Here is a 144179-nt window from a genome sequence, read left to right as displayed (position 1 = left end):
GCAAACAGGCCCTTCAGCCCAACTCATCCATGCTGACTATGCTGTCTATCCAATCCGGTCTTACTTGCCTGCACTTGATCCATATCCCTCTAAACTTTTTTTATACATTGTAACTGTACCTGCCTCTACAGATTTTCCTCTGTGCGAAAAAATTGTCTTGCAGCAGATCTCCTTTTAAATCTTTCCCCTCCCACCTTAAATCTGTGTCCCTGAGCAAGAAACTGTGACTATCCACCTTATCTGTGCCCCTTGTGGTTTAATACACTTCTGTAAACTCAGGCTGCTATTGCATAGAAAATGTCCCAGATATACCAGTCTCTCCTTATACATAAATAATAAATAAAGGCATCCATTAGTCTTGTGAGACCATGGATCTGCACCTGGAAAGTCTTCATTCTCCTGGGCAAGGCTGTATGGAAGACAGGCAGTTGCCCACGCTGCAAGTCTCCCCTCTCCACGACACCGATGTTGTCCAAGGGAAGGGCATTAGGACCCATACAGCTTGGCGCTGGTGTCGTCGCAGAGCACTGTGTGATTAAGTGCCTTGCTCAAGGACACAACACGCTGCCTCGGCTGGGGCTCGAACTCACGACCTTCAGGTCGCTAGTCGAATGCCTTAACCACTTGGCCATGTGCCCTTATGTTTAAACCCTCCAGTAACATCCTGGTGATTCATTTCTGCCCACATTCCTGCTTAATAACAACCTTTCTATAGTTAGACAACCAGAATTGTGCAGAGGTGGTGAACCTATGACGTGTGTGCCGAAGATAGCATACAGTACACAAAAACACTGTGGACGTGTGACATGCAGAGCCACCCCTCGATTCCTTAATCCCGTACATAGTGATTATCTTTACTGCCAAATGAAGCATTGAATGATTTCTTACAACCCGAGAGTGTGAGATCTTTGAACAGGGAACGTCTCACACTGGCTTGGTGCCATCCGGACTGCTACAAGAAAACGTGATGTTGAACGATATGTTTTGAAATCCTCGCAGTTCTGGCGTACACAATAGTAACGGGATAGTAAACAGTTACAACAACAATACTGTTTTAAAAAGATACACACATCAAAGTTGCTGGTGAACGCAGCAGGCCAGGCAGCATCTCTAGGAAGAGGTACAGTCGACGTTTCGGGCCGAGACCCTTCGTCAGGACTAACTGAAAGAAGAGCTAGTAAGAGATTTGAAAAAAAGATGCTATTTTTAAAAAAAATTAGAAGATTAATTAATTTTAACAGGTTTTCTAAAATGCTTCATTTATTTCAATCTATCTTTGTTATACTTCTATTAATCGTAAATTTTTGATGAGCTAAATTTATCTTTAGCAGTAATATGTAATGCAGAGCAAAGAATTTCATTGCACCCTGATCTTTCTCTATATACAATAAACTAGTCTAAATCTGAATCTAATGAAATCCCAATTTGGGAAGCTATTCAACAACCTCAAAACCTGTCCATTACACTACAGCCCATTCAGGATGTTTGGTGTAAAATTCCAGTTTAGGAAATTATTGCTTACTTTTAGCAGCACCACTTCTCTCTTATCTTCCCTGTATCCAGAGTTGACTTGGCAGAGTCGACAAGTACCCAGGACATCTTTAGGGAGCGGTGTCTCAGAAAGGCAGTGTCCATTATTAAGGACCTCCAGCACCCAGGGCATGTCCTTTTCTCACTGTTACTATTGGGTAGGAAGTACAGAAGCCTGAAGGCACACACTCAGCGATTCAGGAACAGCTTCTTCCCATCTGTGAACCGATTCCTAAATGGTCATTGAAGTCTTTGGACATTTCCTCACTTTTTTTTAATATACAGTGTTTCTATTTTTGCATGTTTTTTAAAAAATCAATTCAATATACATAATTGATTTACTTGTTTATTTATTATTATTATTTTTTTTATTCTATTTATTATCATTTTTTTCTCTGCTAGATTGCATTGAACTGCTGCTGCTGCTAAGTTAACATATTCCACGACACATGCCAGTGATAATAAACCTGATTCTGATTGTGTATCCTTCTCCAGTCCAGCAATCCCGGGAGATCTCTGCTCTGTTCCAATTCAGCCTTTGTGCAGCTCTGTTTTACCTGCTCTGCCATGTTTTTAGCTGCCACGATTCTTAATTCTGGAGATTTCCCACCACCCATCTCCACCCGCCTAACCCTACTCTTCATTTAGAATATTGAACTGCGACCCACAATATTGTGCCAACCCTTTAGCTTATTCCAAGATCACATCCTTCAGTCCTACACAGCCCATAGCCCTCCATTGTTCCTTCATCCATGTGCCTATCTAAGAGTCTCTTGGATGTCCCACCACCAACTCTGGCAGTGCATTCCAGGTGCCTATCAGAGACAGAAGAAAAAAACTAGTTCTGACATTTGCCTAAATATTCCTCCAATCACCTTAAATGGACGTCCTCTGGTATTAGCCATTGGCACCCTGGCTGTGCAGTCTGTCTATGCCTCTTACCATCTTATGCATGTCTATCAAGTCAATTCTTATCCTCTTTCACGCCAAAGACAAAAGGGCTACCTCGCTCAACCTCGCCTCATAAGCTACGTTCTCTAATCCAAACAGCATCCCGGTAAATCTTCTCTGCACCCTCTCAAAAGTTTCCACATACCTTCCTATAATGAGGCAACCAGAGTGGAATACAATACTTCAAGTGTGGCCTAACTAAAGTCTTTAAAAGGTTCTTTAAGGAAAAAACAACCTTGTTTTGCAATCTTTTGCTCACTGGTTCTTAGATATCATTCTCAAATTTTTGATGTTAATGTTGACTGATGTATTAATGTATTATATAATGCAACCTATTTTGTTGCTGCTGTTACATTTTTATTTGCAAATGAATTTTCAGATTTAACTGGAATCGTTGAGCGACAAGTTTTCAGCAATCGTTATATTACCTTCAAAATGCAGAACCACTTGCTTTTATGATTCTTTCTGGGAAATCCATGCGAAATTCATTCAATTTGTCCTGACTGGACTGGATCATGCATGATACAAAATAAATATAGAAGCCAGCAGGCCATTGACCTTCCTGTATTTCGGAGGCTGGCAGTGAAAGGCTCAGAATGAATAATTAATTAACACCAGCAGTCCGTCTTGTTGTCGGACGAAGTTAAACATGGCACCTATTTCCACCACATCAGTGTTTATTTTACATCATCGTTTTGCATCGACCTTTGGTGGTTTCTGTATCCCATTTTATCGGGAGATCCATCTGTTCCAATGAGTTACTCAGAGGTATGCATCTCATGAGCTGGTGGATTGGGGGGGTGGGTGGGAGGAAGACCAATAAAAGCACCGCAGATGATGGAAATCTGAAATTAAAGCAGAAAATGCTGGTAACTCTCAGCAGGTCAGGCAGCACCTGAAGAAAGAGAAAGCAGTCAGCACTTCAGGTTGGGATCCTTGAGCCTTCAGTAGTGGGTAGGTTATTGGAAGGTATTCTAAGGGACTGGATACATGAGTATTTGGATAAACGGGGGACGATTAGAGATAATTAACATGACTTTGTGTGTGGTAGGTCAGATCTAACAAATCTTATGTCATCTTTTGAGGAAGTTACCAGGAAAGCTGATGAAGAAAAGTCAGTGGGTGTTGTCTACATGGACTTCAGCAAGGTCACGCATGGGAGGTTGATCCAGAAGGTTCAGTCGCTTGGCGTTCAAGATGAGATAGTAAACTGGATTAGACTTTGGCGTTGTGGGAGAAGCCACAGAGTGGTAGTAGATGGTTGCCCTTCTGACTGGACGCCTGTGACTAGTGGAGTGCCACAGGGATCGATGCATGGTCCGTCATTATTTGCCATCTATATCAACAACCTGGACTGTTCGAATAGATCAGCAAATCTGCAGATGGCACCAAAGATTGGGGGTGAAGATGACAGCAAGATTAGGAGTGTAGTGGGCAGCAAGGAAGACTATCAAATCTTGCAATGGGATCTAGACCAGCTGGAAATATGGGCTGAAAAATGGCAGATTTGGAATTTAATGCAGGTAAGTTTGAGGTGTTGCACTTTAGGAGGACAAACCAGAGTAGGTCTTACACAGTAAGTGGTAGGGCCATTGAGGAATGTGGTGAAACAGGGAGATTTGGGACACAGATCCATAATTCCTTTGAAAGTAGGGTTTTAAGGAAAGCTTATGGCACATTGATCTTCATAAATCAAAGTATTGAATGCAGGAGCTGGGACGTTACATTGAAGTTATATAAAAAGTTGGTGAGGCCAAAATTGGAGTATTGTGTGCAGTCTTAATCACCTGTCTACAGGTAACATGTCAATAAGATTGAAAGAGTGCAGAGAAAATATACAAATATGTTGCCAGGACTTGAGGACCTGAGATAGACAATAGACAATAGGTGCAGGAGTAGGCCATTCAGCCCTTTGAGCCAGCACCACCATTCACTGTGATCATGGCTGATCATCCACAATCAGTACCCTGTTCCTGCCTTCTCCCCATATCCCTTGACTCCACTATCTTTAAGAGCTGTATCTAACTCTTTCTTGAAAGCATCCAGAGACTTGGCCTCCACTGCCTTCTGAGGCAGAGGATTCCACAGATCCACAACCCTCTGTGTGAAAAAATTTTTCCTCAACTCCGTTCTAAATTGTCTACCCCTTATTCTTAAACTGTGGCCTCTGGTTCTGGACTCCCCCAACATTGGGAACATGTTTCCTGCCTCTAGCGTGTCCAGTCCCTTAATAATCTTATATGTTTCAATCAGATCCCCTCTCATCCTTCTAAATTCCAGTGTTTACAAGCCCATTCACCCCAATCTTTCAACATATGACATTTCTGCCATTAACCCAGTGAACCTATGCTGCACTCCCTCCATAGCAAGAATTCCTCAAATTTGGAGACCAAATTCCTCAAATTTGGAGACCAAAACTGCACACAATACTCCAGGTGGGGTCTCACCAGGGCCTTGTACAACTGCAGAAGGACCTCTTTGCTCCCATACTCAACTCCCCTTGTTATGAAGGCCAACATACCATTAGCTTTCTCCACTGCCTGCTGTACCTGTATGCATACTTTCAGTGACTGATGAACAAGGACACCCAGATCTTGTTGTACTTCCCCTTTCCCTAACTTGACACCATTCAGATAGTAATCTGCCTTCCTGTTCTTGCCACCAAAGTGGATAACCTCACATTTATCCACATTAAACTGCATCTGCCATGCATCTGCCCACTCACCCAACCTGTCCAAGTCACCCTGCATTCTCATAACATCCTCCTCACATTTCACACTGCCACCCAGCTTTGTGTCATCTGCAAATTTGCTAATGTTACTTTTAATCCCTTCATCTAAATCATTAATGTATATTGTAAATAGCTGCGGTCCCAGCACCGAGCCTTGCAGTACCCCACTAGTCACTGCCCGCCATTCTGAAAAGGACCCATTAATCCTTACTCTTTGATTCCTGTCTGCCAACCAATTTTCTATCCATGTCAGTACCCTACCCCCAATACTATGTGCTCTAATTTTGCCCATTAACCTCCTATGTGGGACCTTATCAAAGGCTTTCTGAAAGTCCAGGTACACAACATCCACTGGCTTTCCCATGTCCATTTTCATAGTTACATCCTCAAAAATTTCCAGAAGATTAGTCAAGCGTGAATTCCCCTTCGTAAATCCATGCTGACTCAGACCTATCCTGTTACTGCTATCCAAATATGCCGCTATTTCATCTTTTACAATTGTCTCCAGCATCTTCCCCACCACTGATGTCAGACTAACTGGTCTATAATTGCCTGTTTTCTCTCTCCCTCCTTTCTTAAAAAGTGGGATAACATTAGCTACCCTCCAATCCGCAGGAACTGATCCTGAATCTATAGAACATTGGAAAATGATTACCAATGCGTCCACGATTTCTAGAGCCACCTCTTGGGATGCAGACCATCAGGCCCTGATATATAGAGAGATATAGGGGGAGGTTTGGACTTCATTCCCTGGAACAGAGAAGAATGAGGGGAGATTTGATAGAGGTATACAAAATTATACAGGCTATAGATAGGGTAAAAGCAAGCAGGCTTTTTCACTGAGGTTAGGTGAGACTAGAACCAGGGGTTATAGGTTAAGGGTGAAACATTTAAGGGGAACCTCTTCACTCAGAGGGTGGTGAGAGTGTGGCACGAGCTGCCGGCAGAAGTGATGGATGCTGATTTGATTTCTACATTTAAGAGAAATTTGGATAGGGACATGGATGGGAGGGGTATGGAGGACTATGGTCTGGGTGCATATCAACAGGACTAGGCAGATAAATAGTTCAGTCTAGATGGGCCGAAGGGCCTGTTTCAATCAGCACTGTTTCTTTTGCTGCACATGGGGTCTGAGCTGTTCAGGAAAGAGAGGGTAGGAGTGAGAAACGGAGGAACCAGAAGGGAGGAAGGGACAGATGGAGGAAGGAAGGAAGGAAGACAGAGGGATAGACTCTAGCCTCATTTGTATCTCTGACACCAGCAACAGCTTTCAGAGTTTTCATTTTTTTTTCTTCATCCTGGAGCTAGGTTCCAGTCCATTGCTTATTTTCAATGGCAGTAAAATAATCTTCTAAATATTTTACAACCAACTGTGGAGGATACATCACAAATATCATCCATACTTCTTGCCAAAGTCAAGTTAATGGAACGTTGAGAGCAGCCTGATTAACCTGATAACTAAAATATCTTGTCAGAAGCAGACCAGCCAGTTATGCTCATTATTTGTTATTACAGCATATTAGCAGAATGGTACACTGTAATTAAAGATTCATCATCATCATTATGTGCTGTGTTGTATAACATGGGCGAACACAGTCTCCATGATCATGATTGCTCTTGGCAAGCTTTTCTACAGAAGTGGTTTGCCAGTGCCTTCTTTTGGACAGTGTATTAACACGATGGGTGATCCCAGCCATTATCAATACTCTTCAGAGGTTGTCTGCCTGGCCTGGTGTCAGCGGTCGCATAACTAGGACTTGCAAAATGCACCAGCTGCTCATACGACCATCCACCGCCTGCTCCCATGGCTTCATGTGACCCTGATTGGGTGGGGGGTGGGGGGCTAAGCAGGTGCTACACCTTGCCCAAGGGTGACCTGCAGGCTAGCGGAGGGAAGGAGCGCCTTACACCTCCTTTGGTAGAGACGTATCTCCACTCCACCATCCTAATTAAAGACTAGCAATTTGAATTCTCCCGCCTCAGAGAAACCAGTGAGGTCCAGTAATGAGACCCAAACCAGGTGACCAGTCTCAATCCTGTAATCTTTCCCTTTGATCCTGAATAGAGGTTGGAGAGAAATGGTTTCCAGACTGGGAAACAAACTGGCTGTGTTTCTTTTCCTTACTGGGCAGGAGGTACAGGAGTAATTGTGCAAGCATATCACCCTGAAACCTTAACTCTTTTGAGGCACAAGTGACTGTAGATGCTGGAAAGTGGGGCTACAATTAACCTGCTGGAGGAACTCAGCAGGCTGAGCACATCTGCAGGTAAGAAGAGGGGAAATATCAACGCTTTGGGTCAAAACTTTGCATCAGCACTGAAAGTGGAGTGAGGAGATAGCCAGTATAAAGAGGAGAGGGGCAGGGTTGACACCCAGGCCGGAAGGCAATTGGTGGATTAAAAAGGGGTGGAGCTTGGGACAGAGGCCAGTGGGCAATTGGACTGAGGAGAGGTGAAGGATGATAGACGGGTGGAACCAGCTGAGGGGGGAAGATGGTGGAGGTGCGGGACAGAGGCTCCCTCTTTCTATCATTCCCCTTCAGCCCTAGCGAGACTATCTTTTCACAGTGAAATCCAATCATTTATCATTTGATCTTTACCAAATTAGATCTTTGCCACACTGTGTCTGCAGGAATGATAGATTCACTAAATGTCCAGAAAATCTAAAGTTAGTGGCATTTTTGATTAAATCTGTTGTAACATTATTGATGGAAGTCATCTGAAAATTCTCTGGAAAAATTCCTATAATTTTTAGATTTATCCAGGAATCAATTCAAAGTAAAATTATATTTGTTAAGGGTGCTGATAGATCATGGACCAAGAGCTGGTCAATGGGATTAGTAGGTACTTGGTGGCCGGAATGGATATAATGGGCCGAGCGGCCTGTATCACCCTAATAGCAGTTTTGAAGAAGATGAGTAACCACTAGCATGATGGCCAACACACAAATTGTTGGAGGAGTTCAGCAGGTCAGGGAGTACCTGTAGAGGGAAATAGTTGGTGTTTCCGGCCAAGACTCAAAATGTCTAGTCTAGCCTAGCCTAATCTAGTTTAGTTCAGTCCAGTCCAGGCCAGTCCAATTGTTTTGTTGTGATTGGAAGCCTGTGACTGGTGGTTACCACAGCATTCAGTAGTAGCACCCGTACTGTTTATCATATACATTAATGATTTGGACAGGAATATAATAAGTATGCAGATGAGATGGAAATTGATAGTGGTGTTGTTCGTGAGGGGAGTATCTGGAGGTGACAGGATGGTATTGATCATTTAGTACAATGGGTACAGTGATTGCAGATGGAATTTAATTTTGAGAGGTGCAACTTGATGAACATCAGGAGGACTAATAAAGGATAGACATAAACAAAGAATGGCAGAACCTTAGGAAGTATCGAGGAACAAAGGGATTGTGATTGAGAATCCCCAAAGGTGAAATGGTAAATTGGTATGTTATTGTCAGATGTACCAAGGTGTAATGAAAAACTTTGTTTCGCCTGCCATACAGATCATTTTATCACATCAGCACATCAAGGTAGTACAAACATAGAACATAGAACATAGAATAGTACAGCACATTATAGGCTCTTCGGCCCACAATGTTGTGCCGACCCTCAAACTCTGCCTCCCATATAACCCCCTACCTTAAATTCCTCCATATACCTGTCTAGTAGTCTCTTAAACTTCACGAGTGTATCTGCCTCCACCACTGACTCAGGCAGTGCATTCCATGCACCAACCACTCTCTGAGTAAAAAACCTTCCTCTAATATCCCCCTTGAACTTCCCACCCCTTACCTTAAAGCCATGTTCTCTTGTATTGAGCAGTGGTGCCCTGGGGAAGAGGCACTGGCTATCCACTCTATCTATTCCTCTTATTATCTTGTACACCTCTATCATGTTTCAGGAAGCAGAATAGAGTGTCACAGTTACAGAGAAAGTGCAGCACAGGCTGACAACAAGGTGTACAGCAATGACAAGGTAAGTTATGAGGTCAGGAGTCTGTCTTATCGTGCAAGAGGTCCACTCAATAGTCTTATAACAGTGGGATAGAAGCTGTCCTTCAGCCTGGTGGTACATGTTTTCAGGCTTTTGTATCTTCTATCCAATAGAAGGGGTGAGAAGAGAGAACACCTAGGGTGGGCAGGCCCTTTGATTAAGGCAACAGAGGCTGATGGAGAGCTGGAGAAGGCATATGGGATGGCTGCCTTCAGTGGCTGGTGTATAGTATATAACAGCAAGGAGGTGTGGTGTAATTTAATGAAACAGTGCTTAACCCACAGTTTGGTGTGCTTTCCTGGTCATTGTATATCTGAAAGACATTATTGCACCAGAGAAGGTGCAAGAGGTTAAGTGTTGGACACACTGGAAAGGCTGGGTTGAGCAGTTCTCAGTGGAGCCCTCTCACTCATGAAAAATGACCACAGAACCCACGGTGACATTGATGCCCTGCAGACCAAGAGAGGGATTATTGGAAATAAATGACTCTCAGTGGCATGCTAGGACTGGAGAAGATGAGGCTTTTCTTAAAACAGAAATTAAAGGGAAGATTCATTGCCGGGACCCAAGCTTATTCAGGGGTTTGATTCAATAAGTAAGGAGAAATTGTTTTGGTTGGAGAGAGAGCCAGTATTGAAAGGAAATGGATGTAGGATCATTGCAATGGAAGATGAGGAATGATGAGATCGTGAAAACAGAGGAAGTTTTGATGATCTGGAATGTACTGCCTGGAAACAGATTCAATAACAGGTTGCAGAAACCAGCAGGAAATATATATGAACTGCCAGGATATCCCCTAATTTAAAGCTTCTGGCCAAAAAGCATACTTTCTTCTTGTTAGTGCTGATGATCAAACAATGATGGAATGATCCTGGAAAAAATGACAGGGTGCCGGTTACCTGTCTGAGTGAACTGTAAGCCGACATCCCAAAGCCTAACAATGCATCAGTCAGCCAATTCTGCACTACTATCAATTTAAACTCCAGTGATAGGGCATCTGAAGTTCTAAACCAACAAACCTATGCACTATAACGATCCTCCACAGCCTATATGGACTTCACATAGCTTACAGATGTTAGCAACACTGATCATAAGAGTGAAGGCCACAGATTTTAGCTTACATTCGTAATTCCAAATGCTACTTGATGCTTCAACTAAACTGGGTTGGCTTTGCCTGTGGCTTTATACAGACTTTAGCTCTCATTTTGCAATGTTTTTTGCAAAATATTGCAGTCTACAATCCTTTCAATCAAGAGCCACGAGGTAATGTTGCAGCTCTACAAAACTCAGGTTAGACCACACTTGGAGTACCGTGCTCAGTTCTGGTCCCCTCATTATAGGATGGATGTGGAAGCTTCAGAGAGCATGCAGATGAGATTTACCAGGATGTTACATAAGAACATAAGAAATAGCAGCAGGAGTAGGCCATCCGGCCCATCGAGCCTGCCCGCCATTCAGTAAGATCATGGCTGATCTGTCTGTAAACTCAGCTCCAACTACCTGCCTTTTCCCCATAACCCTTAATTCCCCTACAATGTAAAAATCTGTCTAACTCTATCTTAAATATATTTAGTGAAGAAGCCTCAACTGCTTCCCTGGGCAGAGAATTCCGCAGATTCACCACTCTCTGGGAAAAACAGTTTCTCCTTATCTCCGTCCTAAATCTTCTCCCCTGAATCTTGAGGCAATGTCCCCTAGTTCTAGTCTCACCTACCAATGGAAACAACTTTCCTACTTCTATCTTATCTATCCCTTTCTAATCTAGATGTGGTCCAGATTAGAGAGCATGTGTAATGAGGATAGGTTGAGCAAGCTAGGCCCTTTCAGGAGGCTGAGAGGTGACTTGATAAGAGGTGCATGAGATGATAAGATGCACAGAAAGAATTCTGTGAATTCTGCACCCAAAGAAGCTGCAGAAGATTGTGAACACGGCACAGCACATCACACAAACCAATCTTCAGGTCTGTGGACTCACTTTACACCACACGCTATTGGAGCAGTGCTGCCAGGATAATCAAGGACATGACCCACCCAGCCAACACACTTTTCATCCCTCTTCCCTCCGGGAGAAGGTTCAGGAGCTTGAAGACTCATACGGCCAGATTTGGGAACAGCTTCTTTCCAACTGTGATAGACCGCTGAACGGATCCTGACCCAGATCTGGGCCGTACCCTCCAAATATCTGGACCTGCCTCTCGATCTTTTTTTGCACTACCTTGCTTCCCATTTTTCTATTTTCTATTTATGATTTATAATTTAAATTTTTAATATTTACTGATTTTAACTATTTTTAATATTTAATATGTGTAATCCAGGGAGTGTGAAGCACAGAATCAAATATCGCTGTGATGATTGTACGTTCTAGTACCAATTGTTTGGCAACAATGAAGTATAAAGTATAAAGATAGAGTGTACAGTCAGAGAATTTTCTTTCCCCCAGAGCAGAAATGGGCAATATGAGGGGGCATAACTTAAGGCAATTGGAGGACAGTATCGGGGGTGTGGATGTTTTTTATACAGTGAATGAAATGTGTGTGGAATGCTCTGCCAGGGTGGTGGTAAAGGCAGATACATCAGGGACATTTAAGTGACTCTTAGATAGGAACCTGGATGAAAGACTCATGGGGGGGCGGTTATGTAGGAGGAAAGGGTTGGATTGATCTTAGAGTAAGTTAACATTGTAGGCTGAAGATCCTGAACTGTGCTATACTGTTCTATGTATTGTGGGTCTGATTTTAATTGTGAGTGGGTCATTAATTGAGCCAGGTTGTAACAAAGTATCCACCAAGAACTGCTTGACTGACTTTTCCTAATCTGATGCCAAACGTTGAAAGCAATAACTATTTCTATGCTTGGCCTAGTGACAAGTTTCTCTGAGCTCTGAATTTTTAAGGGCTGAAAGAAAGCCAGAAGAAGACAATAATTGTGTGAAGACTGGCATTAATCAGACAAAGCCACAGTGGGAAATCTTTGAATATGTTGTATTATTAAGTTGTTATTCTGTTTGCAGTTGGACTAGTGGTGATAATTTAACATTGAAAGCATATTGCTTCTGTTTTGAAATAGTTGAATGTCTTATTTTGCTGGCGTTGGTCACTGTTCCTGCTAATATTTCAAGTGTTTTCCCAATATTAATATAAAATATGCCAAAATGAAACTGTTATTAAATGGAGCCCTGCACTGTTTGACAATGATACATCCCAATGCTCTCGCTCATCTTCCACCCTTTCACAATCTTGATTTCAATGTAAGCTCAGCTGCCCATATACTAATTCATTTTCCCAATGGCCTGGTGCAGCATTGGATCCCAGTCCTGACTTCTTTGAGCTTTGTTTCAAGCGGTCCTTCCTCGTCCTTCTCTCTGTAACCTTCTCCAACCCTCCCAGCTTCTTGTATTCTGCAGTTCGGCCCCCTTGGAAATCTGCTACCCTAATTACTTTGTCAACAATCTGATGTACTTCTACCTCACTGTACTTCTGCACATGACCTAAACTTGACTTGACTTGGCTCTGGGTGATTACAGAGCACTAGAAGAACTCAATGGGTTAGGGAGACATTTATGAAGATAAAATATCAAAATCAGCATGTTAGCTTTGATCTGAAAAATCAGTTTTTGCCCACGCAGAGACTGCTTGGCTCACTGAGTTCTTCAAGCATTTTGCTTTTGTTCCAGATTCCAGCATCTGCAGTCTCATGGAGCTTCCTGGTGGCTCTGTATTCGTTTTGGGGAAACAGATGACGTTGACAGGAAAGCTAATAGTTTTTATGTGAAATTTATTCTTTCTCCAACCAGTAGTTATTGGACAATAGTGTCAGCCTGGTGGAATCATACAGCTTCATGTAGCAAGACTAAAGTGAAGGGACACTGTGGAAAGAATGTGCAAGTTCCATGCAAAATTCCATTGACTGGAATTTTAAGGAGGAAATTAACCAAGTGGGCCATTAGCTCTGCAAAATTTTCCAGAAACACATACAAATGTGCTTTTAGCAGGCCAGGCAGCATCCATGGAGGAAAATAAACCGTCAACGCTTCAGGCCGAGACCCTGCATCAGACCTGTTCTTCCAGCAACACAGAAGATTCTGCAGATGCTGGAAATCCAGAGCAACACACACACACACACACCAGTGCTAGAGGAACACAGCAGGTCCCCCAGTTTGAGCTTCCTCTATGTTGGTAAGATCCGATGTAAGTTGGGGGACTGCCTTGTCAAGCACCCCTGGTCCACCTGCCAAAAGTGGAATTTCCCTGTGGCCAACCACTTTAATTCCTATCCCCATTCCTGTTCCCGTTCCGACATGTCAGACCGTAGCCTTCTCTTCCGCCACAATGAGGCTAATCTCGGGGTGGAGGAGTAACATCTTGCATACCACCTAGGGGTAGCCTCCAACCTAATGGCATGAACATTGATTTCACATTCTGGTAATTTTTTTTCTCCTTTTCCCTTCCCCCTTCCCTCTTCCATTCTCCAGACTGGTCCCTTTCCTTTTCTCTTCACCTGCCTATCACCTCCCCCTGGCTCTCCTCCTACTTCCCTTTCTCCCATGGTTACTCTCCTCTGTATCAGGTTCCTTTCTCACTCACCTGGCTTCACCTCCTCCCCCCCCACCCCCACCCCCACCCTCACTGTCTTTTTATTCTGGCGTCTTCCCTCTTCTTTTCTGGTCATGATCTCAGCCAGAAACGTTGACTGTCTATTCATTTCCACAGATGTTGCCTGACCTGCTGAGTTCCTCTTGCATTTTGTGTGTGTTGTTCTGTTCTTCCGGTGTTCTGTTTTCGCTCAGAACCAAGTCTGGTCAAGTCTATTTAGATTATGAGAACACTCAGTCCTCTTTTATTGTCACTTAGAAATGCATACATGCATTAAGAAATGATACAATGTTTCTCTGGAGTGGTATCACAGAAAACAGGACAAACCAAAGTCTAACACTGACAGACCCACATAATTATAACATACAGTTACAGTAGTGCAAAGCAATTCCATAACTTGATGAAGAACAAACCATGGGCATGGTAAAAAAAAGTCTCAAAGTCCCCGAGTTGATCGACTCCCGAGTCCCCGATAGTAGGCGGCAAAAGGGAGAAACTCCCTGCCATAAGCCTCCAGGCACCGTCAACTTGCCGATGCCTTGGAAGCAGCCGACCACAACCGACACCGAGTCCGTCTGTCCGAAAACTTCAAGCCTCCGACTAGCCCCTCCGATACAGCCTCCCGAGCGCCATTCTCTGCCGAGCGCCTTCGACCTCGCCCCGGCCGCTGAAACAAGGAAAGCCGAGGATTCGGGGCCTTCAGCTCCGGAGATTCCGGTTACCACACAGTAGCAGCGGCAGCAAAGCGGGCATTTCAGAAATTTTCCAGATGTTCCTCCGTACTCTCACGTCCATCTCCATCAAATCAGAATTGTGCACGTCCCCTACTTGACAGATTACAGATATTGTTATGCACAGTGAGGTACAGATACAACAAAATACTTGCTTGCACAGCCTTGCAGATTTAGAAACACATAGAACATTAATTTATGTGTTATTAATGTACAATTTTACAAGACAGCGAAGAAAGAGACTGCAAAACAGACATTAAAGCAAAAGAACTAGAAGGACAAGTCCATGCCCGTGCAGGAGGTGGTCTGCAATGTTCCATTGATCAGGTAGATTTAGCACTGAGGAAAGGTCTCGGCTCAAAATATCGATGTTCCCCTCTGTCGATGCCGCCTGACTTGAGTTCCTCTAGCATATTGTATGTGTTACTCAAGATTTCCAACAGCTGCAGAATCTCTTCACAAATGTATTTTGGACCGCAGTATCACAAGGTAAAACCTGAGAGGTTCCCAGGGCACCCGGCTGGAGTAAAGGTGTTGTAAAGTACCTCCAATCTAATTCCCACAGGGTGAGCGTGGATGTCCAGGAATTGGAGGAAACGAGAGTGAAGGCAGCACCAATGGTGGAAGAATAGTAACCCCATTCTTTGAAGGAGGACGACATCATTGATGTCCTGGGGAGGAAAACCTCAACTAGGGAACAGACACAAAATGCTGGAGGAACTCGGCAGGCCAGGCAGCATTTATGGAAAAAAGTACAGTCGACCTTTTGGGCTGAGACCCTTCAGAAGGTACAGAGGCCCAGGTTCTGGAGCTTTTTGATGAGACCTGTAGGAACACTTGTGTTAAATGCTGAGCTGTAGTCAGTGAACTGCAGTCTGACAGAAGTATTAGTATTGTTCAGGTGATCTTAGGCTGTGTGAAGGGCCAATGAGATCGCATTTGCTGTCGACCTTTTGTAGTGATAGGCAAATTGCTGTGGGTCCAGGTCCAGGCCTTCAAAAGTAAAATTTTGAGAGTAGAGAGTTTGTATTTTCCTGTCAGAATAAAAGGCAGGGTTAACAGGTTTCGGGAACCTTGGTTTTTGAGAAATATTGAGGCTCTGGTTAAGAAAGAGAAGAATGTACATAGCAGATATAGGCAGGTAGGAACAAATGAGGTACTTGAAGAATGTAAGAAATGCAAAATAATACTTAAAGAGAACACTTATCAAGGAAATCAGGAGGGCTAAACGAAGGCATGAGGTTGATCTTGCAGACAAGGTGAAGGAGAATCCCAAGGGCTTCTAAGAGCAAAAGGATAGCAAGGGGAAAATGGTCTTCTGGAGTGGTAATCTATACATGGAGCCAAAAGAGATGAGAGTACTTAAATGGACTTTTTGTATCTGTATTTACCCTGGAGCAAGGCACGGAGTCTATCAGGACTCTTGGCCCAGATGAAGGATCTCAGCCTGAAATGCTGACTCTTAATTCTTTTCCACAGATATTGCTTAACATGCTGAGCTCCTCCACCACTTTGTGTGCGTTACTCTGGGTAATTCACAAAGTTAGTAACTTTCTCTCTCTAAGGATATATTATTTTGACAAATGAATTGAAAAGTTGTCTCCAATACTGTACCACTGTTTATATTTGAACAATTCTCTTTTAGAGTCATTGGGATGTAGAACACACAAATAGGCCACGTAGACCTGTACCTGAATTTTTTTGCCTGTCTGCACTAATCCAATTAAGCTACATTATATACTTTATTTAATTAAGTTCATAAGATTGTGCAACATAATTGTAACCATTAAGGACCAGCTTCTGTGAAAACCCTAATGAAGTACCTTGATCATGGAACAGAACTAGAGGCCATGGTTAAGGGCGAAACATGAAATGTTTAAGAGGAACATGAGAAGGAACTTCTTCACTCAGAAGGTGGTGACCGTGTGGAACAAACTACCAGAGGAAGTGGTAGATGTGGGCTTGATTTCAAAATTTAAGAGAAATTTGGATAAGTACATGGTCCAGGTGTAGATTGATGGGACTAGGAGAATACTGGTTGGGAATGGACTAGATGGGCTGAAGAAACCGTTGTCTGTACTGTAACATTCTATGACTCTATAACTGTTATTGTGCAAGAGGTTATTCAGCTCATTAACTCTGTGTCATTTCCCTTCTTTCCCCACGCACTGCAATTATTTTACTGTCCCGTCCCTTCTTGAAAGTCCCAATTAATAACTCCCAACACCAGCAGCAGGTTCTGGCTCAAATCTGCTTAATACATAATAAAAAAAAAACTACTGCTCACATTCTACATGTATTGATTTCTGAAGACATTAAATGTGTACCCTTTGCTCAGTGAATTACTTTGCTTCAGAAACAGCTTCCTCGATTTACTCTATATAATTAAGTCACTGTCTGGTACAGCTCGATCAATCCTTTTTCCTTTAAGAAGAACAACCCTAGCTTCTCCAGTAAGGTAGCTCTTTATTTATGAAACTCTCATTTCCAGATGGATCAGAGATGCTATTCTGTTTGCAACATTAATAAAATAGCATTCTTCTCATTAAAATGATTTTTATGTGACAGATTGCCACTGCAAATAGACTTGCCTCTGCATATTTAATAGCACAATACATGATTAATGAGTTGTATAAAACAGATGTTTTAAAAACAATGTTTTGTTGCATGCTTGTTGATAAAGTTAAGAGTGCCTTGTTGTTTGTTACCATGGTGATAATTAATCTTAGGCATATAATATTGTACAATTTAAACTCCTGCAAATTGGGAAAACATATTGCTAACCAATTCAAGTACATAGTTTTGTAACAGCACACAAAATTTTATACAATTTGAAACAAACCCCTTGTTTCAATCTGGCCATTATACACACGGGATGAAGCAAAATAGATGTTAACATTTGAATAAATATTCTCCTTCAGTACCTCATATTGATTCCTATACCTAAGCTAATTTACATCAATCTAAGTTTCATAATATGCTGGGTGAGAATTGATGAGAATAGATTTTGGAATTTCTCCTTGGCTGCTTTCATTTGAAAAGTCTCTGCAGGTTAGAGTCATTCATTGAGCTGACTCTGGCCTGTAAATTTGATGATGACACATTGGTTTCTCAGAAGCTTAATTAATGGGTTTTTACATTTTCAGTGTGATGGTCAGGAAGTGTATGCTTATGGTCATATCGGAGCAGTCAAAAAATACCTTGAGCCACTTCCCAAAGGAAGTGTTGGATCGTTTGCATTTTGACTGCAGCACTGGATGCAGACAGCTCCAACACATCCCAATGACCAACTGTAGACCTCCAACATAATCTAAAATTAACGCTAATGCACAGGAACGCACGAGGCTACAGTGATTCAGTCAATTCTATCAGAGGTACATCTCCAGCCAACATTGAGGACATCTACAAGAGGCGATGTCTCAGGAAAGCCCTCTCCTCAATGCTGACAGCAGGCAGGAGGTACAGCAGCCCGAAAACCAATAGCTCAAGGCCTGGTAACAGCTTCTTCCCCATTGCCCTCAAATTCCTGCATGGCCTGAAAAACCTTATAGTGCAAATTAGTTTTATTTCTTTGTTCTCTCTCAATTTGCATTAGTGCCATTGTGTTCATTTTCTCATTTAAGTTAAAAGACCATAAGACATAGACTCAATGGGCTAAATAGCCAAACTTTGCTCTCATCTGCCATTCCATCATGGCTGATCTATTATCCCTCTCAACCCCATTTTCCTGCATTCTCCCTGTAACCTTTGATGTCCTGACTAATCAAGAACATATGCTTTAAATATACTCAATGATTTGCCCTCCACAGCCATCTGTGGCGATTAATTCCACAGATTCACTACCCTCTGGCTAAAGAAATTCCTCTTCATCTGTTTTAAATGGACATCCCCCTGTTCTGAAGCTGTGCTTTCTGGTCTTAGACTTACCCGCTATAGGAAACATCCTCCGCACATCCATTCCATCCAGGCTTTTCAATATTTAATAGGTTTCAATAAGATCCTCCCTCTTGCTTCTAAATTCCAGTGAGTCCAGGCCCAGAGCCATCAAATGCTCCTGGTACATTAACCCTTTCATTTCCAGAATCATTCTCCTGAACCATCTCTGGACTCTCTCCAATGCCAACACATCCTTTCTTAGATAAAGGGCCCAAAACTGTTCACAATACTCTAAGTGGGGTCTGATCAATGTGTTATAAAGTTTCAACATTACATCCTTGCTCTTACGTTCTGGTCTTCTTGAAATGAATGCTAACATAGCATTTGCCTTCCTTAATAACGACTCAGCCTGCAAGTTAACCTTCAGGGGTTCCTACACAAGGACCAAGTCCCTTTGCAACTCTGATTTTTGAATTTTCTCCCTGCTTAGTAAACAGCTTACACCTTTATTCCTTCTACCAAAGTGCATGATCATACACTCCTCTGCCCTATATGCCATCTGCCATTTCTTTGCCCATTCTCCCAATCTAAGCCCTTCTGCAGACTCCCAACTTGCCCCTTCACCTGTCTTCATAATCAATTCCGTAATCAATTCTGTCATCCAAATCAGTGGAAAAAAAACATTCCCAGCACAAACCCCTGCAGAACACCACGAGTCACCGGCAGCCAATCAGAAAAGGCTCCTTTCATTCCCACACTTTGCCTCTTGCCAGTCTGCCAACCTTCTATTCATGCTAGCATCTTTCCTGTAATACTCTAGGCTCTTATATTGTTCAGCAGTATCATGTGTGGCACCTTCCAAGAATTCATATAAACATCATCCAAGGACTTTCCTTTGTCTATCCTGCCTGTTATTTCCTCAATGAATTCCAACAGATTTGTCAGGCAAAATGGTTTCTACTTAAGAAAACTATGATGATTTTGACCTATTTTATCATAGAACATAGGACAGCACAGTACAGGCCCTTCAGCCCACAATGTTGTGCTGACCCTTAAACCCTACCTCCCATATAACCCCCCCACCTTAAATTCCTCCATATACCTGTCTAGTAGTCTCTTAAACTTCACTAGTGTATCTGCCTCCACCACTGACTCAGACAGTGCATTCCACGCACCAACCACTCTCTGAGTAAAAAACCTTCCTCTAATATCCCCCTTGAACTTCCCACCCCTTACCTTAAAGCCATGTCCTCTTGTATTGAGCAGTGGTGCCCTGGGGAAGAGGCACTGGCTATCCACTCTATCTATTCCTCTTACTATCTTGTACACCTCTATCATGTCTCCTGTCTACCACCTCCTCTCCAAAGAGTAAAGCCCTAGCTCCCTTAATCTCTGATCATAATGCATACTTTTTAAACCAGGCAGCATCCTGGTAAATCCCCTCTGTACCCTTTCCAATGCTTCCACATCCTTCCTATAGTGAGGCAACCAGAACTGGACACAGTACTCCAAGTGTGGCCTAACCAGAGTTTTATAGAGCTGCATCATTACCCAGTGACTCTTAAACTCTATCGCTCAACTTATGAAAGCTAACACCCCATAAGCTTTCTTAACTACCCTATCTACATGTGAGGCAACTTTCAGGGATCTGTGGACATGTACCCCAAGATCCCTCTGCTCCTTCACACTGCCAAGTATCCTGCCATTTACTTTGTACTCTGCCTTGGAGTTTGTCCTTCCAAAGTGTACCACCTCAAACTTCTCCGGATTGAACTCCACCTGCCACTTCTCAGCCCACTTCTGCATCCTATCAATGTCTCTCTGCAATCTTCGACAATCCTCTACACTATCCAAAACACCACCAACCTTTGTGTCATCTGCAAACTTGCCAACCCACTCTTCTACCCCTACATCCAGGTCGTTAATAAAAATCACAAAAAGCAGGGGTCCCAGAACTGATCCTTGCGGGACACCACTAGTCACAATCCTCCAATCCGAATGTAATCCCTCCACCATAACCCTCTGCTTTCTGCAGGCGAGCCAATTCCAAATCCACCTGGCCAAACTTCCCTGGATCCTATGCCTTCTGACTTTCTGAATAAGCCTACTGTGTGGAATGTTGTCAAATGCCTTACTAAAATCCATGTGATCACATCCACTACACTACCGTCATCTATATGCCTGGTCACCTCCTCAAAGAACTCTATCAGGCTTGTTAGACACGATCTGCCCTTAACAAAGCCATGCTGACTGTCCCTGATCAGAACATGATTCTCTAAATGCCCATAGATTCTATCTCTAAGAATCTTTTCCAACAGCTTTCCCACCACAGACGTAAGGCTCACTGGTCTATAATTACCTGGACTATCCCTACTACCTTTTTGAACAAGCGGACAACATTTGCCTTCCTCCAGTCCTCCGGTACCATTCCTGTGGACAACGAGGACACGAAGATCCTAGCCAGAGTGTGCCTCCAAAACCCAGTTCTTGATAATGGAAGCCAACACCTTCTGCCTCCCTCCTTTCTTAAAGAGTGGAGTGACATTTGCAATTTTCCAGTCCTCCGGAACCATTCCAGAATCTAGTGATTCTTGAAAGATCATTACTAATGCCTCAACAATCTCTTTGGCTACCTCTTTCAGAAACCTGGGGTGCAGTCCATCTGGCCCTTGCCTTCAGATTATTCGGCTTCCCAAGCACTTTCTCCTCAGTACTAACAACAACACTCACTTCTGCCCCTGATATTCTCAAATTTTTGGCATACTGCCAGTGTCTTCCAGTGAGGACTGATTCCAATACTTATTAAGCTCATCTGCCATTACTACCTCTTCAACATCGTTTTCTAGTGACCTGGTATCCACACTTCATTTTCCATATTTGTAAGAGCTTTTGATATCCTTTTCTATTATTAGCCAGCTTGCCTTTACATTTCATCTCTTCCATCTTTATGACTCTTCTGTTGTAAAAAAGTTGCTTTGTTGGTTTTTAAAAGCTTACCAGTCCTCTAACTTCACTAATTTTTACCATATTATTTGTTATAAGCCAGGTATAATTTGTTAATTTTAATTTATGCTAACTTCTATAGTCATATACTGCTGTTGCAAAAACCTAATTATCATGACACTTATACTGTGTATGCATGTCTTTGACAATAAACTTGAACTTTAACACTTCCCAGCTTTTTACCATGATACATTTTGAAATCCCCTTAAATGATTTATTTCCTAGGCAACAGGGACTTTATAAACACTTGTACTGGAAAATTCCTAGTTTAGTCATGTTTCAGATCAGAGAAATTACCTTGCATTAGAAACAGGAAGTTGTTTATTTCTGTGGAAGTTGTTCCGCATAATAAAAAGGGCAAATTTTCCCTTTGCATTAAGATCTTCCATTATAGGTAATAACTTCATTAACAATTTAAATGGCTAAAGTACTGCTAGGTGGCAAGGTGGAGATACATCTCTACCAAAGGAGGTGTAATGTGCTCCTTCCCTCCGCTAGCCTGCAGGTCACCCTTGGGCAAGGTGTAGCACCTGCTTAGCCCTCCCCATCAGGGTGGGTGACGTGAAGCCATGGGAGCAGGTGGTGGATGGTTGCGTTGGCAGATGGCGCACATCACAAGTCCTGGTTATGCGACCAATTGTTGAAGCATATTGATAATGGCTGGGGTTATGTCTTGTAAAGACACTGCTCAGAAGGTGACAATGGCAACCTACTTCTATAGAAGAATTTGCCAAGAATAATCACGATCATGGAAAGACCATGATTGCCCACGTCATATGACACGGCCCATAACGCACGAATGAACTACTAGAAAGAGACCTTTGTAAATGAAAGAATTAGAAGAACAGTACGAAACAGTATAAAGATAAAACAAAGCATTATAAGTGATACAAACAGGAGACTTGGGAGCAATGCTCTTTGTTTAGAATAGTTGTACTGTTTCAGACTTAACATTTAAAGATATAACAAAGGAATTAATCATGAGTGTCACTCATGGTGACCTGATATTGTAATGGCAGGTGGAGGTTATTATGCACATTTCTGCTCAAAATATTTGCCATGTTTTGGCCTTTTAAGTACTGAGAGAGTAGCTACCGTTTGGGAATAGAGGCCATGAAAGATGCTAGTTGTGTCTTAGTGAATTCAAGGATTTTTATATGTTTTAGAAATGAATTGCTTCTCTGCATCGGCTTGTTTAATTATTAACACTTAATAAACTGTTTTACAGATTGACGCAATTGAGGTGCTGTTATGTGAAGGATGTAACACAAGTCTTTACACTTCTCTAATTCTCCAAAAGACTTTCAATTGTACTTTCTAACTTCACCCTGCAAATGTATGCAACCGTAGTTAAATCTTATTTTTGCAAGATAAATGGCTTAATAACATTCTAAAGTATCTTAAAAATATACAACTGAGCTTGTTGAACAACTGCAATAAATTGAGTAAATAAACACACTTTCAATGACGATCGGCCACTGTGAGAAAGGGAGAGCTGACATCCACTTCAGGAGGGACAATAGTTACATTGAGCCAGCCTAGCCCTACACAACGCTCACAAAACCACAGAAGCTGTGGGAAAATGTAGAAGGGCAACGGTATAGTACTGTTCTGAATGAAACAAAAACCTGTTCTCGGAATACATTGTAACCATGACCACACTTTGAAGAGGGAAGGATCATCTACACGGCACTTCTCTGAGTCTTGGGGTATTTAAAAGGATTTTTTTTAAAAACAGCCAGGGATGTTTGTATGAGGTTTAGTCTCTGCTCCAGTTTAAAAGGCACAGCAGACAACGTGTGCATAGCAAAACCCCCTGAGAAAGCATGTGATCACAGGAAATTAATCCTGACCAAGTAATGATGGTTGAAGGTCAGACAGTGGACGATCTATTCTGAATGAACGCACTCAATGTTTTAGGAACAGCTTCTTCCCCTCTGCCTTCAGTTTTCTGAACGGACAATGAACTTGGGCACACTACTTCACTTTCTTTATGGCTGTCTTTTTGCACCGCTCATTTCATTTAATATATACACATTTTATTGGAATTTCGTTGCTGCACAACATATTTCACAGCATATGCCAGTGATGTTAAACCTGGTTCTGATCTTTGAAATGGTGCCGTAGAATCTGTTATGTTCAGTTTAAAGCCTCAACTAAAAATCAAAGACTGAATGGAAGGTCATTGAAAAGTTCAAATCCTCGGAAAGCATTTACAATAAATGTATCACTTTGTGGAATGGAGACAGTGGATAAAGTGGGCGCACAGCTTCCTCACAGCAAGCTCCCCTCTCCAGCAATGGAATAATGACTGTACAATCTTGTTTCTGATGTTGAGTAATACATATTTCACATCAGTATGAACTCCTACGCTACATGTATGAGATGGCAGACAAGATCTCCAAAAAAATAGGCAACACACTCAATATAATTCCAGATGTTTCTGTTCAACTGCAGAATAGGACACAAATCCCTGACGTGGGTAAGAAGCCTAACCCAGTAATCAGTGGCTGACAAACTAATTTTGACCAAGTTATGAATATATTTGGCATTTTTATGCAAACATCGACATTAGTATACTTAATTGACCACTGCTATTCTGTGATTAGGAATGCCTGGACCACATTTTGGGAAATCTGAGCACTTGGCTGTCTCCCTCCTACCTGTATACAGGCAGAGCCTAAAGAGTAAGGCTCCAGAGACAAGGGCAGCAAAGACGTTGTTGTGGGCCCCAGAGGAGCAACTATGGGATTGCTTCAAGTCAGTGGATGAGACTGCATTCAAGGACTCAGAATATCTGAATAAATATACCATGATTGTTATGGACTTTATATAAAAAAAAGTTATTGATGAGTATGTCCCACAAGATCAGTCTTCCCCAACCAAAAGACCTGGAAGATCCCCCTATTCTTCCACACAGCTAAGAATCCTGCCATTAACTCTGTCATCTGACTTCAACTTTGACCTTCCAAAGAGCATCACTCCACACTTTCCATATTAAACTCTACCTACTACTTCTCAGCCCAGCTCTGCATCCTATCAGTGTCCCATTGCAACCGACAACAATCTTCCACACTATTCACAAAACCACCTTAGTGTTAACTGCAAACTTACGAACCTGCCTTTCTACTTCCTCATCCAAGTCATAAAGAGCAGGGGTTCCAGAACAGATGCTGCAGGATGGCACCGATAGGCGATCTCCAGACAGAATAGGATCTATCTACGACCACCCTCTGCCATTTCTGAATCCACACATCCAAGTGTCCCTGGATCTCTCGCCTTTCGACTTTCTGAACGAGCCTACCATGGGGCATCTTGTCAATTAACTTACTAGAATCCACATACTCTACCTTCATTAACTTATTTTGTCACTTGCTCATATAATTCAATCAGGTTCATGAGTCACGACCTACCCCTCAAAGCCAGACTGACAATTACTGATTAGCCTATGCTTCCCCAAATGCTGCCTCCAAGAATAATCTCCAATGATTTGCCCACCACGGATGTAAAACTTGTTGGTCTAATTCCTAGGGTTATTTCCTTAACTTTTCTTGAAGAAATAAAATTTGCCACCCTCCAATCTGCTGGTACTACTACTGTGGCTAGTTGGCGGGGCATAAAGGTCATTTCCGGATTCAAGGTTAGTATTCTCTTTCCTTGCTACCTCTGAGCAATGGAAGATCCTGGAGTAGAGTTTGTTGATGGTACATCAGTGGTGTAGGGGTGAACACAAGTCCCTTTGCTTTGTATGGAGTCAGGCTTCACTATTGGAGCTACACCAAGTAAATGGAGAATACAGTATCACTTTCTTGACTTGAGCCACACAGATGGTGGAAAGATTTTGGGAAGGTCAAGCACAGTAGTAATTTTGGTTTTTTCCAGATAAAAATCATCTTCAGAGGCTAGTAAATGGAGGGAATGTGGTAGTACTAACTGCTGACATGCAACACATAAATTGCCACACAGACAATTATCCTACTTACGCTGTTCAACTAAGGAATGTTGCAAGTGTTTGGTGGACAAACCGTCCAAGACTAGGATTGGAAGAAGAATGAAAAACTAAGTATAGTGACTGATTCTGTAAGCTGTTTGAATCGGCTGCAGTGATGTCTGGTCTTGTGACCTTCAGATCTGAATGCTGTTTGCTTGCACAGTTTGTTTTCTCTCTGTACATTGGGTGTTTGACAGCCTTCTTTTGTTTTTAATGAGTTCTATTGGCATCTTTGCTTAGTGGCTGCCCGTAAGGAGATGAACCTCAAGGTTGTATTAAGTATACATACTTTCAATATGAATGTTCATTGATGAAGTGGCTGATGTTAGGACAGAACCAGGACAAAAAAGTTCAATCCATGATGCAATTCTGCAAGATTTTCTACAAGTTCAGCAGATTCATTTGCTAGCCAACTGAAAGCATTTTAGAAGTTGCTCTCATTATGTTTAAAAAGAACATGCATGAATAACAAGACCGCCACCAAGTGGCCAAAGGCTGCATAACATGAGCAACTGTCTATCCATTGAACACACATCAAAGTTGCTGGTGAACGCAGCAGGCCAGGCAGCATCTCTAGGAAGAGGTACAGTCGACGTTTCGGGCCGAGACCCTTCTTCGCCCGAAACATTGACTGTACCTTTTCCTAGAGATGCTGCCTGGCCTGTTGCGTTCACCAGCAACTTTGATGTGTGTTGCTTGAATTTCCAGCATCTGCAGAATTCCTTGTGCTTATGCCTATCCATTGAAACATTTCAAAGCAAGCAGACAGATGTGTGTTTGTCTTTAAAAGGAGCATCTTGCTGGCAGATTTGAGTACATTTACAAGTCAACCACATTGTTGTGAACCTGGAGTTACACATAGGTCAGACTAGGCAAGGGTAGCAATTTTCTTCCCCTGCAGGGTAGTAGTGACAATCCAGAGTTCTTTTTGTATCGGATTATTTACCTAGGTAGAGTTTGTTAGCTGTTAATAAATTTACATTTTAAATTATTTTCATGTGCAAATCTAGTTCTCTAGAAATAGAAATGGTCTTCCCATATTTATATTAAATATAAAGAGGTAAATTACCATAAGATAAGAGCAGAATTGGGACATTTGGCCCATCAAGTCGCTGCTGTCATTCAATTATGGCTGATTTATTACCCCTCAATTCCATTATCCTGCCTTCACTAACATTTAATGCCTTTGCTAATCAACTACCTATCAACCTCTTTAAAAATATCTAATGACTTGGACTCTACATCTGTCTGTGGAAATGAATTCCTTATTCACCACCTTCTGGCTAAAGAACATCCTCATCTCTGCTCTAAAGTGACGTCCTTCTATCAGGAAGCTGTGTCTTCAGGTCCTGGACTCCCCATTATAGGAAACATCCTCTCCATGTTCGCTCCATCCACAGGCCTTTCAATATACAATAAGTTTCAATGAGATCCTCCTTCATTCTTTTAAACTCCAGCAAATACAGGTCCAGAGACGTCAAATCCCTCTCACATTAACCCTTCCCTTTCCAGAATAATTCTTGTGAACTACCTCTGGATCCTCTCCAATGCCAACATAAGCTTAAATAGGGGGCCCAAGAGTGCTGACAATACTCCAAGTATGGCTGACCAATGCCCTGAAAAGACTGAAGAGAAAGATGAAAGGAGGAAAGAAATTAAAATCCAAAGCCACAGTAGGAAAAACAAAACATTTCATAAACACAAGAGATTCTGCAGATGCTGGAAATCTAGAGTAACACAAAATGCTGGAGGAACGCAGCAGGTCAGGCAACATTTATGGCAAGGAATATTCAGTTGACATTTCCGTCAGAGATCCCTCATCAGGGTCTCGGCCAGTAACATTGACTGAATATTTCTTTCCATAGATGGTGAGTTCCTCCAGCATTGCGTGCATGAAATAAGGCTTGTTAACAACAATGTCCAGTTAAAGTGGAATACCTGTAATTTGAGAAAAATTCATATCAAACTGAGATCTGCCCATTTCTCTCTCTACCCTTATTATGAACGGTCCTGGATTTAAAACATTTATTGTTCAACTTCCACAGATACTGCTTGATTGGATAAGTTCCATTTGCTCTCAACATGGTCATTAAATAATGCAATATAGATGAAGTTACCTAATTTCAGCCTTCAGTAACTAGTCTAGAATTCCGAACATGATAAAATTTGTCACAGGAGTAGCAAACTATTAGTAACCTCCAGTGCCAAAGCATACACTTTCCATTTGTCATGATTCAAGGTACCAGCAATATTTTCTTAAATACATTTCAGATGAAGTAGCAGTGAATGAATCAATATTAACTGTGCTGTAAATATTGGCAACGACTGTGGACCCACATTAGCTTGGAATAGAAGCGATCAGGTTACAAATTCTAAAACATCTAATGTTTGTAATCTGAAGTGGGAAGGACAGAGACATATAGACCATGAGTGGAAACTAAGAGCAAAGGCAGTGCTGATTTGAGTCCTGCACAAATGTGGGAAGCAACTTCGATGCACTCATTGGAAGAAAGAATTGATGGGGAGAAACTTCAGTAAAACTGAAATATCTCCTTTTTACCCCCAGACTACAGCCTGGTCTACTTAGTGTTTCTGACATTTCTGTTTATATAATGCTACTAGCTTTAGTGCTTTCTCTCTCTTGTGCATTGTGAATTTAAAATATGTATTGCATGGTGCCCTCATGACCTTACCACCTCCTGTTAACTTTCTTCTATTATTCTCAATCTCACCTTCACCCTCAACTAAGCAACATCTTGAAGTCAAAACCTCCACCAATGTCACTTCCCTACCCTCATCTCTTACAACAGCGGAGGCCAAGTCTTTGGGCATATTTAAAGCAGAGGATAAAAGGTTCTTGATTAGTAAGGCGTTGAAGATTATGGGGTGAAGACAGGAGACTGGGGCTGAGAGGGCATAATAAATCAACCATGATGGAATGGCGGAGCAGACTTGATTAGCCAAATAGCCTATTTATGTTCCTTATCTTATGGCGTTGAGCCTATTGACCCACTTTAAAAAGTTCCTCTACATTTCAAGTCCTCTATTTTCCACAGCACATCATTAATGCTCACATTCATAGCAAAAAAGTGGCATTCTCCCTGTGCTACATCTCTACTTCACTGATACCAACAATGGTGCACCTCAAGGATGTGTTCCTTGCCTGCTGCTCTACTCTCTCTACACCCATGTCTGTATGGCTAGGCACTGCTCAAATGCCATCTATAAACTTGACAGTTGGCAGAATTTCAGATGGTGACAAGGCAGCATACAGGGGATAGATCAGCTGGTTGAGTGGTGTAGCAGCAACAATCTTTCATTCGTCAGTAAACTTAGTCAGCACCATCATGGGCACTAATCTCCTCAGCATCCAGGACATCAAGGAACAATGCCTCAAAAGGGCAGCATCAATCATTGAGGACCCCATCACCCAGGACATGGGCTCTTCTCCTTGCTACCATCAGGGAGGAGGTACAGAAGCCTGAAGGCACACACAATAATTCAGGAATAGCTTCTTCCCTTCTCCCATTAGTTTTCTGACTAGACATTAAACCCACGAATACTAACCTCACTTTTCTCCTCTTCTTGCACTACTTAATTAACTTTAAATATATCCTACTTACTGTAATTTAGTTTTTATTATGCATTGCAATCTACTGCTGCTGCACAACAAATTTCATGACGTATAGCTAACTCTGAATCCGCTGTAGTCTCTCCTTAGAGCACTAAAACACAAACAGGTTCTCCAGCCCTTCTAGTCTTATTTTCATAACTAGAAACAGTTCAATTCCATAACCATATATAATGCAACAAGTTGCTTCACACTTCTAACCTCCCCCTAACACACAGCCTACGCTAGCATCATTCGCTCAGGCCAGAGCAGCATAGTTTACATTATTACAGCTCAGGGTGTTGGAGCTCAATTCTGGTGCCACTTGTAAACAATTTCTGTAACATCCTCTCCATGGAATGTGTCTTCTCTCTGGTTTCCTCCCACAGTCCAAAGATGTACTGGGTAGTGTGACGAGAATACACATAAAATTAAGATGTTTGCTGGCCTGGGTTAGCATCAGTGACATCAGCAAGTGGTCTGCCACCTGCCCTCAGGGGAAGGAGAGATAAGGAACAATGGAGCAGCGTCTGGAGATGTGTAATGAAGGGACGGGGGAGAGAGAGCTGTCTGGAGTGGCTCCCCCGTTTGAACCCTGAACTGTTTGAAGTGATGGACAGGCGATACCCCAGCAGGGGGATAAAAAGGGACCGGTTTGCTAAGGCGACACACACGCCACCCGAGGTAACGAGACCCTGGAAGCGGTGCGCTTCTCACGAGTCGGTGAGAAGTATCAGACAACGGCCAGGGTGGAAAGGTACGATCAGCGGGAACCTGGTGTGTGTCCGCCCTTGCCTGGGTGCCGGGTTCACTGCAGAGGATCGACCGCATCTGGAGGAGGGGTCACAGTCGGTGACCTCAGGTGACATCACCAAGGACCCGCCCAAAAGTTGCTTGTGAGCCATATCGCCGGTCTGTGAGTGAAACCGTGTATGAATAGTTGTTCCTGTTCTCTCTCTCCCCGCACGTTGTCCATCGCCATGGCAACGATTACTGTGAACTGAACTACTAAACTGGACTGAACTTTGAGTCACTTTGAAATCTGGTCATTTACCCCTAGACAACGATAGAGCTTGATTGATGCTGTTATCTTAATTCTGTGCACATGTGTGGTTATCATTGTTGAACTGTTGCATTTATTATCCTTTCGATTACTGTGTTGCTTGTTTCTTTAATAAAACTTTCTTAGTTCTAGTACTCCAGACTCCAACTGAGTGATCCATTTCTGCTGGTTTGGCAACCCAGTTACGGGGTACGTAACAGTAGGTTAATTGGTTATTTTGTTATCCCATAGTTAGGTTAGGGTAAATTGGAGTTGTTTGGTCTGCGTGGCTCAAAGGGCCAACTCTGTACTGTATGCCTCAGTCTATATATCATATGCCAAGACCAACTTCCCTCCACTGATATCCAAATCTGCAACATGCCTGGAATCTACAGTCACATCTCATTTTCATTGCACAGGGAATTTGGTTTATTTCTGGTCTAGCCTTGTAGGTGGTGCCCTGCATCCTTGAAGCTTTCCTAGTAACTTATACTCAGCCCCCAGGACCATCATATTTATTTAAAATATGGTGGCTGAACCGGATGCAAAACTTCAGTTATGTACTAAATATTGTCAAAATAAGCTTTGAGTGCAGCCCCTTATTAAAGATGCCACATCATATGCTTTACCAACTGCTCTCTACTCATCCTGATCTTTATACTTTGTCGCCCAACAATTGGTATTTGAACGTACAATCATCACAGCGATATTTGATTCTGCGCTTCACACTCCCTGGATTACAAATATTAAACATAGTTAAAATGAGTAAATATTAAAAATTTAAATTATAAATCATAAATAGAAAATAGAAAAATGGGAAGTAAGGTAGTGCAAAAAAAAAACCAAGAGGCAGGTCCGGATATTTGGAGGGTACGGCCCAGATCCGTTCAGCAGTCTTATCACAGTTGGAAAGAAGCTGTTCCCAAATCTGGCAGTACAAGTCTTCAAGCTCCTGAACCTTCTCCCGGAGGGAAGAGGGACGAAAAGTGTGTTGGCTGGGTGGGTCGTGTCCTTGATTATCCTGGCAGCACTGCTCCGACAGCGTGAGGTGTAAAGTGAGTCCACAGACGGAAGATTGACTTATGTGATGTGCTGCGCTGTGTTGACAATCTTCTGCAGCTTCTTTCGGTCTTGGACAGGACAACTTCCATACCAGGTTGTGATGCACCCGAGAAGAATGCTTTCTATGGTGTATCTATAAAAATTAGTGAGGGTTTTAGGGGATAGGCCAAATTTCTTTAGTTTTCTCAGGAAGGTGCTGATGGGCCTTCTTGGCAGTGAACTCTGCTTGGTTGGACAAGTCAGGTCATTTGTGATACTGACCCCGAGGAACTTAAAGCTTTTGACCTGTTCCACTTGCGCACCACCGATGTAAATTGGGCCGTGCGGTCCGCTACTCCTTCTGAAGTCAACAACCAAATCCTTTGTCTTGCTGACGTTGAGGGATAGGTTATTGTCTTCGCACCATGCCATCAGGTTCTTCAAGATTCACATACATATCCTGCTAATTCTTTGGCTTAAAGAAGAAATATGAACTCTATATTACCTGACTTCTATATGAATTTCATCCAGCACTTGTGCCAAATGACCAATTTTAAGATTGCAGAACTCTACAAGACAAAGGGCCCCAAATCACAATTGTGTATGTTAGACAAAATGTTCAAATACCTCTACTGTTCACTTCATTTGAAACTTTTGTTAAGACTGCAGTCAATAGGTTCAGGACATGCCTCGATCATTCAATGACACATTAATTCTTCATCCTTGTACAGTACAATAAAAAGCAGAAAATCTACTATTAAAAACAATCATAACACATTCATCTTCATCCTGGGGAGCAAGTCAACATATGCAAATATGCCTTTTGCAGCTTATTATCCCTTTGTCAAATATGCTCTCACTTGGCATCATTGGGAAGTGTAAAACTATACACCTAAATTTAAGTCTTTAAACAGTTACAATTACACCATTAATCCCCTAAATCTCATCAGCTTGTTAATAGAAACATAGAAAGCCTACAGCACAATACAGGCCCTTTGGCCCACAAAGCTGTACCAAACGTGTCCTTACCTAAGAAATTACCAAGGGTTACCCATAGCCCTCTATTTTGCTGAGCTCCATATACCTGTCCAGTAGTCCCTTAAAAGACCCTATTGTATCCGCCTCCACCATCGCTGGCAGCCCATTCCACACACTCACTGTGTAAAAAAACTTACCTGATCTCTCCTCTGTACCTACTCCCAATCTCCTGCCTTCTCCCCGTATCCCTTCATGCCCTAACCAATCAAGATCAACCTCTGCCCGAAACACACATGGACTTGGCCTCAACAGCCATCTGAAGCAATGAACTCCACAGATTCAACACCCTCCCACCTAAGAAATACCTCATCTCCGTTCCAAAAGGACATCACTCTCCTCTGTGGCTGTGTCCTCTGCCCATGGACTCTCCCACCACAGGAAACATCTTCTCCACATCCACTCTGTCAAGGCCTTTCAACATTTGATAGGTTTCAAATTTATATTCTCACTCCTTAGACCCACTTTCATGGAAATTACAACTCATGTTCTCAGTATTATTTTTTAACTGTTGTACAATTGTTCTCAATTTTTTAAAAAATTCTAAAATCTAAGCTCGTTCCTTGTCAAATGGCTCTAATTTTGTGCAGCACTTAGTTGGATCTCTCAAAATTCCAAACGGATGTCATTAGCTTTATCAACTTCCTGCCATCTCTAAGCATTTATTACTGGTTGACATAATTTGCCCTTAACAGATGGCTTTCTTCATCAACTCAAAATTGTCCATATGTCTATTAATTTTTCCCATAAACTTACCAAACCTCTATAACCTTCTACACATCGATAATTAAACTGCTTTTTAGTTACCTGGTATTTTTCATATCATTTTGTCTACCTTTGTTGATTGACACTGTGCCAGCTACAAACAACAAAATGATCAACTTCTCAAAAGCAGAAAGATGCTGTCACTGGAGAGTGGGCACATATCTACTGCATATGAAAACTAGAATTATCCATTTATCTTCACTTCTGTTGGAAGTTTGGAAAGGGTGAAAACTGGGAACCAGAGTGATAGGGCTGAGGTTAAGGCAGTTGGTCTACAGAGAGGTAGTGCGCAGTGAAACTGCCAGGACAGGCTGATGATAGGGCAAAATTGTGGTCGGTAGTTTGAGTTGCAATGTTCAAATGGGCCCAAAATTGAAAAGGGTGAACACAGGACTATGGTGTTATATCTGAATCCACACAGTAGATGGAATAAGGTAATAAAACTTGTAGCACAATTAGAAATTGGCAGGCATCACTGAATCATAGTTGAAAGATTAAAGCTGGGAGCTTAACATCCAAGTATACACCTTGCATCAAAAGGACAGGCTGGTAGGGCAAGGGAGTGGTGTGGCTCTGTTGGGGGGAAAAAAAATCAAATCCTTAGAAAGGATAATAAGATTGTAAGGTGTAGAATCCTTGTAGTTAGAGCCAAGAGACTGCAAAGGTCTCATGGGAGGTATAATCAGGCCTCTGAACAGTAACCACGATGTGGGCCACAAATTAAAATAGGAGATAGAAGAGGCCTGTCAACAGGGCAATGTCATGGGGGATTTCAATATGCAGGATGCAGGTAGATTGGGAACATCAGGTTGGTGCGAAACCTATAAAATGGCTTTTTAAGAGTAGCTCATGGTTGGGCTCACTGGGGATCAGCTATTCTGGATTAGGTGCTGTGCGATCAGGTGAAATTGATTCCATCATAATGTGACGGAATTTACCCTGCAATTTGAGAGAGAAGCTGGCCAAAGTTGATTTGAAGGGGATGTCAGGTAGGATGACGACAGAGCTATAATGGCTGGCATTTCTGGGAGCAATTTGGAAGGCACAGGATACATTCAAAAAGGCAGGATGATGCAAATGCGGCTGACAAGGGAAGTCAAAGCCAAAATAAATGCCAAAGACAGGGCATATAATAGAGCAAAAAGTAGTGGGAATTACAGGATTGGGAAGCTTTTAGAAAACAGAAGGCAACTAAAAATATTATAAGGAGATAAAAGATGGAATACGAAGGCAAGCTAACCAATAATATGGAAGTGGATACAATTATTTTCCCCCCAGACATACAGTGTAAAAGAGAGGTGAGAGTAGCTATTGAACTGCTGGAAAATGATGCTGGAGAGGTAGTAATGAGGGACAAGGAAATGGCAGATGAACTTAATAAGTACTCTGCACTGTGGAAGACACGGGCAGTATGCCGGAATTTTGATAGTGTCGGGGGCAGAAATAGTCATTACTAGGAAGGAGGTTTTTGAAGGCATTAGTAATGATCTTTCCAAAAAAAATCCAATAGAAGTTGGCATGGTTCCAGAGGGCCAGAAAGTTGCAAATGTCGCTCTACTCTTCAAGAAAGGAGAGGAGCAGAAGGAAGGAAAATATAGGCCAGTTAGTCTGATCTCAGTGGTTAGGAAGATGTTGGGAGTCAATCGTGAAGGATGTGATTTCAGGGTACTTGAAGGCACATGATTAAAATAAGCCATAGTCAGCACTGTGTCCTTGAAGGAAAACCTTGTCTAATAAATCTATTGGAATTCTTTGAAGAAATAACAAGCAGGATAGACAAACAATTGGCAGATATTGTATACTTGGATTTTCAGGCATTTTGACATGAAGCTGCTGAATAAGATAAATCAGAATCAGGTTTAATATCACCAGCATACGTTGTAAAATTTGTTAACTTCATGGCAGCAGTACAATGAAATACATGATAAATATAGAAAAAACCTGAACAACAGTATTTGTCTATTAAATAGTTAAGTTACAATAAGTAGAGATAATGTTCATTGGGGGGAGGGATGGGGAAGAGAATCTCATTTAAACCTATTGAATGGTGAAAGGCCTCGATAGGGAAGATGTTTCCTATGGTGGGGGAGACTATAACCAGAGGGCACAGCCTCAGAATAGATGGATGTCCATTTAGAACTGAAATGAGGAATTTCATTAGCAAGAGTGGTGAATCTGTGGAATTCATTGCCACTGGCAGTGTGGAGGCCAAGTCTTTATGTATATTTAAGGCAGAGGTTGATAGATACTTGATCAGTCAGGCTATAAAAGATTACAGGAAGAAAGCAGGAGACTGGGGCTGAGAGGGAAATGGATCAGGCTTGATGATCAAGTGGAGCAGACTCAATGGGTAAATTACCCAATTCTGCTCCCATCTCTACGGTCTAAATTGAGTCACTTTATGCCTGACCCATCAGAAGATTCAGATCCTCAGACGTGGATCTCAAAGATAAATACTGCACTTTTTTTTAAAACAGCAAAACTACTGAATTTACACATTTAGGAAGCATTGTGGGAAACAGAAGCTTCTGCTGTTCATTTCAGTCTTTCTGGAAATGAACTTGAGAAATAAAATGGAAGCTTTACCTTGATAGGAAACTTGATGGTAAGAATGGAATTAACAGTTGGGAAGGAATAACTTTGCAATACAAACTTCAAAGCCTTAGTGAGACAGATGATGGATACAGTCAAGCAATAATCTGTATCCAATGATTATAGCCAAATTTCCTATTGTCCTTGTGGGCAGGAAAAACTGCAGAAAACCTGATGATCAAAAAAAGCAAAGGCAAGAATCTAAAACAGTTCACAGCATTTATATCAAAACATGCAAACAAAAGCAAAAGGGAAATACACACTAGTGGATACAATACCATAGCAGTCATTGGACACCCAAAATCATGACTTCTTATTACCTTTACAAGATAACATTTTCCCTCACCTGAACATGTACAATGGGGTAAAAGTCTGCCTCCTCTTCTAGGTCAGCCTCAAGTCAAGCTCATCATCCTCGAATATAGCCCAGTTAGGATTTTGGGGAAAAAATATTTTCAGGATGGCAGAAAGCACCTTGAGTTTATCACTACACAAACAGATTTACATCTAACTTCAGAAGTCTTTCTCTTCAAATATTGTCGATCTCATCAACAATTTTTAAAGTTTTAGTCCACTTCATTCTTGGTTGTGGCTTTTTTCACAATTATGACATTTGGTCACAGCACTATGAAAGAAGAAATTTTACCGTAGAATCAGTGGAGCCAATAGGAACTTTTGTGTGTGGTGTCATTTCATCGTAAAAAGATGGAACAAATTTTACTGATGTAACAAAATTTTAGAAATGAACTGATAAAAGCAGAACCAAACCCAGCAGTTAAGAGTCAGAAATCATTGCATTTGGGCAGGTAATCACAGAACACTTAAAATGGAAATACAGTTCAAGTACATAACTATTTAATACTCACATAACTTTATTACTCTAAGAAATAAAATGCTGCTCATCCGCATTTTGGTCTAAATCTATTTTATAATATTCAGCAATATTAAAAAATCTTAAAACCTATCAAAAGACACTCTTGCAGATTAAATACTTAACCATAAAAACAAAAATCTTAGTTGATGGACAAAGCAAATACAACACAATTTTTATAGAAAATTTTATTCAACATACAACATTTTCCAGCAAAAAGGCAATATACAGGAAAAGATTTCATACACTGCTACGTGAATTAAAAAGATAGAAGGAAGAGAAATTGTGAATTGCAGATTTCTATTTTACTGCACTCAACTAGACACGCTGCTGCAATTAGCTTAAAAAAAACCCAGTCTGAAATAAAACTACACGCAATGAATATCAACATCAGTGACTTTACCTGCAGACTCCTCCATGGGAATTTTATCCTTAGAGTGTTAAATTGTACATGTTCATCATTAAATATACATTTTTTTTGTATTTTTTTTTAAATTTTTACAAAGTCAACAGCTTACTACTTACGTTATTGAGCATGCCCTCTGTGCTAAAGGCTGTTTTTGTCATGTTATAATTTTTCACATCTCACCATGACAAAATAGAACATTCAGATTTTTCAACTTTGCCTTTCCAGCCACCACTGTTTTAAAACCAACTCCCCACAGGCAGCACAGTAAACCCCACCTACTCCAGTCAGTTACCATTCGGAAGCACCAATGGCCATAGCATCAAAGTAAAACAAGCATAGCCAGATCTACAAACTCGCACCAGGCAGGATACAATGAGTACTGATTTATTATTATTGCCAAGGTGTTCTACAAAGAGTATGGTATGGGAACAGAAACCAGGTCATGTTTAAAAACAAAATCAAAGACCACATTCAGCTGGGAGAAAAAAAAAATCTCCTTAATATTAAGTGCCAACAACGTGCAAGATGTAGTACAGACACCATTTATTAATGCTGTGAAAGTAGGTGGTGTACAAATTCACAAAAATTCTGAATTCATCCAAACTACCTAAATAAAGAAAAACTATCCAAATGACTGTAAACATGAACATGCTGACTGCTTCTTCAAGCATTTGTGAAGTTTCACAACACTTGTAATTAACAGCCAGTCAAAGATGTGAATCCTATGCCATCTGCTGTGGGTTATTCTAAAAGGCATGAAACCATTTAGCAAATGACTAGCTGTTTTCTTACTACTCAGCTCCTTCACTATGCTGCCACATTTTTTCACCTTTATAAGAAGAACTCACACCTGACTGCATTGCTCTTTGTAAAGGGTAAATCCATTTCTTTGCTCCATCTGGAAAATAGGCAGTCAATTGGTACAGGGAAGCCAAACCGAACAGCCTCAACAAAATAAAATTAGCATCAGCAGCAAATCCTGTCGCTGAAGACTTTTGACAAGGTGCACTTGTACCAAAGTTTTTTGTTACTGTTGTTGGATAGGTGCACAGTGTCTTTTTGATTCTTTAAATTTGTTTTTTCAGACACACAATTTTGACCAAGTCATTTATTGGTGTCAGTTGTGAATCTTGATCGCTTTTTCCAGATATGCATAGCGACTTCTCTTTGGAGCTTTATTGAAGTGATCAAGTCCCAACCATGGCCTTGGCTGGGACATATTACCTGGAACAAGAAAAATACATCAGATACTTGATTAATTTTGATTATATGTAACTCAGTTGTTTATCATGAATAAACTGAAGCTTTCATATTGATTATCATCACTTAATACAATTAGGACCACAAAAACTAAAACACAATCATCAAGGGTGTTAAAGCTCATGCATATAAATAAGAAGAAACATGTTCTCAGAGCTTCCCACACTTCTTAAAACACAATGATGCCACAGCCATTTCTCCACCTGCAGCAGACTTCTCACTGTAAGCAAACATGCTTAAAATTTCTGCGATGAAAGCTCCATTATGGACAAAAACGGAATTGCTCAGTTTCATTTTACTCATTCATAAAATAAAACTCATTTGTATCTAATGAAGGGCCTCAAAGACTCAAAAGGATGAACTCTGAAGTGTCCCCTTCCCCAAACACACACGTTGCTGCCCGACTTGGAACTTTTCTGGCATTTTGTTTCTAATTTAGATTTCCAGCATGTATATTCTTTTGATTTTCATTCTGGATTCCAATAGTAAAATATATCACCGTCTAAATTTGCCACACATATATGCCCAGTGTATATGGGTCATTAAAACTTTAATGCTTTTGTTTTAAAATTCACATATTCTTGACACTATTAGCAAGGACCTGCTTTATTGTTCAAAGTGATGACTGCTGAACCAATGAAGATGCTCCTTTTGTGCCATTGGAGAAATACTTCACCAAAGCAGCACCAACAGACGGAATAATCCCAGTCACCAGAACTAAAGCAACAGCTTTACTAGCTAGGCTACTGTGTTGAAGGGGGTTGTGAAACATTCTTCAAGTTTGCTTGCCCAGATATCTGCCATCATATCTGCTTTATGATGACATACAAACCACAAATGTAACCAACAGGTCCATAATAGAACCAACTTCAAGTGTAGACCGATAGCAAAAGAGGAATGCTAGCACATCACTCTTCTCAATCTTACACTCTGAAAGGTTTTTAAATGTGGGCTACTGACTTTCTGTCCAATAACCAATTCTAACCATATCAGTACATTGACTTCAATTTCATGTACTCTGTTAACCAACCTCCTGTGCGGGCCTTAAAAGCTTTTCCAAAACCCAAATATACCACTTCCATTGATTTGTTCTACTCATATCCTCAAAATTATAACATATTAATAAAATGAGTTTCCCTAAATAACTCCACATTGTAAAATGTTTTATTATTACATTGTCAGAGAACACTACAGCACAGAAATAGGTACTTTGGCCCATCTAACCCAAGCCAAACATTAATCTGCCTAGTCTGATCGACCTGGACTCTCCTATCCAAATTTCACTTAAATGTTGAAATTGATCCTACAGCTACCACTTACACTGGCAACTTGTTCCACACTCAGCACCCATTGAGAGAAGTAGTTCCCCCTCATGCTCCCCTTAAACATTTTACCTTTCATCCTTACCCAATGACCTCTTGTTCCAGTCTCACCCAACCTCAGTGGAAAAAGCCTACTTGCATGTACCCTACCAAACCCCTCAATTTTGTATATCACTATCAAATCTTCCCTCAATCTTCTACATTCTAGGAAATAAAGTACTAATGTAATCAATCTCTTCCTATAACCTAGGTCCTAAGGACTCAGCAATATCCTTTTAAATATTCGCTGCATTCTTTCAACCTTAATATCTTTCCTGTAGGTAGATGACCAGAACTTGATTCCAAATTAGGCCCAATCAACATCTTATACAACTTCAACATAACATCCCAACTCTCATACTTAACACTTTGATCTATGAAGGCCAACATGCCAAAAGCTCTTTATGACCCATCTAATCATAATCATACTTTATTGATCCTGGGGGAAACTGGTTTTCGTTACAGTTGCACCATAAATTAGTAATAAAACCATAAATAATTAAATAGTAATAGGTAAATTATGCCAGGAAATGTCCAGGACCAGCCTATTGGCTCAAGGTGTCTGACCCTCCAAGGGAGGAGTTGTAAAGTTTGATGGCCACAGGCAGGAATGACTTCCTATGACACTCCGTATTGCATCTCGGCGGAATGAGACTCTGACTGAAAGTACTCCTGTGCCCAACCAGTACATTACGTAGTGGATGGGAGACATTGTCCAAGATGGCATGCAACTTGGGCAGCATCCTCTTTTCAGACACCACCGTCAGAGAGTCCAGTGTCATCACTTTCAAAGTAGCGTGAACCTGTATTACCAGATTCGTCAGTTCTACTGCAGTCTTCAGTGCCTTACCTCTCACTGTGCAAGTCCTACACTGGCTAGTCCTTCCAAAGTCTAACATCTCACACTTGTCTGCATTAAATTCCACCTGCCATTTTTCAGTCCATTTTACCAGCTCATCCAGATCATGCTGCAAGCATTGATAGCCTTCCTTGCTGCCTACTACGGCACTAATCTTGGGTGTCATCTGCAAATTTACTGATCCAGTTGACTACATTGTCATCCAGATCACTGACATGATCTTCATGAGCTGTTGCAACAGACCCAGCATTGATCCCTGAATCATACCACTTGTCACAGGCCTCCACAGACAGGAACCCATCTATTACCATTCTCTGGCTTCTCCTACAAAACCAACATCTAATCCAATTTACCACCTCATCTTGAATGCCAAGCGATTAAACCTTCTTGACCAACCTCCCATGCGGGACCTTGTCATAAGCCTTGCTAATGTCCATATAGACAACAATCACTGCTTTGCCTTCATCAACTTTCCTGGTCACTTCTTCAAAAAAAAATTCATTAGACATGATCTACCACAAACATAAAATCATGATATCTACGACTTATTCAAATAGTGAATTCCAGCTAATTGGGCCATCAGTAATTGGCACAGCAGCTTATTTGGGGCAGTTTTTAAACAGAAACTAATTGAGAAAATAGCTGGGACTCCTCCCTAGTTTATTTGAGATACTGTGCCACTTAACTGGGATAGAAGACTGTTGCTGAACCACTTCTGACTGGCTTCAGTCAGGCGTACTTGTGTCCAATTATCTACTTGGGCTGACAGATGCCGATTCAAAGACCTGTAACTTTTGATAACTTGTTTATTCAGACTTAATAATTTCACACCCATGTCAAGATGCCACAAAAGATTTGATACTAGCTGAAAACATTACGCTACATGGCTGTGCTGATTTTATTTACATATAATCAAACAGTAGCATACACTGGACGAATTCCTCCATCAATAGCCTTTAGGAACTAATATAGGACTAGTCATATTTGTAGCATTTGAATTTGTTCTGTATTTTATTTAAATACATAATTTGTCACAGTTAAACTGTAGTTTGTCCCTTTAATATCTTTTTAAACTATTTCTATATAAAGCTTCAGCTAATAGGGGCAGCCACTTAATTGGGCCAAAAAGTAGTGGTCCCAATGAACCAGAATCCACTGTACTTCCAGTTAGGGTGCCTTAGAATACCTTCCTTCAGGTTTTCTGCACCAAACAGCACAGTTGTCCTCATAAATTTAGTCCCCCTCCAGACTGCTGCCTTCACTAAAGTAATCAAGGGAAATAATGCATTTTTCAAAAAAAGCCTGAAATCAACATATGGACTTTAATGTTTATTATTTATTCAAAATAATGGACTTCACAACATTTTAAAATGTTGCACATATCTGCTATCTTAGGCGTTTATGGGATATTTCTCTGAAATTAGTAAATTCCACTTTACTGTAGATTGCAAAATGTACGCCATCTCAAATTACAGGCTAACATACTCAAGGGAGGTAGCAGCTAAACTCCATGTAAGCTTGAAAAGTCACATTCACTAGAAGGAATGAAGATTTATTTTCGATCTGAGCTCCTGCAACTTGCATTACTTAAAAAAAAAACTTTTTTCCCCAATTGGCTAATTCAATGTTTGTCACAGGGTTATCATTCAATTTCTCACTTGTGCTGTTTAATTCTAGCTTTTTAAATCATAACCTTATTTAGAAATATACTTTTTTAATGTAACTAGGACTTCACCACAAATTCTTATTTTAATGCTTCTGGAGAGGATCTTAGGTTACAGAATGAAGGGCAGGTGGCACTGAGTTCTGAGAAGTGCTGCATTTTGAGTTCTAAGGATAGGACATACACCATAAATGCTACAGCTGGCAAAGTACAAGCACTACCAGTAGATCCCAAAACATTGGAGCATTAGTAGACAAAGTATTGAAGCAAGTATGAGATGCTGGCTTTCATTGGCCAGGACACAGAAAATAAACCCAATAAAGTTATGGTACAACTTTGAAACTTTGGCAACAAGCAATGTACACAATAGCCCACTGTAGTCTAATCACAGTATAGGAAGGAGGTGGTTGCATTGCAGAAGGTGCAGAGATTTACAAAGATATCGCCTGGAATGGAATGTTTCAGTGAGAAACTGGATAGACTGAGCTCATTTTCCATGAAGCTGAGGGGTTATGTCTAACGTGAGCAGCAAGGTGGTTACAGTGGATATGAGGAAAATAAACATTTCACCCTGAAAGTAGTTGCAACCAGAATGCACTGCATGAGATGATAGACAAACGTTTACGTATAGATGGATACCTGATGACTGGCATTGCTATACCGAGTCTGTTTCTGTGCTATTATAACCCTAGGATAAAAATCTTCCTTATCCACTTTACCTGAATCACATACTTGTTGGCATCTTAAATAAATATCCCAGTCAAATCTGTTCTGAAGAAACCAACTCTAGTCCAGCCAAACTTCCCCAACCCTGGTTGTAACACGCCTTTCCTGGCCCACTCCCTCCTTTGAATTGTTACATCCTTGCTAGAATATGATAACCAGAAATGGACAAGCTACATACAGTCAGGTGTTTAATGCAGTTCCAAGTACCTCTTTCCTCTTATTTTAACAGTCTTGATTAATCAAGGGAAACATATCTTAATCTTTTTTTTAACTGTCTTGCTATCTTTGAAGATCTATAGAAATGCCCCAAGACCCTTCAGTTCTCTACAGTTGCTCATGGGTTCATTATCTTTTCAGAAATTTGATGACAGAGGGAAAGAAGCAGTTCCTTAAATGTTGAATGTGCGTCCTCAGACTCCAGTACCACCTCCTTGATGATGGGTGTTCTTAAAGATAGAAGCTGCCTTCCTGAGGCATAGCCTTTTGAGGGTGTCCTTAAAGCTGGGGAGGCTATTGCCCATCAAGGAGCTGGCTGAGCTTACAACTTTCTGCAGCTTTTTTCTGATCCTGTGCAGTGACCCCTCCATACCAGACGGTGATGCAATCAGTTAGAAGCTATCCATGGTACGTCTGTAGAAATTCGCAAATGTCTTTGGTGACATACCAAGTCTCCTCAAACTCAATGAAACATAGCCACTGTTGTGACTTCTTTTTAAATGCATTGATATGGGCTCAGGATAGATCCTCATAGATATTGACGCCCAGGAACTTGAAACTGCTCACCCTTTCCACTACTGATCTCTCGCTGAGAACTGGTGTATGTTTTCCTGACTTCCCCTACACAACAGATCAGCAGTAAGGATGGAGAGCTGCAGTTGCTTCATGTAAAAAGAAGCAGCACCAAGCATCTCCATCCACCTTCAGAAGACAGTAAATAATTGAAGACTTGGAAAATGGCAGAAAAGTAGCAATGTCAGTACGAGGTAGGGACTGAAATGCATAGTAATAGAAGATGAAAAATGACAGGGACAGGGAGAAGAACAAAGGCAGTGAAAGGAAAGTAACAAGAAAAAAGTGAGAATACTAGATGGGATTAGCAGTTAAAATCCATGCAAATACATACGTTACTTCAGCATGGTTGCAGGAAAGCTCCAAAAATTAAGACAGCTGAAGTGACACCTCACACAGTTAGTGGTCCCATAGAAAAAATGTTAACAGTAAAATGCACTAATTATGACTGAATGGTATGCTTTTACAGTGAACTGGTGATCTACATTTCTTTGGTATACAGTGAAAATTCTAATGCCAATACACAAAATCGTGAAACTGGCTTTGCATTGGATTTGGAATCTAATACATAGAATTGCAAATGTATCTCATCAAGTCCATGTCAGCTTTAGTCACAAAAATAACTTGGAATGTATTATGCCACAGAAGTAGCCTTCAGTATTGAAGATCCTAACATCTCAGTTTGGGATCTTGTCAAAGAATGACCAATACTTCATGATTTTGCTGTTATTTTCAAAATTCAGATTCTCATGCAAAGACACAAGTTACATGTACAAATAAATCTTTAATCTATTCCCAGTGTTACAAAAGCTTACCCGTTAACTGAAGAGAATCTGGAACAGGCCAGTCTTCTGAAAAAAAAGCCATGTATATAAAACTCCCACAAGAGATGACCCTTACTGCCCTCCAGAAATATGTATTACAAACACAAGAAATAAATAATGACCATGGTTATTTCCATAAAATTTCTGGAATCAACTTAGCAGTATTTTAAGCATTCCAACCAACCCTTTTCACTTCCAAGAGAGAAAAAAATCTATTGCTACTCACTGGGCTGTGGTTCAAAATCTTTCAGGTTGATTTCATACTCGTCCTCATTTATGTACTGCTGCCGACCCATCATCACAATCGCAAACTTGAACTTTAAAAAAGAGATTTGATATTTAATATTAATTCTAAACAAAGCAAAGTAAATGCAATTGCATTTATTGCTCAAACAAGAGAAAATCTGCAGATGCTGTAAATCCAAATCCAAGCAACACATACAAAATGCTGGAAAAACTCAACAAGGCAGGCAGCATCTACAGAAAAGAGCACAGTCGATGTTTCGGGTGAAGACCCTTTGGCAGGACCAGAGAAAAAAAAAGCTGAGTAGCTTTAAAAGGCAGGGGTGGGAGAGTGAAACTTGAAGGAGGAGGGATGAAGGTGAGTAAAGGTGAGGGATAAAGCTGAGTAGCTTTAAAAGGCAGGGGTGACAGGTGAAACTTGAAGGAGGAGGGATGAAGCAAAGAGCTGGGAAGTTGACTGGTGAAAGAGACACAGGGCAGGAGAAGGGGGAGTTTGATAGAAGAGGACAGAAGGAAAGAAAAGGGGGGAGGAGCACCAGAGGGAGGCGATGGGTGGGCAAGCAGATGAGGTGAGAGAGGGAAAGAGGTATGGTGAATGGTTCTTCCGTCCTTGACACATCTGCTCTCTCCTTTTCATTCCAGAACAAAGGACATGCTGTCCTTTAAAGATAGGGGTTTCCCTTCCTCCACCATCAATGCTGCCCTCAACCGCATCTCTTCCATTTCACGCATGTCTGCTCTCACCCCATCCTCCCGCCACCCTACTAGGGACACGGTTCCTCTTGTCCTCACCTACCATCCCACCAGCCTCTGCACCCAGCACATAATTCTCTGCAACTTCCACCATCTCCAACTGGATCCCACCACCAATCACTTCTTTCCCTCCCCCCGACTTCCTGCTTTCCACAGGGATCGCTTCCAACACGACTCCCTTGTCCATTCATCTACACCTACCCCTACACTTCCTCACTCACTACCATTCAAGGCCTGAATAGTCCTTCCAGGTGAGGCGGCCCCACTTGTGAGCATGCTGGGATCATATATTGTGTCCAGTGCTCCTGGTGTGGCTTCTTGTGTATCAGTGAGACCTGATGTGATTGGGAGACTGCGTCACTGAGCAACTACGCTCCAACAGGCAGGATTCTCCCAGCGGCCACCCATTTTAATTCCACTTCCCATTCTGATATGTCTATCCATGGCTTCCTCCTACTGTTGCAATGAGGCCACACTTAGGTTGCAGGAAGAGTAGCTTATATTCTGTCAGGGTAGCCTCCAACCCGATGGCATCAACATTGGTTTCTCGAATTTCTGGTAATGACCTCCCCTGCCCAACCGTCACCATTCCCCACCCCGCTTTTCCCTATCTCACCTCATCTCCTTGCCTGCCCATTGCCTCCCTCCAATGCTCCTCCTCCCTCCTTTTCTTTCTTCCATGGCCTCTGTCCTCTTCTATCAGCTCTATCTCTTTCGCCAATCAACCTCAGCTCTTTACTTCATCTCTCCCCCTTCAGGTTTCACCTATCACCTTGTGTTTTTCTTTCCCACCCCACTCTTAAAATCTTCTCCTTGGCTTTTTTCCCTCCAGTCCCGCTGTACTCTTTTCCACAGATGCTGTCTGGCCTGCTGAGTTACTCCAGCATTTTGTGTGTTGCATTTATTGATGTCTCTTCTTTTGCAGAAAGCAGTAAATGCATTTATTAAACAATTATGAATTGGAAACAAGAATATTTGCTTTCTCTTATCGACTACCACAATGAATTAGAAGGTCAAAATTCAAAGCACTTACTTTTTCAAACTCCTTCTCTTGGACTTCCAGTATTCCTTGAATTCGTTTCATGATCTCCCTGAATGGTTCGCTCTAAAATGTATAATACAGGTGAACTCTTGCTCTTCAGAAACATTGTTAAAAAGTTTCTCAAAATGCTCACAAATATTTCACATTGAACTTTTATAAACCGATGATATCCTATTGATATACCTAAGTGTTTGACACACGAGGCAGCTCACCTGGCATATCCGCAACAAGAATGGAATTCCAAAAGTGCCAAAAACTTCTTTGTGAAAATGTGCCACTGGGATCAGTAACTCATTCTCTTTATCCAGTTCTACCTGATCTAGAGGAACCTCCTGAGAAATGTCAAATCAATACACTAATTAGAAAGTTTTTTTTGAAGTTAGATTGTATATTAACAGTCTTACTAAAATAATGTACCTCTATTCTGAAAGTCCGGCTCGTTGCTGGAGATAAACATTCTAACAGCTCATCTTCCTGATGGACTCCAATTATTTTGTAGCTTACAATTTCCAGTAGCCTAAGTAAAAGCAAAAATAGATACAAATTATCTTAAAGTTAATGCAGAATAATTTTTAATTCTCTTTTGACTGCTCAAATATGATAGAACCATATATTATCCATTCAAATGGACCTGTTTTGATTGCAAAAAAAAACCTTGTCTCTAAATTTTTAGCATTGTTTACAGAAATTGAGCCAGGAACATCTGACCATATATTATCTAGGAATCAATAACGACTAGATAGCAATACAAAACCCTTTGAAGCACACAATTTGTTTTTCATTGTATAAAACAATCTGGTAAATATTAGTTAGCATCTAAGCATTACTTTCTTCAGGCAAATATGTTAATTAAGATCAATGTCCAGCCATTAACCCATATGAAAATTACCAGAATGTGAAGGAAGGTAATACTACTACTTGAAAAGTTAAATGCGCTGAATTTTTTTTGGATTAAACAATAAGACTACTGATTTCGTGATATGGATTACCAAGAAATAACAAAACAACATATCAAAACAGTTTACTATTAAGTAATTTACACTGGCTATATTAACAAGGTGATCACTACACAATTCTTACCTCAGTTTACTGGATCCTTTATCTGACAACTCTACAGCTTTCTTACATTCTTCCAGTAAGTCACGAACACAACCATGCTTATCAGGATATAGTGTTATCTCCTGTAATAAAACCAAATAATGATCAACAAATGTTTAAACCTATTTACAGCTGCACAACCCAACAGGCTACCAGCAGCATTCTTATGGCTATATTGTTTGTTACTATGTGGACTCAACTATACTGGCCAGACACACCTGACCACCTGATGGATTTCAGTTCCAATCTGACCCATGTACAAAAAACATTTTCATAGTTTGAAAAGTATTTCAAGTTAAAAAAAAATCAATACTCTCGTAAAACTTTTGAATACAAGAAAATAAATATAAAATCTGAGCCAACTTCCTGTGGCTGATTCTCCCAATACAGCAATGATCATTCAGATGAATAGGGTCACGCCATGTATACTGGGCAAGTCCAACAACAGGGTGGGGACCTGAATGCAAAGTGCATCTGGTAGAATTCTCAGTTGATGTCTGCACTGTGTCCCATAGTCACACTGCCAAGTCCTACAGGCATCCAGGTTCAGACTGGCATATGACCTCCAGCTTGTTGCTGACTTTCACATCACAATATACAAGTCTGAAAGCCAAAAATAAATTGGCCATTTACTCAATCTTATCACTCCAGTGAAATTGATACCCTTATTCTTAGGCTACATGTTGGCAGCACCTGAAGGATAAGTTTACAATATTATAATACGATGAAAGAAACAAGTACTGGAGCACAATTTTTCAGAACGATAGAGATCCCATACCTTTACGGCATATCTTTAGTGTTAACAGACCATATGGGAAATGAGTGAAAGATCATCTTTTCATCTTACCATTGTGCTTACAAATCCTGGTGCAGGTATACTATAAAAAATGTTCCAGAGTTAACAAAGCAGCAAAGCATTCTTCAGCAATAAGAAAATGTGAAATAACAGACTTTACCCAATCTCATTAGAGGTGTGAGGAGAAATGTGTTAAGATTACACATCTTTGAAATTTGCTTTGTCAGTAGATACTTAATCAAGAGGCCTTTTAGGGCATAGATCAAAAGTTTTTTTGGTGTTAATACGCTATTGGGATAAGGCAAAAAATGAGGTTTATTTGGAAGTTAACACTATTGAATAGAAGATGGCCTGAATGCTCTCCTGCTCACGTTTCTTGCCTTGGTACTTATTATGAAATTATACAAATCTTATCAATGGTCAAATATTATGATTCAACTTTCTGGCAAAGAGTCATATACAGGGATGAGGAACATTGAACCTAGAAAAAGGCTTCTAAAATAACTTTAACTGTAAGAGTGGCATTTATACGTAAAAACAAATGTTCCACAACTCAAGTTAGTAATTTTTTCAAAGGTTCATTTATTATCAAAGCATATAATTCTGAAATTCTTCTTCTCCAGATAGCCACGAAACCAGGAAGGAAAAGAACAGCAGCACAATCAACAATCCCCAACTCACGCATACAAAAAGACAAGGAAGATCAGGCAAAAGAACAGAATATAAAAAACCAAGACTGAATAAAGTCTGTTGTCCAGGTCTATATCCAAAATGCAGAAAACCTAGAGAACATTCTCTAGGCACAGCTGCAAGCCATCTTTTTAGAATGCTTTCCCCAATTTTGTTAAAATGTCACCCATTTTGCAACATTAAGCTACATGTCTATTCAATCTCAAATGTAGCCCAGAAGTAAATATTTACCTCTTCCCTATAGTTGCTGTTGAGCCATATACACTTGAAACTTCGTCTGTTTTCAAAATCTGTGATCTTCATTTTCAACTAAGATCAGGAAACAAGATTTTATTATAGTGCTAGAAGAGTATAAAATTTAAAACAAAGTGGAAAAAAATAACTGCAGGTGTGACCAGTTTCAATCTCAGCAACAGATATTGCCAGATTGAAGCATTTTACAGCCACTTGAAACTTCTAATCAAAACGCAGCAACTTCACATGAAAACAATCTCTTTAAGGGCACCTTTTTTCTCTTTCGGGATTAAAATTGTTCTGACAACAATTTGTTTTTACAACCCTTTAATCGCACTACATACTCTAATTACAGAATAAGCAAATAACTTGAGCGCGATTTTAGGAACTTTCAAGTTCACGGATACTACTAAAATAGATTAATTCCATGTTCCAGGCCAGTAAGAAATTTATCTGCAATAAAATATGCAGTAATATGTTTCAAACATTAAGCTGCCATGCAGCAATTTTGCGAGATTTATTGAGCCAAAAAAAGGAATATTTTCTCATTTAAGCATGCTTTAGTTTACTGTTCCATATTCTCAATATGGGCTAATAAAAACTTTGTAGAGAGGCTGCTGAGGAAAAAGCTGTGAGGTGGTTGTGCTCCAAAACTACATTTGGTAAAGTATCACATAATAGATTTGTCATCTGGCTGAAGGGTTATGTACTGAAAAGGGCTGCAGAAGCAAGAATAGGATTGACACATTAACAGTGAACAGTAGTAGCAAAGGGATTGTACTGAGAGAAAGAAATTATAGTATTCCACCAACCCCCACCATGTTAGAACCACTACTTTTTAAAAATATATATCTGGACTCAGATGTACAAAGTAGAATTTCCGAATATATAAATGAAAAAACTTGATGAACTGAGTGTATAGTAATATATTCAAGGAAAAAAACAAGCTGGTGGAACAAGAGTACTTTCTTGTTAAACCTAATACAGAGAAATGAAGCAGAAAATGGGAAAAAAACTTACAAGAAACTAGAATTCTAAAAGCAGATCTGGAGTAACTGTACTTTTCAGAAATAGTTCAGCAAAAGAGCAAGAAGTCACAATGAATGTTTGTAAAACCCTTGTTTAGTTGTAACTGGTGAATCTTATAATTTAAGGGAAAATGCAAAAAATCCAGCAAGGCTGTAGACAAGATCAAATTGATTCTAGAATTAGATAGTTTTAATAGTGCGATTAGAAAGGAACAACTTGTTCTCCTTAGAAACAACCTGCCAGGATGATTTAGGAGGCATTTTACATCATCTATACCCAAAACAATTGGGTATAACAAGCTGAAAAAGACCTTTTTGTTAAAGTTCACTTAAAACACTGGCTACCGTCCAAAACATAACATTCATACCTCTTTGCATTTTCATATCACAAATACAAAAGAACTCCACATAAACTTGCAATAGAATCCCATTTTCTTTAAATTTAAAGATTAAAATATTCTTCAGGCAACAGTGACAAGGCTACTAAAGGTTAAATATTGGCAAAACTGCACTAGAACAGTGATAGATGATCATGAGAAGTGATATCAACAAATTTATTGATAATTCTAAACAAAAGTTTACCCAAACTTTTTGAACATGTTATTAATCCTGCAGATAATCAAACATACCTGTTGATAATAGAGTTTCTTTGGTTGCCTTGGCTTGAAGAACTGCAGCAGATCTCTAAGTGTGCCTTCATAATTATGTCTAAGAGGATTACCAGGGCCATCCCTGTAACTTTAACAATAAAATTCTTTAATTTCTGGAAATCTGTTAAAGCAAGAGCATCATGCCAAAAGGACTGGTTACTTCAAATATTGGTTGCAGAACACAAGACAAATAAACTAACACATGGTCAATTGCATGGAAAAAAAGGCAGGGGACACCTCACTTTTGTTCTGGGCATACAATTTTTCAACTCTAATCCCTGCTGTAATCACTCTTTACTCTTATCTTCAGTGAGCAAAGAATTACTTCACAAAACAACAGTAGAAGTTCCCTTAATTAAAAAGGCATGCTACATCAGCAGCAGCCACAGCCGATCAAGTATGGCAAGACCACATCCCTTCTGCATCTTGTTACATCTTCAAAGGTTACAGATTACTTAAGAGTTCACTGTTGTTTAAGTTAGGAAATATGCACAAATATACAAAAAGGATTTCAGCAATGAAATTATGTAGTCTTACCCTTGAGACTTGAAGAATTGAAGCAACATTGGGTCAGTATTTAGTCGCTGAGCAACAGTCTTGGCAACCTACCAAAAAGAAAGCACATTTAAAACCTGGTGTTATAAATAGCAACTTATTAAAAATGGATATTGCAAGGTAGCATCTATAATGGAATGAAGACATTTGAAATGAAGCACTGAACAGAAGAGCAGACCTCTTTAAAGTGAAAGTTCTATTTCTAACCATAAGTCAGCATTAACTGCCCATCCCTAATTACCCTCAATGTGGTGGCAGTGGTCATCTGGTGAAGGCACTCCCATTTTACTACTGGATTGGCAGCATTAGGATTTATACCTAGCAATGAGGAATATCCAGCAGTACATTTCTAGATCAGCACAATGTAAGACTTGGAAGGGAACCCACAAATAGAGGATAGTGAAGTTGACTGAAGTTGAGCTTTCCAGAAGTGCTACCAGAATAACTTCAAGACAAATGACCCAGAGCATCTTGTGAAGAATACATCTTGCAGTTACCGTGCTCTGGATGGCACACAAACTTCTTCAGTATTGTTGGCACAATATTCATACAGGCAATGGAGAGCATACCAACCAGCTTAAGCCTTGTAAATGACAGAGGCCTTGGATATCAGGAGGTAAGTCACATCCACACAATACTAACAACTGACTTGCTCTTGCAGCCAACGTATTACCTGACTGCTCATTTTAATTTTGGGTCAATTGTGCCTCCTAGAAAATTTGAGATACGCAGATAGGAAAATGCCACTGAACATCAAGACCAAGCAGCTGAACTTATTGGCGATGGTCATAGCCTGGCGCTTCTGTGGTATGGTCATTAACTGACACTTCGTACTTACTTCAGAATCACCGAAACATATTTTGCTGCACTTATCTAGAAGCTGCAAACAGATTTGAATGTTCTGCAACCAAACCCCCACTACTTCTGAAGTGAAGTTAAATGTCAAGCATGGTTAGCCTAGAACACTACTTTGAGGATGACTCGCAATGATGTTCTGAAACTGGGTGACTGCATTTGGGGCCCCATCAGCAAAATATGTACTACATCATAATGTTGACAAGCTCTATTCCAGCATTTCATTTGCTGCTCTCTCATCTTAACTATTCCAATGTTCTACTCATTCCATTATCTCTGGAATGTCTAATAACTGTGTCTGACCTTGTCTTAACAACACAGTAATGATCATTTTAAAATAATCCATTTTATATTCCTGAAGGTTATGGGCTCTGCCCTTTACTTGAAATCACCTTAGTTGGTGTATTACATTTTGTAAAACAATCCCTCATTTAAGCCCCTAATAAATTTCACTGTATTAAAGGAATTACACAAATGTCAGCTATCAAATAAGCAGTATTTGACTTAACAGTATTAAGACTTAAAAGGTCAGCTTTTTGATATAGCTGATAAACCAAAGCTAAAGTAATAGGAATGTTTAGTTGCAAACATAACCACCAAACCCAGAGATAATCTACATGCGTTGTAAAATATTCAATGCCCACCTTCAGAACGCTTTAAATGGATGGTGCAATTGTTGGTATTGGCTCAGTGTAGCCAAATTCATATCACTTGAGCCTAAATTTTACGACACCTATTTAAGCCTAAAGTGAACATATGTCAAAACTTTCATACCTGAAAGTAGTTCATTCTATTAGACAGAGTGACCACAAAGCCTGGGTCATTAGGAATAGTCTTATCACAAAAGATGACATCAACCCGATGGTAGAGATCCCGAAAATAATCTTTTGCTGTTGGTAACTCACTGGAGTCATTTTCTGGATCATCCCTGAAAACCAGTCAAAATATTTCAATGACTCTACATGGCCAAGCAATTCTTCCAAACATGAACTCAATTATGTTTTGTGCCTGCCATGCAATCAAAGTTTACTCTTTATGATATAATATTCACAACTTCAATGACGTGGGAAGAAGGGAGAAAATTCCATTAACTCTAATTGGAAAGTGTTAAAATTGCTGAGTACAAACTCTATTCGACTATACAGGTGTCCCCTGCTTTACGAACGTTCGCTTTACGCCACTTTGCTTTTACAAAAGACCTATGTTAGTACCCATTTTCGTTAACCGAACGAGGATTTTCACTTTTACCAAAAACGAAAATAGCGTTCAGCGTTTGTTTTGCAGCAAGCCGTTATAGAGGTAGCTCGCGCCCCGAGCAGCGCCACCAAGCTCCTTCCCTGGGAGCTTACCTCTCTGTGAAGCAAGGTTCAAGAAACGGCGCCAGGGCCCGCTTTAAACTTGTGTTTACCCTAAGAAAGACTACCATGACCGTGAAGCCTTGCGCGGGTAGGTGTACGCACCGATTTTTTCCCTACAAATTGGGTTTTGGCTATAACTTGCCGATCCTGGTAAGTGAATCTACACTGTATATACATTATTTCTACTTTATACAGGCTGTGTATTTATCATATAATTCCTGCTTTTACTATATGTCAGTGTTACTTCAGGTTTTATGTGCTATTTGGTATGATTTGGCAGGTTACTTTTTTTGGGTCTGGGAACGCTCAAAAAATTTTCCCATATAAATTAATGGTAATTGCTTCTTCACTTTACGCCATTTCGGCTTACGAAAGGTTTCATAGGAACACTCTACTTTCGGATAGCGGGGGAATCCTGTACTCAAATGTTGCTTGAAGTGGTCACAAAGCAAATATTAATTCTGTTGAATCTTTATATCCACTTACACCTATTTAGCCAAGCAGTACATCCCTCCATTCCCTGGTAAGCCAACAATTGGCTCATTTTCCACATCAGAAACTTTAAAAATATACAGCAGGGCATACCCTCATCTCTTCGCTAATGATGATCACATATTTTGGGATTGTAGCTCTAAATCCAAGACTCCAGAATTTAGCATAACACTTGTCCAGCAGACTTTATGATAATTCTGCTTCCCTGCTCAGAAGAATGCTAATCAATATCAAATGATCAGTTCTATTTATTCCTCTTATTAGAAAAGTGCCCAATTTAAGGAGGAAGATATAAAGATAAGCTAAGATTCAAGGAGTAGGGATGAACAGAAAATAAAGGAATTGGATGAGCATGATAGCTAGAAGGTAAATTAGAAGTAAAATTATGAAAATTATAGCACAAGAAAAACATTCGGCAGAGGGGAACAACTTCAGGTTGCTACTATTCACTAGGCTCAGTTGAAACTTGTAGGCTGGAGTGATAGGCCAATTCTGACCATTCTTCCATTTGTTTCCACTGGAAAACGCTGGGGGGGAAATCACTGGAGATGCAGACTTTTGGCAAGTAACCCAATGACCAGCCACCACAAACATCTAACTCCAGCAGATAAGAAATGTAAGCTGATGTGCAAATAGAGAAATAATTCTACCCACATTATGTCAAGATTTTCAAAAATACACTGAAGATCAACATAATCCCTTGCCATAAAAACTTGTGTTGTCAACTATTTACTTTTAAAATGGCAGAACATAACATCCTAAAAAAAAGTTTTGAGATTTCTCAAAGAATTTATTTAAACAATATCTTGGAACTTTATTACTGCCCTCTAGTATCCATGTTCCAGCACATTACAAGTCAAAAGGAAGTAACTTATAAGCATGCAATATTTTAATTGAAAAACCAATATTACACGTCATGTGTGGTGGCCACATATCTAACTAAAAATAATGAATGACACTGTCCTTGATGTTTTTGTTGTACAGCTAGGCTTAAAAACACAGTAACAGAATGTGTGCAACATCCAAGCGTACATCAATAACACAACTGTTGAATGCTTGACTTGCTAGCTATAATTTTTGGCTTTCCAACATTGAATAGCACCTCTTGCCAATCGTAAGGATAAACATGCAAAGGCTAGGCAATTTCATTACCCAATGTGGAAGCAAGCTGAGGTCTGGAGCCTGTCACAATTGAGCAGTAACTCACACTGATGTTTTGTGCGTCTGCAGGGCGGATTACATTTTGAGCTGGGGTAGCAAATTTTGATACCTGCAAAATACTGGAAAAATAAGGTGGAATATGCTTTGAGCCACCAAATTGGAAAGAAATCAAATAGTTACAAGTATCCAGTGTCACTGATTACAGTTGTGTTTTCATTTCCTTTATAGTTTAAGAGAAAACCAAACTGTAGGTAGCACCACTGTAGACTTTAACTAGAACATATAAGTTTTGATGAAATGCAGCAATCCATTGCAGTGCTATACAAAAAAAATGCTTCCCCCAGCTCAAACCACATCAATACTAATTGCTAATCTCAGAGAGCTGAAAAGGGCTGCAGATAGAAAAAAAATCCAGAGTCAGATGAGAACTCTAGAGTCAAACTGTAGTGCAATCAATATATCACGGTGGCATAGTAGCACAGTAGTCATTGCAGCTGTCTCATAGCTCCAGAGATTTGGGTTTGATTCTGACTTTGGTTGCTGTCTGCATGGAGCCTGCCCATTCTTCATGAGACAGTGTAGCTTGCCCCAGTAATCCGGTTTCCACCCAGATAGCACAGGCATGCAAGTTGTTTAAACGACAAATGTAAATTGCCCCTGGGTTGTAGGAAAACACGTGGAAATGGGGTCTGTGCACATAATCACTCTGAGGCAAACGGCCTGCTTCTGTGTTGTATAATCTCAGAAATCAAGCACACAAGCACAAAGCTCACTTGATGGCCTGAAGAATAAGAAATTACTGCCAGAACCATGTTTAAAAACATGAAACCCCAGTCTAAATCTTGGCCCATACACAAAACACCTGCCAAGAATTGAACAGGAGTGGAGGCACTTCAATTAACATGAAGTTCCAGGGGTTGGGGTGGGGTGGAAATCAGCCTGGATTCCCATTCTAAATACATTTCAGTTATATTGTTGGGAAGCACATCAAGGCCAATTTTGACAGTACACCTGGCTAAGACTAGATGCTTTCCACCTGGTAAAATCCTGCACAAATAGGCTTTTGGGAAGTACACTGTAATGAAAACAGCCTGTTGCATCTTACTCCATTAAATGATAAATACTGTATAGTAAACAAATTACAAACCAAAATTGCCCTATTGTTATCCAGCACCAAATGGGTGGGTGGAAAATTAGAACACAATTATAAACAAAGGTTGAGCAGGCAGGTCAAGAAGGTCATTTGGCTTGCTCCAATAGGATTTAAAAATATATAAAGGCAAGGAAACTTTTTTTTGCATAAAAATCCCTTAAATTTTTAAAGAATTATTTAAAATGAATGCAATGAAATTACTTCTGATGAATTTCGATAGCAGAGCTAATTAGAACAGCTTCATACAGTTGTGTACATTTGCAATCACTACTGCTGTTACCCCAATCAATTTTCAAGGATTTCAGGCCCTACCATCCCACAAGTTAATAAAGTACTCATCAGACCAAAACATAACCTGACGAGTTAGACCCCTTAGTTAACTCAAAAACATTACTTACTTCTGAAATACTATAATATCACCATCCATGAGTTCATCAAGTGCTTTATCAAGGGACACCTCATAATCTTGAATTCTCTCAGTTAAATTGGGTTTTACTTCCTAAAGTAAAGACAGAATAAGTGAATTAAAGCAGATTTTAAAAAATATCATAAATTGTTACATTTATCTGTTGCCATAATTATAAAAGCCACATTGTTCAACAGATATCAAATAAAAATTTATTCCAGATTTAAAAAAGAGAATTTTGTATTTCTGAAAAAAACATGGAAAATAAGTTTGTTACTTATTTAATAAATAGCTCAACACGTTTTACTGTTAAACATTTAACTCATCTACATTGTTTGAATGTATTTACATCTTTCTCACACTAGACATCAAACACAGGCTGTTTCCTGAGTAGAAGTGCAAAAGTAGTCCAACGTGTGAGGATCATTTAGTATTTGAATCATCCATCTTTTGATTTACTAATTCCCAAAAGAGACATCTGAAGTTAGATTCATACAGCAATGCTATGGCTTTAATCAAATATTTCAAAACTATTTTAATGTTTGTTATGTTCATCATACCTCATAGAGGATAAGACTAGTTCCTTGCGGAAACCCTGCTCTCTCACACATGATCGGCAGTAAATCACCTGCATAAAATAGTGCACAAGTTATTATTTAGAATACTTTCAAAATTAATATTTGCAATATCAATTGGGAACTTACGGATTTTACACGATATAGGTGTGTAGATATGTCCACAGTAATTTAAACTCCTAGTTTTGGGGTCATACATCTTCAAAAACAACATCACATCATCTGGAAAAAAAAAATTGTTTTATGGTATTATCGACGTTATTGTTCGCAAGAAGCAATGACATGAAAGGAAGTAAAAGTTTACAACCAAGTGGCATTCTGCTCCTGCTGCATATGGCTACATTCTGTGTCGGACCACTCAAGAACAAGACTAATAAATAACAAGAAATAAAGTAGTGCTAGTTAGAGATTTGAAAGAGGAACTGAGGGTTATGGGGAAAACAGTGAGGACAGCAGTTTAGCCATGATAGTACTGAATGATGGGGTAAGTTTATGGGGCTAAGTGGCCTACTCATGCTCCTATTACATCGTGTCATTTACTCCTAATGCTAATACCGTACCATGGTGGCAGCATGGTTGCATGGCAGCACAACACTTTATAGCACCAGTGACTGATCTGAAGATTGGGATTCAATTCCCAATTCCTCTGTTATCACATGGGTTTCCTCTGAATGCTCCAGTTTCTTCCCTCATTCCAAAGACATACAGGTTAGGTTAGAAAGTGGCATCCTTTATTGACAGCAGATAGATGGTAACACTTGCAGGCTGATCCCAGCATATTGTGTTGGTCACTAACGCAAACTACACATTTCACTGCATGCTTTTGATGTACATGTGACAAAGGTAACCTGTAATCTTTAACAGCTGTCTCCAACTAAGTACAGACAATCCCTGTGTTAAAATCTTGAGTTACACAAATTCCCCCCTAGAGGTCACAAATCACTAGCCTAAAATTTGAGTTATAGAATAAAATTTGCACTCACAAAACACATGTGCGAGTATGTTATTATTTGTGTGGCAAAACAGTAAATAAATTAACTGAGTTTGTTTTCAACCTGATGTGACATGGATTCACATAATATCACACGATGCAGCGTATTTTCTAGCATCACAGCGCCTAAACTGCCCAGAGTAGTGCTGCCTTTAATGACAAAATCAAAAAATTTAACTGCTGTCTATAATCACAAATCAACATAAGAATACATTAACATGGACTTACGATCTTTATCAAATTTAGGCAATGTTGCTCCACTGGCTGCTAACTCTGGATCTACTGTTTCTAGAAATATTGTCCATGGGTTGTCATTATCACTCAATTCAATCATCTAAGGGAAATCAAATTTTGGTTATGAGAACACATTTAACTCAAAAATTGACTTTGTGTTACAATGTTTTAAAAATCAAACGAAAACTTTTTCTACACTGAAATGATTTAAAATGCAAACTATATTGATTGAATGGACAACATGCCAAGCAGAATATACAGTATATACAAAGCAGGTGGCTTCTGATAAATGTTGGATAGTTATTTATAATGAACACTCAATCAGAATTAGTGCAAGAAAGTGCATGAAATCCTCCTAAAGACAATCAGCATCTGTGATGAAACAAATCATTTCAAAGCCTAAAACATAAACCATTCTTTCTACGGTATTATTCATGTTCTCAGTATCATCTATCTATATTTGCAGTTTGTCATCTTTTGCACATTGTTTGTTTCTCATTGTGGGCAGTTTTTCCCATTGATTCTATTGTGTTTTTGTTCTACTGTGAATTTAAGAAAATTAATCTCTAGTATACGATGGCATATACATACTTCAATCATAAATTTACTTTGAACTTTTGAAGCTGAACACCTGCATTTTATTTTCATTAAAAAGTAGTGCACCACTGTAAATTTACAGCCCAGCTTAAGTGATAATGTAACTTTATCCTGGATACTTGCAGACCCATCTCCCTCGTTTTCTGCCCGACTTTATAGGTTGCCTCTTCATTCATTGTTGCTAACAATTGACTAGAGATGGCTTACAAGTCATCTCTCCAAATTTTAACTGTGAGAAATGTGTTTTTTTCCTGCAACAGATAATGGATCTGAAGTACACGACATCTAAGTAGTTAATTGAATCTCAGCTATGTAGCACTTAAAAGGCCATCTGTAAAAGCTCCGTGAAACCGTGCCACAAAAACAGGCCCATTTTGGCTCAATCTACAGTGACCTTCAGCTATTAATTTACATTTATCCCTCCAAATTCTGCCACTCACCAACACACTAAGAGCAACATGGAGTGGCTAATTAACCAACCAACCACAACCCACTTCTCAGGGAGAACTTCACACAGCATCCAAGGTAGAACTGAACCAGAATCTCTGGCACTAAGAGCTGTACCAGTGTGCCACCTAAAGTTCGGAAAAATTACGGTAACAGCCTGACAATATTACTTTTCAACAAGAGAAAATAAAGGTCTATATTTCTAACGCAAACTAGACAGCTTTTTTTTTTTACATCCAGTTTATGTTAAGGTTTTTACATAAACTGGAGACTTAAGGCGGCCAAATCTTCAGTTTATATTTAGGATTTGAGGAATAAAATAAAGTGAAATACAACTATGGCATATGGGAACACACACTTACAGTTTTGTTGCTATCTGCTTCATAATCCAACATTGCTGGTCTCTTAGTTCCATTACTCCGGGCTTGCATTGGCCATAACCGTATCTGTTCCTGTGGATAACCCTAATTAATAGAAAGGATAATATACTGGATGAAAGTCTTGGGAAAGGCACCAAGTGATTCACATTTTAATACACAACTTTGCTCTAATATCTACAAGTCAAAGGTCCCACAGAATATTTCCCATTTGCTTAAATAAATGTAGCTGACAGCCGCTCAGTAAGCTCAATGATATCGAAAACAAAGTACTCCTTAATCTGCACTCCATTTATTAGTCAAACAAAAGCTCCATCTAAAACTAGAGCATCTCAGTTCCTGTATACCATATCAACATCCATACCACCAACTCATTAATGTTTCTTGGATTATAATTTACAAATAATTGAACGTCATCATGCAAGTCAGTTACTCTCTCCAAAATGATTTAAGTAATTTAATTTTCTACCCCATTATCACTCGTATCCCAAGTACCAGAATCCGATCCAACTTCTGGTAGCATTTTTTTTTTGAAAGAGGTAATATAAATAAATATTTGGACAAAAGACCGCATGTGCCGCTCTTAAAAAAACACTTGTGTGAAAATAATACAGAATTTTAAGGAATGAATTCAAGGATTTAACATCCCGTAGCTGAAGGCAGGGCATCCAAAGTAGAACTGAAATGATCAACTTGCCAGTTCTGGTACCCTCAGCTGTAATCCAGGGAAGTACCAAAAGCATAACAAAATGATAATGAGGCAAATAACAGCAAAACTGATTGATTTACACTATCAAGGACAGCTCCTACTGAAATACTCACCATTGTTTGTGATAAATTCTGAACAAATTCTGCAAGTGTGGAGTTTTTGAGGACTTTGAACACTGTGTATTTCACTTTTTCTTCATCATACATATCGTTACCCTGATGTCCACAGAACTGGTCTTCTGTTACTATCTGAAATAAAATGTTGGAATTAGCTGCACAGTCATACTGCGTATTTTTCTTCATCTCAGTCACTTCATTTCTTGAAATTTTAAATGTGATTTTAACAAACGAAATTGGATGCAGATGGTTTAAAATAAATTCTGGGCAGAGGACTAAATAAAGTAGCTGTTTCAGCTTTGTCTTGTGCAAAGGTGACAAGGATCAAGTACAAAGCAGACATCAGAGCAAACACGTCAAGAGAATGGAAGTGAGACAAGCTTGTGAAAATTTAGTTCTCATGGAAATCTGGATAAAGTAAATCTGGAAAGGTTAGATTAGAAATAGATTAAGTAGTGGTCATAATGTTTATTTCATGTACTGCTGAAAAGCTGAACAGCATCCCAGTCTTCTGTCACAGGAAATCAGACAAAAGAAACCAATGAAGTGGTAAACAAAAAAGGGAAACTTTAAATACAACCAAAAAAAGGGACAAAAGACAATGCCACTCCTCTAATTTTCACATGAGGATAAAAGATTTGAGTAGCTTTCAAGTAATTGTGGGGCAAAGATGGAATTAGCAATTATTTAAAAATGAAAGTGAATTTTATTCATCTGGAAAGTGTACAAGTAAAAAGTAAAACAGTCTGAAGGGCAACAAAAGACCTTAAGACCAAGACATAGCCAGAATTAGGCCATTTTGGCCCATTGAGTCTGCACCATCATTTATTATCCCCCCAACCTCTTGCCTTTTCCCCATAACCTCTGACATCCTGACTAATCACAAACATAACAGCCTCTGCTTTAATATACTCAATGATTTGGCCTCCACAGCCGTCTATGGCAATGAACTGTACAGATTCACCACCCTCTGGCTAAAGAAACTCTTCATCAACTGCTCCAAATAAATGTCCCTCTATTCTGAGGCTGTACCCTCTGGTCTTGGACTCAGCCACCATAGGAATCATCCTCTCTGCATCCACTCTATATGGACCTTTCAATAAGTTTTCCCTCATTCTTCTAAACTCCAGCAAGTACATGCCCAGAGGCATCAAAACACTCCCCAAACGATAACACTTTCAGTCCCAGAATCATTCTCGTGAACCACCTCTAGGCACACTCCAATGCCACAACAACTTTTATGAGATAAGAGGCCAAAACTACTCACAATGCTCCAAGTGAGGCTTCATCGGTGCCTTATAAAGCCTTGGCATTACATCCTTGCTCTTATATTCTAGTCCTCTTGAAGTGAATGCTAAATTGCATTTGCTTATTACTACCTCAACCTGCAAGTTAACCTGTAGGGAATCCTACACAATAACTGCAAGTCCCTCTATAATACTGATTTTTGAATTTTCTGTTTAGAAACCAGCTTGGTCCTTTAATCTTTCCACTGAAGAGCATGACCATATATTTCGCAACACTATATTCCATCTGCCACTTCTTTACTCATTATCCCAATCCAAGACCTTCTGCAGGCTCTGTGTCCTCAACACTACCTGCCCCTTCACCTATCACTGTATCACCTGTAAACATGGCCACAAAACCATCAATTCCGTCATCCAAATCATTGACGTAACGTGAAAAGAAGCGGTCCCAATACTGACCCCTGTGGAACACCACTAGTTACTGGCAGCCAACCAGGAAAGGTCACCTTGAATCCCACTATTTGTCTCCTGCCAGTCAGCCAAAGTTCTGTCTGTGCTAGATCTTTCCTGTAATACCATGGGCTCTTATCTTCAATAGCTTTGTGTATGGCATTTGTCAAATGCCTTCTTAAGATCCAAGTAAACAACATCCACTGACATCAAAGCAGCATAGAGCTAAAAGAATCTAGTCTGGATTTATTCCACATTTAATTTTCAGGTACATTGGTCAACTTCTTGAGTTCAGAGACAAATTCTGCACACTTGAGCATAGTGTTGATAGACATATCAGGAAGGATGAGAGGTGACCTGATAGAGGTGTACAAGATGAGAGGCATTGCTTGTGTAGATAGTCAGAGGCTTTTTCCCGGGGCTGAAATGGCTAACATGAGAGGGCACAGCTTTAAGGTGCTTGGAAGTAGGTACAGAGGAGATGTCAAGGGCAGATGTTTTTTTTCTTAATACGCAGAGGGTGGCGAGTGTGATGGTGGAGGTTGATACCATAGGGTCTTTTAAAACTCCTGGATAAGTACATGGAGCTTAGAAAAATAAGGGCTATGGGTAACCCTAGGCAATTTCTAAAGTACATGGAGTTCCACAGGGGTTGGTGTTGGGACTGCTGCTTTTTACGATGTATGCCAATGATTTGGATATGGGTATGGGGTGAAAGCAGGGGAGTGGGGATGACTGGAAGAATTAGATCAGCCCATAATTGAATGGCAGAGCAGACTCGATGGGCAAAATGGTCCATTTCTGCTCCTATATCTTACGGTCTTACGTTCAGCACAGCATCATGGGCTGAAGAGCCTGTATTGTGCTGTAGGTTTTCTATGTTCTATGTTTGTGCTATCATGGAGTAAACTGATCTATGAACGCAGTTATACCTGCACTTGCATGTAGAGGTGTGCCTCTTGCCTTTCCTTTCTCTTCTGAGCCTCTACTCTCTTTTCTTCTTGAAGACGCTCAACCAGTTGTTGTGGAATGTTGTGGTCTGTGACTGCTTGTAACACTTCACCTGTAAACACAATTGTTTGAATATCTGTGTTCTCATGAATTATCTCAAGCTTACAATATCAGGATAGATATTCATAATAATACAAGTACAATACAAGCCCTCTGCACTCCAAATATGACTCAAAGTACTTTACAGCCAGCAACTTCATTATTTTGCAGGCAAATAAGTGAATTTGCAAATATTCCAAATTAAACTGAATTTATTGATAACAATTGTAAATAATAGCCAGAGCATACTTTTCTTTGGATTTGACTCCTAATTCCACTTGTAAAGACAGATTTAACAATTCTGTCAAAGAAAACTATGTACACAACATTGGAAGAGATTTGCTTTCCAAGCCCTCGTGTAGAATTTGTCATATATGTCAAACCTTAGGGTTACATAAATGAGCAGCCCAAAGCTTTATATTACCCGCGTAGATTAACTGGGTAACTATACTTTAACTTGGCCAGTCCCACTGCATATACACGACAGGACTTCACGTCTTAGGTCTGAGAATAGATGGCTTAAGTCTGCTGGTAAATATGCGCACTGAAAGGTATACTAAACCTAGGACCACAGAAGGCATTTCAAGGAGCAAATAATTTTACTTACTTAGTTTTGATTCCCTGATGTACACTAACATGTAGGCATTAGTGCAATGTCGCACAGACAAGTCGTCATCATGACCCCCATAGTTGTGTTCAATTGCTTCTTCTTTTGTACACCTTGATACAACGTCGTCATCGAATTTACACCACTCGAGAAAAACAAATGTCTAATTTTAGCCCAAGACAAGTTATAAGTTTAATTAAAACAGATCATTAAAGTTATTTCTTCAAATTAACTAAAATGCTCTAAGGTGATTGCTGATACTCAGATATAAAAAAATTATGGAAATATTCAACAGATCAGGCAACATTTGTGTAGAGAAAACAAAGTAAACATTTCAAGTCAGTAACTTTTCACCAGATATGAAAGCAAGACAAGAATGAAAACAGGGAAGAGGGTGAAAAATAGCAGTGAAACTCAAAACTACAAAAGTAAAACAATCGGAATCAGGTTTATTATCACCATGTGTTGTGAAAATTGTTAACTTAGCAGCAGCAGCTTAATGCAATACATAATATAGAAGAAAGAAAATAATCAATAAGTAAATCACAGTAGACATATATTGTATAGATTAAAAATTGTGCAGAAAACAAATTACAGTAAAAAAGTGAGGTAGTGCTCACAGATTCAATGTTCATTTAGGAATCAGAGAGCAGAGGGGAAAAAGCTGTTCCTGAATCGTTGAGTGTGTGCCTTCAAGGCTTCAGTACTTCTTACCTGATGGTAACAGTGAGAAAAGGGCATGCCCTAGGTGCTGGAGATCCCTAATAATAGATGTTGCCTTTCTGAGACACTGCTCCTTGAAGATGTCCTGAGTACTTTGTAGGCTAGTACCCAAGATGGAGCTGACTAATTTTACCACCCTCTGCAGCTTCTTTCAGTCCTGTGCAGTAGCCCTCCCATACCAGACAGTGATGCAGCCTATCAGAATGCTCTCAATGACACACCTATACAAGCTCTTGAGTGTATTTGTTGATATACCAAATCTCTTCAAACTCCTAATGAAGTATAGTTGCTCCAGATTCTGAATGTTGGAAATAAAGCTGGAAGTACTCAGACTCTGCAGTAACCACAGTGAGCACAACAGGGTTAATGTTTCAGATGAACTACCTTTCGTTGGAACTGGTCAGATAGGAGAAAAAAGCTGGAAAAGGTTTTGTATCCAGCTTAGCGCTTATTACTCTTGCATTCTCACTCCTCCCATGCAAGTGTAAGCCTACTTTGCAAATCTATGATCTTCTCAGTAGCATAGTGGTTAGTACAACGCTTTACAGCTCAGAGTTCAAGGTTCAATTCCAGCCGCTGCCTGTAAGAAATCTGAATATCTTCTCTGTGACTGCATGGGTTTTTCTCCTACTGCTCCGATTTTCTTCCACATTCTAAAGACTTGCAAGTTATAGTTCGTATGATGTGGGCAGGATATGTAGGCGCCAGAAGCATGGCGACGTACATGAGTTGCCCCAGCACATGCTCCCTCTTTTGGCCGTTGACACACCAAAGAAGTTGCACTTTTGTTTCGATGTACATGTGACAATAAAGCTAATCTATAATTTAAAAAAAAAATCTTTTCAGTATGCTGCCACTAGACATTCCATTGCCTTGTAACATTTCCAAAGGATATTTCTCTCCAGGATGCTCTACTTTGTGCTTCCATCCTCATTAACATCTCCCATTCTCACTGAACCTTCCCATGCAACTGGGAGGTAATAACTCTTGCTTTGTTGCCTCCTTCCATTCCATCATTCAAGAACATAAACACATTTCGCAGATGAACCCAGGATTCATTTGCACCTCTTCTGAAGGTGTGCTCATTTTACAGTCTCTTCTACATGGTGTTAACAAACACAGAGCGAATGAATGCTCTAGGGAATAGCTGTTAGCTGTAAAGATGACCTGAGCTTCCAGGTGTTTGCCACTTCTGACAATGTCCTTTTGGGCCACTCCAGCAAGGCCCAATTTTACCCAAGGAACAGAATTTAATTTTCGTATTAACCACTTCCATGCTTTCAGGAATTAACACTAGATTCAATTTCAAATCGAGTTTCTAGCAGATTTTTAAAATCTGAAAGGTTAACCCCAATTTTTCTTCTCCAAATATGAATCTTCATATCACCACCACCTTTGTTTATAATTTGTTACAACATTACTTTTCTGCTTACTCTCCAGTCAAATACTTATTATTTAGTTAGAAAAACAGAACACGCCCTTCCAGCTCAATAAGCCTGCGCTGCCCAGTTACACCTTTGTGAACAATTAACCCACTAAGTTGTACATCTTCAGAGTGGGGAGAAAATCAGAGCACTCGGAGGAAACCCATGTGGTCATAAAGAGAACATATGAACTCCCTACAGACAGCAGTGGAAATGAACCCTGGTTACTCGCACTGTTAATAGCGTTACCCTAACTACTATGCTGGTCTACTTCCAACTCCTCCTGCCCTTCTCTGGGACTTCATATACAAAGGTTTTTATTTCTGTTCTGATGCAGCATCACACAACTGAAAATCAGAGGTGAAGAGGGTCAGCATCTTTAAATTCTTTGGCGTTATTTCAGAGGATCTGTGCTGGGCCCAGCACGCAAGTGCAATTATGCAGAGGAAGTGCCTCTACTTCCACAGAAGTTTGAAAAGATTCAACATCTAAAACTTTAACAAACTTCTATAAATGTGTGGTTAAGAGTATACTGACTATTTGCATCACAGTCTGGCATGGAAACACCAACAATGCCTCTGATTTTCCATTTTCTATAAAAGGAGTGAATACAGCCCAGTCATCATGGGTAAAACCCTCCCTATCACTGAGCACATCTACATGGAGTGCTGTTGCAGGAAAGCAGCACCCATCTCCACCCAGGTCATGCTTGCTTCTCGGGCTCTTGAACTAAAGGGGACAAGTTCACTTGCCCCATCATTGAAATATTCTCATAACCTATGGACTCACATTCAAGGACACTTCATCTCATGTTTTTGATTATTTATTATTTTCTATTATTTTTTCTGCTGTGTTTGCAGTTTGTCTATTGCACATTGGTTGCGGTTTTCATTGATTCTATTGTGTTTCTTGGATTTACTGTGTATGCCCACAAAACCTAATCTTAGGCCTGTATATGGTAACATATACAGCATGTTCTATGAAAATAAATTTACTTTGTATAGATTTCTAGTAAATAAACACAAGGATAAACTATGCTCAAATACAAGTTTTGATCACCCACAAATTCAACATATTACTGCAGCTTTTTAAAAATAGTACACCCATCATGCACAGATGCCACACTTTTTGTTAAAACATACTCACTTTTCCATCACCCTTCGGGTTGAGGTAGACTACATAATGTCCACCATGATTATCCCCACTGTGCACCAGCACTGCATGTAGTATGTAATTAGCAGAATCCTTTGGGTCAGGTTTCTGAAGGAACTCATCCAAGGGCAAATGTTCAGGAAATTCAAATCTGGAAAAAACACGAGAAGCTGTTTTTGGAAAGAGAAAACTGCTCATTTTATAGTGTAGCTCATGTAAAGTGAATTGAACAGCTGCCTTTTAGGTTCAATCCTAACCTTTGGTCCTGTGTGGTGTTTGCACATTCTCACTGTGATGCATGGGTTCCCTCTGGCTGATCTAGTTTGCTCTCACATCCCATAGATCCACTGGTCGGTAGTTTAATTAGGCACTATCCTGACACCAAAATACCTTACCGGTTCTTCGTTTTTAATACCCCACAACTGCCTACTCAAGGGCACTGTGGGATGATCCTCACCAGGATAATTGCAATGGCTCACTACCATCTTCCCAAAAGCAATTAGAGATGTACAGTAAACATTGATTTCGTCAATGATGCCCAAATCCCCAAAATGAATTTAAAAACAAAATTCACTACATTAATCGCTGCTCATCAGTCATCATTTAAAAATTAATCAGCTAGATAGGCATTCTGAAGTTGAACTTGATGAAATGGGACTTCCTTGCACTTGAAAATAGGCTTACTTTTTCACATCTCACTAACAAAAGGCAAGCAGGTTTCATATTTGTAATAACTACAAATCATTTCCTAAACAAACTTAGATAACAACTGTCATCCTTCAAGAAATTTTACCAGTATCACATAGCATATTATTCTGAAATAAATACATCAATGTTACAGATCCAAATTTCCCTGGCCAATTCTTTTTTATTTTCTCCATACTTAGCCATAAATAGATTTCTAATATAAAATTGATTACAAATGCATCTCAATCACACAAAGTACAGTTCTAACAGTAGAAACCCCAATCATTTACCAAAGACTCAAAGGGCTGCATAAATAATTTACTAAGGTTAATACAATTTCTGTCCAGATTCTTTCATAACCTCAATCTAATGTATCTGACTTTCCTTATATGCAAGGAAGGCAATGAGGAGCAGTTGTGCTACATCTGTCATAAAACATTAGTGGTGAAGTTTCAATGTAGAGCCCTGGTATACAATCTCTTTGGCTGCTGTCATGAGCACTTGAAAGAAAATGCACCAGCTATTTTGCAGTGGTTTAGTTACTCCACTACAGGTGTTAACATGAACACTAAACTTGAAAACTGCAGAAAGTAGTATGCATGTACAATTTAGAATCTAAAACTAATTGCACTGAGACTGCTTAAAACAATGTTCTGCACTCATTTTCCACTGTACATGACAACTTGGACAGACCTAAAACAAACTATATTTAGCCATCATGTTGCAACAAAGTAGAGAAGCCCACTGAACCCAAAATTCATATTTGAATTGTATTCAATGGAACTGTACCATTTTAATTTGAAATAGATTTTCCAATGTCAAGGCATAATGCTCCCCCCCCAAAAAATGCTTACCTGTCATTTATTTTAATATTCTGATCAGTCTGTGGGTCATACATGAAACGCATAAGCTGAAGATGCAATACTGGTGGAAAAGTAAGAAATTTCACACCTTTTTCTGCATCCTGTAAACAGTAAATAAATATTAGCATATACACGCAAGATCAAATGCCCTTTAGGACAAGTACAGAGTGATGCATCAGGTGCACAGTAAGGTCAACATACGGACACATATTGGACCCTAGTAATGATTTCACCAGATGTACTCCAGAATTTCTACTTTTAAAGAAAAACTGCCCTTTACAAATTTTGGAGTGACTGCAGATAGCAAAGTTAGATATGAGTCAACCACTGCAACAGGTTTGCAACAATAAAAGATTAAAGAAAGGAAACTTTTGGAATTGGGGAATTAACTGAATTTGCCTTGACAAGACTCAATAAAAGATGATCAAATGGACAAGAGATTCTGCAGATGCTGGACATATTGAGCAACATACAAAATACTGTGAAACTCTGCGGGTCAAACAGCATCTTTGGAGGGAAATAAAAGTTTGCCACATTGGGCTGAGACTCTTCACCAGGACTTGAAGGGAGGAGGGCAAATATCAGAATTAAAAAGATGAAGGGGGAAAGCAGTTAACACTGCAGTAGTGTCACAGTTAATTATTCGGCTCTAGTTTTATTTGGTATGAAAACTGATAGAAGTCAATCTGAAGTACAGGAGGTAAGCTTTGGTAATTGAAACTAGACCAAGTTTTACAGATTGATAGTGTATCTTGCCACCAACTAAACATTTCAAATGGAAGCATGTTCCTATGATTCCAGTTCAGGCTGAAAACTGGAAATGCTATTAAGCAGTGAATGAAACTTGGCTTAAAATAAAACAGATTGTTAATGTGACAGAACTTGTATTCAAATTAATGCATATATTTAACATGGTGTCTCAATACAACTATATCCCATTGCTAAATATTTACTAAAATGACTGATGCTGTGATACCACTCATCAGTACCAGAAACGTACCTGTAAACCATGCTCTCCAGCATCGTATTTGTTATCCCCATCCAGCTGCTCCACTGCCACATAATCTTTGAAAGATTCAAATACTGTGAAAAAGCAAGAGGCTGGTAAATTTGCTACAATTCGAAACAGTTAAAGATACAAATAATAGTTGTACTCACTATTTTTCTTTCCTTTTATACTGAGTTGAATATCATAGTAATCTTCTATTCTCTCAGATCGATACTCCACATGCTTGCATTGAATATATGACTTCAAAAAGAAAAATAAAAATCTTTATTGGTTTCAAAGGTACATTTAATGTCAGAGAAGTGTATACAATATACATCCTGAAATTCTTTTTGACTTGATATTAACAAACAATGTAAACTTTAAGCAAGTAATTCAAAAAGCACTTACCACCATTTTTCCTCTGAATAATTTTGGAATAGTCCCCTCTACACAGGTTCCTTTCATTTTATTCTCCACATTGTCCAGTAGCTGGAAAAATAGTTCCACTGTCAGATTTACTTTTTTTTTAAAAAAAGACTAAAATTCATGACAAAACAAACCAAAAGTGTATTAACTAGAATAATTTTCACAGATCAATAGTGTATCTTGCCACCAACCAAACAAAAGCATGTTCTTATGATTTTTCAGTCATAATGGCTCATAAATATACTAAGTTTGTTATGGGAATTCATAAATTTTTGAAGTAATTACAACAGCTCTAAATCACTTCAGTTTGGAATGATTTGCTTACTTTGTTTGCCCATTCAAAACCTTGTTACCTACTTTATGAAGACCGAAATAAATATCAATTAAATGCTGCAACAAATGATGGAAAAACTCCATGTCAGGCAACATCTGCACAATATTGCCCCACACAGCAAACGGTTAAAATGCCATAGATGCAGTCTCATCCTCAGTCCCTCCAGCACATCCTTTGTTGCTCCAGATTCCAGCATCTGAAGTCTCACGTCACCATTAATATTGCAGTACCGTGCTTTTGCCATCGGCAGTCCTCAGCAAATAAGGGCACGTGGACGGTCACACAGAGCAGGTATTTATATTTGCATATTATTTCAATGCTCAAGAGTTTGCTAAGACCCTAATGCAACCAGATGGAATATTTCACACCCCATTTCCAACACAGAAATTAACAAATTAAAAGAAAATGGTTGCACCAATACTCAAGTTATGATAGGAGTAATTAATATTGTAGTTGCTGCTACCAGATATACAAAATACCATTTCAATATTCAAGATATGAGCTTGGGTTGCAAATTACTTTACATATTTTCCATATAGTTTCCAATAAAGATCAGTCCAATTATTGAAATATTCTAAAAGCAAACAATTCACAAGCACCAAACATGCAGTTTTAAAATAATCCAAGATTACAACACATCAAATAATATTTATCCACACAAAATTGAGGTTTATCAATTTAGGAAGGGGAAAAAATGGAAATACAATCATACAGAATCTGTTGTCTGGGAACAAAATATTTGTTAGCAAGCAAATATAGTGATTAGCAAATCTAATTAAATGTTACCCTTCATCCTTATGCATGCAAACTTTTTTTTTAAAAAAAAAGGAACATTTAATTCAAATTTCACAGGGCACTGAATACAACAAGGACAGTTTTGGGCTCTATATTTAAGCAAAGATATACCTGCATTGAAAGCAATCAAAATAAGAGTCATGTTGATATTTCTTGGAATTTAGGGTTAACATAAAGACTGAGCATACCCTGGAATTAGGATGAAAGAAAAACAAATTTCTTGAAACATTTAAGATTCTAAAGGGTGGTGGAAATGGTAGGTTGGATGTAATGGAATATAGACCAGTTTCAGAAAGAGGAGTAATCTATTTAAGACGGAGAGGGGAATCTTCTGAAGGCAATGACTAATTTTAATCACAGCTGGGGAGTCTTTGAATATATTCAAGGTGGAGACCAAGAAGATTAAAACTATTAGGATATATTCCATGGAGTGTGTGGGAAAACAGTGTTGAGGATAACATTGGATCAGCAGAAGAAGCATGAGACTTCAATTTGTGTAAGCCTGCATGTTTCAAATGTTCAGTGAATAAGAACAGTTTAAAAATACTCAATTCTACAACAACTTGTGTACATCTGTAAGTTCCCAAGACACATTATTGAATTAAACGCTACAGGATTAAGATAATTAAATGTAATAACTGCAAGCAATGAATTTATATATAGGGAAAAAAAAACTTACCACCCTGCAGAGTTCCTGGACGTCATGTTGCATAAAACTGTCTAGTGTTTCCCAGCTGCATGAAAAATATTTAGTACATTAAATTATTACAGTTCATAAATGGTAACGTTCTTTAAGGTGAACTACAACTTCAGATATGCACAAATTTTCCCCCCAAAGCCCGATTCAAATTGTTGGTCACCACAAAACATTCAATGTTACAGAATGTAATGTGATATGGACAACAAACTGTGATTATGGAATTAACTCTACTTACAAAACAGACACTTCCAAATGGTTATATCTACAGTCGGATGGATGCAAGAGATTCAAACAAGCCTTCACCCAGTTGCTTTCACAAAGCATAATATACACCAAGCTGCATTTTAAAATTTAGCTGTTATTTACAATGATGTATTAATTATTACATCATCTACAATCTAATTGTTCAAGCATTGGGGAAGAACTATCAAAACATAAAATATATGGCACACAGTAAAATACTAAAATGCAGCTGGAACCCATTACAAAGGCAAAACAGGTAACGTAATTTTCTCCCATGGCAGTACACATTCCTCCTTACCCAAAAGACTTCGTCAGTTTCTTAGTTCCAACAGGTTTATCACTGTGTTGCAGCTCATAGAATACCCTCTGCAATGCTAAAGGAACACTTTTGGATGAATCATCCCCTTCCGTTGGCATCATATAGACAGCCTATGACAAGACAGTAAATTATTGGAAAAAAAATCACAAAATGGTGAACAAAAATTATCACAGCAATTTATAATTTAATTGGAATGAGCACTTTCAAAATTAGTGCATTAAACTGGCACACAAGTGAAATTTGAATCAAATGATGTAGCACTGCAAAATACCACAATTGTTGCATAATTTGTAGCCAAGAGATAAAAATAAAAAATAAAAAATTAAAACATAAACAAAGCAACAGTGGCCATTTCGGTGACCACCAACACAAGATCCTAATCATGAATGCAATCAGTTAGTCCTCAGCAGTGACCCCGAGCTTCACGTCGCCTGCCACAACTCAACTGCCATATTAACTTACTTGGCTTCACAGAGATATTCCCTTTACTTTATACCTCGATCCCTACTTCCTTGCAAAGGTAACCGTTTTCTTCTGAAGGATCTTGCACCTAGAACATTAACTATTTCTCTTTTCTCAGATGATGCCTAACCTGCTGAGCATTTTTTACTTTCTTTAGATTTCAGATTTCCAGCCTGTGCTTTTATTTTTATATACAGTATTCTGTATATCACTGGGAATAATCCAAAGAAAGTATTATTTCGACTGTACCCAAAAAGCACAAGGAGAAAAGTGACAAAGCAAATCAGCCTCATGGTACACGGTGAAAAGACAACTTTCACGAGGCAACTGTGAAGGTTAGGGCATATGCACCACCTGATGTAGACCTCTTCAGCATGGATACTGGAACTTCATCTTTGAGTAGCGCCAAGCCAGATCCTACCCTTACATAACATATTGTTGCAGTTTCTATAACTGATTGGTCAGAAGATGCAGAAATTATGATCTATCACAGGACCTGTGGTGGCAGCACAATCATACTAAGGGAACTGCCTGGGTATTTAGCTTGCAAGCTTAAATTTTTGAGTTTGGATCACAAGTACAGAAAAAAATGACTGCAGTACCATTCATCTGCCAATTTATCTGTGGAATGACATCCACATTACCTTCCGCAGTTGATTTGTGAAGAACAATGTTTGCAATAAACTATTCATGTAACAAGTTGCTCCTTGGTTCTTCAATCCTACATAGCCTGTGTGCTTCTTAGAATCCCACCTGAAAAACAATACATTAATTTGTACATTTTGCAAAAATTCAGCAGCTTCCAATTTAAGATTTCATGCTTCCTAGAAGGCTCAACAGCATTGTTAAGCAAGTTTTCCCATTTTACATTCTAAGTTTTATCAGCAAGGTGACAAATCAGGATTTAATGTTTCTTTGTGTATTACCAATGTACTTAACTATTAACTATTCATGTAAATGTCTCTCCTTTAATCAGCTTCCAAGACACCCAAGATATGATAATTCTAATACTTACGCTACACCATGTGGTGCATCAGCCTGAACAAAGACTTCAAATGTAACCTTGTCATCTTCTATGTAACCTTTTTCAGCATCAGTTGCTTCCTAAAGAGATTTTAAATAGGCTTTTAACGAGCTATTCAATTAGAAATTTCATTCCATTGCTTACTGGAAAAAGTGATTTTTATCAGTAAACAAACTTTCAGCCTAAATGATGAGACCAGAATTCATGAGTGCACTAGCATAGCAAATATGGTGCTGGCTAGACACAGCAATGCTTTGCAGACAGCTTAACCAACCTACCAATTCCACTAAATATACCTTTTCAGGGCCACAACTACTACAAGTTCCCACTGGGAGGTGTGCTTTTGAACCACCTGTACAACCTGGCATTTTTGTGGTTTCCTAAAATATTCACGAACTGTAATGTCAAGAATGCAAGTATGGCCGCGGTGGCCATTGTTGGAGCGGACTTCAGGCTGGACTGAAGGGTCAGGGCCCGGGCCTGAGAACAGATAATGAATCACTATTTTGGCTGATTTAAGCACAAAACCAGATTTAAAAGATTAAGGCGTGCAGGCTGAGGGTGGAGGATGAACCAGTGTTCAACTCACTACTCCATGAGGCTTTACTCACCTCAGCATTGAAACTGGCTCCGAGGTTGTAGCCTGCAGCCATCTTACTCCTGGTTCAGTTACAGTGCTGAACTAGCTCTATGGCTGCAGACTTTCAGGAACTCTGTAGTTCATGTTTTGTGGATTGTTTTGCTGCCTTTTTAAAAAAATATATTAAATTGTTTGCATGATCTGTTTTTTTTAAAAAAACACCTAGGATCTATGATTGTCTTTGTGGTGTGGAGATTTTTGTGAATGATTTTTGCTTCTTTGTTTTGTGACTGCCTGCAAGATGAATCACAATATTGTATATGGTATACAAACTTTGATAATAAGTGAACCCTGTGCTTTGAATTTTGATCAGTAAGACAATGTAGCAAATTACCCAATGATGTAGAATGCCCTTTCTTGAAAATCAACAGATATATTCTTCAAATTCAATGATTTTTAACTCAGAGACTACGATCCCAGACAAATATCAACAATGCAAACAATATCACAGCAACACCATGACCTCAGAAAGGACTGAAACTTAAGTCTGATTAAAATACAGCTGTAAGATTTCACAGGCAAATTGGAAATGACAGGAAATTATTTCCAAAATCACTTAAATTTTAAGTTAAGAATCAAGTAGATTTGATTCTAATTCTTTATTTGCATCAAAGACCAAAAAATAATGCAAGTGAATAATCAATTCCTAAAACAATAATAATTTTAAAAATGTGAAGAAATTTAAAACCCAGCTGGAATCAGAATGTAACAGATCATCGTAGATTAAAGACCTATGTGCCCAAAACATTGCTGAGGATCCCTACCACCCATCCCACAATCATTCTGAACCACTACTGTCAGGAAGGAGGTGCAGGAGCATCATGATTAGGACAGCCAGACTGGGTAACAGCTTCCTCCCTCGGGCTATAAGACTAATGAATGCCCTGCCACCACCAAGTCTCATCACTAGGACAGTGAGTTGTTTCACTGTTTATTGCTTACCTGTGCTGCATACTGCATGCACTTTGAATTCTATTTTAATAACTTATTTGTGGCAATATGCTGATGTGCTGTGTGAGGTGTATGTTTTGTGCACCGTGGTCCAGAGAAGTGTTCTTTTGTTTGGCTGTATGTACAGTCAGTTCACAGTGAACTTGAACAGAAATATTAATCACAATAACTCTGCACTTAAGTTTCATTTTAAGATACAAATAAAAGAGTAGCCAGATGAAAGAAATTAAGGAGACCTGCAGCTCCCTAAACTTTCTGTAGTACAGCAAATATACAGGAAGGTTGCAAAATTGAGGAAGAAGCACTGAACAGAACCAGTCTCTACAAATTAATTGAGGGATAAATAGCATTAAAATCTAAATCTTGGAGCTCTTTCATATGCTAATAAAGGTGATGTGCACTTCAAAAGAATGAACATCTATAACTCAAAGTGGAGTTTGACAGCACCTCTTCCAATTTGGAGCTGTGCTTGAACCAATTCATGATGCCATTCATCAAGTACTGGAGATTAACAATAGTCCAGAATTCATGGCAAGTAACCATGAGGCTTTCCAGTGTCCACCATTACAGTGGGAGTAACATGTACAGCCTCCATAAGCAAAATGTGTAGAAATCAGTGATTCATTACCATGAATACTTCAAGCAGTTCAGCATAACATCTTTGAAGTGCAAGATTTTAAATGGCACACTAAACTTCAACTACTACTCAACAAACGTTGGTACTAGAACACCATGTTTGCATCATCATTCCCTCAAATTCCAAAATTCCACAGCTGTTTAAAATTGAAAAAATCAGTTTATGATATTTCAATTTCTACCTTAATCTTGTATGCATGTTCCAATCTTTATTTCAGCTCTGTAAAACGTTTGAAGAGTTGATTAAAAACTGCACTTTATTTCTTGATTTGCTCTGAGAATTCTTCTAAATAATTGGTCGCTGAACCTGCTTGATTGCATCACTACTGCTGGACACCAGAGATCCTCAAAAGCTGGCGCGTGACAGCAACAAATGAGGAGTGATCGTTTTAAGAAACTTGAGGTCGGCAGCAAACAGTGTTGCTTTGCCATTAACCACAAAATTAGGTCAATGGTGATTTTTTTTTCTTGAATATTGTCAAGGGATCTTAAATTTGATGCTGGTCTGTAATTCATTTGACAAGCCTCCTTTGCAATCCAGGATTGTCCATGTTTCGATCTTGCTGGATTGACAAAATGGATGTTTCGGCTATTTGACCACTTGAGTCGCCACATGCACTGAATCCAATTATTCAATCTCTTGACAAGTCCTTTTTAGCTGCTTGGCATAACAGTAGCAGGAAATGAATCAGGTTGCAGATGGCTCAGTTGTAAAGGATCAAAGACCTCACTCCAGCAAGACCATGACAGGCACCTGGAAACATGGACAACCTGGATTAGATAGGAAGCTTGCCAAATGAGTTTGATTAGCAGCAAATTTAAGATCATTTGACAACATTCAAAAAATTCCATATGGTGGGTTGATGACAACATGCCTTGTTCCAGTGTAGAATTTTTTTTTACATTTTAAATGCTTAGCCACATCCCTGCATTTCCTCTCACTCTCCGGTAGTTTTGAAATTGAGAAATGAAGACCATCATTCCATATTTGCAGTCTGATTGATTACAAATCAGAAGTCAGTCTAAGTAAAATTTTCAGCACTTACACTCCATGTCATAAAATTAGAGAAACCCCAGTCATTTTCTTTGTGAAAGAAAAGATGACTAATCCTTCGACTAAAGGTCTTCTCTTCATCTTTGTGGTTAATAATCTTCAACACAGCTTGCGCATGACAAGACCATGACCTATAGAAATGAACACAAGTAAATGTTTTTTTTTCACAAAACTAAGCACAACTAAATCTAAGAATTAAAACAATGTTTTGCCTGTAATCCAGTTGCATAGCAAAATACAAATTCAGATTTATAAATACAGGATATGCACATTATTGGACAAAGGAATATGCCTTCTGAGCTAGAAATTCCTAGATTATGAAGCTTGCTAACTTCTCTAGCAAGCCACCAGATTAAAAGTTGCTTATGAGATATATGAAGTACTTAGTTTATAATCCAATTAGAATTTAGTCAGCAACTGCAACCTTCCAAAAATAATCCTATCCCAACATTCAGATAAGCTCGAGACATGACTAAAAACCTCTAAGGACTTCAGGTGACTCTCTGCCAGTAATCTTTCATTTTGAACCTTCAGCACTCACTTTCAGAAGATGACGCAATTCAAATTAAATCACTTAAGATCTTGATACATTCTATCCAAGCAATCTAAATTCATAAAAGCCTATCTAACTTTGTATGGGACTATAAAATGTGTTTTGTCAGTCACCCATCACAGCCCCTTTTAAGTAGCTAATTAATTCATTTTCATACATTAAATCTTTATTAGTTTCAGCAGCTCTGTACTTCATATGTTTACTTTATCTCAGGGTAGAAAAATGAGTTGGATATACCACTTACATATAGAACTTTTAAATTTTACTTACGTAGAATCAGACTCAGCATTGCATTGTAGGAAAAATCCAACACTCTTCTGATGAGGCCGATCAGGATGGAAGCGAGGCATTACCATAATTTTCCATGGCAAATTTCGCACAAAACAAGGAGCACTCAACACTGACTCACTAAGCCTACTAAACCGTTCCACAGTATAATGAAATGTAGCTTCCGAGCGCCAACTGGTATCTGTTAAAACCAAGAATTGCATTTTAAAATGGTGGCCTTATTGATTGGTACTTAATCCTGCAGTTTTCAAGTGTTAGCACAAATCCGAGTCGATGCATCCAAGACAAAACAAATCATACTTCTTTTTCCACCGTAGCAGAGTGATAAATAACAATTATAGTACAAAATAATTTTCAACTGTAAGATACAAATTTGTCATTTAAATGCACAGATATTTGCTTCTCCATTGTAACTAAGCACCAGTTACATTGATTTTGACTGTTGAGCTATAGATTTGTAGCTTGAGGAAAGGCGCCTTTATTAGAAGTAACAGCTTCTATTGAGAATATCTTAATACTAACAAAGTTCACTTACAAACCAAACTTGCACAAAAGTATAGACCTTCAGTTAAAAAGAGCAATGTTTACATTCCATACAATAATAATAAATTGGTCACAAAATTATGACTCGTGACCAACTTTATTGAAACATTTGCAAAGAACCAACACTGAGTCAGTTTGCATGGATTTATGAATGAGTGGTAGTGGCATGTTTCTTTTAAAATATGACATATTACAAGTGCAACTGTTTTTCCCCATGAATATATATTTGTGGAAAGGAGCTTATATTCCTTGAATGAAGAGAATATCAGAAGGCAGAGGAGGAGAGAAGGATTACAACAAAAGCAGTAGATTCTGGTTAATTGGGCCATAAGTTAATCAGGGACGCCACTTATTTGGGACAACTCTTAAAGAACAAGTAATCAAGAGTGTCCATTCATTTATTTGGGACACTATGCTACATAATTGGAGTAGGAAGCTGTTGCCGAACAGTTTCTGATGTGTGCATTTGTGTGGCCATTAACACAGAGTGCTTTGAGAAGAATAGCTTTTAAAGAGCATCAGTTGTGTGTGTTTGTGTTCAAATAGAAGTGTTTTTTCAACACCGATATTTGGCGAGAAATAAGCAGCAAGACACTTCAGAACTGTTTACTGTGGCTTCAGGTATTTGGGCTAAGAGATGCAAGAAACAGCCAGGAGTGAAAATGAAACTACATCACTACTTCATTGGAAACTAGGAAGAACTTGAAAGTATTTACAATTTGAAAGTATTGACAATCATCGAAGGCATAGTATGAAGGTAGTCCATTATCTGCAGATGAATTCCTTTGTTGATGAGTATTAGGAATTAACAGTACAGGTTGACTACCACAGATCCAGAATGATTAGGATCTGTGCAGTGCCGGATTTGTAATTTTGCCGAATCACAGGTGGTTAGGTTAGGATTAAATAAACACCTTTAACCCACTTAATCACCCTTCTATCTCTCACTGTTTTCCTTATGCACATCTATTTCTTTCTGATTCACTGTCAGCAAAGAACTGGAGCAACATTTCCCTTTGTTTCTTTATATCATAAACTGTGGAAGAGCCAATGTTATAGAAGTCGTAGATGCTTTTCAAAGACGCACCACTGTCATTGTTTCCCCCCCCAGAACTTCCACCTTGGATAGATAACATGAGAAGCACTTCCTTTATTCAATGAAGACATGACTGGGGCTAAGTAGCAGAGATTTTAAAAATAAATTCAGAACAACAGGGGAACAACTTGCTTCCTTTAAAGACTGTGCCAACAGACAATTCTGCTAATGGCGCCACCAAATCAGTGGCAGAAGGTTGGTGTGGTGATTCGGGGGTATCTGAAACTAGGTGAAAAGTAGTAAAGGTCAGAGTAGGGAATGGGGGGAGAAGAAATTTGGTTCTCAGAAGAAATTGATATTCAATCGATAGTACTGCAGTTGTACTATTTTGTCCTGTATTTCATTTAAGTACACAATTATCAGTTTGAGTTTTAAAAAGAAATACCTTTTTAACTATTTCTATGCAATTTCAGCTAATTGAGACAGCCACTTAGTTGGGTCAAAATGCACTGATCCCAATGTGCCCAATTAACCAGAATCCATTGTACTATTCATTCCAAGATTTCACCTGAAGCTCTCTGGCTACTTTGCTGTACATAACCATTTTTTTCTCACCACACACTCCCCTCCCAAACCCACATAGCTGCACTAGGAAATCAACGGTATTTAACTACAAAAAGTTAATACAATCAGTATGGATCAGACTTGCAGTTTTGAATTAGACACTGAACTGAAGACAATTTCCACTGTAGATGTCCATAGGGTTTTCCTTTGTTTAACCTTTGCATACTAAAAGCAGTAAAACAGTTCCTCTGAAATTTAGCAGTGCAATTCTGAGAAAGCACATTTGTTTAGTCTATTACACTGCAGCGACCAAAAATCAAATTGCTTATTCCAGAGGACCGTGATGCACATCTGGATAAACTGACTAGTACTCTATATTGATCAATTCCTTCCACAAGAAAGTGGTGGGGCAGGGCATGGTCTAGTGCAATGTCCTGAAAACAAGAAAGCAAAATGAAAATAACAAGGTTGAAGATTATAAAATATATAAAATAACAAAATCCATGACATTATGCTCCATTATGAATTGTCACATATGCAAACCTGAAGAGTCAAATTCTTAAATATTCTGTGCCGCCTTGAATGCGCAATCCCTGTTTAAATAAATGACCTGGATGAGGAACTGGAGGGATGGGTCAGTATGCTGATGACACAAAGGTTGGGGGTGTTGTGGATAGTGTGGAGGGTTGTCAGAGGTTACAACTGGACATTGATAGGATGCAAAACTGGGCTGAGAAGTGGCAGATGGAGTTCAACCCAGATAAGTATGAGGTGGTTCATTCTTGGAGGTCAAATATGCTGGCAGAATATAGCATTAATGGTAAGACTCTTGGCAGTGTGGAGGATCAGAGAGATCTTGGGGGTCTAAGTCCATATGGTGCATTGGCCTTCATCAATCGTGGGATTGAGTTTAACAGCCAAGAGGTAATGTTGCAGCTATATAGGACCCTGGTCAGACCCCACTTGGAGTACTGTGCTCAATTCTGGTCGCCTCACTACAGGAAAGATGTGGAAACCATAAAAAGGGTGCAGAGGAGATTTACGAGGATGTTGCCTGGTTTGGGGAGCATGCCTTATGAGAATAGATTGAGTGAACCAATTAGTGAATAATTCTTGTGCCGAATCTAGGAGTGCTTTCTAAGACTCAAATTGATGAAGGATTATTTAAGTTTGAACTTTTAATAAGAATTGTCACGTGAAAGGCAACTGCAAAATGTCCATGGTATATATTAGAACATAGAAAACCTACAGCACAATACAGGCCCTTCGGCCCACAGTTGTACCAAACATGTCCCTACCTTAGAAATTACTAGGTTTATACAAGCCCTCTATTTTACTAAGCCAACCACAGCTAACCAAAGTGAAGGATGTAATTATGATTGAGAACACGAGTAAATTTAAAAAACTAAAGATTGAAATTTCAGAGAGCAATTGATGAACAAAGAAGTAGAAAAGTAAACTTATAGGAAACATGAAAAATGACTACAAAATCTCAATAAATATGTTAAAAGTAATACAAGAATTTATTATGCAGATAGAGCAATTAATGCTTCAGGTCTGCCTTTAGCAAAGAGACAAATAATTCTCCAGAAATATTAGGAAATCAACAATCTAATGATGGCAACAAACTAGTTTATTAAAATACTACTGGAAACCAGTAAGCAGAGCCAACAAACACTTAGGGCCTGACAACTTTTAATCTAACTTACTAAAGGAGATACCATAGAAATTGTGATCCATTGGTTATCTTTTTCTAGAATTATAATGATTACAATATCATTCCTGAAGATTAGCAAGTGACAAATGTAAATTCATTATTTACAAACAGGAAACAGACCAGTTATCTTAACATCAGCAATGAAGTAGGTACAAACACCTCTTTGTAGAGGAGACAACAGGACACTTGGAAAATATTAACCATATTAGACAAAATCATTGATTTCTGCTAAGCAAATTACGATTTGACAAGCTTACTGCAGCTGTGCAGTAAACTAGATTATGGAAAACAATACTGCACAGCTCTTCCGCTATGCCATTGGATTTCTGAATGGATATTGAACCCATGAACACTACCTCACTACTTTTTACAAAAAATTATTTCTGTTTTTGCATTAATTTTAACTCATCTAATATACATATATACTTACTGTAATTCAGTTTTTTCTATATTTATAATGTATTGCACAACACTGCTGCCATGAAGTTAACAAATTTCACAACATATGCCGGAGATATTAAACCCAAGTCTGATTTTCTCTCCATTTAAAAAATACCTTTATTTCTTATACCAAAGTGCATGACCATACGCTTCCCGACATTGTATTCCAATCTGCCACTTCTATGCCAAGTCTCCTAACCAGTCTAAATCCTGTAGCCTCTCTACTTTCTCAACACTACCTGTCCCTCCACCCATCTTCATATCATCTGCAAACTTAACCACAAAGTTATTAATTACTTCATCTAAATCACTGACATACAGTTGAAGTCAGAGGTTTACATACACCTTAGCCAAATACATTTAAAACTCAGTTTTTCACAATTCCTGACATTTAATCCTAGATAGAAAATTTGAGGGCAGAACTGAAAAAGCGCGTGTGAGCAAGGAGGGCTACAAACCTGACTCAGTTACACCAGTTCTGTCTGGAGGAATAGAACAAAATTTCAGCAACTTACTATGCTTGTGGAAGGCTACCCAAAACATTTGACCCAAGTTAAACAATTTAAAGGCAATGATACCAAATACTAACAGTGTATGTAAACTTCTGACCCACTGGGAAAGTGATGAAAGAAATGAAAGCTGAAATAAATCATTCTATTATTATTCTGACATTTCACATTCTTAAAATAAAGTAGTGATCCTAACTGACCTAAGACAGGGAATGTTTCCTAGGATTAAATGTCAGGAATTGTGAAAAACTGAATTTAAATGTATTTGGCTAAGGTGCATGTAAACTTCTGATGTAACTGTATAATGTAAAAAGTGGTCGCAATACAAACCCCTGTGGAACACCAAAAGTCATCAGCTGCCAACGAGAAAAGTCTCTCTTTATTACTACTGTCTCCTGCCAAGCCACCAATGCTGTAACCGTGATAGTATCTTTCCTGCAATACCATGGGCCTGCAGCTTAAGCAGCCTCATGTGCAGCACCTTGTCAAAAGTCTTCTGAAAATTCAAGTACACTACATCCACCAATTCTCCTCTGTCAATCCTGCTTGTTATTTCTTCAAAGAGTTCCAATGGATTTGTTCCCTTAAGGAAACCATGTTAACTTCAGCCTATTTTATCATGTGCATCCAAGTACAGGGTTCCCCCGCCACCCGAAGGTAGAGCGTTCCTATGTAACAGTTTGTAAGCCGGAATGTCGTAAAGTGAAGAAGCAATTACTATTTATTTATATGGGAAAAATTTGTGAGCGTTCGCAGACCCAAAAGATAACCTACTAAATCATGTCAAATAACACATAAAACCTAAAATAACAGTAACATATAGTAAAAGCCGGAATGATATGATAAATACACAGACCATATCAAGTAGAAATACTTTCCTACAATCATTGCCGCACTGTCCACCGTAGCGAAAATCTCACGCAAGCGCTCTTGGCAGAAACACTCGCTCCAGTAACCTTTAAGCTATGAAGCTGCCAAATCATACCAAATAACACATGCAGGGGTGCAGCTGTGGCCGGGATGCACCCAGCACATCTTTAAGCAAAAAAGCCGAAATAAACAAGCTAATTTATTAGCTTGTTTATTTCGGCATTTTTTCTTAAAGATGTGCTGGGTGCGTCCCGGCTACCACTGCACGCTTCGTGGTAATGTATCGGTCTGTGGCCCGGAGGTTGGGTTGGTGGGACAATGGGATGTAATCTCATCGTTGTCTGTTTCCATCAGGGAGGCAGGTCATCTTCTATATCTGCCTGCCTCGATGTCGAAGGTCGAGGTTCGCTCTCTGCTGTGGCTGATGTGGAAGGCTTAAAAAACGACAGTATGCTTGACTGCTTAGCTTCACGCATTTTTCTATCATACAGTTCTTTGTAAGCACTCAAACCATCCTGCAAATATACCCTAAAGCTATGCAGCCTTTCAAAATTAAAGTCGTACTTTTCTGCAATCATTGCTGTCAATTGCAGCAAAAATCTCACGCAGTTGCTGCACACTCAGTTCCTAGACAACTTCACTTTCGGTCCGTTCGCTACTGCATTCGGTTTCGATTGTTATCCTTTCCTCTTCCAATTGCATCAGCTCTTCATTTATCAGTTCTTGGTCGTGGGATGCCAAAACCCCTTCAACATCATCTTCCTCAACTTCCACAAGCCAAACTCACTTTGTCCTTACTTCGTTCACCACGATCGAAACGCTTAATTATGTTTAGTTTTACGCTGTGTAACACCCTTATGAGCTCTTTTAGGCTTTTCCGATACCTTAGAACTCATCTTGCTGACGGATGCGCAAAATAAATCGACATAATGCGCAGATGCTCACAGGCACGTGCTTAAGCAATGCCAGCTAGAATGCAGATCCGGGGGAAGAGCCTGGCAGCTTGGGGCACACGCTGTGCTGCCTTTTTTCATAACAGTGAAAACATCTCCTGTTAGCAAAAACAGGTAACTAATGTAGGTCTTTTGTAACTGCGAGGTTTCGTAAAGCGAACGTTCAAAAAGCGGGGGACACCTGTACCCTGAAACCACATCCTTAACAATCGACTCTCTTCCAAACCACTTAGGTCAGACTAACTGGCCTGTAATTTCCCTTCTTCTCTCCCTTCTTGAAGTGACATTTGCAATTTTCAAGTCCTTCAGAACTATGCCAAAATCTACTGATTCATTATTATTACTTCGACAATCTCTTCAGCCACCTCCTTCAGGGCCCTGGGGAGTAGACCATCTGGTCCAGGTGACTTATCTACCTTCAGACCCCAGTTTCTCAAGCACTTTCTCCCTAGTAATGGCTACTTCACTCACTTCTGCCCACTGATATTCTCAAACTTTACTGGTGTCTTCCACAGTAAAGACTGATTCAAAATACTTAGCTCATCCGCTGTTTCTTTGTCCCCTTTACTGCCTCTCCAGAATCATTTTCCGGCTGTCTGATGTCTACTCTCACCTCTCTTTCACACTTTAAATATTCTGAAGAAACTTCTAGCATCCTATTATTGGCTAAGTTACCTTCATATTCCATCTTTTCCGTCCTTATGACTTTAGTTGCTGTCTGTTGGGTTTTTAAAGCTTCCCAATCCTCTAACTTTCCACTAATTTTTCCTTTATCACATGCCTTCTCTTTGGCTTCTGTATTGGTTTTGACTTCTGCCAGCCACGGTACCTCATCCTGCGTTTAGAATACTTTTTTCTCTTATAAGTATTCCATCCTGTGCCTTCTGAACTGCTCTCAGAAATCCCAACCATTGCTGCTCTGCCATCATCCTTGCTAGTGATCCCTTCAAGTCAATTTTGGCCTCTAATTCCTTTACTCCACTGTAATACTGATACATCTGATACAGCTTCTCCTTCTCAAATTGCAAGGTGAATTCTATCTTATGATCACTGTCTCGTAAGGGTTCCTTTACCTTAAGTTCCCAATCAATCATGGCTCATCGCACTTCACCCAATCCAGAACAGCTGATCCCCTTGTGGGTTTCACTCTAACTGTTCTAAAAAGCCACCTTGTAGGCATTCTACAAATTCCCCTCTTGGGATCCAGCACCAAACTCATTTTCCCCCAATCTACCTGCATATTGAAATCCCTCACGACTACTGTAACATTTCCCTTTTGACAAGCATTTTCTATCTCCAGTTGTAATTGGTAAACCACATCTTTGCTACTGTTTGGAGGTCTGTATATAACTCCCATTAGGGTCTTTTTACCTTAGCAGTTTCTTAGCTTGACCCACAACGATTCTACAACTTCTGATCCTATGTCACTTCTTTCTAATGATCTGATTTCATTTCTTACAAAAAGAGCCACCCCAACCCTTCTGCCTACCTACCTACCTGTCTTTTCAATACAATACATATACTTGGACGTTAAGCTCCCCCACTATAATTTTTAACTTGCAGGTTGAGTCAGTGGTGAGGAAGGCAAATGCCATGTTAGCACTCATTTCAAGAGGTCTAGTATACAACAGCAAGGATGTGATGCTGAGGCTTTATAAAGGCACTGGTGAGGCCTCACCTTGAGTATTGTGAACAATACTGGGCCCCTCATCTTAGAAGAGATGTGTTGGCATTGGAGATGGTCCAGAGGAGGCTCACAAGGATATCATACAAGGAACGTTCCATGGCTCTGGGTCTGCACTCGTTGGAATTCAGAAGGATTGGGGGGAAATCTCATTGACACCTTTCTAATGTTGAAAGACCTAGACAGAGTAGATGTGGAAAGTAGATCTAGGACAAGAGGGCAAAGCCTCAGGACAGAGGGGTGTCCATTCAAAACAGAGATGCAGAGAAATTTTTTTAGCCGAAGGGTAGTGAATTTGTGGAATTTGTTGCCACATGCAGCTGTGGAGGCCAGGTCATTGGGTGTATTTAAGGCAGAGATTGATAGGGTCTTGATTAGACATGGCATCAAAGGTTATGGAGAGAAGGCCGAGAACTGGGGTTGAGGAGGAGATTTAAAAAAAAAGGATCAGCCACAATTGAATGGCAGAGCAGACTCGATGGACCAGATGGACTAATTCCACTCCTACGTCTTATAGTTTTACAATTTTCTTTCAGCCACTATTCAATGATGTCCATGACATACATGGCAATCCGTAACAGTGCTATAAGTTCACCTTCCTTGTTCCGTATACTGCGTGCATTCAAATTTCACACCTTCAGTCCTGCGTTCACCCTTTTCAATTTTGTCCTCCTTTTACATTGCAACACATCCTGGTGATGGCAATTTTGCATCATCATCAGCCTGTCCTTGTTAACAGTCTCACTACACCTTGCCTGTTTGTAAACTAAGTGCCCCATCCTCAGCCCTATCGCTCTAGTCCCCACCCCCCCCGGCAAATTAGTTTAAACCACATGCCCCCAACCCTGGAACAGCTCCAGCAAACCTACCTGCAAGAATATTGGTCAGGTTCTGGTGCAACCATCCTTTTTGTACAGGTTGTACCTCATTTATTTAGAATATGCCACAATGATTTTGAGTAATATTTCGGTTTGCAATGTAATTATGAATTATGAGAAGGTACAGAGACTTCAATGTGACCAACAGTTTCAGCAAGGGGTAAGTACATGTTTGATGCTGTATAATGTGGTTAAATGTGGAAATGGAAAAAGACTTGTACGTTTTGTAGATCGGTCACCTGAAGCAACATGCAAGCAGAGCAAGCAGTTAAGAGACAAATGGTATCTTGGCCTTCAGAACATTCTAAGTAACAGCAAGGATGCTTTTCTAAAATTACACAGAACCTTCAGGTCTCAACTGGGCATGGATAAACAGCAAAGTATTAAAGGTTATGGAGAGAACAGGAATATAGTACAGAAACAGATGATCAGCCTTGATTGTCTGAATGGTAGAATATACATGAATTACCAAATGACCTACTCCTGTTTTTATTTTATTTCTCAATAGGAATTTACAATAATATCCTTAGGCAATTCCTATGTTTATTTACTAATTAACTATTGTTCAGTTACCAAGAGCAATCAAAAACAAAGCTACACTCAAATGCAATTCAGTCAAAGTTTACAACCATGTTTTCAGAATCTTCAGCTTCCAGGGCAAGCTTGCAGAAACCAAACCACTGCTTTTCAAGCTCAAATACTATTCTCACATGAAGTTCACCATCTGTGTTCTGCCTAAATCATGAAAATATTAAGACTGCATTATTTAAAAATAAAAATCATACTTAATATCCTAATTCAATTTTAGTTGCAACTTAATTCACTACTCACATTCATAATTCACTACCCTTTGCACCAAGATTCTTCCAGACATTTTAAGCACTAACCTATACCAAAGCAGTTAACTAAAATATGACTGCATGCGTGATTTGCAGACTAACAGCCAAGCTAAAACAGTTAAAAGAACTGGATGGGTGGATTATGGTCTGTGTAAAAGATCCTCCTTCAGAGAACTGGGCATTGTTATTGCAATGCTGCCCATTTAAAACACTGGATTTCAGATACATTTTCATATTGGTACCACTTTCAGCTAGTGATAAATATGCAGACACTACACCTCACTTTATAATTGAAATCAACAGACCAAAGGCAAAAGAGGAAAAAAAAACTTTTCCTGCCCTAGCTGGATCTTGGATTAGGATGACAGTTTTCAACCCAAGGTGTCATGTACAATAATTTTAAAAGCACTTAAGGTAGTTTTCAGCATCCTCTTCTAAAATCGACTTGGGAAGATACATAGTTAATACTGGCCCAATTTGTCCATGCTAACCAAGATGCCCAACTAATCTGTTAAGCCCACATCACTCTAAACTTTCCTATCCACGTCTGTTCGAATGCTTTCTTTCTCACTTACCAGCCAACTGTTTGCACAGTTCGACAGAAAATACATGAAGTGTGTTGGTAGCTTATTTTAGCCTATTCCTCATAATTAGGCAAATGCTAACTCAACCTCATATGCAATTTCCTAATTTATTGGAAATTACTTTTAGAAATACAGCTTAACTGTCCTTTCAACATCTTTAGATACAAATTCTTCAAAATTTCCACCCAATTAGAATTAGTTCTATGACAGACAAGTAGCTCAAGGTGGCTCTCTCATTTCAGGAGACCAAGAAATGCTGGCCTTACCAGCAATACTTATCACAAAAATAATTGTGAGCCAATCAATATTCCATTATTGACATTAGTTAGCACCAACTTGTTATTCATGTTAGCTGCTCTGAAATACTTCAGAAGACAACAGCTTTGGAAATTATGCACTGTTCTTTATTCTATCTCTTTCTTCCCCAAATACTTTTGAGATGATATTCTGCACCAAGAACACAATTCAGATCAGAGAAAAAAAAACTTTTCCTGCCCTAGCTGGATCTTGGATTAGGATGATAGGTTTCCACCCAAGATGTCATGTACAATAATTTTAAAAGCACTTAAGGTTATTTTCAGCACCCTCTTCTAAAATCGCAGAGTTAACAGTAATTGAGCTACCTCAGTTCAGTGTAACATGCTTGGTTCACACTCAAATTTTATCAAATACAGTAAATAATATAGCTCTCCGATATTTACAGTCAGCATTATGACCACTGATTTATTTTAGGATATCAAATAAATAATATCCAAACTATTTATATTGTAGCCTAGATTTTCCAATTTTGTGTCCATGAAATTTAATGGTCAAAATGTGAGTTCAAGTGTATAAATGCCAGATGTTATGTTTACAGCGATTTCCATGTTGGTGGGGGGAGGGCGGAAGGAGAAGAGGAAAAGGGAGAAGAGAAAAAAGGAGCAGACACGAAAAGGAAACTGCAGAGCAGCTTCATTCAGTCTAGGGATATACCTAGAATTCAGGCGAGGCACTCTATGCAGTGAGGGAAGGGGGAGTGAAAGAGGAACAACTAATCTTTCAGGTAAAAGATCAAAACCCTAGTTTTTGAATGCTGCTATGGACTAGTGAGCTCATTCCTTTATTAGATTTCCAGCATCTTCCCTCTACCAGGAATTGAAGATACAGTAAGTTTTGGAACAGTTTCTTCCCCTCCAAAGTCAGATTTCTGATGGGCCCCATGCACAATTTATTTTCTTATTGTACAAGACATTTTTTAATTAAGCCTTGTACTGAATTGCTGCCCCAAAACAAATTTGATAGCATACAGCCAGTTAAGTGCCATGGTTATCCAAGAAACCCAAATCTTTGGGAGGCAGTTTGAAGTGTGACTATGCAATACACTTAGTAAGAATGGTTAAGCTGCAACAAACCTCAAGCTGATTCAGGGCAAAGCACTGCTCATCTACTATCACCTATCAACTCCAAAAACAACACTAAAAGGCAAATTTTATGTTGTAACGTCTAAGTGGAAGAATGACTGATCAGCAACTACTAATTCCGCAGAATAAGTTGAGATTTGCGATTAATTTTTGGGAGACTGCATGCACCATGAACAGCTGAAGTATTTCTTATTAGCTAGCACAATATATCGCCATTTCAACTCAATTCTGCCTGAGCTGAATTTGCACTCAGTACTGGAATTTTAAGTTATGCTGCACTATAACTGGGAGTACTGGCATTTTAAATAAAGAATATTCACATCTTATTCAACACTCCTGCAGTCTGGCACAGCCTAAACACTAAAGGCACAAGTCTTGCAAAGACTTGTGTTTTACAAGTTCAGTTGAAGCTCACCTTACTTTAGTGCTTCCGAGTTGAAACTACGAAATGTGAGATCAGGAAAAATAAAAATATCTTAAATCTTTATACTTATATTACTTTTGCAGTAATTTTTCACTGCAAGTTAAAATATACAATCATTAGCAAAACAATAGAAATAAACATTTTAAAAGTTGATGTACAATGGGCACACACAATTGGTAGCACACTGGCAGATTGCTAGATGCGGCCATGTACATTCCTTTGCCCCCTAAAATTAATGACACATTCCTTATTTGTATGTACGACTTGAATGAATGAGATAGAACTGAGAAATCTCTCATGATGTGCATCAAGTAGGGGGGAAAGATTCTGTGACCAGTATTTTTTAAAAAAAATCAGAGAGCACCTACCCCATGGGGAGGCATCTTGCCAGAAGTGTGCAATTCTCAATCTTCCATTTAGTTGTGTAAGCATATATAACCCATTAAGTGTTCATTTGTGAAATGTCTGAAGACTAATGTGTGTAATAAATCTAGTCCTTAAGAAATATTTATCCAAGTATAAACCAATAGCATTACCTATATTTTAGCCTTTAAAACTTCACAATGGGATATCAGGAAATCCAAAATCATTGTAATTACTAATGTACAACCAGATACAGCAAGTATACAATGCCCAATCAGATACAACTATTTTGAAGTCCTATTGTTTAAAATTGGTGGTACGTCTTCAAACTTCTGTCAAAGCATCAAAAAAGTATTTTCTCCAGAAAGACTTTACTACAAAATTCAAAGGGGAAATCATTTCAAATGTTAAATATATCACCCTGCCTACACTTCTTCTATATATGAAAAATCTCATTTACTGCGTTAGTTTCAATGCCTTCAGTATTACAATCCAGCAGGTTACACAAATGCAAATAAATTTTGAAAGTTATAGAAAAACACTGATTACAGAGAATGTTAGTGGTCTGCTGCTGCAGCCCATCCACTTTAAGGTTCAACCTTTCTGTGTATTCAGAGAAGCTCTTCTGCATACTCTTGTAATGTGTGGTTATTTGAGACACTGTCACCTTAAACTAGTCTGGCCATTTTGCTCTGACATGTCATTAACAAAGACTTTTCGACCACAGAACTACCATTTGCCAGATTTTTCTTTTTTTTTCCTCCTCTCCCTCACCATTCTTTGTAAACTCTGAACTTGTGCATGAAAATCTGAGGAGATCAGCAATTTCTGAGAAACTCAAACCACCCCAACTCTATCACTCCAAAGTCAAAGTTCCTTATATCACGCTCTTCCCCATTCTGATATTTGGTCTGAACGACTGAACCTCTTAACCATGTCTGCTTGCTTTCATTCATCGAGTTGCTGCCACATGATTGGCTGATTAGACATGTGCATTACAAGGTGGTGTACAAGTGTACCTAATAAAGTGGCCACTGAGTATACCATATACAACACAAGGTCATTGGTGGAAGACCAAGTCAATTCCAGGACTGGCATCATTTGGTGAAATTGCTTTTGAATAATTGCCAACACACTTTCCCCTGTCAGATGATAGATGGGGGTAGGGGGAAAGGAGGAGGAGGAAAGTGGGATCGTGAAAAGAGACAAGGGAAGAGGAACAACTAAAAATGTAAATGAGGGAAGTTGACAGTGATTGAATGAAATAGTATCTTTAGTTTCACTAATACAAAAGAAACATTATTATGCCTTTTGGTCAGTTAAACCCGCTCTACCATTCAATATATGCTCAATCATCCAAATTCAATACCCTATTCCTGTCCTCTCCCCATTTATATGAAACCTGTAACTATCTGAACTACTTGTGATTTTTCTTTCAATACATTTATTCTATTTTGTTTTCCACACTTGGTTGAAGAAATTCTTTCTCATCTGTCCTAAATGAATTATCTTAGGCTGTGATCAATAGTTGGGGACTTCCCCATCTTGACCATATGCCACCCAGGCCCCAACAGGATCTTGCAAACGTCAATGAAATCAACTCTCATTCTTCCAAAGACCAACAGAAGTATGCCTCGCTATGCCAATTCTCTCTACCAATCCTACCATCCCAATAATCAGTCTTGGCTGCACTCACTCCATTGCTATAACACCCTTCCCCAGATAGGGAGACCAGAATGGTAAACAGAGGTGTGGCCCATACTACTCCAATTGCTACTGCTCAACTAAAATCTTGTTGCAATGAAGGCCACATACCTTATCTTTGTATATTGACTTTCACCAAATGGTCGAAAAAGGACATTCTGGTCTAAATGTGCCATTCTACCTAATCAATTTCATTCAGACAGCACTCTGCCTTCATTTTTTTTTTAAATTCAGAGATGATTTCACACTTACCTTTCATGCACATGGCCACTCACTCAACCTGTCCAATTCACTGGATTTTTGCTGCACCTTCCCCACAGCTCATACTCATACACTGCGTTATGTCGTGTTGCAGTACAATGAATTCAAGTCAAAGGAAAACATCACAGCAAGATGAGAATAATGAATAATTTGATAGGACAGTGATTCCAAAGTGCATAGTTGAGGGAGACGCAAGTGAGGTGAGCAGGAAATTTTACAGCAGCTATCATATCCCAAGAAGCAAATATATAACAAACTAAGCATCAATACATTGTTTCAGATATGCTAGAATAAATTCCCAGAAACTTTGTTAAATGTTGGTTGCATGCCAAAAAAGATTTCAGTCAAAACTGAACAACATTTAGGAGTCAGCGTAATTAAAGCATTCAGTTGCCAATTGAAAAACAATTATAAAAACAAAACATTACCATCCTCCATGTCTTCCTCTGTATTGTTGTGTCCATCTGCCATCGCTACGTTACCATTGATGACTGGGTTAGGGGTAATTCGTGGAGGATCATCTGTATCGCCAGCTAAAAAAAATTTAAATGCATTAATGCTACAGACACTATATGTATCTTTGGACAAGAATGTATTTTGAATATCCTACAAATATCAGACAAACTTAACTATGTCTAACTCTCACCATTTAGTGGCTACACTAAGCTATTTCTAAGACATGATTAACAGAGACATGAATTAGAAACAAAACATTCTTTAAGGCATCAAACGAGAGGCAAATCAAAACATTTTTAGCATGTTGTTAACGAGGCATTTTGTAAAATTAAGAGGGAATCATGCTCAGAGCAGAAGAAATAAAATCAAAGCAAGCAATGAGTAATAGCATCACAATACTGATTTTGTTTTCCATCTGTATTATTTAGATGGGTATTAAAGTGGGCAGGTCTGGTTGGATGACAAGCAGTATAGCAGCAATCCTACTGGAAAGGCTTACAAAATAAATTATTTCTACTAATGTGCCAGAGCTAAATGAACTTAATTTGCCATATTTGTGATTGACGGTGATCCCATTAGCAGACTAAGAGATAATCTTCAGAATAAACTGGCACAATCACAGGAATATTGTCTATATTAAAAGCAACAAATGGATGTCAGTTTGTGTCTTCAAGCAGAAAACAGTTCATATGTCAGTTTTTAGGAGCCCTAGCAGAGCACAAACATCAAGCCTCTCCTTCAACACGCTGAATGTTTTAAGAATTAATAGCCCCCCCGCCCCACCCCACCCCCGCCATTATTCTTGGGCAATTACCACCTACAAAAATTGGGCAGAATATCTATAATCATCCATGGCAGGCTCATGGGACTCTGGTTTTCTCCATTTTGGTCTCCGGTGCTTTGTGGCAGAAGGAACTTGAAGGTACAGTAATGCGGCCATTTCCCCTAAACACAAGGTGGCACAGGGCAGAGTTCTGTCAACTAAAGTTTAAATTTAGTAGTTTAAAATGCGGTTGAATTAAATAATAGTCTCTGAATTTTAAAAAAGCTGAAGAATGTACTCAAAAATCTAAATGGCACTGTAATCCCAAAAGAAAACAAGATTTAAGGAATTCCTTTAGACACAGAATACTCAGTTCTAAATTGGTCATAAAGTGCTGGAATTATTTCCAAAATGCAGAACTAGAGGTTGCTTGCACTTGAACAGCCAAATGGCAACAGTTTAGAACAGAACTATCTGTAACAGTTAACACATACCAACCCAACACATTCTGTAATAACAGGTAATCAGAATCTCATATACTAAGCATGCCTGGACTGTGATATAATACTTCCTTTTCTTTCTTTATTAATGTTCTTATTGATTTAAAAGGAACATAAGTACAATCAAGAGAAGAATTTATTTTTATATTATATATATATCTCTCTCTCTCTCAATAATACAAACCTAGATTAAGATAGCCATTGTTAAAATCATAATGAAAACAGCAATTCTCCTCTTATCAGTTCATGAAGCAGAAAGAAAACAAATATTGAGTTTTAAATGGAGAGGGGAAAAAAACCCACTGCACTATATAAAAAAAAAAGGGACTGGGCTGATAATACTTTCCACTTGTCACTGACAATCACAGACACACCTCTAATATCAGTCATAAATTTACAGATATCGCTGTTGTTAAGAGCTCAGAGAGTACAACAAGGCATTCAGGGGTGAAACAGATTGGGTTGAGTGGTGTTGCAACAACCACCTCCTCATACTCAATGTTGACAAAATCAAGAAATTGCTTGCAATTAAAGAGTCAGAAAAACACACACCAGTAAGGGCTCAGCAGTGAAAAAGGTGAGCAGATTCAAATTCTTGGATGTCAGTATGTTGGAGGAGGTGGGGAAAGAGAAATCTGTACTAGATTCTACACATTGAAGCAATCACAAAGAAGTCATCTGTTGTACTTCATTAGCAGTTTGAGGAGGGTATGTCAACAAAATATTATTGCAAATTTCCAATGTACAGTAGGCTGTCGAGAGTTGTAGACTAAGCCAGCTCCATCAAGCACAGCCCTCCCCATCACTGAGAACACCTTCCAAAGATGGTGCCTTAAAATAACATCCTTCATTGAGGACCTTCACCATCCAAGACATGCCTTATTGTCTTACCATCAAGGTGGTGGCATAAGAGCCTGAAGATACACTCAATGATTTAGGTATAGCTTCTTCCCCATGCCAGATTTCTGAACAGTCCAAGAACACGACTTATCATTCCTTTTCTTGCACTATTTTGTACTTGATATTAATGTTGTCTTTGCACTGTGCTGCTGCAAGATAATGAACTTCGCATCGTATAATAGTGATAATAAACCTGGTTCTGATTCAAATGAGTGCTGCTACACAGCACCTTGACAGCATCCTTAACTTCCTAACCAGGAGACCACAACATGTAGATTGGAAGTAACATTTCCACTTTGCACACATCAAGAATATGTGCTTAGCTCACTGCTCTACTCTCTCTACACCATGACTGTGTGACTAGGCACAGCCCAAATGACACCCATAAATTTGCTGACTATACAACCATTGTTGGCAAAATTTCAGATGGTGACGAGAGTGCGTACCGGAGACAGATATATCAGCTAGTTGGTGTTGCAGTAACAACCTCACATTCAACATCAGTAAGATCAAAGAACTGATTGTGGACTTCAGAAAGGGTAAAAAAAAAAGGGGCACATGCCATTCCTCAATCTCTGAGCACCTAACCTGGACCCAACATAAGTCATGCAACTACAAAGGCCGCATGACAGTGGCTATAATTCATTAGGAATTTGGGGAGATTTGTTGTGACCAAAAACACATGCAAATTTCTATAGAGCATGGCTTTGTGCTTGGTAGGTCACATCTAACCAATCTTATAGTTTTGAGGAATTTACCAGGAAAGTGGCTGAAGGCAAGGCAGCAGATGTCATCTACATGGTCTTTAGTAAGGCATTTGACAAGGTTCCACATGGGAGATGAGGTAGTAAATTGGATTAAACACTGGTTTTATGGAAGAAGCCAGTGGTAGTAGAGGACTGCCTCTCTGACTGGAGGCCTATGACTAGCGGTGTGCAGCAGGGATTGGTGCTGAATCCTTTGTTGTGTGTCATCTATGTATCAACGATCTGGATGATGTGCTTAACTTTGCCAGCAAATTTGCAGATGACACAAAGATTGGGGATGTAGTGGACAGTGAGGAAGGTTTTCATGGCTTGCAGAGGGAGCTGCATCAGCAGTACAAGTGGATTGAAAAATGGCAGATAGAATTAAATGCAGATAAATGCGAGGTTAGGATCAACTGGAGTAGGTCTTACAGTAGGGCACCGACTGTGGCTGAACAAAGTTCTAGGAATACAGGTCCATAATTCATTGAAAGTTGCATCACAGGTAGAGTACCAAGTACAGATGATATGTTGAAGTTGTACAAGATATTGGTGAAGCCTAATTTGGAGTATTGTGTGCAGTGTTGGTCACCTACTGTATCTACAGGAAAGGCGGAAGCAAGGTTGAAAGAGTACAGAGAAAATTTACAAAGGTGTTGCTGGGTCTGAAGGACCCAAGGAAAGATTGAGTAAGTTTGAACTATATTCTTTAGAACACAGAAGATTGAGAGGAGATTTGATAGAGATATACAAAATTATGAGGGGTATAGATAGGGTACATGCAAGCAGGGTTTTTCCACTGAGGTTGGATGGGACTACAACCAGAGGTCATAGGTTGTGAAAGGTGAGAAGTTTAAGGGAAACATGAGGGGATACTTCTTCACTCATAGGGCCGTGAGTGTGGAATGAGCTGCCAGCACAAGTGGTGTATGTGAGCCTGATTTCAACATTTTAGAGAAGTTTGGATAGTTACATGGATAGTAGGGATATGGAGGGCTACGGTCCTGGTGTAGGTCAATGGGAAGTAGGCAGTTTAAATGGCTTCGTTGTGGATTAGATGGGCCAAAGACCCTGTTTCTCTGCAGTACACTATTCTCTATCACTATGTACTGTGGAGAGCATTTTAACTGGCTGGTATAGGAAAGATTTGGGGGGGGGGGGAGAGAGAGCGGGGAACTACTGCGCATCCTCTAATAACCTGCACAGTTGTAAACTTAGTCAGCTCCATCATCCTCTGTAGTATCCAGGACATCTTCAAGGACTGAGGCCTGAAAAAGGAAGCATCCATCATTACCCAGGACATGCCCTCTTATTGCTACCATCAGGAAGGAGATACAGGAGCCTGAAGGCACACACAATTCAGGAACAGCTTCTTCCTCCACCTGATTCCAGAGCAAAGCATCACAGACAATCTGGCCTTTGTGCAAACAAAAATAAAACGTATATCCAAAACCCGAAACAGCCACACAAAATTCCTGCCTCCACCGTATGGAAAGAGAAGCAAGCACACAGTAAACCCCGGAGTGCACAACCTACAATTTCCATTCCAGGTCATACGAGATGCTGGCTTGTAAAAATTAGTGTTCTATCTTTATTGGCCCCTAAGTTCATAACATTGGCAAGGACTGCAGTGCATCAGTGTGTCCAGTCTCTTTAGTGTCACTCAGGACAAGCACCATTGTTGGCCTTAGTAATGTTCACAACCTAAGTGCAAATACAAACCTACTAATGCATTTAAAATACAGTGAGAAGACTACTGAAGTCCTTTCAACCTCCTCTTCCATTTACCATTGCGGCTGAACGACTAACTTCCACATCATGTTTCTCTAGGCTTTTAACCCCTTTGCTTCAAGAATCTGAATATTCTTGAGGCAGAGATCGAAAAAGACTCTCCATTACTCTGAAAACTATTGTAAAGACTCTCACACCCAAATTAATGGGACACCACTTTTTTAAAAAAGTGACCTCACTGCTAGTTTGTACTACAGTGGAAAAGATCAAAGCTACATTCACCTTGCCTACATTCTTCAGGAACATGTGTTTCAAACAACTTTGACAGACACAAAGCTAGACTGTGCAAGCCTTCCTTATAAGGCATGCAATACATCCCAGCTATTATCTAGTACAAAATAAAGCTGCAACTCAACATACGATATCAACATCTTCCAATGTACTAACATCCTTCCATAATTGTGACTAATACATAGTACAGACGTCATCTCACCAATGTCCAATATAAATGGAACAAAACTCCATATGCCTGTATTCAATTCCTCTCAATAAACTGTAGCACTTATCATTACAGATTTAATATTCTCTTGCCAGCATAACATCCCCACCAATTGTTTCACTGTGTAGTGTATCACTACACTTCATTTACATTGCAACATTATACAAAGTAATCAGAGCCCAAGGTTAACTTTTCAGAATCCCTCACAATTTGCATGGAAAAAGAACTCCAAGGTGAGAGGTCCGAAGAGCAAATTGCCCAAAACCATTATGTTTACAACCTGTAAGAAAGCACAATCTGTAGTGAAGAACTGAAGATACTCTACGTAACTGGCTTAAAATACCCTACTTGATTTGAAAACTGCCTCAAAATAATTTTTCTTTCAAGTAGGTCCATCACAAAATGTTCAGTCAGACTTTGAACTACAGCAGAGATTCAGTTTACCAAGCTTGTTTGTTTAAATATCATGTCCTAAAGATAACCTCAAGCTCCAACCTTACCCTCATGTCCTCTTGTTTTAGACACCATCATGAAAAATTAATTCTTACTATCTACCCATCACACAATTTTGTATCTCTACACTCCCGGTTTCAGGAAAAACAAAATTATTAATCCTTCCTTGTAACTAAGATATTGCAATCCAGTCAAGCCACCTCTGCAAACCAGAGGGCACTACCCGTCCGACAGAGTGGCAACCAAAATTGCAGTGCTTACAGTGCAACTTAACCGAAGGTTTATTTAGTTGGAAAATTATGTTTGTGCTCTTATATTCTATATCATAACTGAGGAAGGCAAGCATCCTATGTGCCATTTTCACACCCCATCTGCTTCTGTGAAATGACCCAAAACCAGAACACTTAGAAACTGGCGTAAGATCAAACTGCTGGCTAGGATGCAAATGCCAGCAATTTTGCTCATCCATAATTTTAATGATTCTTACTCTGGTCTCAAAAATTTCTACATTTAGTTCATTCAGTTATACTGATTAACCTATGATTAATTTTACACTCAAATTGTTGAAAACTGAGTCTTGGCTCATGAAAATGAAATCAATTTAGGATTGGAAGTAATTTTTTTGATCTACTGTCATGCTAGTCATCCAATTGGCTCTGCTCCTTGGTTTAACAAAAACCAAGACTGGAAGCTAACCAACACTTGTCGAGTAGTGGAAGACATTATGGCAGAAAGATTAAAGTAATGGAAAAATATCTTCATCTGGTGAAATACAAAAAGATTTGCTTTTGAAGTTCCTTAATAGGTTTCTATGATTTTGTCTTTCATTTAAAGATTAAAGGGCACTGTTATAATTTTTATGATATTACGCATTTCTAAGAGCCAAAAAATATAGGTTCACAATGTATCAAGTACATATGCTATTCCAACTGCAAACCAAGCTCAAGATCCTAGTATCTATTGACAGGTTCCAGAGCACAGGTGCTAAGAAATTTTATGACCTGCTCTATCAGTACTTTCTTCAAGCTGCTTCCTGGAGCATTGACTCAAAGATGAAAGCATTTTTCTTCTAGAATGCTCAATTCCAGGACTGACACAGAAGCAAATCAAATTTAAATTTTTGACAACAGGATGCATTTCCAGCAGTAAAGATATTCAAAAATACTTTGCTCAAATGCTGCACAAGCTGTGCGATGATGGAAAGTACACAATGAATACAGGATCTACAACATCGAGTAAAATTCAAAATCAGGTGATGTCGTCAAATGGTTATGGTCCATCCAAGGAAAGGACACAAGTCACAAACATCTGGCAAACAGCAAAGTTAAAAGGTGTTGGTAACCAAATACTAACAAATTCAACAGAAGAAATTAGCTACAAGTTTGAGAAAATTATAGCATCCTACTCAGCCGAAGGTAGCAGCTTGCATGGGTATGATTTGATATTTCCATATACATATGAATAAATTTGGTAATGACATTTAAGAAATATCTAGACAAATACTTGAATCACCAAAGCAAAAAACCTAATCTAAGGATCCAAATGTGGGTAACTAGGATTGGGGTAGATTGTTACAATGGACAACATGGTTGAAAGGTCCCAATTTTGCCTGTATATCTGACTCCATGGTAACCTGGAAGTTAAATTAGAAATTGGTTTGCTGCACAGGAAGACTTACAATGTTCCATATCTCAGCTGACCAAATTAATTTTAAAAACAGCTATTTTGTCAGACAACAGACATCTCTAGAGCCATTAGTCCCTGTACTTATTGAAAATGGAAGTTTATTTTAACTGAGAAAATTTTAACTCCTCCTTGCTCCATTACATTTTGTAGGAAGGCATTTATCTTAAACTGTCCAATTTGCCTTATCTCTCAATTAAGTCATACTCTGTACTCTGAACTAATGTACTGACATCACAAATGTAAATTCACTGTCGATTCTTTAACACAGTAACTATCTTGGGAAACCAGTGCAAAATACATAGGCCACAGGAATAATCAAGTCTATTATTCATTACTTGCACTTTTGACTCTACAACTATAACAATACAGTTGAAAAATAAACATATTGAAACGTCAACCTCAAGGTACAGTTCTATATTTTATTACCTATACTCACTTTTCATTTTTTGTTGGCCCCCTGCTGTTCTCTAAGAACTTCACAGAGCAGTGTGAAATTTCAAGTTCATTATTGTGAAACAAATTTATTCTACATTCTATATTTCACATTCTAAACTGTCTACAATGAAAGCAGTTCTTCTGCACTTCAGCAACCAGGAACAGTTGAAGACATCAAAAATGAGCACGGTTAGATATTAAACAGTTGATGTAAAGTTTTTTTAAAGTATCTCCATTTTTAACCTGAAAGTTATTACCTTCTCAGAAACCTCTCATTTTAAAACAACGTTGTCATAAAACAGCCTAACCGCCTTCAGTATTTGATATATTCAAACGTCATTAAATTCTATAATTTAAAAATATAACTTGCAGGATAATAAAATCCATAGCACAGAACCATTACCAACCTAACGTTTAATATTGTAAAATGCATTAAAACAATTGGCACAACACCAAGAGCAAGCAGGCAATCGGAAATAGTTTTCTCTGCTTGACTAGTCTCCCAAGATTATATTCTGCAAACTTATTCTCACACCATTATGGTTACAACATAAGGTTATCTAGACAACTGAAACAACGACATGGCTGCCTGAAAAAGAACGTAAATATTTACTTTATTCACAATGGCAGGGGGGAAAAGGGAACGAAAAATCTGTGATCCGATGAGTCTTCTGCGATTCTTGATGGCACAGTTCTTGGATGTGAAGTGCTATGAGTATTCTACTGAAACTGAATCATGCCATGTGAAAGGAAAATCCACATGCTCATCTGGCATTTGATGGCATTTCTAACATACCAGCTGGTTCAACTCATCTAACTCAGAAGACTTGATTATTAATTTTACAAATAATTAAATAGTTTGACAGCCATAATAAAAGGAAATGCGTGCAAAAAGAGGCTTGCAGAAGATTTTCTTACAGTAGCTATGAGAATCAAGCCAAGTGAAAACAAAAAAATCTCTAGTGTTAAAGTGGAACTTGCCAATAAGTGAAAGATTATGCTCAGGTTTTCACAATCTGCAAAGGGAATGTGTCTCCAATGATGGCAGTGCATACTGAAAGAGGGGAGACCCAAAAAGAATGGTTTCAATCGTGACATTACCACTTTTTAGCTTGAAAGACAACCTCTAATAATTCAATTATTGCCAGATTGGTACTCTAAATTATCTTGGAATCCATTTCTCATGAACCTAAAAAATAAATTCCTCAGTAATAGTTCATGTGTCTTATTTACCAAGTAATCAAAGTACACAGAACAAAAACTTCAAGATTTACAAAACCATTTCCACCATAGTTAATGTAAATCCCAACAAATGACATTTAAAGTAGTTCCTTCAGAAAGATGCGAAAAGAGCCCGTGCATGTCAGAATGCAGTTTTATTTTATTCAGAGATGCAGCGTGAAACAGAGCCTTCTGAGTCACACCACTCAGCAACCTACCGATTTAATCCTAGCCTAATCTTGGGACAATTTACAATGATCAATTAACCTACTAACCAGTACATCTCTGGACTGTGGGAAGAAACCAGAGCACCCGGGGGAAACCCACACAAGAAAGAATGTACATGCTTACAGAGGCCGCTGAAACTGAACGCCAACACCGAGCTATAATAGTGCTGCACTAACCTCTATGCTGCCATGGGTGAAACCTGATGCAACATTATATTCAGAGACTGGTTACCTACCTATTTATACAGATTTCTAAAACCAGCAAATACATATATCCCATATCAACAACCTCATGCAAAATACACAGGTTCAAGACATTATGAAAATTGATATTATACAAACTAAGCTCAATAGAATTTACACCACTAATAATTTAAGAATAAAACATTTGGATATGACGTAATTCAGAAAGCTGAGCCTTCACAAAACCCCATGATTCACATTAAGTGCGACTTACTAAGTGAATGTATGGAGAGTATAAAAGGGACAGAAGTGTTCACCATCCAAGACATTTCAGAATTGTCCTCTGAAAACCAAGTGAACAGAAACACTAATGTGAAGGAATGAGGAATCCACACCAATTTCTCCTATAGTTAAAAGCCGTGACAAATTTTTATTTGAGGACAATTTTTTTTTAAAAAACCTACATTTGAACAGCAATAACTTGGAAACTATCCTCCCCATCACAATCCAATAAACAAACAATATCTGTAACTGAAACAAACTGCAACAGCTGTAGAAATATCTACAGTAGTCATCTTACTGGCACTTCAAACTGTACTCGCAGTGCTATAAAGTTCTACAATTTATACCATCATGCACTGTTAATCAAGTCCAAGAAGAAGATAACTATATCAGTTTGAGAGACTTAATTTTTTGGAAAAAGAGCCTTAAACAATGCAAATCCATTCTGCAATCAGGAATATGGAAAATACAATTTATGATAGGCAAATGTTAACTAAAACTAAAATCTATAGTTAAAATGAAACAGCTATTCTGCCTTACACTAGCAGTTCAATTCACAAGTTTATTTTCACAAAATAAGGGCTCTGTTATTAGTGATCATAATGCTGTAAAATGGCAGTAACATTACTATACATTTGATATACGATGACCTGTAACAGTAAGATCCAAAAAAATGCTCGTCAAGTATTAAAATAATTACAAGCTCTCAAGAGTTGGACCAAGCTGGCTTTTTGTTTTCAACAAATCCACCAATACTCTCTGCACTTTATTCTGAACTCTACTACCCAACCCAAGTATGGACCAGTCAGGAATTGCCTGAAAGTACCACCATCAAATCCTTGGGCTGGTTTCAGTAAGCAAATGCCAATCCCATAACCAAAATTAATCTACTTTCAAATGCCATTAGAGTCACTCTACTTCTGTTTTGCCCTTTCTCTCCCCCAACACCTCAGATCTGCTTCATTCCCTGTCACAAGAGAACATCCTGAAAGTTTAGTAGTACCAGAGAACATGGACATGATATTCCAAAGGGCTTATTTTTGTGAGGTTCACGTTGTTTCAGTTGCACAACTGAGACCCTGCTGCATCAATTCCATTTAAAACCATTACAATCTAGCCATATCTGTTATTTTGCATTGCTGCAGATTCCATGACATCGAAGGTCGTGCTTTAATGCCTCTCAAATAGCTTCGACCTTAATCGTACCCAGTTGGATATATTACCTTCAACTTGATGCATGTAGTAGTCTAAAAATATTCAGTATTTAAAAACTACAGGTACATGAAATTCAAAGTGGTAGAAATATGCACAAGTGTTAAGGTAATTAGATGAATCATATACTCAGAACCAGACAATATAGCTTCAGAAGAGCTAGAAAGTAGCATTAGTAATAATGAAATAGTACAAAAAGTAAAATCGCGGGTATTCACAAGTGAGCAATATTATTGGTCAAACATTTAAAGCCAGCAAAGCTCTAAAATACAATATGTCACTTTCAGCTCAGTTACTCTAATCTACACAAATGTGATACTATGTTCCATTAGACAATATCACAAAATTTCAAACTGCTTTTCAACTCAGATGACTTAAATATAGCTGCCCACAGAAGATTTGAAAGAATTTTAAAGACCCAAAGTATACATGGAAATGAAATTGATGAAAATCCACTATAGATATTTCTGGCCCAGCAAAACATGAATATATGTGTTAAGATGTTTAATAAATCTGCCTCTTATAACCTCAAAGAACCAATATTCTTATATCCAGAATAATTTAGAAATCAAGGGAATCCAGAACAGCTAAATAATCTGCTATAGTATTTTTGTCATGGGGCCTTTTATCAATAAACAGACATATTTACCATGCAATCCAAAAGACTGCATCCTCCAATAATGCAAATTAGTATTCTGGCATAATAACTCTCGTCTTTAAAATATAATTTAAAAGGAGTACCTAATAAACTGAGGAAGATAAGGTGGGGGGTTATATGGGAGGCAGGGTTTGAGGGTCAGCACAACATTGTGGGCCCAAGGGCCTGTAATGTGCTGTACTATTCTATGTTCTATAATCCCAGCAACAGCAATCAAGATGAGATAGCAAATTGTAGAACACAGCCCCACTGTTTTCAGTCGATGAAATCACCTCTCATTTTCTATGAAATGTCTGAATTTCAGACGGCGTGACAGGATGGATGCAGTGAAGATGCTTCTCTTAGTTGAAATGGTTAAAACAAGATGTCAAGTATCTCAGAAAGACAATCCATTCAGAAAATTTCTCCATCCCAGATGGTAGGGAGGATTTCATTGAATTTGCTTAAAACACAGCAAAGACTTCTGGATTAAGAGAATTGAGGAATGTTGTGGAGAAAGTGGCATAAAAGTCGAAGATGGCATTAGTGAATGGTGCATCAAGCTCTAAACGGGCTCGTACTCTTATTTTTAGATAGACTTTTTTTGCATGCATTTACTGAAAGTACAAACCTATGGCTCCGTTAGTATTGTGAGCATACAGCACAAGTCTTAGCAAGGCAAATCATTGATGGAAGTCTAATTTGCATTTTTAATAAATACTTTCAATAACATCACCTCTCATCTCCAAAGAAAATTCCCATGGTATTTTCTACTTTTATTGATTACCTGTGTTGGGCATAAACACATTACCAGTTGGGTGAAGAACATGACTTTTAAGTACGCTAAGGAGCAATTATCTTCAGCTTCTTCATTCCCCTTTTTAGAAAGCATTTTAGTTTTGAGTATACAAAATGTGTAGTACTGAAAGTGCACCAAAATAATTATTTCTGTCCCACAATAAGACACTGCTTTACAAAACGTCAGAATTACAGTAAGGCAATCAGTTGCTTAAATAGCATTAATCCTGGGTGTCATTATACACCAGTCATTGAAAGTGGGCATGCAGGTACAGCAGGCGGTGAAAAAGGCGAATGGTATGCTGGCATTTATAGCGAGAGGATTCGAGTACAGGAGCAGGGAGGTACTACTGCAGTTGTACAAGGCCTTGGTGAGACCACACCTGGAGTGTTGTGTGCAGTTTTGGTCCCCTAATCTGAGGAAAGACATCCTTGCCATAGAGGGAGTACAAAGAAGGTTCACCAGATTGATTCCTGGGATGGCAGGACTTTCATATGAAGAAAGACTGGATGAACTGGGCTTGTACTCGTTGGAATTTAGAGGATTGAGGGGGGATCTGATTAAAACGTACAAAATCCTAAAGGGATTGGACAGGCTAGATGCAGGAAGATTGTTCCTGATGTTGGGGAAGTCCAGAACGAGGGGTCACAGTTTGAGGATAAAGGGGAAGCCTTTCAGGACCGAGATTAGGAAAAACTTCTTCACACAGAGAGTGGTGAATCTGTGGAATTCTCTGCCACAGGAAACAATTGAGGCCAGTTCATTGGCTATATTTAAGAGGGAGTTAGATATGGCCCTTGTGGCTACGGGGATCAGGGGGTATGGAGGGAAGGCTGGGGCGGGGTTCTGAGTTGGATGATCAGTCATGATCATAATAAATGGCGGTGCAGGCTCGAAGGGCCGAATGGCCTACTCCTGCACCTATTTTCTATGTTTCTAAACAAAATTTTCCTTCAACTAGCCCACAGATACTCCAATTGCATATTTACACATCCATCTCTTCCATGTTTCTATATCAATGTCAAAGACAGTTAAAAGAATCATCCTCAAAGCACTCTAATTGCCCACACGGAATCTAATTGGTTATTGAGAGATTTGCAGAAACAATGCATCAGCTTGGCCTCACCACCAGTCTGGACAAAACAAAGGCCTTATTTCAGGCTGCACCTGGATCCACTACTGTGCGGCCTTCGAGCAACATTGAAAGCACAGAACTGAGGGTAGCAAAGGAATTTAAATACCTCAGCAGTGTCATCTCTGGTGATGGTTACTTGGAAAAAGAAATCTATGCCAGGATTTGCAAGGTTAGTCAGAGCCTGGGCTGCCTGAGATCATGTGCGCTTTGCAAGCACAATATCCAGATGTCCACCAAGATCAACTTGTACAAGGCTGTTGTCCTTACTAACCTCTCGTGTGGTTGCAAAATGTGGACCATATTCAAAAGGCAACTAACTCAAACTGCTGGAGCACTTCCGCACGTGCAGCCTGAGATCCATTATGGGCATCCGCTGGCATGAGCAGATTACAAACCTGGAAGTCCTCAAAAGGGCAAAGACTACCAGTACTGAAACCATAATCATGAAAGGACAACTTTGTTGGACTGGACAAACACGGAGGACTCCAGACTCCCCAGGCACCTGCTCTATGGCCAGTTATCATGGGCAAACAGAAACCGTGATAGAACTCTTAAGGGGTATAAAGATTGTGTGAAAGCCAGCATTGCTTATAAGTGGGCTTGTTCTCTGGAAAATAGGGCACAAGACAGAACTGGTTGTTGCACCTTGGTTAAACTTGCTCAGAACATCGAACCTGGACCTGGTCACACAGACTGGAGACTGCCTGACAGAAGACAACAGTAACAGCCATGCCTACAGAAACAGGACAGCTCCTTTGTCCCGACTGTGATCGTCTCTGCCATCGAAGAACTGGCCTCTACATTCACCTCCAAACACACATCAGATGAGCTGCACAAACACAATTGTTATTGTTGAAATCAAAAGATAACTAACATGTCAATGGCTAGCAACACCATATAGCCTGCCTGTTTTGCTGAGTACAATATTTTAGCTCCAAAATAAAACAAAATTGCTGGAAATCTGGAGTAGCACACACAAAATTCCAGAGGAACTCAGCAGGTCAAACAGCTTCTATGGAGGGAAATGGATTTTCAACAATTTGAAACTAGACCCCTGATCAGGACTGGAAAGAGAATAAAAGGGGCAGGAAGGCAAGAATGATACAAGAAACATTCAAACTTAAGCCTACAGCTACAAATAATTGAGGACATATTGATGCACAGTACTACGAAAATTTTATTAATACTAAAGACAGAAAAATTAATTTTCAACAGAAATATAAAGCTACAATGCTTTGTGGGTGAATGAAAAATAATTAGTGGGAAATGGAACAGCACAACTTCTTTGATAATTTTAAAATTCTGAGATGTATTAAGTAACCAAAGATTGTAACTCCATGTTTCCCTATTGTATTTAAAATATTTTCTTATAATAAGTATTACAAAGAATCATTGATCATATGTGAAAGCATTACTTTTTGCTTCCACTTTACTGACCAGTGATGGGAATGCACTGTACACCCGACACCAAACTGCTCCTGCAGAGAACTAAAGATCTTCCAGCTTAATTTTTTCTACACATCATATAAAAGCTATTGAGAACAGCTACAATTGGAAAACCCAGTCATTTGAGAATCATTAAGTTGTTAATTTAGAGCCTTGAGGAAGATACATTTAGAACAGGGGTCAGCAACCTTTTTGCCTCTGTGGGTTGGATCGCGTATTAATGAGCGGACAGTGGGTCAGATAAATGCCATTAAAACACCTGAAATATGGGAATTATCCATTTAAATACATCTTGTTATGTTTTGTCTCAAAATTAATGAATAACGCATGCTACAAAATCATTTATGCTTAAGGTTGCCTACCCCTGATTGAGAATATATAAACAGAATGTTACTTGGAACTTCAGTAACTTTAGCTCAACTAATTTCTGCATTTGAAAGAGAATAGGATAGAAAGCAAGAATAAATTCTTACTGGAACTAATTTCACACAAACTTGTTTTATGAAACTGTGAATGTTCTCTTTGACTCTACATCATCCCTTGGAAGGTGGTGGGTAAAATGTCCTCATTGGGTCTCAACACCTTTATGGAACTGGATCTTGGACTTGATAGAAAGGCTATCCAGTCCAGCTGGCAGAAACATCTCTAGCTCCATCACACCGAGCACCAGATCTGCGAGCTCAGCCTGTTGCTCTTCACCATGATGATGCATGACTGCCCAGCTAGATCCAGCTCAAACCGAATTATCAAATTGGCTGATGACACAACGGAGATCGGCTTCATCAGCGACAGTGAGATGGCATACAAAGAGGACATAAGAGTGGCTGGCAGAATAGTGTGAGCACAACTAGAGTCTCAACATGGACAAGACCAAATAGGTGACTGTGGACTTTAGGAAGGTGTAGTCTGATCACTCTTCACTGCACACGAGTCCATGGAACTAGGAGCACCAACTTCTGGGAGTGCACATAACAGCCAACTTCAGCTGGTCCCTCAACACCACCTCTTTGGTCAAGAAAGCACATCAGCATCTCCACTTCCTAGAGAGATCAAGGCGAGTGGGGCTTCCTACCCGCAATCTAAATTATTTTTACTGGAGCACCAACTGGTACAGGAATTGCAAGGCATCTGACCGCAAGTCCCTACAAAGGATTGCAAGAACTGTAGAAAGGATCATTGAGGTCTCTCTTCCACCCAAAGATATTTATCCGAAGCACTGCATATGCAAGGCCTTTAGGATTGCCAATACCTCCCATCTGTCCAACAATCTCTTTGACCCCTTTCCATCAGTCAGGAAGTACTGTAGCATTAGGACAAGATATATCAGGACAGGAAACAGTTTCTTTCCCGCAGGCTGCAAGACTACTGAACCCTGCCACCATCCAGGTCTCATCACGTATGAAGCGCAGTAAAATTATGCATACTTTTTTAACTTTTGTCATAAATGCATAGTATTTGTTAATTTGTTTGTGGTAATATTACTTTATGCATGATGAGCTATACGAATTATGTTGTGCACCTTGGGTCCAGCGGAAAATTTCATTTGGTGGTATAGACATATGGTTGAATGACAATAAAATGAACTTGAATAAACTTTTAACACTAGATGTAGTTACTTTTCAACCAGAAGTAACCAGAAAATATAGTATGAACACTTCATTGAAAATACATTATTCCCCAAATAAAGTGATAATGTGCTATATCCCCCCCCCCACCAAAACCCCATAATTACCATCTATTCTGCAGTCCAGCCAACATGAAAGCCAAATGTTTCTGTGGCTCAGTATTCCAACTCTTGTCTGAAACAGGTGGCCATGGCTTTAAATCCCAGTTCAGAGACAAGCACATTTTGAAATGACACTCCAAGGTGATGTGCAGTTCTATATAGTTAAGTACTGTCTTCTAGGAGTTAAAGAAAAATCTTATCTTTTCTTCCCACTATATGGTAAGGAGCTCATTCCATTATTCCAATACCATATAGTTTATCATTTAACTGAGGTCATGAATATCCGGTCAACATTCCTAAGGATCATGGAATCTCACTTTCAGAGATAGCTATATTTCAACTAAACTTAATTTGATGTTAAAATATTTGGAATTCTGAAAGATTGCAAAAGGTGCTTGAAGTGATGTTAGCATCAGTTGTCCAAGATTTTCCAGCTGAACAACCATTATAGCTTTACTAATCATCCAGATTGCAAAACACAAATTGACCATAAAGTTTGTCTGTTCACATCCAATTCAGAGAAGTGTATGTTTTCAAACATGCTGAAGAATAGCCAACTCTAAACTAATGACTGCATTCCCAAATTAGCATAAGACATCTAAAGTATGCACCAGTATAACATGGACAATTTACTCTAGATTCAATGTTAAGATGCATCAAAATAACACATTTTTACTTTTAGGAGAAACTATGGATGGATTTTCAAAAATTTGTTAAGAGTGGCAAATGACAGATTAATTATAAGTATAACTGAGGAATAGAAATGATAGTAGGACTGTTACCCACAATGACACAGTGGGGCAAATGGGCTGGGGGTACATTGCAACAATCCAACTGGTGAAAGCATCGGATAAGCAGCAAGTTCTAATCACACAACAACATAATTGACATTGTTCACACCTTATGCCATTCAGTTTATCCACAAAATAATTACAAAGCTCTCAAAGTGCCTGGACGACTGCATATTAAGTTGTGCTTATGGGAGGAGAAAATGTAGTTTCAAGAACTGTGGCTAGTAACAAATTAGAAAGATGATGTATGAATCAATGTTGCTTGAACGGGAAATATTTTTCAGAAATTAAATTACATCTTTATTATGGAATTGATTTAAAAAGTTAAGATTAAAACAAAAAGTTTAATGAAAATAAAGCTATGTTGGCCGTCATAAGTATTTAATTTCTAGAAGTTATTCAAAATAAAAACATTAACATACTGTCATTAACCTCTGTTCAAAAGCCTGCAGTGAGGTCGCAGTCAAAGAAAAATAGACACTGACGGTAAATAAAACAAGCCAAACCAGCATGAGATAGCAAATGCTGCAGAGATCTGGAGGCCATTGGGTCGTATCAGCTCTGGATCCCAGCAGCCAAAGGCCTTGTTTGCTACACTTCAAAACACATGTTTAAATGAAAACAGGCACCTTGTTACTTGAAGATCGTATAATAAATAATTCGGGATCTGGCAGACTAATAGGAGAAGGGAGGGTTAACCGGAGGGAGGCCTGGGGCCCACTCGTGGTGCCCAATGGAAGAGGGGGAGGGGACCTAAACCCCGCGCACTCAGCCTGCGGCCTAGCTTTAGCTCGGGGTGTTTGATTGTAGGGGGAAGGAATATTCTTGTTACTGGTGGGTGAAGGAGTGGGGGCAATAGTGCTGAGTAAGGAGGGGGCTGCGGATGGAGAAGTCCAGGCGGTGGGCCTGCTGCTTACCTTCCATCTCCATCTCCTCGGGCTCGCTGAGGTGCTGCTCATTCTGCTCGGGCTTGGTGCAGTGGTTCATGGTGTCGCCGCCGGCCTCCGCCTCGGGCCCCCTCACCTCGGGGTTGGACGCGAGCGACGGCTCCCTGGTGACAGGAACGGAAACCCGGACGTATTTGCTCGCGATTCGCCCAATCTCGCCCGGGGTTTACGCGCTCGAAGCTTCCCCCCTCCCCGCTCGTCACGGCAAAGGGGGGAACTCGCCTCGGCCTGCACCCAAAGAGGTGGGGGGAGAGCCAGCGCCTCCCGAGAGGAGAGGGTGGGGGGGCAAGAGGGAGGGGAGAGAGGGGGGAAGAAGGGGAGGGGAGGGAGGGAGCCGAGAATCAAAATTAGCGGCTTTTTATTAGGCCAACACCGGAGGAGGTGCGGGCGGGCGTCTTCCAAAACAAAATTAGTCGACGCCGATTTAGTGGTGGGGGGTGTTCGAGTAGCTCGTTGCTTGCGCTGAGGTGGCGATCAACAGCCGGGCTAGCGCCTGCTCTCGCTGTACCCTCCTCCCTCGCTGTCTCTCAAACTGCGACCCCGCTCGATAGGCCTTACTGCTACTGCTGCTACTACTGCCGCCGCCGCTGCCACCGCCTCCTTCTTCTTCTCCTCAGCCCGTTGCTCGCACCGTGCAGAAAATGGCGGTGCGACGCAGATGTCACGTCCGCAACGCGCATGCGCGGCCCGGCTGGGCTGAGAGGCGGGGCGGGCGGGCATCAACAAGGTGGGGAGAGCGTCGTCTCGTCAGCAGACCGCGGCAACTGAGGGGTAAGCGTGCCAACCGAAATACGTGTAATATTTATCTCCAAAATCCTCCTTCCTCACTCCTTCTCTCTACACAAAAAGGATTCCCATATTTTTTGGGAAAACTCCCCACCGATGGGCTGAGAGGCCTCACCGTTCGGGATGCCGCACTGTCGCGAGTGCTGACACTGAAGTCCCTGCCCTCCCCTCTAAAAGAAAAGGGAGTCAGAAGCTCCAATTTAAAGAAAAGTTAACTTTTTCTTTGAATTAAACGATATTTTATTTAATTACGTTTCGAGCAATACTGCAGCGCAAAAATGAAAATATTGCAGATAATATAAATCAAATCAAAAGAAAAGTACTAAAAGACTAGATAATAAAGAGAAAATGTAGAAGTTTCTTTGTCTTTTAATTCTTGGACAATTATTCTGCTTCAGTGAACAATATTAATGTAAATGTAAACTGGTAGGAATATCCAGCCTGACAGACAGCACCTGGAGAAAAAAAAACAGTAAATATTCTGAATTGATGGCCATTATCAAAATTGGATCGTCAGCCTGAAACATGAACCCATTTTACTCACACTATAGCGGCTATTTGGCTTCCGAATAGTTTTGCTTCATATTTTGAGCATCTGCGGATTTTTGAAATTAGATAATCAAAAATCAACTGTCTTGGCTCTTGCTATTTGTGAGCTTGTTCTGTGTAGATTCGCGGCCACAATTCCAGTAGTATATAACCTCCTATACTTAAGGTTCAGAATCAAGTTCATTATCATTAACACACTGGAATTTGTTGTTTCGCAGATATAATGCAATATATAAAAATTACTATGTTCAAAAATAAATAGTGCTAAAGATGGGTTTGTGTTAATGAACCTCAGAAATCTGATGGCGGAGAGGGAGACGCTGTACCCAAATTATCAAATTTGAGTTGTATGGCTACTGTACCTGCTCTTTGATGATAGTAATGCAAAGAGAGCGTTATTGGTGAGGGTCTTTACCTTCTTGAAGTGCTCCCTCTTGAGGGTGCCCTCAATGGCGGGGAGGGTTGTTCCCTGTTTTCTGATCTCTTTGTTGTAAACTGATGAAAAAGAGGTAAAAGTCACTGTATTTGTAAAGAAGCAAAGTTTGATCCTGATTAAGTTACAGAAATCCAAAGTGTGTAGTATATTTTTAAATGTATTTTTTTAAATCTAAAACTGCTGGTAATACTCAAGATCCAAGGAGAAAGAAAAAAAAGTTTACTTTGGGTCAGTTTCTCTTACAACAGACGTTTGTTGGGCTGCTGAGTATTTCCAGAATTTTCTGTAAATTATTTTACATATTTTTAATTTGGTCTTATTACACATATAAGCAATACAGAAGGTATCAAAACACTTATTAGGATTGCAAGTTCCACCACTAGAGCAATGGAGGAGAGTCAAATGCTAAATATCAATGTAATTTTAATATATTTCAAATCTATACATTATGTGCATTACACTCAAATAAGGATATTGTTTTAAATATTTCTTTTAATATACTCTTAAGGACCTTGTGCTGCAGTGGTTGAGATACTACTAGCACAACTGTAATTAAATAAAAATATTTTCTGAGTGGATTAGTTACAAATTATGACCATAAGATATAGGACCAGAATTAGGCCATTTGGCCTGCCGACTCTGCTCTGCCATTTCATCATGGCTGATCCTCTCAGTCCCAATCTCCTGCCTTCTTCCTGTATCCCTTCATGCCTTGACCAATCAAGAATCTATCAGGGCAATCTGTCTGTCTTTCTTAGCCTCTCTACTTCTTCAAAACCACCTGCTCTTCCACCTACCTTCATATCGTCTGCAAACTTTGCAACAAAGCCATCAATTCCATTATCCAGATCACTGACATATAACGCAAAATGAATCAGTCCCAACACAGAACCCTGTGGAACACCACTAGTCACCAGCAGCAATCAGAAAAGGTTCCCTTTATTCTCACTCTTTGCCAGTCAGCAACTGTTTTACCCATGCTAGAATCTTTCCTGTAATACTATGGGCTAGTAGCTTGTTAAACAGCCTTTTGTGTGGCTCTTGTCAAATGCCTTCTGAAAATCTAAGTATTGTACACAACATCAACCAATTCTCCTTTGTCTATCCTGCTTGTTATTTCTTCAAAGAATTCTAACAGATTTGTCAGGCAAAATTTTCACCTGAGGAAACCATGCTGACTATGGTCTATTTTATCACGAGCCTCCAAGTATCCTGAGACCCTATCCTTAATAATTGACTCCAACAACTTCCCAACCACTAAGGTCAGACTAACTGGCCTAAAGTTTCCTTTCTTCTGCCTCAGTCCCTTCTTGAAGAGTGGAGTGACATTTGCAATTTCCCAGTCTTCCAGAACCATTCCCTAATCTAGAGATTTTTGGAAGATCATTACTAATGCCTCCACAATTTCTTCAGCCACGTCTTTCAGAACTCTGGGGTGTATGTCATCTAGTCCAGGTGACTTATCTATCTTTAGACCTTTCAGTTTCCCAAAAACCTTCTCTCCAGTTATGGTAATTGATGACAAACGCATATCTTTTGAAACTAATTAGTTTGTGCCTTGTGAATTTTAAGACCATAAGATACAGGAGCAGAATTAGGCCATTTGGCCCATCAAGTCTGCTCTGCCATTTTATCAAGGCTGATCCATTTCCCTTTCAGCCCCAGTCTCCTGCCTTTTCCTTGTGTCCCTTCATGCCCTGACTATTAAAGAATCCATCAACCTCTGCCTTACCCAATGAGTTGGCCTTCACAGTCACCCGTGGCAAGGAATTCCACAGATTCACCACTGGCGAAAGAAATTGCTCCTCATCTCCATTCAAAATGGACATCTCTCCATTCTGAGGCTGTGTCCTCTGCACTTAGACTTTCCCACCATAAGAAACATTCTCTACATTTCTACTCTATCGAGGCCTTTCAACATTCTATAGGTTTGTGAAGAATATGAACTTGGGTCTGTTGAAAATGATAGGTTGGAATCTTCAGTATCCATTGTCGAACATAGAATGCAAAATCTCAGCAGAATTAGGTAGAACAATATAAGAACACTAAAGTGAATCATAATTGATTTTTAAAAAGTACTGACAACGTGTATCTTAAAGCCAAAGGAAACCGCAGTAAACTTGTCAAGGTTTAACTTAATCTGAACAAAACCTTTTACAGAGAAGAGAGAAATTTAGTTTCTTACAAGAACAAATGTCGATTTAAAAAATGTATATTGAAGCCACAGGTGTGCAAGCAAGTTAATCTTGGAAGCAATATTGCAATAAAAATTAATTCTTCATGTGGAAATTTGAAAAAGATCAATGTAACCAATCAAGTACAACTGAACTAACGGTGAAGGGTTTATTACAGGGAACAAGGAAGAACTACATAGCTTTCAGAAAGACTGCAGAACCATGATAGGCTAAATAGCCACTTTCTGGCCTGAGTCACTCAACGATTCTGTAGTTATACCTTAATAATCAATAAGCTTTAACAGTGTGCTACAATGAAGTAGATTTAAATTCTCAAGTTATGCTGTGGGGGTATAAATAAGAGCCCATCAAGTGGAAACACATGGCCACGCCACTCAAATTTTATCTGTAGTTCAGAAGCAACCAGTGCAAGTCAGGGGACACTTTTGAGCTTGGGTACATTTATGCCATTACTGTGTTCTATATACCTTTTATCAAAAATGTTTCTTTAGAAATCTTTTTCTTCTGCTTAGGCAGTATACTGGGATTGTAGTTGATAAGCTTCCACTTCAGTTCCATTGTTTCAGAGGACTTTCTGGATTCTACCACAGATGGGATGGGAGGGCCCCAACAGTAGGGCTGAGTAGTTTGTGAGGTGGTGCATTCCTTCTGCTATTCAGTCTGAGCTTCAGTTTACTGGCAATGCGTGAATTCAAGGTTCTCAGTGCCATTCCAAAGGATTCTTCTCCACTCATGTGCCAGGTATTCCCAGGACTCAGAGGGAATGTTGCATTTTTTTCCTTATATCTTACAATCTCTAGTTTAGAATAGAGTGTCTGCTTCAAGTTCTGGTATTGGGCATGTGAGTGACGTGACCAATGTAATGGAGGCAAGTGAATGCAATTAGGGCAGCGGTTCTCGACTGGAGTCCACAGACCTCTAGGTTAATGGTAGGGGTCCATGGCATTAAAAAAGTTGGGAACCCCTGAATTGGGGCTTCAGTGCTGGAAACGAGGACACTAAGATAGGTTTACTTATGCTCCCAGTGGATTTCTGGAGATTTGCAAAGACTGTGTTTGTGGTAGCATTGAGATCCCAGAAGCTTATAATAAAACAGGAAGACAAAAGGTTCTGCCATGTTGAAAATCTTGAGCAACACACACAATGTCTTCAAGAAACTCGGCAAGTCAGGCAGCATCTATGGAGGGGAATAAACAATTGACATTTTGGGCTGAGACCCTGCATGCTAGAGAAACTTTTCACTTTGTCTCAGTACATGTGACAACAATATCCCAAAACCTGTACCAAAAATGAGTTGGGTTAATAATGTGGCCATGAATGATGTCAGTCTGGAAGCCTCTCATATTCCGTCTAGGTAGCCTCCAAACCTATTGCGTGAATATGAATTTCTCCTTGTAATTTTTTTTCTTTTGCTTTTCCCCCTTCCTCCTTATATTCCCCACTCTGGCCTATTACGCCTTCTCTCCACCTGCTTGTCACCTTCCCCTGGTGCCCCTCCTTCTTCTCTTTCTCCCATGGACCACTCTCGTCTCCTATCAGATTCCTTCTTTTCCAGCTCTTCACCTTCCCCACTCACCTGGCTTCACCTGTCACCTTCTAACTATCCTCCTTCTCCTCCCCTCACCTTTTATTCTGAAGCCTTCCTCCTTCCTTTCCAGCCCTGAAGAAGAGTCTTAGTTCGAAACATCAACTGTTTTTTCATCTCCATAGATGCTGCCTGACTTGCTGAGTTCTTCCAGAATTGTGTGTGTGTGGCATACAACACTCAGATGTTGTATGACTTGCAAGCAGGGAATTATGTTGGAGGCAAGTTTCTGCTGGCAGTGGAATTCAAGAAGGATGCTTCACAGTCCTTTCCACAGAAGAGAGGATGAAAGCTTTGGTGAGGTTGAAAAAGGCCATGAGAAGAGGTTGTGCTGTTACTTGCATCCTCTCAGTTGTTGTGTAGTGTTGATCGTGTCCACCTTACCTCAAGATGGATGGATCCACACTGCATTTTGGAGACTAGCCCTTTAGCCACTGGGAATAAATAGTCAGGGAGGACCCTGTCAATAGTTTTTGCTATAGAAGCATGCATGGCACCCACGCCTGTTCCCTACACTGTGGTTCTCACAGTTGGATTTGTTCCCTTTCGTCAAGTTGGTTGCGATTACTGTATTTCTGATATTCCCCTATTTTCAGATACAGAAAATTAGATTGTTCCTTTGTGAATAAAGTTTCAGAGCTACAGCAAAATACTGTCTGCTCCTGAGGTTTTATTGCATTTTGCATTGGCATATGGGTTATTGCTCTTCAAAAGCGGGGACAAGTCTGGGCTGATTGGATTTATAATGATAGAATAATTTTACCACAGAAGCTGCTTGGAACATTTAGTGTTGATCTGCTGAATGTTTTCAGTTTTTTTTTGTTTTCGTTTCAGATTTACAGTATCTGAAGTTTTTTTGTTTATTAAGCTAGTCATTTTTAAACATTTATGTAATGAATTAAGGAGACAAAAGTAAGGAATTACAAAGAGTACTGGCAGAAATGTTGCAAAATTCAATGGATATAAAGAATTGGTCTTTGAGCTTTGAAACTGCATGATGCACTCTCAGACTTTGTTTTATTCTGAAGGAACATAGTTCCATGAGCTATCTTCATTTATATTTAAACATTTTGGACATGGACATCAATATGTGATCAGGTTTTAAGTAAGAATTCATCAGAAAATTAAGAAGAATATTGTCTGGGGGGGCTGAGTTGGCAATGCAGCTCAATGCAAAAGTTAGAACCTTCAATTATTTTATTTTCTCTTTTCCCAGGGAAACATTTCTGATGTATCCTTCAAGTCAAAAGACAACAGAATTAATGTTCCTTCGAGAGACAGAATTTACTGCAGTCACAAAATCAATGTGAAATTCTTTGAGACCATGGCAGAGTAGATAAATGGTACCAAAGTGGTATTTCAACCTGCCTTTTAACAAATATTTCTCACAAGAAAGGGTACTCAGAAATAATTTCGAGTTTTAGTCGCATAATGCTTGTTACTAGACTAATATCCAGGCACCTAGACTTAATGTAAAGCCAAGCTAATACGAAATTCAAATTACACAAATGCAGCAGGGGAACTTATATTTCTAAATTATTTAATAATTTAATTTTTAAAAATTATGCTATCAGTAATGATGTTCATAAAAATACCAAACTGAATTAAAAATCCTTTTGACCACTTGTGTCCTTCAGGGAAGGAAATCTGTCAGTGTCAGAGGTCTGGTTATTTGTAACTCAACACACAACAACCTTGACTCTTAACTAACCCTGCTTAATTGGAAGTTGTGGGTGTTAGCAGGGAATAACTTTTGGCTCAGCTGCTATGTTCACAACTAGTGAATAAATTAAAAAAATGTAAACAGCTGTAATAAGAAAGGCCACAGTTGAAGGAATGTGGGCATTACAGGTAAAATATTGCCGTATACACTCAATGACTATATTAAGTACAGGAATGGAACCTAGCATGGTTTTCTGCTGCTGTAGCCCATCCACTTCAAAGTTTGACATGTTGTGGATTCAGAGATGCTCTTCTGCACACATGTAAGTATTTAAGTTACAGGTATCAGATTGCAAGAGAGGGAATTTGTTGAATGCCTATGAGATAGCATTTTAGAGCAGCTTGTGCTTGAGCCTGCTAGGGGAAAGGCTGTCTTAGATTGGGTGTTGTGTAATAACCCAGATCTTATGAGGGAACTTAAGGTAAAGTGATCATAATATTATTGAATTCATACTGCATTTTGAGAGGGAGAAGCATAAGTCACACATCATATCGCAGTGGAATAAAGGGAGTTACAGAGGCATGAGAGAGGAGATTGCCCATGTGGATTGCAGGAGGATACTGGTGGGGATGACAGCAGAGCAGAGATGGCTGAAGTGTCTGGGAATAGTTCACAAGGAGCAGGATAGGTATATCCTACAGAAGAAATTCTCAAATAGAACGGGTAGGCAACCGTGGCTGACAAGGAACGTTAAGGACTGCATAAAAGTCAAGCTCAGGGTATATAAGGCAGCAAAAGTGAGTGGGAAGTTAGATGATTGAGAAGCTTTTAAAATCCAAGGCAACTAAAAAACTGTAAGAAGGGAAAAGATGAAATATGAGGACAAACTAGCCAATAATATAAAGCAGGATACTACAAGTTTTTTTCAGTTATATAAAGAGTAAAAGGGAAGTGAGTGTTGATATTGGACCACTGGAAAAGGATGCTGATGAGGCAGTAATGGGGGACTAAGAAATGGCAGATGAACTTAATGAGTACTTTGTCTTCACTGTGGAGGACACTAGCAGTGTGCCAAAAGTCCGGGAGTGTCAGGAGCAGGAGTGAGTGCTATTGCTAATACAAAGGAAAAAGTGCTAGGCAAACTCAAAGGTCTTAAGGTGGATAAGTCACCTGGACCAGATGGACTGCCTCTCAGAGTCCTGAGAGAGGTTGCTGAAGAGATAATGGATACATTGGATATGATCTTTCAAGAATCACTTGATTCTGCCATGGTCCCAGAGGACTGGAAAATTGCAAATGTCACTCCACTACTTAAGAAGGGAGGAAGGGGAAAGAAAGGAAATTACAGACCAGTTAGCCGAAGCTCAGTGTATGGGAAAGAGTTGGAATTTATTATTAAGGATGAGGTTTTGGGGTACTTGGAGAGTAATGATAAACTGGACACATTGGAGGCTGTGTTAGAACAAAGGACCCTACGGAAAATCCTAGCACTTTACAATGTTTCTCACCCTCTGCATGCTACCTTGGCTGAACAGAGGAGCACTTTTAGTATTGACTAAGACAACTGTGCTGCTCCAAAGAGTGCTATATGAGGTCATTCTTAACCTCGGCCATTAGGCTCTATAATGAGTGAACCTACAGCCGAGGAATTGATGACCCCTCCTGTTAGATTGTTTGTGGTAACTTTTTTTAAAATTCTTTCTACATCTAATATTTGTATATCTGTGCATTTGCAATGCTACTGTGACACTGTAATTTCCTTTGGGATCAATAAAATATTTATCTATTGATCCATCTATCTAAAATAAATCATAGTCAGCATAGTTTCTGTAAAGGGAAATCTTGCCTGACAAATCTGTTAGAGCGCTTTGAGGAAGTAACAAGCAGGATGGACAAAGGAGAGGCATCGGATGTCATTTACTTGGATTTTCAGAAGGCATTTGATAGGGTGCACACATGCGGCTGCGTAACAAGATAAAATCATATGGTGTTACAGGAAAGATACTGGCATGTATAGAGAAATGGCTGACAGTCAGGAGGCAGTGAGGGAGAATAAAGGGAGCCTTTTCTGGTTGGCTGCCAGTGACTAGGGATGTTCCTCAGGGGTCGGTCTTAGAGACCGCTATTTTTCACATTGTTTGTCAGTGATTTAGATAATGGCATTAATGGCTTTGTGGCAAAGCTTGCGGATGATATGAAGGTAAGTGGAGGGGTAGGTAGTACTGAGGAAGCAATGTGATTGTAATAGGACTTAGACAATTTGGAAGATTGGGCAGAAAAATGGCAGATGGAAAACAGTGTTGTGAAATGTATGATAATACCTTTTGGTAAAAGTACCAATAGTGTGGACTGTTACCTAAATGGGAGAAAGTTCAAACATCAGATGTGCTGAGGGACTTAGGAGTCCTCGTGCAAGACTCCCAGAAGGTTAATTTACAGGTTGAATCTCTGGTAAAGAAGGCAAATGCAATATTGGCATTTATTTCAAAGGGAATAAAATATAAAAGCAGGGAGATAGTACTGAGCCTTTAAAAGATACTAGTCAGGCCACACTTGGAGTGTTGTCAACTGTTTTGGGCCCCATATCTTAGAAAGGATGTGTTGTCATTGGAGAGAGTCCAGAGGAGGTTCATAAGGATGATTCCAGGAATGAAAGGGTAAACATATGAGAACCGTTTGGCAGCTTTGGGCCTGTACTCACTGGAATTTAGAAAAATGGGGCGGGGGGGGTGGAATCTCATCGAAACCTACCAAATGTTGAAAGGACTAGATAAGGTGGATGTGGAGAGGATGTTTCCTATGGTGGGGGTATCCAGAACTAGAGTACACATCCTCAAAATTGAGGGGCAACCTTTTCAAACAGAGGTAAGGAGGAATTTTTTTAGCCAGGGAATGGTGAATCTGTGGAATGCTCTGCCATGGACTGTGGTAGAGGCCAAGTCTGTGGGTCTATTTAAAGCGGATGTTGATAGTTTCCTGATTGGTCAAGGTATCAAAGGTTATGGCAAGAAGGCAGGTGTATGGGGTTGAGTGGGATCTGGGATCAGCCATGATGGAATGGCAAAGCAGACTTGATGACTGAATGGCCTAAATCTGCTCCTATGTCTTATAATCTTCCTGTCAGCTTGAACCAGTCTGGCCATTCTCTGTGTTGTACTTGAAAAATCCCAGGAGATCGGCAGTTTTTGAGATACTCAGACCAGCCTATTAGGCACCAACAACCATTCCATGGCGAAAGTCACTTAGATCACATTTCTTTCCCATTCTGATATTTGCTGTGAATAACAAAGTTCAAAAAATTCAAAGAAGCTCCTGAACTTTTTGACCATGTCTGTATGCTTTAATGTGTTAAGTTGCTGCCTCATAGTTGGCTGATTAGATAATTGCATTAACAAGCTGGTGTACCCAATAAAGTGGCCACTGAGTGTAAATAAATTGATGGTGTATAATTTCAAATGTAATGCTCACATTTTGTAAAACACTGGAGAAATTACACCCAAAAATCATAATTGTGAAAAACACTGGCAGAACGTTTGAAATGGACATTTTTATAGTATAAAATAGGAGACATGGTGGTACCAAATGAAACAGTTTGCTTTGAATACATTGTGGATAGATCAGCCACATGGAACTGATTGACCAGATGGAAAAGATTTCAGGCATATATCCTGTAATGATCAAAAAGTGAAAATTTGATTGGAATGCATCTTTTCTGGATTGGTTTAAGCACCCTGGTTAATATTTATGGGCAGAAGAGATCAAGGTGATGACAGCTATAGAAGAGTCAGAATATCCCACGGTGCAGCCAGTTGGCTACAGCTTTAAGTTACAGCATATAACTCGGCATCTGTTGTAGGCTGATTCAAAGGTGGTGATGAGTCAGCACATAGAAGGGAGCTTGAAAATCTAACTGAATGGTGCCACAACAACAACTTCTTATTCAATGTCAGCAAAACCAAGGAGCTGATTATTGATTACATGTGGAGGAAACCAGGTGTCCATGAGCATGCCCTCATCGGGGATTAGAGGTGGAGAGAGTCAGCAGCTTTAAATTCCTTGGCATCATCGTTTCAGAGAACCTGCCTGAGTCCGGCATGTAATTTAAATAAAGCCTCAGTGCCTCTACTTTCTTTTGGATTTGTGCAGATTCGTTATGTCATCTAAAACTTTGTCAAACTTCTACAGTTGCGCAGTGAAGAGTATACTGACTAATTGCATCATGGCCTGGTATGGAAACACCAATGCCCTTGAATGGAAAAAAAACTACAAAATGTGCTAGATACAGCCCAGTCCTCCCAGTCCAGTTAAAGCCTTCCCCACCATTGAACACGTCTGCTCGGAGCACTGTCGCAGGAAAACAGCATCCATTATCAAGGACCCCCACAATCCAGGCCGTGCTCTCACTGCTGCCATCAGAAAGGAGGTACAGGAGCCTCAGGCCCTAGACCACCAGGTTCAGGAACACCTAGTACTCCTCAGCCATCAGGATCTTGAAGCAGATGGGATGACTTCAATCACCACGACACAACTGATTCTACAACCTATGGACGCACTTTTAAGGACTACAACTCAGTATTCTCGATATTTATTGCTTATTTTTTCTTTTTCTTCTTATTATCTTTTCTTTTTGTATTTGCTCCATTTGTTGTGTGCAATTTTTCATTGATTCTGTTGTGTTTCTTTTTACCTACTGTTAATGCTCTCAAGAAAATGAATCACAGAATTCAATATGGTAGTATATATGTACTTTGATAATAAATTTAGTTTGAACTTTGAGCTATTGATAGCTATTGTCTTGTGGAATATGAAAAATTTTCAAGTATAGTTACACCAGCTTCCTGTATAACTCAATGGACACCTGTACCTTATACAGTATGTTGGGCGTCTCTACTACACGGGCTTCCACCATTTCTGAAAGGTTTGATGCAGTTCAAAGTTCGAAGTAAATTTTATTATCAAAGTACAGATATGACACCAGATACAACCCTGAGATTCATTTTCCTGCTGGCATACTCAGCAAACTGAGTCTAGAATACTCAGTAACTGTATGGAATAGTAACTGGAACGGGATAAATGAAAGATCAACCAAAGTGTAGAAGAGAACAAGCTGTGAAAATGTAAAAATAAATAAATAGCAAAAAATAACGAGTACATGAAATAACAAGAAAGTGTCCTTAAAGTGAGATCATTGGTTATGGAAACATCTCAATGGATGGGCAAGTGAGTATAGTTATCCCCTTTTATTCACGAGCCTGATGATTGTGGGGTAGTAACTATTCTTGAACTTGGTGGTGCGCACCCTGAGACTCTTATACCTTTGACCTGATGGTAGCAGCAAGAAAAGAGCATGGCATAGGTGATGAGGATCTCCAATTATAGATGCTGCTTTCCTTCGACAGCTTTTCATGCAGATGTGCTCAATGGTTAGGAGGGCTTTACCCGTGATGTATCTTTTGTAGGATTTCCATTCAGAGGCATTGGTGTTTCCGTACCAGGCTGTGATGCAGCCGGTCAATATACTCTCCACTACACATCTATAGAAGTTTGTCAAAGTTTTCGATGTCATGTGGTTTGTCGAAGTTTTTGATGTCATGCTGAATCTCCTCAGACTCCTAAGGAAGTAGAGATGTTGCCATGTTTTCTTCACAATTCCACTTACATGCTGGGTCCAGGACAGGTCCTCTGAAATAGTAACGGGCAGAAATTTAAAGTTGCTAACCCTCTTCACCTCTGATAAAGACTGGCTCATGGACCTCTGGTTTTCCTCCCCTGAAGTCTACAATAAGCTCCTTGGTCTTGCTGACGTTGAGTGAGAGATTATTGTTATGACACTGCTCAGCTAAACTTTCCGTCTCCCTCCTGTATGCTGATTGGTCACCATCTTTGATTCAGCCCACAAATGTGGTGTCATCAGCAAACTTGAATATAGTGTTGGAACTGTACTTAGCCACACAGTCATAGGTGTAAAGTGAGTAAAGCAGGGGGCTAAGACATTGTGCTGCTCCTTTGGTGATGGTGATCATGGAGAAGATGTTATCAAGCTGAACTGACTGAGAAAATCCAGGATCTAAACGCACAAAGAGGTTTTGAGTCCACTGTCTTAGAGCTTATTGATTAGTTTTGAGGGAATGATGGTATTAAATGCTGAGCTGTGATCGATAAAGAACATCCTGATGTATGCATCTTTGCTGTCCAGATGTTTCAGGTTTGAGTTAAGAGCCAATTAGATGGCATCCACTGTGGACCTGTTGCTCCAGTAGGCAGATTGAAACGGATCCAAGTTGTGCCTCAGGCAAGAGCTGAAATGTTCCATCCCCAGCCTCACAAAACACTTCATCTCTGTGGATGTAAGTGCAACTGGGCAATGAAGCAGGTCACCACACTCTTCTTAGTATAATTGAAACCTACTTGAAGCAGGTGGGTACCATTTGCTGCCAAGGCAAGAAATTAATGATATCAGTGAACACAGCAGCCAGTTGATCAGCACAGGTCTTTACTACATACATGGCCAGGTACCCACCCATGCTTTCCTTGGATTCACCCTCCTGATACATTTGCTGTAGCATTTGGAGAGGGGAGATAGAAGAGAAGACTTCAGTGATAAGAAAGGTTTGTTTGATTGCATAAGGTAAGATGTAACTTAATTGAAAGATACATTAGAACAGGCCTGAATTGTCACTACTGCATGACATGGTTCATGGTCACAGATTGTGCCATCACTTTTAGGTTGCTCAGGATAGCCAAAATAGCGTGTGACCCAAAACTCACTCAGAGTTGAGGTTGTTATACACTGAACTCTTACTCCAACAAGTCACCTGGAATATGAAATATCTCAATTCATCGCTTTTGAAGAATCAGTGAGGTGGGTACAGACAACTGATCTATACTGAAGTGGTAGAGGGGCACTTTTATAAATGCAATTTTAAGTTGAATTTTGCCTTAAAAAAAGATTGGTTCATGTAGTGTTATTGAGGCAAACTTTGTTGTCTGGTCTTGGAGTCTGTGGAATGTCCACAACCCTCGGCCACAAGTCTACTGTTTCCAGGTTCAGCCAAGTTTCCATAGTGTCAGCGAGCTGCACTTGTGAGTCATGCTTGGGATTGGGAGCTCATCCTTCAGGGAACAGGAAATTGCTAGCAGCTGGATGTGTGCCAAGGAGCTGGAATAAGTGCCTGAAGGATGAGATAATTGAGCCCAGCTTTTCTTACTGGCGAAGAAGAAGAATAATAACTTTCCTTTGGGAAATAAAATGCAAATTTGAGCAGAGTGCACAGGTTGAGGTATAGTATATGACCAAACAGGAGCAAGTATCAATGCCACTGGAGGGAAAGGAGTAAATTGGCTCCCTTGTTATTGATAAGAACAGGGATATCAGTTGCTGACACTGACCTGCCCAAATGTTTCAGTCTATCAGTTACTGCTCAACTGATACCAATTTTGTGTCTGAATTTGGAACTAATTTTATAGATTGGGCTTTTCACTTTGTCAGATTCAAATGTGAATGTGTGGATGGGAGATCAACCTTCAGCAATCATTCTATTCTGGGTAATTTTCTCATCACAGCCTATCTTGCTTCATCTTGTTTTGTCAAAGAGAACATGGATATAGATCATGGAGCATTAGTTTTTCAAAGGAAGGTATTCTATTGTAGTTGGTGGTTGGAGCTTTGGATAATTTCTCAAGGAACTTATGGTGAATAATGACTAATGTGAAGGATTTCACAGCTCATTTTCTTATGTTCAGCAGTTCACTATGGTCCTTCCTGGATCTATCTCAGGAGTAATATTGCAACACAAGCAGTGGGTTCTTATCACAAATTCAGGGAATTATCCAAGTGATATTATTTTCTTTTCAGCAATATGGTTTTGAACTTCCTATTTGTTTTGGACACGAGCCTTTGACCAGCCAAAACCTCTCAGGAATTAGAGGACAGGGAACAGTCAGATCTTTGGACTGATCACCCAATTTCATACTTCATTGCTTCTCTTCTGAGCTTGTTTCTGGAAAATAAAACTGACTGAAACTGCCTGTTTATGCTTCAGCATTGCATGCTAGATAATACATATACAGTACAGTATTATAATCTCAGTGAAATTTTCTGAAGAATAAAGGAATAGATTCACATTTCTATTCAAGACCAGGGAGGGAGATGATGAAAATCTGTTGCAGCAACCTGCGCTATCCCTTCTTATTTCCATCTTCATTAAACACAAATGGATTAATGATTTTTCTTAAGGTGAATTGTAAAATATGATAGGAGATAGAAGTTCAAAGTATCACTCAGTATTAGTAAATTTTGTGCAAAACATTGTGCTATGCAGTTAAAAAATGCTTGTAAGCCTGGATTGTCAGAGAGATAGGTCACTCAAGCTGCTAAAGCAATGCTTACAGAAAAAATACTTTGATGTAAAATGATAGCACTTATCCTGTCAGCTCCAATGCTGACTTCCAGTAGAGCAAATTCCATTTGTATCATTCATCCTTCCCTTGTGTTCCAATTCCTCTCTCATATGCCCGTCAACTTCCCCTTTGAATCTGTTTGCCATCTACCCACACTAAATGGTAACTTACAAGAGCCAATTAGCCAACAAGTATGTTTTTGAGATATCGGAGGAAACTGGAGCACCTGAGGAATCTAATGTAGCAGTGCTGAGATTGTAGCAATGCCACACAAACCACCCAAGTCTGAATTAGACCATATGACCATAAGACATAGGAGTAGTATTTGGCCATTCAGACCATTGAGTCTGCTCCGCCATTCAATCATGCCTGATATCTTTACCCTTTCAACACCGTTATCCTGCTTTCTTCACGTGACCTTTGATGCCCACACTAATAAAGAACTCCTACTTTAAATTTCCCCGTTCACTTGGCCTCCACAGCTATCTGTGGCAATAAGTCCCAGATTCACCACCCTCTGGTTAAAGAAACTCCTCCTCGTCTCTTTTTGAAAGGGACATTCTTGTACTATTCTGAGGCTGTCCCCTTCGGACTTGACTCCCCCACTATAGGTAAAATATCCTCTCCACATCAACAGTACGATATTCGATACAGTATTCTTCAAAAGTCTTAGCTATATATTACACACACACACACACACACACACACACACACACACACAGTGATTGATATGTTCGTGGCCTAAGGTAGAAGGAGTCAATTTTAGAAAACCTAGCACATTTATTTTTCAACATAGTCCCCTCCTACATTTACATACTTAGTCCAACGGTTGTGGAGCATACGGATCTTGGACTTCCAGGAAGTGTCCACAGATGGGTGATAGATAGGGTCTGGGCCTAATGTAGAAGGAGATGAGTTATACAGCTCTCATTACATGCACATGCAGGTCAACTCTTTGAGTGATTATGGAGAAAGTTTGAAGTTAATAACTCATCTCTGTCTACCTTAGGCTACGAACTTATCAATCATCCCTGATGAGTTATTAACTTCAAACTTTCTGCATAATTGGCTCAAAGAGTTGACCTGCATGTGCATGTGACGAGAGCTGTATAACTCATCTCCTTCTACCTTAAGCCACGAACTTATCAATCACCCATCTGTGGACACTTTCTGGAGGTCCAAGATCCATACGCTCCACGATCGCTGGACTAAGTGTGTAAATGTAGGAGGGGACTATGTTTAAAAATAAATGTGCTAGGCTTTCTAAAATTGACTCCTTCTACCTTAGGCCACGAACCTATCAATCACCCCTGGTGTGTATGTGTGTGTATATATATAGATATATGTAGATAGCTAGGGTGCCTTTTGCACAGTACTGTAGTAATTGTATGTATTGCACTGTAGTTGTTCCTCTCCATGCCTTGTGGTGCATCAGGTGGCATCTTTACCGTTTCCTTAGCATTTTCTGTTTTTTTTAAACGAGGCCAAGTTGCTAGGTCGACATTTAACCCAACGAGGGACCGTTTGCCTTGAAGTGTGGTGCAGGTATCACTATACCACCAGATGGCTAATTGCACTGTACTGCTGCCACAAAAAAAAACAAATTTCATGAGATATGTGAGTGAAGATAAACCTGATTCTGATATGGGTGTCTGTTGCGGACTGAGAGTGGGACGGAGGGCAGAGAGAAGGGAATCATGGGAAAAGGGAAAAGGTGGAGGAGAGAGAATGAAGCACCAGATAAACATTCTGTAATGATCAATAAACCAGTTAGGAATCAAATGACCTTGCCTGGTGTTTCAGGGATGGGTGTGTCTGCACTCACGCCACCCCCCACCCCGGCACTCATTCTCTGCCACCTGTCCCACCCGCCTCCTGCGATGTTCCGCTCTCTCCATTCCCAACATCCTTTACTCCTGCCAAATTTAAAAACTCACTCTCCGTTCCATGTTGACAAATATAGTGCAAAAGTCTTAGGCACCCTAGATACATATAGGTGCCTAAGACTTTTGCACGGTACTGTAGTTTTCAAGGAGATCCCGCTCATTCTTCTGAACTACAGGCTTAGAGCCATTAAACACTTCTCATATGTTAACCCTTCTATTCTGGATCATTTTTGTAATCTCCTCTGGGCCCTTTTCAAAACCAGCACATCCTTTCTTAGATAAGGGGCCCTAAACTGCTCACAATACTCCCAAATGTGGTCTGACTGAATTGATTAAACAAACATCACTGGTGTTATCATTGTCAGCTTGCTCTTAAACATCACACAGCCAAGGAGGATTGTTGTGATTTGGAAGACAACAACTAATTTCAATAAGCAAGCTTCTGCAATTAGATTATGACCAGATAATCTATTTCCAGTAATCTTGTTTGAGAAATAAATACTCGGACAAGTCATTAGGAATAACTCTCCTGCTCATGGGATCTTCATCTGAGGGACAAACAAGTTCTCAGTTTAAAGTTACAGCTAAAAGCTGGCAACTGTGAAAGTTCAAATTCCTTCGGTACTGCACCGGACAGTCAGAGCAGAATTTTTATGCACATATCTCTGGAGTGTGGTTGAACCCAGAAGATATTAATTCAAATGAAACTAACTGAGTAACCACTGGAACACTTCTGGCTAGGTCAATTAATATTTTTTAATAGTAGCTTTGAATCAACACCAGGGAACCGGACTATCTGTGCAATTGCACATCCAGCATCAAATTAACTGTATTTAATGCTTTAGACAACATCCATGACAAGAACGTTTCTAGCCATCCTCCGAGCTCAAACACGCACTCATTCTGCAGCACTGGTGAGCACGAGGTTTTGCCATTCCATTACAGAATGGCACTAAAAGCTGCTGTGACATCGAATTATCTTACCTTGCTCTTCTAATTACAGCCAGTTCATTCAGGAAACAGTTCTTCACTCGTGGGAAACAAAGTCCTGAAGGTGATTTGACCCGAATCGCCTCTTTGCACTTAACCACAGATTGCCATTGGTTGGGTTTCAGGAGCAGGCCGACGGCCTATTTCCTCAGTCACCGAATGGTGCATGGGAAATAGCAACCTGAAATACAATGAACATAATACGCAAACCTATACTAGCCCTGAAATAAACAGTACTTATACACGTGATATGGATACTTTCTGAACTGTAATTTTAGCTGCTAATACTTAAATAGACTAAGCTGAGAACATCAGGAATATTAATTGGTTACATTTTCTTATAGAATTTTTGACATGAATTCACCAAGGAAAACAAATTGAAGCTTATACCATTAGAGTCCTAGAAAATCTTCGTACCTGGTATCTTAATGCAGTGTTTATCACCTCAGATTCAGAAAGTGTCAAAGTCTTCATGACCGTTTCAGGTATTATGATCCACCCCTCCACAACAGATCCTACATCCCCTCTTGCCCTCTACCACTTTATATTAGAGTGAGATTTACTCTGTTCAAATGGGATGCAAGCTGGAATAAGAACAAACTACAGTAATATGATCGGGGATGTGGTATCAATGCCACTCAAAAGAAAACAATTATTTTTACTGTAAGTATTTCCAATGTACCATTTAGGACTGGTGGGCCACAGTCATATTAGAAGACCAGATACTACCTCCAGGCCATTGCGAGTACAAAGGCAATTTTGGACTAAACTAGAATCACAGATGGATGGACACTTAACAGTTGAAGCAGGGTTTGCACAATACAACCTCCTACAAGCAAGATCAGATATTATAAATGAAAATTACCAGATGTCCTCAAGCCTTTTATGCACACTTTGATAAGGAGAACTATGACACATCATATGAGCCTCCACATTTCTGAATGATTCTGTAATTTCAGTTTCTGAGGCCAACATCCACATCCTTCAAGAGGTTGAATCCAAGAAAGATGCTTGGTCCAGATGGCAAACCTGACCAGATACTAAAGATCTGTGGGGAACGACTTGCTGGAGTATTTATGGACATAGTCAACCTCCCTCTTCTGCAATCTGAGGTTCCCACCTGCTTCAAAATGGAATCTTGTACAGGTGCCCAAGAATAGTTTGGTGAGCTGTCTTAATGACTACCACCCGGTACTGCTTACATCAATCATAGTGAAGTACAACATCTTCTTGCTAATCATCAGCACACTGCACCTCAAGGCTGCATGCTTAGCCCTCTGCTCTACTTGAAACACTGTGACTGTGTGGCTAAGCACAGCTGTAATACCATCTTCAAATTTGCCAGTGACACAACTTTGGACGAATCTCAGGGGGCAATGGGTCAGCTTACCGGAGTGAGATAGGACACGTAGTTGAGTGGTACTGCAACAACAGCATCTTGCTCAACGTCAGCAAAACTAAAGAGCTGATAGTTGACTTCAGGAAGGTGAAGGAGGACAAACATGACCCACTAGAGGATCAGCAGCAGAGAGAGTAATTATCTTTCAATTCCTGGGCACTAACCTATTGACTGACCTGTCCTAAACTCAGCACATAGATACCATCCTTTTTCACCTACCCCATACAGGAAGTACAGAACCTGAAGTCCCAGTTTCAAGAACAGTATTTTCCTTCAGCCACTTGGTTCTTGAACCAACTGCTGAAATGCTAATATTTACAGTTCAGCAACACTTTGTTCTCTTTCCTCAAAAATAGACTTTTGTATTCTAATTGTGTACTTTCTTATAAAATGTATTTATAATTTATATTTATGTTTTCCTTGTGAATGCTGCTTATATGATACGATCTACTTGTCATGCTGTTGTAAGTAAGTTTTTCATTGCATCTGTGCGTCCATGCTCTTGTACATGTGACATTAAACTCGACTTTGACCTATTAATGACACAGTGAGGAGCCACGGCAGTGTCGCAGTTAGCATGACGCTATTACAGCTCGGGGCGTTCTGGACTTCGGAGTTCAATTCTGGTGCTAAGGAATCTCTGTAGTCCTTCCCATGGAATGCTTGGGTTCCTCCCACAGTCTAAAGATGTATGAGGTAGCTTAATTGCTCATTATAAATTGTCTCATGATCAGGTTGGGGGGTAATTGGGTTTGTCGGGGATTGCTAGGGCGATAAGGCTTGAAGGGTCTACAGCATGCTGTATCTCTAAATAAATAAATAATACTTTCAGCTATCTTTATGAGCTTACTTTTAGTTGTTCTGAGAAGCAAAGAGTAAGGAAATAACTGCTTGTACTGGTGATGCTGGACAAATAGATGTAAAGTGGCAAAGTCATGGATGAGCTAATGCTATCTCAGTATTTTAAGACCTTGAGGTATAGGAGCAAAATTAGGCCATTTGGCCCATCAGGTCCGCGCCAGCATTTCATCATGGCTGATCCAATTTTCCTCAGAGCCCCAATCTCCTGCCTTTTCCCCATATCCCTTCATGTCCCAACCAATCAAGAATCTATCAACCTCTGTCTTAAGTATACAGAAAGACTTGGACTCCATAACTGCCTGTGGCAAAAAAATTCCATAGATTCACCTCCCTCTAGCTAATGAAATTCCTCCTTATCTCAATTGCAAAAGGACATACCTCTATTCTGAGGCTGTGCCCTCTGGTCTTAGACTTTTCCACTGTAGGAAACATCCTCTCCACATCCACTCTATCAAGGCCTTTCACCATTCAATAGGTTTCAATTAGATCACCTCTCATTCTTATGAATTCTAGTCAATACAGATCCAGAGCCATCAAAAGCTCTTCCTGTGACAATCCATTGAAACCTTGAATCATTTTTGTGAACGTCCTTTGAATTCTCTCCAGTTTCAGCACGTCCTTTCTAAGATAAGGGGCCCATAACTGCTCACAATACTCCAAGTGGCTTTACAAAGTCTCAACTTTATGTCCTTGCTTTTATATTCTGGTTCTCCAAGGACTGTATGGTGGCTGCCCAGGCATCGGTCTCTCCATACAAAACAAAGTCATGCACAGGCATTCTCAATTCTGGGAATCCTCCCTAACATCCCTGATGAAGTCCCATGCCAGTCAGTAAGTGGCGAATGATGCAGGATTGTGAGGTCTGGAAGCATCTCAAAATATATTGATCCTGGATCGGCCTCTATAACCCACCAATAGACAACCCTTAGGAGAACAGCATATTCAACTTGAGTGATCACACTACTGCTATCATCCAGATTCATGTTAGTCTACTGTATATACTCCAGTGTGTAATGAAATCCCTTGCTCGTGTGAAGCTTACTGACCAACATTATACACAGTAATAATAAATACAACCACAAATACAGGGACAAGTAAAAAACAACAGAATGGTGCATAGTATCATAGTGCAACTTGAAGTAGTGAGGAAAGAAATGCTAAAGTGACCATCACAGAAGAGGTGGGATTAGGGAATGTGGCAGCATCACTGGGAAGAGGTGAAAGGTGTGATTGGTTCAGAAGTCTGATAGCATTAGTATAGATAGATGTTTACTATTGTTTAAGGTTATCATGCAAGACATAACTGAATTGAAATATGTTCGGGAAGGCAAGTTGATTTTTCGTTCTCTCTTTGTGATGTCGTTATGTTTAGAATCATTTCCTTCTCTGGTATTGAAATTTGTAAGTGAAATCTCAGTGCAAGTTGCACAGAAGTCCTGTTGACCAGGGCATGCATTGCTTTTCAGAACCAGTAACCAGATCGTTCCTATTAGGATGCCTCAGCAGCATTTTCTCACTTTCTAACTTTGACCCCAAATTCTGCCAAATTGCTCCTGATGTTTAGATGCTAGGCACGTTGTTCCGTGACTAAATTGCCATACGCAGCTCCCATATTCTTGGTGGTGTGAGCATGAATTATACAGGCTGAGTAAAACGAGACAGGTGCATACAAAGAGTGAGCGAGTTTCTGAGGAAATGGTTCAATTTCGTTTTGTCAGTCTGTGTTGGTCTCAATTTTGCCACCATCCTAAAATATAATTATGGGAGTTAAGAAGTAGAGTGTTAGGATTAGAAGATGGAAAAATCAATGTCTAGAAATTCATTTCTAATAAATTATACTGAGTATATTATATAACAGCATCAATGCACTGTACTCAATAACTGAAATTCATCATATTGATTTCAGTGAATATAAGAAAAACACACCACTGATGCTGCATCCACATGACATAAATCATAAACACAATCTTCATTACATGTTGAATTTTACTCGGTTGAAATTTTACTCTGAAGGTTAGTGCTAGAGGGATGTGAGAGTATCAGCCATTTATTTATTTATGTATTTATTGAGATTAAGTGTGGAATAGGCCCTTGCAGCCCTTCGAGCCACACCACCCAGCAATGCTACTTGCCCCAATTTAATCCTAGTCTAATCACAGGACAATTTAGAATGACTAATTAACCTACCAGCCGCTACGTCTTTGGACTGTGGGAGAAAACAGGAGCACCCAGAGGAAACCCACGTGGTCACGGGGAGAATGTACAAACTCCTTACAGGCAGTGGGGGCATTGAACAAACCAGCTGTACTATAAAGTGTCGTGCTAACCGCTATGTTACCGAGCTGCAGGCATTCAATTGGATTCGACAATTAGACATTGGAGCAGAATTAGGCCATTCAGCCCATCGAGTCCGCTCCACCATTCCATCATGCCTGATCCCGGATCCCACTCAACCCCATATACCCACCTTCTCACCATATCCTTTGATGCCCTGACTGATCAGGAAATGATCACCTTACGCCTTAAATATACCCATGGATTTGGCCTCCGCGGTCCATGGCAGAGCATACCACATATTCACAACTCTCTGGCTAAACAAGAATCTTCTTTACCTCTGTTCGCCCCTCAATTTTGAGGTTGTGCCCTCTAGTTCTGGATACCCCCACCAGAGGAAACATCCTCTTCACATCCACTCTATCTAGTCCTTTCAACATTCGGTAGGTTTCAGTGAGATCCCCCTTCTAAATTCCAGTGAATACAGGCCCAAAGCTGCTAAATGCTCCTCATATGTTAACCCCTTAATTCCCAGGATTATCCTCGTGAACCTCCTCTGGACTCTTTCCAATGACAACACATCCTTTCTGAGATATGGAGCCTAAAACTTTGGACAATACTTGAAGTGCAGCCTGCCTAGTGTCTTATAAAGACTTAGCATTATCTCCTTGCTTTTATATTCTATTTCTATTGAAATAAATGCTAATATTGCATTTGCCTTCTTTACCACAGACTCAACCTGTAAATTAACCTTCTGGGAGTCTTGCATGAGGATTCCTAAATTCCTTCACACCTATTATCTAAATTCTCCCCATTTAGATAATAGTCTGACCTATTGTTCCTTTTACCAAAATGCATTATTGTATGTTTCCCAAAGCTGTATTCTATCAGCTACTTCTTTGTCTGAGTCCTGCTACAATCACATTGCTTCCTCAGCACTACCTACCCCTCCACCTATCTTTGTATCATCTGCAAACTTTGCCACAAAGCCATCAATTCCATTAACAAACAATATGAAAAGTAGCGATCCCAATACTGACCCCTGAGGAACACCACTTGCCAACCAGAAAAGCCCTCTTTTATTCCCACTCGCTGCCTCCTGCCTGTCAGCCATTCCTCTATCCATGCCAGTATCTTTCTTGTAACACCATGGGATTTTATCTTGTTAGGCAGCCTCATGTTTGGCACCTTATCAAATAGCTTCTGAAAATCTAAGTAAATGACCTCCACTGCCTCTCCTTTGTCCACCCTGCTTGTTACTTCCTTGAAGAATTCTAACAGATTTGTCAGACAAGATTTCCCTTCACAGAAACCATACTGACTTTGACTTATCATTAGTCTCCAAGTACCCCAAAACCTCATTCTTGATAACAGACTCCCACACTTTCCCAACCACTGAGGTCAGGCTAACTGGCCTATTATTTCCTTTCAACAGGAATTCTGCAGATGCTGGAAATTCAAGCAACACACATCAAAGTTGCTGGTGAACGCAGCAGGCCAGGCAGCATCTATAGGAAGAGGCGCAGTCGACGTTTCAGGCCGAGACCCTTCGTCAGGACTAACTGAAGGAAGAGTGAGTAAGGGATTTGAAAGCTGGAGGGGGAGGGGGAGATGCAAAATGATAGGAGAAGACAGGAGGGGGAGGGATAGAGCCGAGAGCTGGACAGGTGATAGGCAGAAGGGGATACGAGAGGATCATGGGACAGGAGGTCCGGGAAGAAAGACGGGGGGGGGGGTGACCCAGAGGATGGGCAAGAGGTATATTCAGAGGGACAGAGGGAGAAAAAGGAGAGTGAGAGAAAGAATGTGTGCATAAAAAAGAGTAACAGATGGGGTACGAGGGGGAGGTGGGGCCTAGCGGAAGTTAGAGAAGTCGATGTTCATGCCATCAGGTTGGAGGCTATCCAGATGGAATATAAGGTGTTGTTCTTCCAACCTGAGTGGAACAAGTGCTACACATGCCCTTACACTTCCTCCCTTACCACCATTCAGGGCCCCAAACAGCCCTTCCAGGTGAGGCAACACTTCACCTGTGAGTCGGCTGGGGTGATATACTGTGTCCGGTGCTCCCGATGTGGCCTTTTATATATTGGTGAGACCTGACGCAGACTGGGAGACCGCTTTGCTGAACATCTACGCTCTGTCCGCCAGAGAAAGCAGGATCTCCCAGTGGCCACACATTTTAATTCCACATCCCATTCCCATTCTGACATGTCTATCCACGGCCTCCTCTACTGTAAAGATGAAGCCACACTCAGGTTGGAGGAACAACACCTTATATTCCGTCTGGGTAGCCTCCAACCTGATGGCATGAACATTGACTTCTCTAACTTCCGCTAGGCCCCACCTCCCCCTCGTACCCCAGCTGTTACTCATTTTTATGCACACATTCTTTCTCTCACTCTCCTTTTTCTCCCTCTGTCCCTCTGAATATACCTCTTGCCCATCCTCTGGGTCACCCCCCCCCCCGTCTTTCTTCCCGGACCTCCTGTCCCATGATCCTCTCGTATCCCCTTCTGCCTATCACCTGTCCAGCTCTCGGCTCTATCCCTCCCCCTCCTGTCTTCTCCTATCATTTTGCATCTCCCCCTCCCCCTCCAGCTTTCAAATCCCTTACTCACTCTTCCTTCAGTTAGTCCTGACGAAGGGTCTCGGCCTGAAACGTCGACTGCGCCTCTTCCTATTATTTCCTTTCTTTTGCTTTCCTCCCTTCTTAAAAGTGGAGTAACTTTTGCAATTTTCCAGTCCTCTGGGGCCATGCCAGAATCAAGTGATTCTGACCAATGCATCTGTTATCTCTTCAGCAACCTCCCTCAGGACTCTGGGATGTAGTCCATCTGGTCAGGTGGCTTAACCACTTTAAGACCTTTGAGTTTGCCTAGAACTTTTTCCTTTGTACTAGCAATGGCACTCATTCCTGCTCCCCAACACTCACGGACCTCTGGCAAACTGCTAGTGTCTTCCACAGTGAAGGCAGATGCAAAATGCTCATTAAGTTCATCAGTCATTTTTTTGTCCCCCATTTGTCTTCACCAGCATCATTTTTCAGTGGTTTAATATCAATCTTAGCTCCCTTTTACTCTTTACATAACTGAAAAAATCTTAGTATCCTGCTTTATATTATTGGATAGTTTGCTCTCGTTCTGTTGACCTCAGTAGTAAACTAAAGTAAGTATTGAATCTAAGAGTTAGTAATTAGCAAAGAAAATGAGATTTAGTCATAAAAAAAAGAAAAGCAGCAGAGATTCTTAACAATTATTTTGCATCAGTCTTCAAGATAGGAGACTAAAAACAGAGAATATAGGTTGGCAATCACTAATGAGTGGAGAGCTGCAGGGATCTGCACTGGGACCTCATTGTTCCCCTTGTGCACGATTTATTTATTGTAATTTATAGTAATTTTTTATGCCTACACTGGACTGCTGCCACAAAACAGCTAATTTCTTGACTAATGACAGCGACAATAAACCTGATTCTGATTCTAACCTCATTGATTTACGATCCATGTTAAAGACTTGGATGAAGAGACCGCGCGTCTGCAGCCAAATTTGCTGAAGTCACCGAGTTAGTTGGGTTAGCAAGTTACAAGGAGCACAGATCCTTTAAAAGAAGTTGGCAGATGGAGTACAGTGTGGGAAAATGTCAAGTTGTCCATTTTGTAAGGAAGAATCAGAAAGTAAATTATTCTTTAAAGAGAGTGAGACCACCAGATGTGTGTAGCAGAATCTGGTGATCTTAGAACAGGAAACACAGCAAGTTTTCATGCAGATATAACTAGCAATTATGAAAGCTAATGGAATGTTGGCTTTTATTGTAAGTGGCATGAAGTATAAAAGTAGGAAAGTTTTGGAACAACCTTACAGGCAACTCAGGCAAAAAGAGAAGGCATTTTGATCTTCCAACTGATGAATAATGGACATAATAGGGATCAGATCTGGGTTTAACTATCTTGCCAGAATTTTACTGTCCTCTGTCAGTAGCTTGGAAACACTTTAACCTAAACAAATACGTCATTGGCACTGGCACTCACTGCTGAGTGTTTCCAGTCTTCATTGCTTTTATTGCAGGTTTCCCACATCTGCAGTGTTTTATTGTAGATTATTTGCACTGTTCTACATGATGAAGGAGATAAGTGCTTGAAGTAGAAATTGACATCTGAGTTAGCTCTGACATTAACTAAAGGTCATGAGTAGTATTCTATCTGACACAATTTCCTGCCCAGAGCCCAAATTCCTTGAATCTTTTAGTGATCACAAATCTTTCAATCTCAGCCTTGAACAAAGCCCAGATAAATCCACAGCTCTCAAGGGTAGAGAATTCCAAAACATCATAACCTTCAGCGTAAGGAGATTTCTCCCTGTCCTTACCCCGAGACGATAACCCTTTGTGTGAAGTCTTTAGTCTGTGAAAATGAGTGAGACGATACCCCTTATTGTGAAGTCTTTAGTCAAAGGAGAAAATGAGTGAGACGATACCCCTTATTGTGAAGTCTTTAGCCTAAGGAGAAAATGAGTGAGACTACACCCCTTCGTGTGAAGTCTTTAGTCTGAGGAGAAAATAAGCCACTAAGAATAAGAGTTCTGGGAAGAAAAGAGTAATGCAACAGATGGACTCCAGTGATCTCTCTTCATTGGAACATGAAGCCAATTTCAGGAAGCCGACAACATAGGCAGAGGAAGCGGCAAAACGGAGGGGACGAAGAGAAGGAGGACAGCCCTATAGGCAAATGTGAGTGAGGAAAGAAACAACCCCATTGCCCCCCAGCTTCAGGAGACCGGGAGCACCACACTGTTTGACGCACCCCAGCTCCAGAAAGCCAGGAGCAGCAAAACGTCTGACACACCCCAACTCCAGGAGACTGGGAGTAGTGTGGAGCCCACTGCATCCCAGTCCCGGGATTTGGTGAGTACAGAACAGTCAGGGGCCAGCACAGGAACTCAGACTGATATCCCGACAGTGGGCCCAGCACAAAGGGCCCACACCTGAGGGGAGACCGCTCCTGGTACCTGAGCCCAAAAACAGTGCTGCCGTTCATCAAGCCTGTGGGCCTGAAGGCCAATTGGACTGTGTGTCTGTGAGGTTAAATGTGCACAGTGTGAAGAGTCAGATCCTTCCAGAGCAGTTGAAATATCATTCCCACACATACTGCCCTCGGGGGATAACTGCACAGAACTCCACTTCTGTGAATTTGATAAGATGGTCTAGAGAAGGATGCAAGAGTCCCTATCCCAAGCAGCTGTGTAACAGAGGACTTTGATCTATGGGCTGTTCCCAAGTATGTATGTACCTATATATACACACACACACACACACACACACACACACACACACACACACACACAGTTTCTGGAATCATCAGCATAATGAAAGCTATACCTGAAACGTGTTGGTATTTCTAGCACAGTGAGATGTCTTTAAGGGAATGCTGCCAAATGGTACATTCCAGGCTGCAGGAGTATATGCTGAAAAATGCAGAGGAGCTTAGAACAGCCAATGCAAACATCCTGTGGGGAAGGACCACTGTCTGGGTCTTTCCACTACTAGACATGAAGGGCAGATACTGATGAGGAAACCACTCAAAGCCTGAAGAGGTGTATTACCCTAGGACGTCACATGAGTGGGAATGGTGCTTTGGTTAGAAAGAAAGTATTAACACTACAGACCAAAAGTATTGACCAAATGACATTAATCATTTGAGGAATTTTGCACTTTTGTTCTACATATACATATTTTATTGTGAATAAATTTTACTCTTGAAATAAAAAGCAGCCTTTCAACATCTTCCCTATTATTGCTCCTCAGAATTTAATATGTCTGGCCAGATGCCACAAGTGACAGTGATTGCCATAATCAATGCACACACTCAAGGGCTAGATAAAGAAATCCTTCCTGTTAAAAATTTAATATCTTCCCCTGTTTGAAAGGGAGAATTCTAATTTAACTGACTTACCTTGTACAAGCTAAGCTACACAGCGTGGTCTGATGAAATGCCATTGATATATTTCCAGTATTGTGGATGACCTGTGACTCATCCTGACAACATCACTGAATACTCAGACCCAGCTATAAATATCCCATCAGCTAGTTGGCTGCATTTGTAAAGCAGCAATTAGAAGCTTTTCCAAATATCACAGAACTATTAAGAAGATCATGATTTCAGACTCTATACTTTGTCACGTGCTGAAGAGAGAGCAGTACAAATTAAAAAGGAAGAATATTATGGGTTGTTCTTTCATGGCATTGCTAAAATTGAAGTCTGGCTACCTGGTCAAAGCCTGACAGGACCTGTCTGCATGTATCATGTTTAGACTGGGTTGGGTGCATAGTTTCTTTAAACATTCAGATGTAGGTTAGGTTGGGTCATGTCATGCTGTACTTTATCTAGGTCTGGGTGACTGGCTTGCTATAATTGCATCTGTCCTCTTTGCTTGATCAAAAGCATAACAAGTATTTTAATGTGCTTTTATGGAGCTGCCTCTGTGATCAGGTCAGGTGGCAAAAGTTATAAGTACTTGAGCTCAGGGTAGGTTTAGACTGACTGGGATCCATTCGACTTGGATTGGATTTTAGTTTTAAACCTGACTGGATCACTAGCCAAAATATGCTAGATCTGGAGTAGGTGAAGATTGCAACGATTACAGATTCTGGGCAATTGAAACAATTATATTTGATATTTTTTGCAACACGTGCTAATTGACTATGAGAAGAATTAAAATTTTTCGTTTTTCCACTGTTCGGCAAAAGTTGATCCAACTCCAGGGGAAACGACAGTTTCTGCACTATTTATTTATTTCATAATTTACAGTAATTTTGATGTCTGCACTGTGCTGTCACCGCAAACTTCATGTCCTATAAATCAGTGATGATAAACCTGATTCTGATTATGGTGGTCAAGTAAATGCTTTTAGTGTTTCTCTGTTATTTCTAAAATAATGTTCAGAAGATGACAACAATTCAGACAAGAAGTTTGGTAGTTCTTTGATTGTTTCATTTAATTTTGCTGGAACCGGCAAGGTTATCTGACATGACCTTCAAAATATTTTTCACCCCTAACACTGGTGAAGTAACATTCTCAAATTGAGCCTACTAGTCAGATAGGAGTGGGTTGGTATCCAAAAGGTGTTCAGGTATTATCTAATGAACTCCTGCTTGCAAACATTGATTTTCAAAGGTGCCCTTTTAACAATTTGGGCTGTAACACAGCTAGGGAGCACATGTTTTTCATGTATGGGGCTCTGTATTCAATCCCAGTTTCTTCACTGGTGAGTGTGAATTAGGCAAATAGGTTAGTTTACATGGGTATCTTGGTCAGCATAGATAAATTGGGTTGAAGAGCTGTTTCCATGCTGTATAACTGTATGACTTTAAGCTTTGCTGATGTCAACCATAGATACATATTTAAATTGAGGTATCTGGTTACAATTAAAATTCCAATGTCATTGTAATCCAAACTAGCCAGAAGATGTCCCAGAAGCAGTACTGAAAAGAGCCTGGGCTGTGGAAATTCGAATCACAGGGCCTCAAGGGGGAGCTCTCCAAAGGTCAGAATCACACGTCTTCCTAAACAAAAGTTTATAGTTAAAAGGTCAGTCATCCCAGCCTCAACATAACACAGCAAAGGTTCCTTAGGATAGTGTGCTGGGCTTGGCCATCTACAGTTTTTATTAATCAAAGATCATTCTTTCGGACAGAATTGAAATTGTTTGCTGATGATTGGACAATTATCAACTCTTTATTATCCGGTGCTCCCGATGTGGCCTTCTATATATTGGCGAGACCCGACGCAGACTGGTGACCGCTTTGCTGAACACCTACGCTCTGTCTGCCAGAGAAAGCAGGATCTCCCAGTGGCCACGCATTTTAATTCCACGTCCCATTCCCATTCTGACATGTCTATCCACGGCCTCCTCTACTGTAAAGATGAAGCCACACTCAGGTTGGAGGAACAACACCTTATATTCCGTCTGGGTAGCCTCCAACCTGATGGCATGAACAACGACTTCTCTAACTTCCGCTAATGCCCCACCCCCCCTCGTACCCCATCCGTTATTTATTTTTATACACACATTCTTTCTCTCTCTCTCCTTTTTCTCCCTCTGTCCCTCTGACTATACCCCTTGCCCATCCTCTGGTTCTCCCCCCCCGTCTTTCTCCCTAGGCCTCCTGTCCCATGATCCTCTCATATCCCCTTTGCCAATCACCTGTCCAGTTCTTGGCTCCATCCCTCCCCCTCCTGTCTTCTCCTATCATTTTGGATCTCTCCCTCCCCCTCCTACTTTCAAATCTCTTACTAACTGTTCCTTCAGTTAGTCCTGACGAAGGGTCTCAGCCTGAAACATCGACCGTGCCTCTTCCTAGAGATGCTGCCTGGCCTGCTGCGTTCACCAGCAACTTTGTTGTGTGTTGCTATCAACTCTTTATAATTCGTTGAAGCAGTCCATGCCTATATGCAACAACGCTCTTAAAAGCATCCAGGCAAAGGCTGGTAAATGGCAACTAATGTTCTTGCCAGACTATGAGACCCTTTGTCTTATGGTCCCATGGAGGGAAAATGGATCAGCCATGATAAAATGGCGGAGCAGACTTGATGGGCCAAATGGCCTAATGGGTCACTACTAAGCAGGAGCTCAACCTTACCACCATATAAGTACCACAGTTACATTAGCAGGTCAGAAGCAATGTATCATGTAACAAGCGTCCTGACACCCAAAGGCCTTTCCACTTCCCACAAGGTGCAAGTATGAAATATGAGGGAGTCTCTCCACTTGTATCTGCGGCAGCATTCAAGAAACTGAACACCTTCCAAGCCAAAGCAGCCATCTAATTGACGATGAAGGGTCTCAGCCCGAAACTTCAACTGTTTATTCCTTTTCACAGATGCTGTCTGATCTGTTGCGTTCCCCAGCATTTTGTGTGTGTTGCTCTGGATTTCCAGCATTTGCTGAATCTCTTGTGTTTGTAGCCCTCTTAATTGGTATCCCATCAACCGCCCTAAGCACTTACTGCTTCCACCACCTATTCACATCTAGGCTACTCTGACAGCACCTTCCAAACCCTCACGTTGAACCACTAAGAAAAATACAAGGGCAGTGAGGATGTAGGAATTCCACAAACCTGAAAGTTCCAAATCACACCATCGTGACATAGAAACATATTGTTGATCCTTCATCATAGTTTTTCTAAATCAGGG

General features: G+C 39.9%; 1 protein-coding gene across 6 annotated transcripts; it reads right to left on the bottom strand.

The window, feature by feature from the left end:
- Positions 1-36546: 36546 nt before the first annotated feature.
- usp7 (ubiquitin specific peptidase 7 (herpes virus-associated)) lies at positions 36547-113771 on the bottom strand. 6 transcript variants are annotated; one of them, XM_063059222.1, is made up of 33 exons: positions 113716-113771; positions 111936-112069; positions 93619-93723; positions 78403-78601; positions 77572-77710; positions 74290-74378; positions 73919-74027; positions 72792-72922; positions 72230-72284; positions 70404-70484; positions 70166-70256; positions 70008-70090; positions 68999-69108; positions 67452-67608; positions 64159-64303; positions 63434-63564; positions 60802-60936; positions 59965-60066; positions 58553-58658; positions 57463-57555; positions 57319-57386; positions 56751-56851; positions 52963-53116; positions 51316-51383; positions 50758-50866; positions 49098-49175; positions 47363-47463; positions 46700-46799; positions 46495-46614; positions 46274-46345; positions 44471-44561; positions 44236-44271; positions 36547-37986 (listed from the first exon to the last, which is right to left on the bottom strand). In XM_063059222.1, exons 2-33 carry the CDS (start codon positions 112003-112005, stop codon positions 37880-37882), a joined length of 3336 nt encoding a protein of 1111 aa, XP_062915292.1. In that variant the 5' UTR covers positions 112006-112069; positions 113716-113771; the 3' UTR covers positions 36547-37879. The 6 variants fall into 6 exon arrangements, with proteins under 6 accessions (XP_062915292.1, XP_062915291.1, XP_062915294.1 ...); XM_063059221.1 differs by lacking the exon at positions 113716-113771 and adding an exon at positions 112524-112617; XM_063059224.1 differs by lacking the exon at positions 113716-113771 and having other exon boundaries at positions 50758-50860; positions 111936-112594.
- Between the last annotated feature and the right edge of the window lie 30408 nt (positions 113772-144179).

This window comes from Mobula hypostoma, chromosome 9 (assembly GCF_963921235.1).
Source record: "Mobula hypostoma chromosome 9, sMobHyp1.1, whole genome shotgun sequence".
NCBI lineage: Eukaryota > Metazoa > Chordata > Chondrichthyes > Myliobatiformes > Myliobatidae > Mobula > Mobula hypostoma.
The sequence above is the reverse complement of the archived record's forward strand: the minus strand, read 5'-3'. Positions and strand labels throughout refer to the sequence as shown.

What these genes read in the sequence shown, in the direction of transcription:
- usp7 (XM_063059222.1), bottom strand. Translation starts at nt 112,005, where the DNA reads ATGAACCACTGCACCAAGCCCGAGCAGAATGAGCAGCACCTCAGCGAG. An exon ending in AGAATTTATCACAAACAATG is followed by an intron (nt 60,067 to 60,801) that starts GTGAGTATTTCA and finishes TCTATTAATTAG; the next exon opens with GGTTATCCACAGGAACAGAT. An exon ending in AAAGGATCCAGTAAACTGAG is followed by an intron (nt 46,800 to 47,362) that starts GTAAGAATTGTG and finishes GCTTTTACTTAG; the next exon opens with GCTACTGGAAATTGTAAGCT.